The 144,179-nt window shown below is 46.1% G+C and overlaps 1 protein-coding gene across 1 annotated transcript; it reads left to right on the top strand.

Annotated features, from left to right (window-relative positions):
- Positions 1–36,622: 36,622 nt before the first annotated feature.
- On the top strand, positions 36,623–85,816 carry FAM120A (family with sequence similarity 120 member A). The gene is made up of 17 exons (XM_073644541.1): positions 36,623–37,295; positions 50,435–50,686; positions 63,214–63,291; positions 65,050–65,178; positions 65,467–65,560; positions 67,058–67,089; positions 69,390–69,673; positions 70,825–70,909; positions 72,417–72,638; positions 73,095–73,269; positions 75,476–75,725; positions 77,751–77,865; positions 79,079–79,288; positions 79,671–79,857; positions 84,253–84,391; positions 84,582–84,681; positions 85,452–85,816. The coding sequence occupies exons 1-17, from the start codon at positions 36,822–36,824 to the stop codon at positions 85,761–85,763; spliced, it is 3,138 nt and encodes a 1,045-aa protein (XP_073500642.1). The 5' UTR covers positions 36,623–36,821; the 3' UTR covers positions 85,764–85,816.
- The last annotated feature ends 58,363 nt before the right edge of the window (positions 85,817–144,179 follow it).

Genomic DNA, 144,179 nt, shown 5'->3' with positions numbered 1-144,179 from the left:
TGGTCAGATGTATAGGCCCTTGTAGCGTGCTAAATCCTACAAAGAGATACGAGTTGCACCCCATTATGTAGTAATGTTCCCCATCTTGGGCTCCTTCCTAGTATATATCTGTCCCCATCCTGGACCCATCCAAGTATATATGTCCTCCATCCTGGTATATATGTTCCCCATCCTGTTATATATGTTCTCCATCTTGGAATATATGTCCCTTCTCCTGGGCCCCAGCCTGGTATATATATATCCACCATCCTGCTATATATATCCCTTATCTGGTATGTTCTTCACTTATCTTAGGCCTCATCCTGGTATATTATGTCCCCACCCTGGTATATATATTCACCATCCTGGTATATATACCCCCATACTGGTATATGTCCCCCATTCTGCCACTGTTCTTTAATGCATAGAAAAAAAAAACGATTATAGTAACCTTTCTCCGCCACGCGGCGTCCTCTTCTGTATCTGGCAGCTGACTTGAGCGCGCAAACAACAGGAGTGCATAACGTCACTGCCATGTGCCCCCTGTCACATGAACGCCAACGTCAGATGATGACTGGCAGCAGTGTCGGACTGGGGTACAAAGGGCCCACCAGTAATTAACTGCAGGGTCCCACTTCTGCCACCTCTTCGACTGCGATCGTTACGCCCCTGGCAGAGACTGACTCCATATGCAAAAATCACTGCTCATACCTTGCACTATGAGCTGAGCGTGAGGGTCTTCCTGAAAAAGTGTGTGCTGTCCTCAATATTCATGAGCTGTTTTTTTTTTCTTAACTAAACATTTTTTGGCATTCATAACATCTACTTTTGATTTATCACTCTGAAAAGGAGGGAGAATAAGAATGAAGAGTGAATTATCACATACTATAACAAAAGTTATGCACATGAAAAGTAACGCAGCTCACAGCTTACTGTATGAAGAAATCAGTGTTCCATTAATCTGTCATGAGGTCGATACATTAACAATGCCATGTCATTATTTTTTATATGACATCATTGTTCTAGTCATCGACATTTTTGTGCTTTAAGTTTTTTCTTCCCCTTTTCCCAAAAAGCCACTTTTTTTTTTCCGTCAACAAATCTGTATAAGGGCTTGTTTTTTTCTGTTTTTATTGTTTTTCAAAAAATTTTTTTTTTATTTTAAATGGGGTTTGTCTCGCCATTTTCAGAGATAAACAGCCTTTTTATTTTTCCCTTGATGGAGCAAATACTGAGTGGTGGGTTAGACAATCTTACTTTTATATCACTATCATCTTGAGGTACATTTGACTACAGGAGAAATAATTTTACGTTTTGATGAATTTGATTTTTCCAGATGCCATAAATAAATCTCTAGATCCGACAGAAAAAAAGAGGCTCTTCTCCAATGATTAATGTAAAAATCCTTTATTAGTGTATCAATTCAAAAGGGATATACATATTAAAGACATTTAAAAAGAGAAAATAGGGGAATGTGTAGGATGCAAAAAACAGATCCAGGGCACAATACATGTAACTAAAATTTACAACAAAATACCATCCATATATACCATGAACAACCCATGGTCAGAGGTGGCGCTTTTTTTTTCTGAAAGAAAGCAGCCATGTTTTTCTAATCCTGGATAACCCCTTTAATTATTGCAGTGTATTGTGAAAGTAACGATCTCATAGGAGGCCAGGACCATGGGAATAACAACTTAGCTACTGCTATAGCAAGACCATACAGAAAGGCCAAAGGACTACTAAATGGACCCCCCCCCCTAGAAAGAAAACTACTTAAATGCCGTAGTCAGTAATCAACAATGGCATTTAAGGGGTTAAATAGACACCTCCTGCACCAACTTGTGATGTACTTGCAGCGTCGGACTGAGGTGAAGGCCCACCAGTAATATTCACTTTGGGGTCCCACTGTTTAGGTACATGCAAATATGACATTACCCTCATTCACAAATGTAACCTATGCTCTGATATAATATCACACTGGGTAGTTTTGTTGGATAAATGATGAGATGCTGCTTTTGTATATACCTAATGAATCCAATGTATGGGGCCAACTACTGCTCATGTTGGGGGTAAGTGGCTAACTCCTGCGCCATGTGCAGCTCAGTCTTCTTTACTAGCCCTATAGTAACCACAGGGCCAGCCTCTATGTTACATATTTATTATTAACGGCCTTCAGCTCGATCTCGAGCCATGGAGACTTGATGGATGAATGCTCTGTAGGAAGATCGATCTTGTGCAGCCTAGATAGGACTATCAGGGTCTTCTCCACCATTATCTCGATTGTACCAAGCCATCGGGTTGCTGGTCTTCCTCTTCGCCTTGCTCCTCTATTCTTCCGACCATGATATCCTTCTCCGGTGATCGCTCTCTTCGTATGATGTGTCCAAAGTAGACAAGTCGTAGCTTGGTGATCCTTGCTTCGAGTGACATGTCTGGCTTGATTTGTTTGTTCCTCTTGCCATCCATGGTATTGACAACATCCTTCTCCAGCTCCACATTTAGAAGGCGTTGGTTCTTCTTCTGTCTTGCTTCTTTATCGTCCAGGTTTCGCCTCCATATGTTACTAAAGAAAAGACCACACTAGGTAGGAGCCGTGTCTTCATCGCCAGTGAAATGTTCCTCAAAATGTTACATACAACCACAAAAATGTACAGTACAGACCAAAAGTTTGGACACACCTTCTCATTTAAAGATTTTTCTGTATTTTCATGACTATGAAAATTGTACATTCACACTGAAGGCATTAAAACTATGAATTAACATATTTTTCAGACTATAAGACGCACCGGACCATAAGACGCACCTAGGTTTTAGAGGAGGAAAATAAAAAAATAAAAATTTAAGCAAACAATGTGGTTATCATGCACTTTTAAGGGGAAGGGGGACTTCTGCTGACTCTGGTATAAGGGTAATGTCCCCCAATTCTGACAATATCCCCCATCCTGGTATATATATATCGCCCCTCTTCCTTTTATACGTGGTCCCCATCCCCATCCTGGTATGCCTGACATCCCTCCATCCTGGTATGCATGGCACCCCTCATCCTTATCCTGGTATGCATGGCACCCCTCATACCTATCCTGATATGCATGGCACCCCTCATCCCTGTCCTGGTATGCATGGCACCCCTCATCCCTATCCTGGTATGCATGGCACCCATCATCCCTGTCCTGGTATGCATGGCACCCCTCATCCCTGTCCTGGTATGCATGGCACCCATCATCCCTGTCCTGGTATGCATGGCACCCCTCATCCCTGTCCTGGTATGCATGGCACCCCTAATCCCTATCCTGGTATGCATTGCACCCATCATCCCTATCCTGGTATGCATGGCACCCCTCATCCCTGTCCTGGTATGCATGGCACCCCTCATCCCTGTCCTGCTATGCATGGCACCCCTCATCCCTGTCCTGGTATGCATGGCACCCCTACTCCCTGTCCTGGTATGCTTGGCACCCCTAATCCCTGTCCTGGTATGCATAGTCCCCCTAATCCCCTTCAGGCTGCACATTAAAAAAAATAAACACTCCTACTCACCTTTCTTCTCTCCTCCAGCGCTGCGTCCGGTCTGCCTGCACTGATCTCTCCATGTGAGCCGCGCATGATGTCACTGCCATGCGCGGCTCACAAGGAGAGATCAGCTGCCGGAAGTTACTGCTCCCCACGCCGGGTCTGTGTGCGTAATCAACAATGTAATTATACAGTAATCAACAATGGCATTTAAGGGGTTAAATAGACACCTCCTGCACCAACTTGTGATGTACTTGCAGCGTCGGACTGAGGTGAAGGCCCACCAGTAATATTCACTTTGGGGTCCCACTGTTTAGGTACATGCAAATATGACATTACCCTCATTCACAAATGTAACCTATGCTCTGATATAATATCACACTGGGTAGTTTTGTTGGATAAATGATGAGATGCTGCTTTTGTATATACCTAATGAATCCAATGTATGGGGCCAACTACTGCTCATGTTGGGGGTAAGTGGCTAACTCCTGCGCCATGTGCAGCTCAGTCTTCTTTACTAGCCTTATAGTAACCACAGGGCCAGCCTCTATGTTACATATTTATTATTAACGGCCTTCAGCTCGATCTCGAGCCATGGAGACTTGATGGATGAATGCTCTGTAGGAAGATCGATCTTGTGCAGCCTAGATAGGACTATCAGGGTCTTCTCCACCATTATCTCGATTGTACCAAGCCATCGGGTTGCTGGTCTTCCTCTTCGCCTTGCTCCTCTATTCTTCCGACCATGATATCCTTCTCCGGTGATCGCTCTCTTCGTATGATGTGTCCAAAGTAGACAAGTCGTAGCTTGGTGATCCTTGCTTCGAGTGACATGTCTGGCTTGATTTGTTTGTTCCTCTTGCCATCCATGGTATTGACAACATCCTTCTCCAGCTCCACATTTAGAAGGCGTTGGTTCTTCTTCTGTCTTGCTTCTTTATCGTCCAGGTTTCGCCTCCATATGTTACTACAGAAAAGACCACACTAGGTAGGAGCCGTGTCTTCATCGCCAGTGAAATGTTCCTCAAAATGTTACATACAACCACAAAAATGTACAGTACAGACCAAAAGTTTGGACACACCTTCTCATTTAAAGATTTTTCTGTATTTTCATGACTATGAAAATTGTACATTCACACTGAAGGCATTAAAACTATGAATTAACATATTTTTCAGACTATAAGACGCACCGGACCATAAGACGCACCTAGGTTTTAGAGGAGGAAAATAAAAAAATAAAAATTTAAGCAAACAATGTGGTTATCATGCACTTTTAAGGGGAAGGGGGTCTTCTGCTGACTCTGGTATAAGGGTAATGTCCCCCAATTCTGACAATATCCCCCATCCTGGTATATATATATCGCCCCTCTTCCTTTTATACGTGGTCCCCATCCCCATCCTGGTATGCCTGACATCCCTCCATCCTGGTATGCATGGCACCCCTCATCCTTATCCTGGTATGCATGGCACCCCTCATACCTATCCTGATATGCATGGCACCCCTCATCCCTGTCCTGGTATGCATGGCACCCCTCATCCCTATCCTGGTATGCATGGCACCCATCATCCCTGTCCTGGTATGCATGGCACCCCTCATCCCTGTCCTGGTATGCATGGCACCCATCATCCCTGTCCTGGTATGCATGGCACCCCTCATCCCTGTCCTGGTATGCATGGCACCCCTAATCCCTATCCTGGTATGCATTGCACCCATCATCCCTATCCTGGTATGCATGGCACCCCTCATCCCTGTCCTGCTATGCATGGCACCCCTCATCCCTGTCCTGGTATGCATGGCACCCCTACTCCCTGTCCTGGTATGCTTGGCACCCCTAATCCCTGTCCTGGTATGCATAGTCCCCCTAATCCCCTTCAGGCTGCACATTAAAAAAAATAAACACTCCTACTCACCTTTCTTCTCTCCTCCAGCGCTGCGTCCGGTCTGCCTGCACTGATCTCTCCATGTGAGCCGCGCATGATGTCACTGCCATGCGCGGCTCACAAGGAGAGATCAGCTGCCGGAAGTTACTGCTCCCCACGCCGGGTCTGTGTGCGTGGGGGGCAGTGACTTCACTCTCCTTCATAGCTGGCACAAAGCGGAGCCGCGCTGCGGCTGCTGCTGCCGGCTATCTCCTGTGCCCGCTCATTAAAGGTCATGAATATTCACCCCCTCCCCACGCCCATGGGACTGGAGAGAGGTTGAATATTCATGCCCTTTAACAGCAGGCACAGGAGATAGCCGACAGCAGCAGGAGCCGCAGTGCTGCTACACTGTATACCGCTATTAAGGAGCATGAAGGAGCAGCGGGGACAGTGTAGGCTGCAGTAGGCGGCTGCTGCCTCCTGTGCCCCGCTCCTCCACCGATACCGCTCCCCCACACCCCATATATATATATATATATATATATATATATATATATATATATATATATATATATATATATATATATATACACCCCCCCCCAACATTCGGACAATAAGACGCACCCCCCATTTTCCTCCAAAATTTTGGAGGAAAAAAGTGCGTCTTATAGTCCGAAAAGTACGGTAACACATGTGGAATTATATACTTAACAAAAAAGTGTGAAACAACTGAAAATATGTCTTATATTTTAGGTTCTTCAAAGTAGCCACCTTTTGCTTTGATGACTGCTTTGCATACTCTTGGCATTCTCTTGATGAGCTTCAAGAGGTAGTCATCGGAAATGGTCTTCCAACAATCTTGAAGGAGTTCCCAGAGATGCTTAGCATTAGTTGGCCCTTTTGCCTTCAGTCTGCGGTCCAGCTCACCCCAAACCATCTCGATTGGGTTCAGGTCTGGTGACTGTGGAGGCCAGGTCATCTGGCGTAGCACCCCATCACTCTCCTTCTTGGTCAAATAGCCCTTACACAGCCTGGAGGTGTGTTTGGGGTCATTGTCCTGTTGAAAAATAAATGATGGTCCAACTAAACGCAAACCAGATGGAATAGCATGCCGCAGCAAGATGCTGTGGTAGCCCTGCTGGTTCAGTATGCCTTCAATTTTGAATAAATCCCCAACAGTGTCACCAGCAAAGCACCCCCACACCATCTCCTCATCCATGCTTCACGGTGGGAACCAGGCATGTCGAGTCCATCCGTTCACCTTTTCTGCGTTGCACAAAGACACGGTGGTTGGAACCAAAGATCTCAAATTTGGCCTCATCAGACCAAAGCACAGATTTCCACTGGTCTTCTGTCCATTCCTTGTGTTCTTTAGCCCAAACAAGTCTCTTCTGCTTGTTGCCTGTCCTTAGCAGTGGTTTCCTAGCAGGTATTTTACCATGAAGGCCTGCTGCACAAAGTCTCCTCTTAACAGTTGTTGCAGAGATGTGTCTGCTGCTAGAACTCTGTGTGGCATTGACCTGGTCTCTAATCTGAGCTGCTGTTAACCTGCGATTTCCGAGGCTGGTGACTCGGATAAACTTATCCTCAGAAGCAGAGGTGACTCTTGGTCTTCCTTTCCTGGGGCGGTCCTCATGTGAGCCAGTTTCTTTGTAGCGCTTGATGGTTTTTGCAACTGCACTTGGGGACACTTTCAAAGTTTGCCCAATTTTTCAGACTGACTGACCTTCATTTCTTAAAGTAATGATGCCTTCAGTGTGAATGTACAATTTTCATAGGTCATGAAAATACAAAAAAAATCTTTAAATGAGAAGGTGTGTCCAAACTTTTGGTCTGTACTGTAAATACTGATCAGATCTTTGCATCTAATCTTAAATATAGATTTACAATTCAGCTTTATTTGCAATTTACAGAATCCCAAACAATGACTTTGTATCATATTTCAGCAATAAAGTATTGAATATGCTAATAACGTCGCCTCAAGCGTCTTTTAAACAAAAGCAGCACATGACCTACTTCAAGCAGCACATCTCCCTCGCCAGCTGTTAATTTCCATCTAATATTTTCCTATTTACATTCAGCAAATACATACCACTGAGCATTAACAGCAACAGTCTGCAACTAGGGCATCGCATAACACGTCAGCGCATCTGCACTTGCGATGTCAAATTAATTGTCTGCAAGACGCGGACTGCTGTCCGTAAAATTGTAAAAAAAAAAGTCAAAAATCAATTATCTCTTCACCGAAGGCGTGTGTAATTAAAATAGAAAAACGTTTAGTTCAGTTCAAACTGAAAACTTTTTGAAGTTTTCCTGTTATAAAATTGGCAATAAATTCTTGAAAAGTAAGGGAATTTGTCAGCAGGCTTTTGTTATGCAATCTGAGAGAAGCATGGTGTAGGGGCAGAGACCCTGATTCCAGCGATGTGTCACTTACTGGACTGCTTGGTGCAGTTTTGCTAAAATCAGTTTTCTCTGCTGTGGATTTAGTAGTAGTCAGAATGATGAGCTGTGTATAACCCCGCCCACACCACTGATTGGCAGCTTCTTCTGTACACTGTGAGCAAGCAGCCAATCAGTGGTGGAGGCGTGGTTAGTTTAGCTGGACCGGCCTGCATGTGTCACATAGTCCTGCAGTGATTATCTCCAGCTGATATAAAGTTTAAATACAATTGGTTTTAACGAATTTCTACAAAAAATTCTCCACTAAAATAATAATAAGGCTATGTGCCCACGATGCAGAAAGGCTCCGGATTTTTCCTGAGCGTTTCTGAATCTCCCTGGCAGAAAAAACGCATGCGGATTTTACATGCGCTTTTCCTGCCAGGGACAAGCGAAAGTGAAGCATTTTTAACATGTGATTTCGCATGCGGGTTGTCAAGCGCTTTCCAGGCGATTTTAGCATCACTTGGAAAGTGCTTGAAAACTTGGTCACACTATATAAATCCATGCAAACGGCATGGATTTATATAGTGTGACCAAGTTATAGTAAAAGAATGGTAAAAAATAAACATTATACTCACCTTCTGATGGCCCCCGATCTCCTCCGGTGCATCCGGTGGGTTGGGCGGCTCGCGGTAGTCAGTGGTCGTGTGACCTGTCACATGACTAAATGACGTCATGGAAGGTCCTTTTAGACCATCGCGACCCGCCGGGAAGCCAGGATGCATCGCTATGGAGACCGGGGGCCATCAGAAGGTAAGTATAATGTATATTTTTTTATTTTATTCTTTTTTTACAGGTTCTATAGTACCCGGGTCCGGAGGAGAGTCTCCTCTTCTCCAGACCCGGGTACCATCCGCACATTGAATCATTTAATATCCGCATGACTACATGTGCGAATGCGGATATTAAGCGATTCAATGCAAGTCAGTGGTGGTGAATATGCCGCGATTACGCGAAATAATTGGCAGTGCTGTGGATTTTTCCGCAATGATAATCCACAGCGGAAATTTCCGCAGCATGTGCACAGCACATGCGGATTATCATTGGGGAACATGGCAGACCTTCTACCAAGTGTTTTTTAAGCATTTCTGCGGCGGAATTGCCGCTGTGGAAACGCTTAAAAAACGCATAGTGGGCACACAGCCTAATAAAACAATAAAACTGACAAGATTAGTATCGCCATAATTGTACTGACATGGAGAATCATGTTGCCAGATCACTTTTGCCACAGAATGAATGGCGTAAAAGAAAAAATCCTAAAAAACAATGGTGGAATTTTTTTCCCTGCACTCTAAATTTTTTTTATTCCGTGTCCAGTACATTTTATGGTAAAATCAGTGATGTATTTCAAAACTACAACTCCTGCAAAACAAAAATCCATCATATGGATGAGTCTGTGGAGAAATAAAAAAGTTATGCCTCTTGGAACAACGAAAGGAAAAACGCCTCCCATACCAGAGGTCATTAGTTTGAATCCCTTATGAGGCTAATTAAGGGGGTAATTTAGACTGCTCAGTACTGCTGTATAATATTCTCCATGCTCCTGCTTTTGGACATGTGTTATATAGACACAGGGGAGGAATTACTCTTGTTTGTGTATGCAGTGTATGGGAGACAACATAGTAGCTAGTTTACACCCACTAGCTCAGAGACAACTGAAAATTAAAGACAGAGCCTACGGAGGGTAAAACCAGTCATATTAAGGTCTTGTACACAAGACAGCTTATTATGAAAAGTGACTTGAAACTACAGGTACACTTTAAAGGAGTGTTCGCAAGTTGTCTCTTGAGCAGCTCAGAGCTATGCAGTCTCCTTACTTCCTGGTTTCTATCAGGACGGGTTCACCTTCTTGAGTGACAGTTCTGGTGAATGGTAGAGCTGTAGTGTTAGTAGATATATAAAGCTTAGCACAAGTTGTGCTGTAATTCATTCAGCTATCAGTGGTTTGTTCTGAGTCTACACTGCTATCGCTATATTTACACATAGAGATAACAGGGTATTTGAACAAGCACGCAGCTCGGAACCAGGGCTATGGAGTTGGTAAGCCAAACTTCCCACTCCGAATCTATAATTTCCATGACTCTGACTCTCTCATACATGGCTCATATTTAAGTGATACATTTACTGTAGTAGAATGGTAACATCAGTCTTTACATCACCATTATGATACATTAATCAAGCTATTTACTTGCCTTAATCCTGTTTTCCTGTTCACTCTACCAGTTCTGAGATGAGTGCAGGCCTTCCTTCCCAGCGCCTTTTTCCTCTGACCTGTAGTGGAGGAGCTTCACTACTGAGCATCAACAAAAAAATGCAGCTTAGAGTCATCTTAACTAAAAGCCAAGATCCTTAGATCAGGAATAGAACAGGCAATTATAGGACATTTCATAACTTTCCCAAATTCTTATGAAAAAATATTCAGCACATCATGCATTGAACTACTGTACCCAACTTATATATTTTAGGAGTCGGTCCATTTTATACCGACTCCACCAAAATGGACACCGACTTCGACTTCACAGCACTGCTCGGGAAAGTGAGAGGTGTGATTAGGGGAACTGCTCAGGAAGAACCTGATGCTGTGAGATGGTGATATTGCAAATTTTATAGCTGCAGCTTGTCAGCAGATGAGAGAGAGGGAGGTGAGTAGCTAACTGTTGAATAGAAATTCAAGGCTGGAGAGAGGTGGCAGGGATGTTAAGAGTTAACTCCTGTCCTAGAATGTCACTACTGCGCACTTTCGGCCAGGGTCTTGGCAGGTACTATGGTCCGAGCTCCATGGAAATCAGCTGTACACTATGAAAGATAAAAGCTTTCATTGCAGGAGTATGACAGAAAATATAAAAAAAATTCGGTTGCAAACTTGCTTATTTTCATGCTAACTATTTAAAGCAATTAAATAACTTCAGAATACCCTTTTAAGACCCACTATATATATATCCCTGAAATAATAATTTAAAAGGGAACCACCCAGTTATGTACAGTATAGACAGTGAGCATACAGCTGCTCCTTGATCTATTCTCTGCCAGAACATGAAAAAAAATCTCATACCCAAATAACAGTGATTTTATAGCTGCCTGGTAACACCTACAGCCCAAAGAGAGGAAAATAGCAGCCAGACATGGCTAAATTCTCAGCGAGCCCTGGAGAATAACTGGTTTGTTCTTCTAATTTTTTTCTTTATGTATTCTGAGACTTTCTTTGGTACAGGTTATCTTTCTTAGTCATACATAGCTTCAAGGTTTGTTTTGGTGGCTGCTCTACTTAAAGGGAATCTGTCACCAGGTTTTTGCAAACCCATACGATAGAAGCATAATATAGGGGCAGACACCCTGATGCCAGCAATATATCACTTACTGGGCTGCTTGCTGTCATTTTGATAAAATCCTTGTTTTCTCTGCTGCATATTTAGCAGTTCTCTGAATAATCCCGCCGACGTCACTTATTGGCAGCTTTCTATGTACACTGTGCATAGGCAGAAAAATGGCAATCAGTGATGAAGTTATAGAGAACTCATGAATATGAGGACTTTATGGCAGCAGGTTTCCTAGTCCTCTAGTAATAATCTCCTGCTGATAAAACTGTGATTTTATCAAAACTACAGCAAGCAGCCCAGTAAGTGACACATTAGCTCCATGGCGTTGTAATGCACACGCCCGGGCTGAGCGGCGTGTGCGTGTGATTCCACTGGACCGTGCCGGAGAGTGAATGCCTGGAGGGGCGTAACTAGGTATTCACCCGATCCGACCAGGGTCGCACGACGGCATACGACGCCAGTGCACCAAGGAGGAACCGAGCAGAGGGACCAGGTGCTACTCCAGGACAGACCCCGGACACGGCTGTTGACCCACACAGGGGAATACAGGAACAGACTGGTAAGGCTGGCACACAGACTGGTGGGAATAGGCAGGCACGACTGGTATGCAGGCAGGTGGGTATGCAGGCAGGGGGGTACAGGCAAGCACGGCTAGAGTGCAGACAGGAAGGCACTAGCAGGTAGGAACACAGGCGGGATAGGACCCAGTACACACTGGGACTCAGGAACAGAACCACAGATGTGGCGGACAAACACAGCAGAGTGAGGCCGCCCAGAGAGGTGAGCGAGAGCAGGGCAGGACGAGACCGCCCGGAGCGGTGAGCAAGAGCAGGGCAGGACGAGACCGCCTGGAGCGGTGAGCAAGAGCAGAGCAGGACGAGACCGCCTGGAGCGGTGAGCAAGAGCAGAGCAGGACGAGACCGCCTGGAGTGGTGAGCAAGAGCAGAGCAGGACGAGACCGCCTGGAGCGGTGAGCAAGAGCAGAGCAGGACCAGACCGCCTGGAGCGGTGAGCAAGAGCAGAGCAGGACGAGACCGCCTGGAGCGGTGAGCAAGAGCAGAGCAGGACGAGACCGCCTGGAGCGGTGAGTAAGAGCAGAGCAGGACGAGACCGCCTGGAGCGGTGAGCAAGAGCTGAGCAGGACGAGACCGCCTGGAGCGGTGAGCAAGAGCAGAGCAGGACGAGACCGCCTGGAGCGGTGAGCAAGAGTAGAGCAAGACTGCCGGAGCAGTGAGCAAAAGGGTCAGAGCAGAGCAAGGCTGCCGGAGCAGTGAGCAAAAGGGTCAGAGCGGAGCAAGGCTGCCGGAGCAGTGAGCAAGGAGTCAGCAGGACGGACAGGGCTCTGTTTACACGGAACAGACAGGAAGGGAAAGGCAGAGCCAGATACCCACAGGGTACTTGCAGTGAAGTAGCGAGTGGACCACAAACTCACAAACGGGAGTACAGAGACAATAAGCAGGAGTTAGGTACGAGTTCAGACTCTGCAGAAAAAGGAAAGGAACGGACATAGAGGCAAAACAGGTAAAGGATAGGAGAGAGTTCAGACTGGAACTGAGTGTACGGAAGAGACCGACACTGCAGCGGGATACAGGAGCGGGTCTGGGAATACGGCCCCCAGAGAGGCGGGACGAACAGGCAAGGAGCGTGTTCAGACAGGACAGACAAGATACAGGAGCGGGTCTAGGTAATCGGCCCCTAGAAGGCGGGAGGAACAGGCTAGGAGCGTGTTCAGACTGGACAGACAAGATACAGGAGCGGGTCTAGGTAATCGGCCCCTAGAAGGCGGGAGGAACAGGCTAGGAGCGTGTTCAGACAGGACAGACAAGATACAGGAGCGGGTCTAGGTAATCTTCCCCTAGAAGGCGGGAGGAACAGGCTAGGAGCGTGTTCAGACAGGACAGACAAGATACAGGAGCGGGTCTAGGTAATCGGCCCCTAGAAGGCGGGAGGAACAGGCTAGGAGCGTGTTCAGACAGGACAGACAAGATACAGGAGCGGGTCTAGGTAATCGGCCCCTAGAAGGCGGGAGGAACAGGCTAGGAGCGTGTTCAGACAGGACAGACAAGATACAGGAGCGGGTCTAGGTAATCGGCCCCTAGAAGGCGGGAGGAACAGGCTAGGAGCGTGTTCAGACAGGACAGACAAGATACAGGAGCGGGTCTAGGTAATCAGCCCCTAGAAGGCGGGAGGAACAGGCTAGGAGCGTGTTCAGACAGGCCTGGAAATACAGCCTCCAGGATAGGCAGACAAGAGAACACAGAACGGGACCTGGCACCTTCAGAGTGCAAGCACACACTGAATGAAACACAATGCTCAGGCAGGGATTGATTGGAGCAGCTGGGTTATATACCAGGTGACAGACAGCAATAGGCTGAGGACGCACAAGGGGTGTGACCCACAGCTGGTACAAAAAGCAGGAAGTGATCGGGCGCCACCCTTAAGCAGCAGAAACAGACACAAACAGACAGCATGGAGGGAAGCCAGGGAGACATTCTGGACTGGAGATCAAGTGCGCGCTCTTGCACAGTGGGAGATGGACCACTATGCAAGGACGCCGCCAGGTATGTTACAGGCGTCATTACGTGGCACAGAAGTGGTCTGCGTCTGTCAGAGGACTCATCATCTATATACATAAAGCTCTATTCTTATGTATGGTCCATACTATTGTCGGGTGGCAAACACGTCAGAAGCATTAAAAAGAAGGTTACTAATTAACCAGAAGCTGTGCGTTAGTCACATAGACATAGTAAATTTGTAAATTCTGCAGCATATAATAGGAATTGAAGGTGAAGATTTATGCGGGGAATATATTAAGGTATTTTTGTCTGTTTTCTGATCTAACAATATTTTTCCATTTTTTTTTTTTTAATCTCGCTTCAATAGAGGGGTTGGAGTAAAAATTGGAACTGTAGCTCTAGACAAGTGTTATTTTCAAAGATGTGCCAAAATTATCATACAGTGGGCTACACTTTGAAAATATGGCACAAAACAGCAGTGGAGCCTCATGTAAAACTTACTGAAAAAATGTCACTCATGATATACAGTATAACCCCCAATGACTATACTAGGACGAAGGCTAGTGATCTCTGCTGAGAACTACATCAGCATTTCTGTCGGAATTCCCGAAAATCTGTATTTTGTCGGGTTTGCCGAGCTAGCCATTCACTTGACATGGCCCCCATAGAGCTCTGAACATCTCAACATCATCAAGTCATGAAGAGGATTTGCACAAGCGACATCCACAGAAGATCTGTGGTTACTTATCCAAGATGTTTGGAACAACCTCCCTGATGAGTTCCTTCACAAACTGTACCTAGAAGAAGTCATTGTTCTGAAGGCAAAGGACGGTCACAGCAAATATTGGTGTGATTTTGATTTCCCTTTAGTTCATTCACTTTGCACTTTGTTAATTCATAAAAAATTCTATTTTTGAAAGCATTTTTATTTTGCAATGTATATCAGACCAGTGAATTCGAAAGAACCATAATCAAAACTTTTATATGATAAAGGTTTAAATAAGGTCCATGCAGAGGCAGCCAGACTAGGTTGTAAAAGTCATCTTGGGCCATCTTACCCCTGGATAGGTTGCGATAGAAGCCACGACAAGCCCCAATTTTCCAATGGACCTCCTGGTCTTCTCCAAGGAAAAGGCTGGATATTCTCTGTCTGCCATTCTCTCCCCTTATGGGCAGACCTTGATATACGCCCATAAGCTGGCATCATACATATTTCGGAACCCAAACTTTAAGCCGAGTTTGTCTGGTGAGTAGGTTTTCTGAGGTCTGTCGATTCATCGATAGATTAAACCTTAAAACCCACAACTTCTTCTGAACCTTCTGCAAGTTACCAGACTCTAAAAGCTTTTGAAATCAGCAAATCTCAAACTTCATTAGCTTAAAAGTTTATAATGCAGACATTATAAGGTAATGCAGACAGGACAAGAACTTCACTGGAATCTACAGGCATGAGGTCAACAGTAAAGGAATAATATCCTTCTTAGACATCGATCGATCTTCATTACCAGGAAAGGTGGAAAAAGCTCAGATTGGACACAAATGGTCCTATCCACAAGCAAAATGTCTAAGTTGCCTCTGGTTAAAGAAAGTAGGAAAAGTCCTGGTAAGATGACACCTGGTTCTGACTAGACCGTCGCATGTTTCTGCCAGAATCATGCTGATTGGCAGCCAGCTAGTTAGGCAACGGGGAGTGGGATGTCAACTCGGCATGACGTCGGCAGTCACGCCTTGTAAAGAGAGCAGAGAGGAAGAGAAGCTGTTGCTCTGTTGATGTGACGTCAGTGGAAGCCGCTAAGTCACTGGAAAGAGAGGTCTGTGACTGTTCTCTGCCGGCAGATATCGGTGATGGACACAACATGCGGGTACAGTAGTTAGCAACAACCTGTTAGTTCTTCAGCCCATAGTGAAAAAATTTAATGGTCCCGGATAACCCCTGTAAGGACAGCAATAAAATAAAATAGCGGCTATATATCGCTGACATTACCCGTTTTCAACATTTTTGATGATGCACTGCAAAGCTGTAATATCTTGGGAAAAGTTTTGTAAAAAATATGCATAGCCTATCCCTCTATACAGTGGGGAAAATAAGTATTTGATACGCTGCAGATTTTGCAAGTTTTCCCACTTACAAAGAATGGAGAGGTCTGTAATTTTTATCGTAGGTACACTTCACCTGTGCGAGACAGAATCTAAAAATAAAAAACAGAAAATCTCATTGTATGATTTTTACATAATTAATTTGCATTTTATTGCATGAAATAAGTATTTGATCACCTACCAACCAGCAAGAATTCTGGCTTCACAGACATGTTAGTTTTTCTTTCTTTTCTTTAAGATGCCCTCCTACTCTGCACTCATTACCTGTATTAATTGTACCTGTTTGACCTTGTTACCTGTATAAAAGACATCTGTCCACAGACTCAATCAATCACACTCCAACCTCTCCACCATGGCCAAGACCAAAGAGCTGTCTAAGGACACCAGGGACAAAATTGTAGACCTGCACAAGGCTGGGATGGGCTACAGGGCAATAGGCAAGCAGCTTGGTGAGAAGGCAACAACTGTTGGCACAATTATTAGAGAATGGAAGAAATGTAATGCAGGTGTCAGAAATGCAAAGCGCAGAAACACTAAGTGAGGGCAGTCAGAGATGTGTAAAACAAACAAACTATATATATATATATATATATATATATATATATATATATATATATATATACAGTACAGACCAAAAGTTTGGACACATCTTCTCATTTAAAGATTTTTCTGTATTTTCATCACTATGAAAATTGTACATTCACACTGAAGGCATCAAAACTATGAATTAACACATGTGGAATTATATACTTAACAAAAAAGTGTGAAACAACTGAAAATATGTCTTATATTCTAGGTTCTTCAAAGTAGCCACCTTTTGCTTTGATGACTGCTTTGCACACTCTTGGCATTCTCTTGATTTGCTTCAAGAGGTAGTCACTGGAAATGGTCTTCCAACAATCTTGAAGGAGTTCCCAGAGATGCTTAGCACTTGTTGGCCCTTTTGCCTTCACTCTGCGGTCCAGCTCACCTCAAACCATCTTGATTGGGTTCAGGTCTGGTGACTGTGGAGGCCAGGTCATCTGGCGTAGCACCCCATCACTCTCCTTCTTGGTCAAATAGCCCTTACACAGCCTGGAGATGTGTTTGGGGTCAATGTCCTGTTGAAAAATAAATGTTGGTCCAACTAAACGCAAACCGGATGGAATAGCATGCTGCTGCAAGATGCTGTGGTAGCCATGCTGGTTCAGTATGCCTTCAATTTTGAATAAATCCCCAACAGTGTCACCAGCAAAGCACCCCCACACCATCACACCTCCTCCTCCATGCTTCACGGTGGGAACCAGGCATGTAGAGTCCATCCGTTCACCTTTTCTGCGTTGCACAAAGACACGGTGGTTGGAACCAAAGATCTCAACTTTGGACTCATCAGACCAAAGCACAGATTTCCACTGGTCTAATGTCCATTCCTTGTGTTCTTTAGCCCAAACAAGTCCCTTCTGCTTGTTGCCTGTCCTTAGCAGTGGTTTCCTAGCAGCTATTTTACCATGAAGGCCAGCTGCACAAAGTCTCCTCTTAACAGTTGTTGTAGAGATTTGTCTGCTGCTAGAACTCTGTGTGACATTGACCTAGTCTCTAATCTGAACTGCTGTTAACCTGCGATTTCTGAGGCTGGTGACTCGGATAAACTTATCCTCAGAAGCAGAGGTGACTCTTGGTCTTCCTTTCCTGGGGCGGTCCTCATGTGAGCCAGTTTCTTTGTAGCGCTTGATGGTTTTTGCAACTGCACTTGGGGACACATTCAAAAGTTTGCATAATTTTTCGGACTGACTGACCTTCATTTCTTAAAGTAATGATGGCCACTCGTTTTTCTTTACTTAGCTGTTTTTTTCTTGCCATAATACAAATTCTAACAGTCTATTCAGTATGACTATCAGCTGTGTATCCACCTGACTTCTTCACAACACAACTGATGGTCCCAACCCCATTTATAAGGCAGGAAATCCCACTTATTAAACCTGACAGGACACACCTGTGAAGTGAAAACCATTTCCGGTGACTACCTCTTGAAGCTCATCAAGAGAATGCCAAGAGTGTGCAAAGTAGTCATCAAAGCAAAAGGTGGCTACTTTGAAGAGCCTAGAATATAAGACATATTTTCAGTTGTTTCACACTTTTTTGTTAAGTATATAATTCCACATGTGTTAATTCATAGTTTTGATGCCTTCAGTGTAAATGTAGAATTTTCAAAGTCATGAAAATACAGAAAAATCTTTAAATGAGAAGGTGTGTCCAAACTTTTGGTCTGTACTGTATATACAGTGCATTGTGAAAGTATTTGGCCCCATTGAACTTTTCTACCTTTTGCCACATTTCTGGCTTCAAACATAAAGATATAAGTTCTAATTTTTTGGGGAAGAATCAACAACAAGTGGGACACAATCGTGAAGTGGAACAAAATATTTTGGATATTTTAAACTTTTTTAACAAATTAAAAACTGAAAAGTGGGGCATGCAATATTATTTGGCCCCCTTGAGTTAATACTTTGTAGCGCCACCTTTTGCTGAGATTACAGCTGCAAGTCGCTTGGGGTATGTCTCTATCAGTTTTTTGCACAAGGACAAAGGCAGTTTTTGGACGATCCTTCTCAGCCTCTGGGACCTGCCAGTAGCCACTGGCCAGGCCGAGAGAAGAGAAGAATTTAGCACTTCCTAACGCAGATAGAGACTCTTCAATTCGGGGTAATGGATAAGAGTCCCATACTGTACATGCATACTTCCGATAGTCTACACAGAATCTCAGGGTACCATCTTTTTTCCGAACCAGTACAATAGGAGCTGCCCAGGGACTCTGACTTTCGCGGATCACGCCGTTCCGCAACATATGAGCCAAGAGTTCTTTCACCTCCCGGTACATTTGAGGTGGAATCTGGCGATACGTCTCTCGATTGGGAGCCGTATTTCCTGTGGGTATTTCATGTTGAATGTCCCGAGTGCAGCCGAAAACGTCTTCATGTTGTGCAAACACCCCTTGATAACACTGTAGAAGCTGTTCAATCTGTCTAACTTGCCCAGCAGAGAACTCAGTAAGATTAGCCTCCATTTGATCTAAGAGGTGACGCCCCGTTAACGGTTCTCTTTCCGTTTCTTGTCTGTTCCCCTTCTTTGGGTGCCAACCCTATAGCTTCAGCTCTGATGAGATCCTCTGGCATTACCCAAACTCGCACCATCTCTTGACGAGGCAATAACTGCAAACTTGTGCCACTTAGATTAATGCAACATACGGGTACCCTACCCTGTCGCACGGTGGCCAGTGTGCATGGCACCAGAAGCCCAGAGGGCGCTTCCTCTCCCTCTATTGTTTCAATCTGAATGTCCATACCGTCTAAGGACACATGTGCCAGTACTGGCAAAGTGAGTACAGTCTGTCCCACTGGCAGAGTCACTATAGCTTCAGGGGGCCTTGTCACTTTACCCAGATACTGAGAGGTAGCAGGCAATTTTTGAATTTGGCTGACTCGCACGAGGTGCTGAAACACCCTCTTGCTGGCTGGGTCACGAGTGGCGTGAGTCCAGTTATTTCTGTCAGAACCCTCAGCCAGGAACTGTCCGATCTCTTTAAGCACATTCATGCCCAGGGTTACAATGTGCCCATCGCTCCAGGTCCTGTGGTCAGTACTATCCCTTTTCGACCAAGGTTCTTTCCGCATGCCCGAACCGACATCCATACCACTCCCGCTACTGGGATAGGTAATTGGTTAGCCGCTACCAACTTTACAGTAGGTTCCTTCCAGGAACAAGCAACTTCTGGAAAGTGACTTTGAAAATACGCCTCAGGCATAGTAGTCACCTGAGACCCAGTGTCCATTAAACAACAAATCCGCTGTCCATTAAATTCAGCCCAAATAATAGGCCTCTCGGAGACAATGTCTTCAGAGCTCCTTCTTCCACGCCATGAAGTTTGAAACCCCACGGTATGCTCCACAACCGTGGGGCGTCTGAGTTTAACGGCTGCCCCCGCTTTCTCTTTTCTCGATTTGGACAGTCTTTGGAGATATGCCCCCTACCGCCGCAGGTCCAACACTCTGGTCCTCGCTCCACCGATGGAATAGGTGCATGACTCGTTGGGAGACTGATAGGAACGTCTTTCTCGCTCCAGTCTCCATCCACGTGGGGCGGAGCGGTCCATTTGCAAGGGGGCCACAGGGGTCTCCCTAATAATGCTCATCTCATCTCGAAGATCTCGAATTTCCTGACGAAGATCTCGAATTTCCTGACGTATCTCTCGTGCCCAGTCGGGCAGTTGGCGAAAAACGGCGTGCTGGGAAGCGAGTGGAGAAAGTCATTGCTTCATGACTTCTCACGGTGCCTTTGAGAACAGGAACTTCCTCCTCTAAAACTCTAGCTTCAGCCCCAACCTCCAGGAAACCCAGATCGGGCCTCAAACGCAGTCGCTCCTTTAAGAGGTCCTTCAAGCCAGCAATCAGTTGGTCACGCAACACTTCATCCAATGATCCCAGTCCTTGATTCCCATCTCGAGCCTTCTTGATGATATGGGCCGTCACTTCCTGTAATGCATTAATGTATTGATTTATGGTCTCATTTTCCCCTTGAACCCTCTGAAATAACCACAGGAGTAAATGCCCCAGATCCGTGGTATCACCGTGCTTGTCCTCCAGAATTTTTATCACTTTGTCCACGGTGTCACGGTCCCCAGGTGGACGATACCTTAGAGTTTTGCTGGGCTTCTCCATCAAGGGTTAGGAGAGCCAACTCAACCTGAGCTAGGGGATTGAAGGGATAAATGCGTAACATACTTCTCAGTCTTTCTACCCAGTCCCACAGTGATGTTCCATCCCCCGTGAACTTGGGAAGGTGGCTGAGCATAGCCCCCAAGGGTATAGGTCCACTGACAGACCCGGTCACAGACTGATCCCCCATCTCTGCGTCTGAATGTTGTATCCTGCCAACTACGCCAAATGTAATGCAGGTGCCAGAAATGCAACGTGCAGAGACACGAAATGGGCAGTCAGAGATATGTAAAAACAATTTATATGTATATAACCAGGCTTTAAACAAGGGGTTAGTAACAAGAATAAACAGGTAATTTACAATAACAATGAACAATCTCTCAAAATAATGTGGTGCGCCCTGTCGTGGGAGTCACCACAGCAGTTCTTTAACTCCGTGAATGGCCCTAGCGGGGGTCACCGGTTATTCCCGCTAGGCCGCAAGTTTTTTTCTAACAAAGTCAATTAAATCTAGTTTGGCTCTTTCCACTTCGCCCGTCCCCCTCCCAACCTGACATCCTAAACCCCACTGCCCCCGGCACTGTGGATGATCATTTCAAGTGTCGGCTCTGTTTCTGCTGGCGTGACTCCTCTGACGCTGTTCTCTCTTATCTCCTCTTCACTCGGCCGTTGGAGGCGATCTCTTGTGCCTTGGATAGCGGGGTCCAGACCTTGTCGGTTGATGGGCAATGTCGTGCATTGTGAAGTCACTCAGTACCACAAGCAGATCCCGGCTCTCCTCAGCGGCCGCTGTACTCATGGGACCTCTGCGGTGAATCTGGCATTTGCTCACCGGCGTCCGCCTGTGCTGCCTTATAGGTCTCGGCCTCCGACCTTTCAGGCTGGTTTCCTCAGTGCATCCAGCGCGCGTCTCTTTCTCTCTGCAGCTTGGCGCCAAAATCACCTCAGGTTTGGCGCGCTCGACCGTTATATTTAAAAACTCCTCACTGGACGTCACCTGACAGGGTCTCATGTTCAAATCTGTTCCCCCTTCAACATTCCTAAGGCATCTTGGTTCCGTTGGATTGCAGTCAACCAGATGACAATAAGGCTTTTTCACTTCTATTACAGAAACACAAGATGACAAGATGTCAAGATGTCAATTTTCAGCAGTCTGGGGCTCCATGCAAGATCTTGCCTCATAGGGTAAGGATGATTCTGAGAAAGGTAAGGAATCTGCCCAGAACTACACTGGAGGACCTGATCAATGACTTGAAGAGAGCCGAGACCACAGTCTCAAACATTACCATTAGTAATACACTACACCGTCATGGATTCAAATCCTGCAGGGCACATAAGGTCAGCCTGCTCACGCCAGCACATGTCCAGGCCCGTTTGAAGTTCACCAATGACCATCTGGATGATCCAGAGGAGGCATGGGAGAAGGTTATGTGGTCAGATGAGAACAAAATAGAACTTTTTGGTAACAACTCCACTCACCGTGTTTGGAGGAAGAAGGATGAGTACAACCCCAAGAACACCATCCCAACCGTGAAGCATGGTCAGGGAAACATCATACTTTGGGGGTGCTTTACTGCAAAGGGGACAGGACTGCACCGTATTGAAGGGGGATGGATGGGGTCATGTATCGCAAGATTTTCGCAAGCAACCTCATTCCCTCAGTAAGAGCATTGAAGATGGGTTGTGGCTAGGTCTTCCAGAATGACAATGACCCGAATCACACAGCCAGGGCAACCAAGGAGTGGCTCCGTAAGAAGCATTTCAAGGTCCTGGAGTGGCCTAGCCAGTCTCCAGACCTGAACCCAACAGAAAATCTTTAGAGGGAGCTGAACCTCAATGTTGCCCAGCGGCGGCCCCGAAACCTGAAAGATCTGGAGAAGATCTGTATGGAGGAGTGGGCCAAAATCCCTGCTGCATTGTGTGCAAACTTGGTCACGAACTACAGGAAATGTCTGACCTCTGGAATTGCAAACAAAGGTTTCTGTACCTAATATTAAGTTGTATTTTTCTATTGTATCAAATACTTATTTCATGCAATAAAATGCAAATTAATTATGTAGAAATCATACAATGTGACTTTCGGGCTTTTTTTTCAAGACTCTGTCTCTCACAGTTGAAGTGTACCTACGAAAAAAATTACAGACCTCTCCATTTTTTACAGGTTGTAAAACTTGCAAAATCGGCAGTGTATCAAACACTTATTTTCCCCACTGTATATAGTCCAAGACGTTCCAATAAGAAACGAAACACAAGAACAAGAGGGTATGATCCAAAGTGGGAGGATCAGGCACAAAGATTTATGAAACACTGAACATTCAATTCATCAGTTTTTGCCCCAAATCTGGTGTATAATAAAAAAATTTGAAATGTCACAAAATTTTTGCAATTTTTAAAAAAAAAATGTATCAGGACTTTACAGGAAGAAACGTGGTTGATTTAGCCCCACAAATTCATCATAATTTATGCCACAAAAAGTGGCATATCATAAGACACTAATGTACTCCAGTCTTTGAGTATCAGATGCTGGCGTGCTAGCTTTGTGCTGAATTCATGCAGAGAAGTTTTGAATTAATGGATTTGGTGCATCTTACTCCAGATTGGATCAAGACTAGTGTATAAAACATCAGTCCTGATGAATATATTTAAAGAGGTTTTCCCAAACAGAGATGTTTATTATCTCTCCATAAAGGTGGGCATTAGACCTACAGGTAATGGGGTTTCCAGGAGTCCCTCATGACAGCACCCTCAGGAGGACGTCCTTCATATCTCTGATAGGGACAGGAAACACAGAAGAGTTTAAAAGGCCCCCCCCTCCACCCATACCTTCAGTGATTTTCCAAGTACCACACCAGGATGGATGCAATGCAATTTTATTTAGCTTCCTTCTATCTATGTTAACATCACACAGCAGAATGGAATATAAGGGAGGGAATATAATAGGTACTGTCATGAGGGACTCTTGGAAACCCCATTACCGGTAGGTCTAATGGCCACCTTCCAGGACGTCTCTCCTGACAGCAACCTCAGGAGATTACCAGAGTATATATTCAGGGAGGGATTATAGCTTGGAGGACCTTCCTTCCGAAAGCCATTTTCGGGTTAGACATAATGTCCAGCTTATAGTGTCTGCAAAAGGTGTTTAAACTTGTCCATGTTGCAGCTCTACATATTTGGTCCATAGATGCACCTGCTCGTTCTGCCCATGATGTGGCCATTGCACGGGTAGAATGGGCTCTGATATTACCTGGAGGGGTTTTCCCCTCTGAAGAATAGGCTAGATGTATCACAGATGTGACCCATCTTGCCAGAGTCATTTTTGAAGCCTTTTTCCCTTTGTTTTTACCTGTGAACTGTACAAACAGGTTAGAGTCAATTCGCCAGTCTTTTGTTGTTTCTAGATACTGAAGAACTACCCTCCTGACATCTAGGGAATGAAAGGCTAGTTCTTGCTCATTTCTATGGTCCTGACAGAACGAGGGTAAAACTATTTCTTGATTCATTCTTCAGAAGATTTATTCAGGTTGGTAAATAGATAAAACTTATAAATAAAACAACGCGTTTCGGCTATTAAAATTAAAGATATATAGCCTTCCTCAGGTCCCTGAGGAAGGCTATATATCTTTAATTTTAATAGCCGAAACGCGTTGTTTTATTTATAAGTTTTATCTATTTACCAACCTGAATAAATCTTCTGAAGAATTAAATCCTTTTTTTGGATAATCATTCCTTGTGACCCTGGGAGCGCTCAATTGGCTGGATACATACTCTGAACCCTATTGTTACGGACTCCAGCTGGGAGATCTGTTTAATCCAGATAGAAGCTGCATACCAGTGGACCAGCTACCCACATTAGACCAGAATTGGTCGATAAGCCTTGGTACAAGATCTGTTAAAGGTGAGCAGTTCATTTTTCTTCTGTTTCTATATATATATATATATATATATATATACATCTACACTTAGATCTGCGCCTGTTTTTTGTTTCTCCCCCCACCAGACCTACAGCCTTGGGGTCGAACACATTGAATTTCTTGATTCATGTGAAATGGTGTTACCACCTTTGGCAAGAATGCTGGATCCTGTCTGAGGATGATACAGTCGTCCAGAATCCTTAGGTAGGGATCTTTTATTGAGAATGCTTGTATCTCCCCAATGCGTCTTGCTGTGGTTATAGCCACTAGAAAAACTGTTTTGAAGGAGAGAAATTTTTCACTTGCCTCTCCGAGGGGTTCGTAAGGATGTTTGCACAGATTACTTAAGACTGCATTCAAATCTTAAGGGGGGATATGAGTTTTTACTGTCGGTCTCATTCTCATTGTGGCTTTCATGAATCTCTCAATCCAAGGATGATCTGCACCTTTAGAGTGCTAGGTCTTAGACCTTTGTCAAAACCAGCCTGCAGAAATTCTAATACCTCTGGGATGTTAGGACTCGAATCTTCCATTGCCGATTCCCCGTATAGTGTACAAAACTTCTTCCATATTTTTGTGTAGATTGCTGATGTTACCGTTTTCTACTATTCTTCATTGTTGAGATTACCGCATCTGAGAGTCCTTTGGACCTTAGGATCTTCCTTTCAGGATCCAGGCTGAAAGTTGTAGAAATTTTACCTTGGGGTGGTATAATGGTCCATGGAAGAGTAGATCCTGTCTTTCTGGTAGAATAATTGGATCCTCCAGGGCCATCATCTTCAGCAAAGGAAACCAGCTCCTCTTGGGCCAGAAAGGTAAGATTATTATTACCCTAGTCCGATCTTCCTGTATCTTTCTTAACACTAGTGGAATTAAAGGTAGAGGAGAAAATGCGTAAGCCAGGTCCATATCCCACTTCTGGGACAGAGCATCTACTCCGGCTGATCTGTCTCCTGGGTTGAGGGAGAAAATTTTTTCTGTTTTTGCGTTTTTCCGGGTGGCAAATAGATCGACTTGAGGGGAACCCCATCTGAGTTCTATGTGACGGAACTCCTCCCAATTCAGCTCCCATTCTGTTTGTTGTAAGGTTTTTCGACTGAGGAAGTCGGCCACCGAGTTCTGAGACCCTTTCAGATGTATCGCAGTTATTGAAAGTACTGTTTTTTCTGCCCACTGAAAAATCTTGTTCGATAAGGCTTGCAACTGGTGATGTCTTGTCCCCCCCTGATGTTTGAGGAAGGCCACGGTTGTCATATTGTCTGACAGGACTCTGACATGCTGATGTTTCAGATCCGTCTGACATGTCTTTAAGGTTTTCCAGACTGCTAGGAGCTCTTTTAGGTTCGATGATCCAGGAAGGTATTGTGCGTGCCAGGTACCTTGTAGGTACTGATCTTCCACATGTGCTCCCCAGCTTCTGCTGCTTGCGTCAGTGGTAAGGGTGATTAAGGGGGTCAACTTCCACATAACTCTCTTTTCCAGGTTGGTTCTTGAAGTCCACCACTTCAGAGATTTCTTTGCTGCTCCTGACAGGGTTATCTTTTTGTCCAGACTCTCTATCTTCCTGTTCCAGGATCCTAGATTCTGATGTTGAACGGGCCTTGAATGAAATTGGCTCCACAGAACCGCAGGTATGAAGGCTGTCATCAGACCCAGGATTTTCATGCACTCTCTGACTGTCACCTTTGATTTCTTTCTGAAAGCGATGATTCTGTCTTTGAGATCTGTTCGTTTTTGTTCTGGAAGAAAAGACATCTGTCGTTCTGAGTCCAGAAGAATCCCTAGAAAGATCTTTCTTCTTCCCGGTAACAAATCTGATTTCTCCCAGTTTATAATCCAACCTAGATTCTTCAGAACTAAGGTGGTTGTGGATAAACTGGCTCTTAATTGCTGAGCAGAGTCTGCGATTAGTAGGAAATCGTCCAGGTATTGGACAATTAGAATTCCTTGTTCTCTTAGAAACGCCATAATCTCGGCTACAAGTTTGGTGAAAATGCGCGGGGCCGAGGAGAGACCAAACGGGAGGCAGCTGAACTGATAATGCTGTATGTTCTGCCCGTCTTTCAATGCGAATCTTAGATATTTCTGGCTGTGAGGATCAATGGGTACATGATAGTATGCCTCTTTGAGGTCTGATGTGTACATCACCATGTTCTCTCTGATCAGGGGAATCGTGGATCTGATGGATTCCATTTTGAATTTTTTGTACACCACTGATTTGTTTAATGGCTTTAGATTTATAATTGTGCGGTAATCGCCTCCTGGCTTTTTTATCAAGAACAGGTTTGAATAGCACCCCGAAAACTGTTCGGCCACTGGCACCGGTATTACTACGCCTGCAAGTAACAGCTTCCCGACATCTGTCCGTAATCTCTGCTGGACTAGTGGAGACTGAGCAGTCGTTAGATGGAATCTCTCTTGGGGAACCTTTACCATCTCTATCTTGTACCCATCTGCAATTTGCTGGAGTATTCATGGATTGCTGGATACCCCCGACCATGCTCCCAGAAAATGTTGGAGTCTCCCTCCTACTCTCATGGCGTTATTGTCTACGCGAGCTATTTCCCGTACTAGAAAAGGTATTCCTGCTTTTACCTCCCTTTTGGTAGCTCCATCTACCAGATTTTCTCTTTCCAGTGTATTCTGATCTCTGTTGGGGACGTGGTCTCTGAAAGGATGTTATTTTCCTGGGTTTTTACTCTGGAAATCCCTTCTTTTCGTCCGACGCCGTTTCCAGCATATCATCTAGGACAGGACCGAACACTCGGAGGCCAGAAAAGGGGATGGAGCACAATTTGTTTTTGGACTGGTTATCTCCAGACCAGGTTTTTAGCCATACTGCTCACCTGGCTGCAGTAGATAATGCGTCATTTCTCGCAGCAAATCTAATTGATTCGGCTGAGGCGTCGGCCATAAACTCTGTTGCCATTCTTAGCAGAAGGATGGAGTCTCTGATCTCCTCTCTGGAAGTTTTGTTCCTCAGATGGTCTTCCAACTGTTCCAACCAAATGATCATGGATCTTGCTACCGAGTTTGCTGCCATGTTTGTTTTAATTACCGCAGCTGCCGTTTCCCAAGTTTTCTTAAGGACGTTGTCTGCCTTCCTGTCCATAGGGTCCTTTGAGCATGACGAGTCCTCAAAGGGGATCGATGTCTTTTTTGCTACTCTAGCTATTGGAATATCAATCTTTGGGATCTCCTCCCACAGCTTGATTTCCTCTGGCTCAAAAGGCAAACGGGATCTGAAACTTCTGGGAATTACTAGTTTTTTCTCTACCTCCTCCCCTTCCTCTAAAATCATGGCTTTAATGTGATTATTGACAGGGAATACTCTGTTCATATGGGTTCTCAACCCTCCGAACATTTCATCTTGTACTGAGGGCTGGAGAGTGTCTTCCACTTTCATAGTGTTCCTTACTGCCGATAAAAGTGGTTCAGTGTTTTCCCAAGAAAAGAGATATTTCTTCCTTTCTTCTGGGGGAACTGAAATAGATCTCTCCCTTTCACCCTGTTCAGGATCGGAGTAAACTGATAGCTCTTCCTCCTCCTCTGAGCTAGATTCTATCTCCCACCAGGATCTCTTTGCCTAGGTCCGGGTTGGGAAGTTTGTGTGGGGATCATATTTGTGACTGAACTTTGGACCTCCTCTCTTATTATGGATCTTATGTCCGACATGAAGGAAGAATGTTCATCCCTGACTACTCGGGCAATACAGTCGGTACATAATTGTTTCCCATATGTGTCCGGTAGCTTCAGGTTACAGATGGCGCATCTTTTCCATTTTTTCTTAGGGATTGATGACGTTTTGGGTTTTTTAGAGCCCTCCTTGTCCTAAAACAACAAGGGATCATATAGTAATAACCTACAGATGGTAGCAGGTAATTTAGACCAAGAAACTCCCATTAACTCACATGTACCGGGGTTTCTGCTGGCATATCAGGGCGACCAGTGGTTAATCCTTCCATGGCTGGTGTCCAGACACAGTGATACCTCAGATGCAGCCCCACAGTTAAATAGCCTGTCTCACCTGTCTTCCATCTGCTTCGTCAAAATGTAGGTGTTTCCCCTTTAATTTCAGGCTGGCGCCCTTTTTTTTCGAATGTAGACCGGAACTGGAAGTGCGTTCCATCATGGAACGCATGCCGGTTACTAGAGGCAGGCACTCCACTGCCCCTGTAACCGGAAATGCCGTTCACTCCTTCTCCCCTGCGCACATAGGATCGCGCGAAGGGCTGCAGCGGCATGGACCCAGAGCCCCCTTTGTAGGGGAAACCGGTCCACCTCGGGAGCCACCTGCTCAACCGGCCAGGCTGAGGGACCCCTTGTCAGGCGGGGTGTCGGCCTCCGGACCGCGGCAGAAGGAAGGGGAGGAGTGCGAGGACCCCATCCCGATCCTCCTGCATCCGGCTTCAGGAGCTCCTGCTCACTGGAGGTATCTTCTGCGTCCTGTCTCCGATAGGGACAGGAAAAACACTGAAGGTATGGGGTGGAGGGGGCCTTTTAAACTCTTCTGTGTTTCCTGTCCCTATCAGAGATATGAAGGAAGTCCTCCTGAGGGTGCTGTCAGGAGGGACGTCCTGGAAATAGGTGATAAATACAGTCATGGTCGAAAGTCTTGACACCCTTGAAATTATTCCAGAATGTGAAGTATTTCTCACAGAAAATTATTGCAATTACACGTTTTGTCATACACACGTTTATTTCCTTTGTGTGTAATGGAACATCACAAAAAACAGAGAAAGAGGGCAAATTGGACATCAATTCACACAAAACTCCAAAAATGGGCCAGACAAAACTGTTGGTACCTTTTCAAAATTGTGGGTAAACAACTTTGCTTCAAGCATGTGATGCTCGTTCACACTCACTTGCGGCAAGTAACAAGTGTGGTCAATATGAAAATCACACCTAAAACCAGATAAAAAGGGGAGGAGTTGACTCAATCTTTGCATTGTGTGTCTGTGTGTGCCACACTAAGCATGGAGAACTGAAAGAAGAGAAGAGAACTGTCTGAGAACTTGGGAAGCAAAATTGTTGAAAAATATCAACAATCTCAAGCTTACAAGTCCATCTCCAGAGATCTGGATGTTCCATTGTCCACGATGTGCAACATAATCAAGAAGTTTACAACCCTTGGCACTGTAGCTAACCTCCCTGGGCGTGGACGGCAGAGAACAATTGATGAAAGATTGCAATGCAGTATTGTCCAGATGGTGGATAAGCAGCCCTAATAAAGTTCAAAATAAATTCAAGCTGTCTTGCAGGCTCGGGGTCCATCAGTGTCAGCGCAAACTATCCGTCGACATTTGAATGAAATGAAACGCTATGGCAGGAGACCTAGGAGGACCTGACTGCTGACACAGGGCCATAAAGAAGCTACACCGCAGTTTGCCAAAATATACGTAAGTCAAAATCCTTCTGGGAAAGCGTCTTGTGAACAGATGAGACAAAGATAGAGCTTTTTGGTAAAGCACATCATTCTACTGTTTACTGAAAACGGAGGCCTACAAAGAAAAGAACACAGTAGCTACAGTCAAATATGGTAACATAGTAACATAGTTTTTAAGGTTGAAGGAAGACTAAGTCCATCTAGTTCAACCCATAGCCTAACATGTTGATCCAAAGGAAGGCAAAAAAAAACCCATGTGGCAAACACTAAGCTCCACATTGGGGAAAAAAATTCCTTCCTGACTCCACATACGGAAATAAGACTAGTTCCCTGGATCAAAGCCCTATCAAGGAATCTAGTATATATAACCAGTAATATTATACTTTTCCAGAAAGGCATCCAGGCTCTTCTTAAATTTTAATAGTGAATCACTCATTACAGCATCATGCGGCAGAGACTTCCATAGTCTCACTGCTCTTACAGTAAAGAATCCCCGTCTGTGATTATGATTAAACCTTCTTTCCTCCAGACGTAGAAGATGCCCCCTTGTCCCCGTCTCAGAGAAAAAAGATCAGTAGAAAGGTCTTTGTACTGTCCCCTCATATACTTGTACATAGTAATAAGATCACCCCTAAGCCTTCGTTTTTCCACAGTAAATAACCCCAAGTGTAATAACCTGTCTTGGTATTGCAGACCCCCCAGTCCTCTAATAACCTTGGTCGTTCTTCTCTGCACCCGCTCTAGTTCAGCTATGTCTTTCTTATACACCGGAGACCAGAACTGTACACAGTATTCTAAGTATCGTCGCACTAGTGACTTGTATAGAGGTAAAATTATGTTCTCCTCATGAGCATCTATGCCTCTTTTAATGCATCCCATTGTTTTATTTGCCTTTGCAGCAGCTGCCTGACACTGGCCACCAAACGTGAGCTTGTCGTCCACCAATACACCCAGGTCTTTTTCAGTGACAGTTTTGCCCAGTGTTTTACAATTAAGCATACAATTATACATTTTATTTCCTCTGCCCAAGTGCATTACCTTACATTTATCCCCATTAAAGCTCATTTGCCATTTATCAGCCCAAGCTTCTAGTTTACATAGATCCTCCTGTAATATAAAATTGTCCTCCTCTGTATTGATTACCCTGCAGAGTTTAGTGTCATCTGCAAATATTGAAATATTACTCTGTATGCCCCCCTACAAGGTCATTAATAAATATGTTAAAAAGAAGCAGGCCCAATACTGACCCCTGTGGTAACCCACTGCTAACTGAGACCCAGTCTGAGTGTTTTCCATTAATAACCACCTTTTGTTTCCTATCACTGAGCCAATTCTTAACCCACATACATATATTTTGCCCTATCCCCATTGTTCTCATTTTATGTATCAACCTTTTGTGTGGAACCGTATCGAAAGCTTTTGAAAAGTCCATATACACAACATCCACTGCATTTCCTTGGTCCAGTCCGGAACTTGCCTCCTCATAAAAACTAATCAGATTAGTCTGACAGGAATAGTCCCTCGTAAACCCATGTTGATATTGGGTCATGAGGTTATTCTTCAGATATTCTAGTATAGCATCTCTTAGGCTGCGTGCCCACTATATAGTGCGACCAAGTTAATAGTAAAAAAAAAAGAATAAGAATGGTAAAAAACAAAACAAAAAACATACTCACCTTCTGATGGTCCCCGGTCTTTTCTCCGCTGCGTCCGGTCTCTTGTACGGCTCGCGGTGGTGTGAAAGGACCTGCCATGACGTCATTTAGTCATGTGACAGGTCACGCGACCGCTGACGTCGGCGGTCGCGTGACCTATCACTTGAATAAATGACGTCATGAAAGGTCCTTTCACACCACCGCGAGCCGTACAAGAGACTGGACTCAGCGGAGAAAAGACCGGGTACAGTCCTGTGGTACAGACCCTGTTATTATGGAATCTTTAAAGATTAAAAATAATGGTCTATCTATGACGTTACTCAATTCCTGGAGTACTCGCTTGTGTATCCCAACCGGGCCCGGGGATTTGTCAACTTTAGTGATTTTTAGACGTCTCCGTACTTCCTGCTGGGTTAAGCAAGTGACATTTAATGGAGAATTTTTGTTATCACTAATCATGTTTTCTGTCATGCGATTTTCTTGTGTAAATACTGTTGAAAAAAATCATTTAGCATATTGGCTTTTTCCTCATCCTCATCCACCATTTCACCCAGACTATTTTTAAGGGGGCTAACACTATCATTTTTTAGTTTCACTATTTATGTAGTTAAAGAATATTTGGGGGTTATTTTACTTTCTCTGGCAATGAATCTCTCTGTCTCAATCTTTGCTGCCTTGATTTGGTTTTTACAGAATTTATTTAATTTTCTATATTTATTTAGTGCCTCATCACTACCTACTTGCTTTAGTTCTCTAAATGCTTTCTTTTTGTCACTTATTGCGCCCCTTACAGCTCTATTTAGCCATAGTGGTTTCCTCCTATTTCTAGCATGTTTATTCCCAAAGGGTATATATTGCGCACAGGTCCTATTCAGGATGTTAATAAATGTCTCCCATTTGCTTTGTGTAGTTTTATGTGTCAGGATATCGTCCCAGTTTATTGCACTAAGATCATCTCTCAACCGTTGTAAATTTACCTTACTGAAGTTTAGTGTCCTTGTAACCCCTCTACTACACATCTTATTAAAGGTTACATGAAAACGTATTATTTTGTGGTCACTATTACCCAAGGGACTTCCAACTCGTATACTTGATATGCGGTCTGGCCTGTTGGTTAATATTAGGTCTAGCAGTGCCCCCCTTCTTGTTGGGTCCTGAACCAGTTGTGAAAGGTAATTGTCTCTCATAGTTGTGAAAAACCTATTACCTTTGCTTGAACTACATGTTTCTGTCCCCCAATGTATTTCAGGGTAGTTGAAGTCTCTCATAATAAGGACTTCTCCTTGAGTCGCTGCTTCATCTATTTGCTTTATGAGGATATTCTCCGCTGCTTCCATTATTTTTGGAGACTTATAACAAACCCCTATCAGTCATTTATTATGACTGATAGGGGTTTTTTCCCCCTCCCCTTATCTCCACCCACAGGGACTCTACATTTTCATTAGATTCACATATATTCTCACGCAAAATGGGTTTTAAGGATGATTTTACATATAAACACCCCCCCTCGCTTGTTTGTACGGTCATTTCTGAACAGACTATAGCTCTGTAAATTAACTGTCCAGTTATGGCTCTCATCCAGCCATGTCTGAGATATCCCCACCATGTCATAATTATTTTCCAACAAAATTAATTCTACTTCCTCCATTTTGTTGGTGAGGCTTCTGGCATTAGTGTACATGCATTTTATGTATCTCTCTGTACCTCTATTCCTTCTTACTATATTGACTGTTCTAACCCCACCCCCAATTGCTTTATTTTTGCCCAGGTCACTATCTGCACTATCTTCCCCACCTATAAAATGAATACCCTCCCCCCAATCCCTAGTTTAAACACCCCTCCAACCTTCTAGCCATTTTCTCCCCCAGCACAGCTGCACCCTCCCCATTGAGGTGCAGTCCATCCCTAGCGTAGAACCTGTAGCCAACTGAGAAGTCGGCCCAGTTCTCTAGGAACCCAAATCCCTCCTTCCTACACCAGTTCCTGAGCCACTTATTTATCTCCCGTTGCCTCTCTGGCGTGGCACATGGTACAGGCAATATTTCAGAGAATACCACCTTGGAGGTCCTTGCTTTAAGCTTGCAGCCTAATTCCCTGAAATCATATTTAAGGACCTTCCACCTACCTCTAACTGTCATTTGTGCCAATGTGCACCATGACCGCTGGGTCCTCATCAGCCCCTCCCAGTAATCTATCAACCTGATCAGGGATGTGCCGGACTCGAGCGCCAGGTAGGCAGCACACTGTTCGACGATCCCTGTCTTTGTGACAGATTGCTTATCTGTTCCCCTAATAATTGAGTCCCCCACTACCAGCACCTGCCTGGCCTGCCCTGCTCTCCTATTCCCCCCTTACTGGAGCTGACACTCCTCCGGCTTTCAGAGGACTTGACTTGCTGCAGCAGTGCTACCCCTGTATTGACACCCCCCTCATCTGCCAACTTTGTAAACTTATTGGGGTGTGCCAGATCAGGACTAGCCTCCCTGGCACTCTTCCCTCTACCCCCCCTTCTGTCACCCAGCTAGATGCCTCACTGTCCTGCAGATCCCTACTACCACCCTCCCCCACATCTACCCCAGTGAGCAGCAGACTCCTTTCCATATTGTCTATGGATCTCAGTGTTGCCAGCTGCTCATATATATCCAGTACCTGGGCTTCCAAACGCACAACGTGGTGGAGGTTCAAAGATGTTTTGGGGTTATTTTGCTGCCTCTGGCACTGGGTGCCTTGACTGTGTAAAAGCCATCATGAAATCTGAAGATTACCAAAAGGATTTTGGGTCGCTATGTAGTGCCCAGTGTCAGAAAGCTGGGTCTGCGTCCACGGGCATGGGTCTTCAAGCAGGACAATGACCCCAAAACATACTTCAAGAAGCCCCCAGCAAAGGATGGAAACAAAGCGCTGGAGAATTCTGAAGTGGCAGCAATGAGTCCGGATGTAAATCCCATTGATCATCTGTGGAGAGATCTTAAAATCGCTGTTGGGAGAAGAAGTCTTCACATATGAGAGACCTGGAGCAGTTTGCAGAAGAAGAGTGGTCCAAAATTACAGCTGAGAGGTGTAAGAAGCTTGTTGATGGTGATAGGAAGCGGTTGATTGCAGTTATTTATTCCAAAGGGTGTGCAATCAAATATTAAGTTGAGGGTGCCAACAATTTTGTCCTGCCCATTTTTGGGGTTTTGTGTAGAATTATATCCAATTTTTCTTTTTTTTAAAATTTTTTTCTGTTCTTCCAATACACACAAAGGAAATTAACATGTGTATAACAAAACGTGTAATTGTAATAATTTTGTGAGTAAAATACTTCATTTTCAGGAACAATTTCAAGGCTTCCAACACTTTCAGCCATGACTGTATCTAACTGATGCTGGGTCCACGGGAATAAGGGTCTTGATCTCCTGACCCTCCTAATTGTGGTTGAAACTGAATGGAGTGGCCTGATCACACATGACCAATGCCAATGGTTACACGCGACTTTACTGATCATTCAATATCATCCACAGTGAGGAATAAAAGCGGATTGGCATCCTGGTTCTTGTGACCAGTGATTATGACTCATCCTATCAATAAAAGATAAATGTATTTTGTTGGATAAGTTCTTTAAAGGGACTGTACGTACAGAATGATTGTTCAAACTAAGTCTCGCTGCTCAGTGCATCGTGGGGTGTGCAATCATATATATACATCTTCCCACCTGTTCTCCCTCAATCTCCAACCCCCTCTTCTTTCATTGACAGTTCTGGCTTCCTAGAGCCAGAGCAGTGTATACTCCAAGCCGGCAGTATTATCAGTGGGGTCAGGTGTATATTCTCCGGCAGTGTTATCAGTGGGGTCAGGTGTATATTCTCCGGCAGTGTTATCAGTGGGGTCAGGTGTATATTCTCCGGCAGTGTTATCAGTGGGGTCAGGTGTATATTCCGGGCCGGCAGTATTATCAGTGGGGTCAGGTGTATATTCTCCGGCAGTGTTATCAGTGGGGTCAGGTGTATATTCTCCGGCAGTGTTATCAGTGGGGTCAGGTGTATATTCTCCGGCAGTGTTATCAGTGGGGTCAGGTGTATACTCCAAGCCGGCAGTATTATCAGTGGGGTCAGGTGTATATTCTCCGGCAGTGTTATCAGTGGGGTCAGGTGTATATTCCGGGCCGGCAGTATTATCAGTGGGGTCAGGTGTATATTCTCCGGCAGTGTTATCAGTGGGGTCAGGTGTATATTCCGGGCCGGCAGTGTTTTCAGTGGGGTCGGGTGTATATTTCGGGCCGGCAGTATTATCAGTGGGGTCAGGTGTATATTCTCCGGCAGTATTATCAGTGGGGTCAGGTGTATATTCCGGGCCGGCAGTATTATCAGTGGGGTCAGGTGTATATTCCGGGCCGGCAGTATTATCAGTGGGGTCAGGTGTATATTCCGGGCCGGCAGTATTATCAGTGGGGTCAGGTGTATATTCTCCGGCAGTATTATCAGTGGGGTCAGGTGTATATTCCGGGCCGGCAGTATTATCAGTGGGGTCAGGTGTATATTCTCCGGCAGTGGTATCAGTGGGGTTGGGTGTATATTCCGGGCCGGCAGTGTTTTCAGTGGGGTCGGGTGTATATTCCGGGCCGGCAGTGTTTTCAGTGGGGTCGGGTGTATATTCCGGGCCGGCAGTGTTTTCAGTGGGGTCGGGTGTATATTCCGGGCCGGCAGTGTTTTCAGTGGGGTCGGGTGTATATTCCGGGCCGGCAGTGTTTTCAGTGGGGTCGGGTGTATATTCCGGGCCGGCAGTGTTTTCAGTGGGGTCGGGTGTATATTCCGGGCCGGCAGTGTTTTCAGTGGGGTCGGGTGTATATTCCGGGCCGGCAGTGTTTTCAGTGGGGTCGGGTGTATATTCCGGGCCGGCAGTGTTTTCAGTGGGGTCGAGTCTATATTCCGGGCCGGCAGTGTTTTCAGTGGGGTCGGGTGTATATTCCGGGCCGGCAGTGTTATCAGTGGGGTCGAGTCTATATTCCGGGCCGGCAGTGTTTTCAGTGGGGTTGGCACGGCACTCTCGGGTGTACACTCCCCGGCCGGCACGGCACTCTCGGGTGTACACTCCCCGGCCGGCACAGCACTCCCGGGTGTACACTCCCCGGCCGGCACGGCACTCTCGGGTGTACACTCCCCGGCCGATAAGGGAACTCTCGGGTGTACACTCCCCGGCCGGCACAGCACTCCCGGGTGTACACTCCCCGGCCGGCACAGCTCTCGGGCCGGCTCCTCCCGTTCCGGTTTCCTGTCCCCCTCCTCTCTCTCCAGCACACATCCCCGGACATGGCTCTGTAGACAGCACATGGCGGCCGCGGCCATGCAGAGCCCCCCCAAACCATCCAGCACCCCCCCGCTCTTCCTCCGCCACTAGACACCCGACACTACGCCCGACACACCCGCCCATCCCACCACCACCACAATAAGCGGCAGCGGCGGCGCCATCATGGGGGTGCACGGCTTCCAGGACTACATCGAGAAGCGCTGCCCGGGCGCCGTAGTCCCGGTGGAGCTGCAGAAACTGGCCCGCGGCAGCTTAGTCGGGGGCGGCCGGCAGAGACCCCCGCAGACCCCGCTCCGCCTGCTCATCGACGCCGAGAACTGCCTGCACCGGCTGTACGGCGGCTTCTACACGGACTGGGTGAGCGGGGGCCAGTGGAATCACATGCTGGGCTACCTGGCGGCCCTGGCCAAGGCCTGCTACGCCGGCAACATCGAGCTCTTCGTCTTCTTCAACGGCGCCCTGGACAAGGCCCGGCTCCACGAGTGGGTGAAGCGGCAGAGCAACGAGCGGCAGACCGGCCAGCAGATCATCCACCACGTCCAGAACAAGGGCACCCCGCCCCCCAAAGTCTGGTTCCTGCCCCCCGTGTGCATGGCCCACTGCATCCGCCTGGCGCTGGTCCGCTTCCACATCAAGGTGAGACAGGTGCAGCCTGCAACCCAGGGCCCCGCCATTCTGTGCCTCCTGCTGGAGACCCTGCCACCCTGTGCCCCCCTGCTGGAGACCCTGCCACCCTCTGCCGGAGGCCCCGCCACCCTGTGCCCCCTGCTAGAGACCTGGCCAGAGGCCCCACCACCCTGCGCCCCCAATATGAGACGCTGTGCCCCCTCAACTATCGATGTCACTCTTTGTTGGGGGTTGCACCCATGTAGATGCCCATAGATGCCCCTGTCAGGAGGGTGCTGCGCCCGTGCAGATGCCCCTGTCAGGAGGGGGCTGCGCCCGTGCAGATGCCCATAGAAGTTATTGCATGATTGGCACCACCAAAAACAACTGGACGCCCCTCATTGCTTTCTGGCCTCACCCTGCCCACTGTAGTGTAGTCTGTATGTACTCTGGGCATAGACGCCCACCGCCATGTCTGCACCCTGCTGTAAATCGGACTAATGCCAGCAATATATGACAGAGCTCTACCCTGAATAATCGTGGCCTATCTGTGCCATGACTGCTGACGGTGTGCCTATCAAAAATAAATTGGAATGATGATGATGGTGGCCTTTGCCTCACACACTGAGCAGATGATGATGTGGGTAAGGCAGGGCATTCTGCTATTTACATGATGTATTTAGCGCGAGGGAGGCAGGGAGCCCGTGCCAGGAAGATGCTAACAAGCCCTACTCACTGTAAATGGAAAAATAAAAAATCCCTGCAATAATGAGCCATGCCAGGCTGCCTAATACGGGTGATCCCTAATGGAGGATGTGGGCAATGATGGATTGGACATGTTGGATTTCAATATGCTCTATTCTTTATAGCACCTGACGTGTGGATAAGATCTGAACAGATGGCATCCACAGGCCGGGACATTTTCTTGCGTGGATGTTTGTGCATTTTCTTTGCGGATTTTGCCCCTTTTGTTGTATATAGATGAATTCCAGACCAAATTATCCATAATACAAATGTGACATTTTTCTGTCCCATGTGAGTCTAAAAAGTTATCAAAGTATTTTTCCCTGAATATTCTAGATTGTATCTGTCGTGTCTGATCACGGGAGGGTGTATTTTTGTGGCCACCCCAGTAGAAATCACTGTGTCCCATAATACTTGGGCTAGCTGTCACAATGGAGGGAGGATTGTTGTAGCAGTCGATGACCCAGGGGTGCAGTGCGACTGCCTATCTGTTGATTTGAGGCTAGTCATTGTCACGTTAAAGGGTTAATCCCACCATTTTTTTCAGGAACATGGCGCTGCTTAGCTAGCCGACCTCCTGCTTGGGGGGGGGGGGGGCGGCCGCTTCTGATTGACTGACAGTTTGGATTAGCAGCACCATTGCTTTGCTTCGCTAACCCGGATTGTGCCCTCCCGATACTTGTAGCTGAAGCTGTGCCAAAACGGCAGCCTAGGAGTAGCACTCATATTCTGCCACCCCTCATAGACCGCAACAGTGGCCGATTTCCTTGACAACGAGCAGTAAACAATAAAGATTTGAAGAGAACAAGTTCAAATTTTAATAAGCAAATTTGAAAAGTTTTTTTTTTTTTTTTTTTTTTTTTTCTTTTACAAGCATCTTACAAATGTACCCATCTCAGAAAGTGCAAATGACCCTTTAATCTGCCCAGTCTGTGGCTTGGTGCTAGTGAATGGACCATGTCTGGATGCTGATATAGTTGTCCTTTTTCTAGGGTGTCATCCTCGTCTGGATGAAACTGGGATGCAACACTAAAGTACAAAGTCTGTCTTAAGTTTGTCTGCGTTTTATACGGATCCCCATAAACTTTAGAGGTTGTCCACTACTTTATCATTGATGACTTATCCTTAGGCCATCAATGTCTGATCGGTTAGGGTCCTGCACCCCAGTCGATCAGCTGCCCTTGGTTTCAGCAGCCGGTGGCTGGAGGTACTTGCTTGCGGAGCTGGCGGTATTAAGATAGTGGCCTTAGCTGAATACTACAAATCTGCCTCCTATTGATTTCATCATTTCCAGCCACAACCGACACCGATAACAGCTGATCGACGAGGGTGCCAGGTGTCGGACCCCGACAGATTAGCCATTGATGACCTATCCTAAGACTGAGAATCGGAGACTTATGGCCACCAGCTACGTACTATTGTATTATCTATGTCTGACCATGTCCTGGTATTGTCTTCAAAGTGGAAGAAAGAAATGAAAGCGCTTCTCCAGGCTGCCATGGCAACCGCTCAGCTTCTATATCTGTTTGCTTCCAAAAAAAAATTAAGGTCACCGGTGTCGCCTCCATATGTCAGACTCTCTTAGCATCTCTGTAAAGTGAAGTTCCTTTCATAATAAATGGAGAGACTGAAAAAAAAAAACCAGTACTATCCGAAAATCGAGATGGGAGATGTGCCCTCCCCCCTCCATCAAATTACTAGAAAGCAGCAGAACTTTGGTTTTTAAAATGGATCCCCACCTAAAATAATTTTTAGAAAAATCTGATTACTAATGCCGGCTCTGCTTCTCTTTGGATTTTCCTGCTTTCAGCACATTGACAGAACAGCTGAGTCACTGGTTGCCGTGGAGACACAGCTAAAGCTTTCTTTATATGGCGTTGTTAGGCAGTGCTTCCATAGCAACTGGTCACTCAATTATTCGGGGATCAGCCATACTGAAAGTGTATCTTCACCTGTCTTCTCTGGCCGCATTAATCAGATTTTTATACATTCAGATGTGCCTCATGGACTGTGTAATGGGCTTGTACATGACGCCGTTATGGCCTGTAGTCTGGCAGTGACAGTTTTGCATAGACGTCCTAGCCATGAGACGGTATTTTTTTGGTCGTAAGTAGAGTTGAGCAAAAAGATTGTCTAACGTCCAGTCCTGACCTTAATGGCTGCCAGTCTTCACTTCTGTGCCTGGTATCCTGGGCGCCTCTTGCATTTACTAGGCCTCACACCACCTGGTGATGTGTGAACTTCCATGGGTCCACTCATCCCTAAAGATGAGCAAAAAATTAACCGTGCCTTGTTCTGATGTCCAGGGCATTCTCCTTTTCTGTGCCCGGTATCCTGTGCACCTCTTGCGTTTACTGGGCCTCACACCACATGGTGACGTGCGACATGGCATTGCTGGACCTAGTAAGTGCCCAGGATGCCAGTCGGAGAAGTTCAAACTGCCCTGGCATCTAGTCTTGTTTTCCGTGGTAGCCAGTCCAGATGTCAACTTCTCTGCCTGGCATACTGGACGCTGCTTAACTTACCTGGTCCTGCAGTGCCATGATGTCACACGTCATGTTGTGCGAGGCCTAAGATACCGGGCACAAAAGTGAAGAATGTCATGGAGGACCTGAGTGGACGTCAGACCAGGGCAGGGTCAATCTTTTTGCTCATCTTTAGGGAAGAGCGGACCTGTAGATCTTTGGGTTCAACCGAAACTGTACCAGAACCAGAACCGAACCCCATAGAAATCAATGTGGACCCAAAGTTTGGGTCTCTCTCTCCCCTCCCCGAACTGTAAAACGGACTTCAGCACTGGACATTAGGCATCCGATACGAACCCCGAACTTTTCAATTGGGGTTCGCTCATCTGTACTCGTGTTTAATACTGTGCAGCAAGGATTCAACCGTCGGAGGCATTTTCCTTTCCTGCCCGCTCTTGTATTGTGCCATTACTACCTATTATGAACTCTGGCACACATGACCTTTGAGTCTCGCCATCCTTGCATGTAAACTGCAGCTCTTTGTAATCTAGGTTTTCCTTTAACAGGTTAATTAATGTGCAGGTGTAAAGTAGAGTGGCCACGTCTCAACGCCCCGGGGCTGGGCCGGGATCCCTAGTGTCTGGATCCATTTCGCTGAACATCCCTCAGTAGTGAGACTTTCCTTCCCTACCGTGATATTGATGCCATCTTCTCTTGCCACCGCTTAGAGATTGGGTACAGGAAAGCTGGCACAATGCAATATCCTAAGTGCACGGCCATCCGTTGGATGATTCTTTGCGGAGTCTGGCCTGGCTCCGAAATTTCTGCTGCTGAAACCAAAGTACTTTCATGATGGATATTGGTGATCGACTGAGATCACTCAGATTCTATTTCTCCTTTTAACCCTCAACTGGTGAGGTGGGGTTTTTGTCACGCAACTGGTGATGTGGGGTTTCTATACCCCAGTGTTTAGAAATCTCTTATTTTTACAGAAAATGCAAAGATCACGTTTGTTTTAATCGTTTTCTTATTGGCGATTGATTACACATTAGTATAACAAATTTTTGACACCCACAAATGGATGGAAGCTAGTGAGACACGTTTCCTCACACCAGCATTTTTCAATGAATGGCAGCCGAACAAAAATTCCCTTGGGTGTGGCAAACCCCACCTTACCAGTTGAGTGTTAAAGGAATACTAACAAGTTATCATGGGGTGGTCCGACTACTGAGATCCCAGCCGATTTCCAGAACCAGGGGACTTATGTCCCTAATTTAACTCATCCCCGTCACAGACCACTTTCATTTTTGAGCATTTCTTTTTGTTTTCCTCCCTTTTTTATTTTTTCATTGACGCAGCCATGCGAGCGTTTGTAGTTTTGAATGACACCGTTATATTTTTCTCTCCATATTATGTATTGAGAATTTGGGGGAGAAAAAAAAATTCCAAGTGGGGAGAAATGGTTTAAAAAAAACAAACAAAAAAAACCACAGTTCCCCCATTTGTTTTTTGGTTCTCGTTTTCACAACGTTCATTGAGTGGTAATAATGACCTGGCAGCGTAATTCTTCAGATCAGTAAGATTACAGAAATACCGAACTTGTAGTTTTTTTATTTTTTTTGTTTTTTATAATTTAGTGATTTAAAATACAAAATTTTGTCTAGTTTGTGTCTCCATTTTATGAGGCCCTTAACTTTTATTTTTGAGTGACGGGGCTTTTTTTTTGGTGTGGGGAACAGTTTTTATTAATAATATATTGGGATAAATATAATATTTTGTTGCATTTTTGGAGTTCAGGAGTGGCAACCAACAAACAGCAATTCCGGACTCTTTATTTTTTTTCCCCCCTTTTTGGCGTTTTTTTATGGGTCAAATAATTTTATATTTTGGACTTTTTTGGACCCAAAACCAAATATTCTCACCTGAACGAGCCCCTCACTTGGATTACGCAGCTTAAAGGGAATTAGTCAACTTGTCTTCCCTATATAACCTGTATCCGCCACCCTTGTGTGGCTAATTAGTGCCAACCAGTCCGATGGGCGTCTCCGGACTGTGCTCAGTGCCACCTTTGTGCTAACCATCTCTTCAGCCTTGATGGCCGTGGCCAATGTCATCCACACAACCTGTTGTACCTGCCCAGCTCCTTGAAGAGACGTCGGGCATGTCAATCAAGGCAGGAGAGACGTCGATAGCGGGTACAGAAGAGGCGATTAGCATATGGAGAGGAACTATCCTAATAGGTATTTTCATAGGTGTGCGGGTGTGCTGTGATCTTATGAAGGGGTTGCAGTAGTGCTATTAAAGAAGACAGGGTCCCTTTAAAATGGCGCTGCCTGGGATTGATGGGGGCATTTGAGTAGTTAAACAGCAGCGAACGGAGCTAGATCTAGGTCACTGCTGTTAGAGGCTAGTGCTGGATACATAACACAGCCAGCACCTGCTATGTATGGTGCGGGCTCAGCTCCTGAGCCGCTCCATACACTCGCACCCAACCTTCACTTTAAATACGATGAATGTTGGGAAAATAAACAAGCAAACAATTGGTTCCCGACTGTTTCCATCCTTTAGGGGCAGACATCTGCCTGTGTTGGGCATCTGATCTCTGTGGGACTTTCCATTGCCCTCATCGCTCGGCTTTAGTGATTTCTCACATTTGTTGGCTAAGCTGTCCACCACAACAGGTGTCTCGGGTTTGCATGACTTGGTACAGGTCTGCTTTTTCATTACACACAGAGTCTATAGGATATGACCTTCGAAGCTGAGAGATTAGTAACCAGAGCTTACAGCATTATCTCCCGCCCTATCTACAAGATTATACCATGGTGGTGGCTGGGAGAGATGCAGGGCGTAGAGTAATCCATTAACCCTTCTCTGGCGCTTTTCTTCTGGGCGTGAGCACTGACGCAGACCTGTCAGTGTTTCCAGAACAGGTTTTGGCACTGTGTATATATATATATATATATAATCTCACTTTTCATTCATTTGAGCTTTAATATGTCTCTAGTAATAAAGATGGTTGTATAAAAAGTACAGGTATGAGGCCTGACAGCTATCCTGTATGCGTTCATGAATGATGCCATGTCATACAGGCGGATTGCACTGAGGAGAGGAGATATATAATGTGTGTGTATATATATGTATATATATATATATATATGTATATATATATATATATATATATATATATATATATATATATATATATATATATATATATATATATATATATATATATATATATTAGTACAGACCAAAAGTTTGGACACACCTTCTCATTTAAAGATTTTTCTGTATTTTCATGACTTTGAAAATTGTACATTCACACTGAAGGCATCAAAACTATGAATTAACACATGTGGAATTATATACTTAACAACAAAGTGTGAAACAACTGAAAATATGTCTTATATTCTAGGTTCTTCAAAGTAGCCACCTTTTGCTTTGATGACTGCTTTGCACACTTTTGGCATTCTCTTGATGAGCTTCAAGAGGTAGTCACCAGAAATGGTTTTCACTTCACAGGTGTACCCTGTCAGGTTTAATAAGTGGGATTTCTTGCCTTATAAATGGGGTTGGGACCATCAGTTGTGTTGTGCAGAAGTCTGGTGGATACACAGCTGAAAGTCCTACTGAATAGACTGTTAGAATTTGTATTATGGCAAGAAAAAAGCAGCTAAGTAAAGAAAAACGAGTGGCCATCATTACTTTAAGAAATGAAGATCAGTCAGTCTGAAAAATTGGGCAAACTTTGATATATATATACACACACACACACACACACACATACATACATACATACATACATACATACATACATACATACATACATACATACATACATACTTCTCAAAAAAATAAAGGGAACACTTAAGCAGAATATAACTCCAAGTAAATCAAACTGTCCACTTAGGAAGCAACACTGATTGACAATCAATTTCACATGCTGTTATGCAAATGGAATAGACAATAGATGGAAATTATTGGCAATTAACAAGACACCCTCAATAAAGGAGTAGTTCTGCCGGTGGGGACCACAGACCACATCTCAGTACCAATGCTTTCTGGCTGATGTTTTGGTCACTTTTGAATGTTGGTTGTGCTTTCACACTCGTGGTAGCATGAGACGGACTCTACAACCCACAGAAGTTGCTCAGGTAGTACAGCTCATCCAGGATGGCACATTAATGCGAGCTGTGGCAAGAAAGTTTGCTGTGTCTGTCAGCGTAGTGTCCAGAGGCTGGATGCGCTACCAGGAGACAGGCCAGTACACCAGGAGACGTGGAGGGGGCCGTACAAGGGCAACAACCCAGCAGAAGGACCGCTACCTCCACCCTTGTGCAAGGAGGAACTGGAGGAGCACTGCCTGAGCCCTGCAAAATGACTTCCAACAGGCCACAAATGTGCATGTGTCTGCACAAATGGTTAGAAACCAACTCCATGAGAGTGGTATTAGGGCCCGACGTCCACAGATGGGGGTTGTGCTCACAGCCCAACACCGTGCAGGACGCTTGGCGTTTGCCACAGAACACCAGGATTGGCAAAGTCGCCACTGGCGCCCTGTGCTCTTCACAGATGAAAGCAGGTTCACACTGAGCACATGTGACAGACGTGACAGAGTCTGGAGACGCCGTGGAGAGCGATCTGCTGCCGCAACATCCTTCAGCATGACTGGTTTGGCAGTGGGTCAGTAATGGTGTGGGGTGGCATTTCTTTGGAGGGCCGCACAGCCCTCCATGTGCTCGCCAGAGGTAGCCTGACTGCCATTAGGTACCAAGATGAGATCCTCAGACCCCTTGTGAGACCATATGCTGGTGCAGTTGGCCCTGGGTTCCTCCTATTGCAGGACAATGCCAGACCTCATGTGGCTGGAGTGTGTCAGCAGTTCCTGCAAGATGAAGGCATTGAAGCTATGGACTGGCCCGTCCGATCCCCAGACCTGAATCCGATTGAGCACATCTGAGACATCATCTCTCACTCCATCCACCAACGTCACGTTGCACCACAGACTGTCCAGGAGTTGGCGGATGCTTTAGTCCAGGTCTGGGAGGAGATCCCACAGGAGACCATCCGCAACCTCATCAGGAGCATGCCCAGGCGTTGTAGGGAGGTCATACAGGCACGTGGAGGCCACACACAATACTGAGCCTCATTTTGACTTGTTTTAAGGACATTACATCAAAGTTGGATCAGCCTGTAGTGTGTTTTTCCACTTTAATTTTGGGGGTGACTCCAAATCCAGGCCTCCATTGGTTAATACATTTGATTTCCATTGATGATTTTTGTGTGATTTTGTTGTCAGCACATTCAACTTTGTACAGAACAAAGTATTCAATGAGAATATTTCATTCATTCAGATCTAGGATGTGTTATTTGAGTGTTCCCTTTATTTTTTTGAGCAGTGTATATTTTTATTATTGATTTTTTTGCTCAGGGTCTGGTCCAATCCTGGCTTTGTCTGTAAACAGAAGTAAATGTGTAACGTCTTCTTTATAAAATGGTATCGGTTGGGGCAGTAGGTCCCGTGGTCACTGCCTTGTCCGCCCATGGTTGGGCTCTGGCTGTGTAATTATTTGCATCCTGATAACACATTGGTGATCTGTCAGTAGAGACTCCCGCACTTCCTGCGTCACTGGGGCAAGCGGCCAGCTCCAGAGGGAAGTATGGGTGTTGTACTGTGCGCCTCTTTCTGTAGATGGTAGAGTTTTTATCCCTTTTCTTTGTATGATTAACACCATACTCTGTGTTCACCTGCATCTACCTGAGCCCAGGAGCATTGCTCTTCTCAGGACAAGACGATGTGAGCCGACAGGTCTTCATAGATAAGGAGGCCTTCTTTTTGACTGTTCCTTATGTAGGCATTATCTCTTAACAAGACGTCCAAAATCTGATCACTGCAAAAGCCCCCCAAACACTTAAGATAGCTGTTTGACAAACGATGTCTATATGCCCCAACTCTCCCATACACAGGAGCGTGGACAGACTGCTCTAGCTTATCGCGCTGAGAACAAAAGGATCTACAGAAATCCTACAGGCCCACGGGGTCCTTGTCACCTGACGTGTCAGGGAAAAGTCTGGTGTCCCCGCTACACATTAGACTATTAGCCAAACTCGTTGATGTCGGCGGGTACGGCCAACGTTGGTCTAATGTCTACAGTTTCCAATGTGCTGCATTGTTTGATCAAAGGTGCCATTGATCGAGCTGTGTCCTTGGCTGTAAACCGTGTAAACGCTGCTATCAATCTCTGGCAACGACTTTTAAAAGGATCGCGCACATAGGCTCCCATCGGCGATCCGTGACGTGATCAGTGGGTTGCCATGAAAGTCGGGGGTCTGCTCAAGGTCCCCGTCTCTTCCATCTTGTTCCTCTGATGCTCAGCTATGCTTCAAAGGAGAGCTTGATTTTTCACTATATACTGCAATACCATGGGTATGCAGTAATATAGTATGAGCGATCGGGCGATCACAGGTTCAAGTCACCCAAAGAGACTATCAAAAAAAAAAAAAATAATAATAATCAAGTAAAAACTAGAAAAAAAAAAGTTTTAAAAATATCAACTCGCCTATTAAAGATGAAGAAATGAAAAACTAAACATATTTGGTATTGCCGCGTCCGTAAAATTCTAATCTACCAAAATATAGAAATTAATTACCTAGATCTGTAAACGCAGTAATGAGAAAAAAAATAAAAACGCCTAAATTGCAGATTTTTTTAGTCACCACTCCTACCTTAAAAAAAACAAAACCATAAAAGCTGATCAAAATGTTGCATCCATCATACGGACGACTCGTGCGAAAAAAACAAACAGGCCCATAAACAGTTTAAATGATGGAAAAATGAAAATGGTATGGGTATTGGAAAATGTCGATACATTTTTTTTTTTTTAATTAAATTTCTATTAACAAAAAAATCTCCACTCAAGGCTTAGTTCCCAAAATGAGTTTTTGGTGAAGTTTTCATATCTTCACAAAAAACGCAGTACGACTGCATGTAATCCACACGTGACTTATTAATGTCTTATCAAGGCCCAAATACCAGGTAGTATCTGAAGAAAAGCAGCTTTACTTATAACATGGCACCAAAAAGAGACCAAAAACACATGTAAAAAAAAATGCACTGAAAAAATGCAATTCATCTAATGTAGCCAATAGGTTTGGTACCCCTGTAATCATAGTGACCTGGAGAATCATTCAGTCATTTTTACCATTAAATGTACAGCGTAAAAACAAAATCCAAAAAACTTTGGCAGAAATAAAAATTTTTCTACAATTTCACCGCCCTGGAAAATTTTTCTTTCATTGCATTACATTGTAGTTTTTAATGTATCTTTAGGCCTCCTTCAGACATTTGTTTGTCATGTACGTGGTCTATCCATGTTTTTCTATCCATTTTAGTCTATGGGGTTGTTCACACGTCTGTCTTTTTTTTTTTTTTATGCTGGGGTGAGAATGTGAAACAAGTCCATGTTTGATCGGAGTCACAAGTTGAAATCCCCTATATACAGTAAGTCTGTGGGACCATGAACATCACTGAGAGCACACGGTTGCCATCTGTTTTTAACATTGTAAGGAGTAGGAGAAGCTGTGCACTGCAAGATCTAGCAGTGCTCTGAATGCTGATGAACAACCCCGCCCACACCACTGGCTGCTTTCTGACTGTTCAGAGAAAGCTGCCAATCAGTGATGTGGGCGGGGTTATACTGAGCTCAGCATTCAAAGCACAGCTAAATCTGTAGCAGAGAAAACAGTGATTTTTATCAAAACTGCACTAAGCAGCCCAGTAACTGACACATCGCTGGAATCAGGTTCTCTGTCCCTACATAATGCTGCTCTCAGATTACATAGCAAAAAAACTGCTGACAAATTCTGTCCTTCTGTGTAAGCCAGTGCTGCATGAGATGCCATAGTTTCGTTCAAGCGTAGAAGTAACGGGATGGGACACAATTCGACAGCAGATCTGGACCAAACTGGGGTGCATTTTGCTGTGAATTTCACACTTACAAATTACTAGATTTTCCATTTCATGCTATATTCACATACAGCGATTTTTGATTTTTTTTTTTGCTGCATTTTTTTCAGCGGACCACACCCATTTTCCCAATTTTTTTTTTTTTTGGGGGTGTGGATAACGTGTGCTTTTGTCTATAGTCCATGGTTAATAAAGTTAGTTTATTCACTGAAAATGCTGCAAAAAACGCCCGTGTGTTTTTTTTTTTTGCAACTTTTTTTTTCACCACATTCTCGTTGCTTTCCAAGAGAAAACAATGCTGCATAAACGTAGAAAGCATTGACCTGCTGCAGCTTTCCAAAACGCCATAGTTCTCAGATTCAGTCAGGAAAAATAGAAGTGTGCATGAGATTTCTCACATCTCATAGCTTTTGCTAGTACTGTAAATAGCAGCTTTTAGTTTGCATAAAAAAACAGCAAAAAAACAAAACCAAATGCTTCATGTGAATATAGCCTTTAGAAGCATTGGAGCAATAAAAAAAAAATGTTGGATGCGATGGTGAGGAAAAATAAAGAGAGCCTTGAAACGCCTGCTATTGGAATTTTTAAACTTTGTACAGCATTACAGTAAAGGTTTGTGCCATTTAAAATGCGGTTTGCCTCCCGCTGGCCCTTGATTCACAGTAGAAGTACGGTAATTGACATTTAATCCACATATTGTTTTTGCCGGCTATGATCTTGGTAATATGCAGGGCAAAACTTAACTGCTGACATGACACCTGTGGCCCTAAATCTCTGTGCTCCGATACTCCAGGATCCCTGTCTGGCTGTGATTGACTCCACCAGTGACCCCATCACTGGTGCGACGAAGTTACAACTTTGCGGCGTGCTGAGAGATAAGCTGTAGATATAGTGTCGTAGCTGTGGCACATTGGCATTGTTTGCATGTTTTTTCCTTTTAAGATGCCCATAAACATGAGATAACTGGTGGTCAAGCACTTGTTTGGCCAAGGGCCGTTGTCGTGTATGGGCTAGACTGTTGTCGTGTATGGGCTAGACTGTTGTCGTGTATGGGCTAGACTGTTGTCGTGTATGGGCTAGACTGTTGTCGTGTATGGGCTAGACTGTTGTCGTGTATGGGCTAGACTGTTGTCGTGTATGGGCTAGACTGTTGTCGTGTATGGGCTAGACTGTTGTCGTGTATGGGCTAGACTGTTGGTTCCCAAACCCCATCCTCACGGCCCCCCACAGGTCATGTTTTCAGGCTCTCCTTAGTATTGCACAGGTGAGAGAATTCCTGATGCCTTGATGATACTTCAATCACCTGTGTAATACTAAGGAGATCCTGAAAACATGACCTGTGGGGGGCCGTGAGGATGGGGTTTGGGAAACACTGGGCTAGACTGTTGTGTATGGGCTAGACTGTTGTGTATGCTGCCTGTCACCCAGCATTTGGGGCTTCATTTAAAGAGTACCTGACATTTTAAGTTATATTTCAAAATAATCTGTGTGTACATGAGGAATAACACTATCTTTCTCCATTAAGTGACTTATATCCTGCATTTTTCACCACTTTCCCTTCCATAGAATTTATCTCTAATTTTCAGTTCTCTTTGAGCTATTGGGTAGAGACTGGTTGCTATGTCTCCTAAACATTGTATATAGACAGAAATGGATTATTGTTCTTTTTTTCTCTGCATCAGTGTGGAGGACATGATACAGCAGTATTGAGCAGTGTAACTGTGCATCCAGCTCTAGGAGCTGCGGCACGATCTGCCTGTGTCTGTCTGACTCTCACGAGGCTGAGTGCTCCTCACTCCTCTCCCCTATCCATAGCGTAAAATAGGTGTAACCTGACGCCTCACTTTTGCAACAAGACAGATTTCAGCTGTGTTTTTTATTTTTTTCCGGCATAAAGAATTTAGGAGGGAGGGCAAGAGGTGGCTCACAAGAGGAGAAAGAATCAGATTTGTCTATTAGAAAGTTTCTTCTAAACCTTTTAATTTTTCTTACAGGTCGCACAGAGCATTGAAGACCATCACCAAGAAGTTATAAGTTTCTGCCGAGAAAATGGTTTCCATGGCCTTGTTGCCTACGATTCAGACTATGCTCTGTGCAACATCCCATACTACTTCAGTGCCCATGCGCTAAAGCTGAGCCGCAATGGGAAAAGTATCACAACCAGCCAGTATCTGATGCACGAGGTGGCCAAACAACTGGACCTCAACCCCAACCGCTTTCCCATATTTGCTGCTCTTCTAGGTAACCTCTTTTGGTTTTATGTAATGTTCATTATATTTACGTCTATTATTTTATGCATAGTTGAGAATGGATTGAAATACATTTGTGCAAATTCAGCCAGCAGCAACTTATTTTGTAACGTGGCATAGACTTTACTATTGTAATACTTAATGATTTAAATGCCAGTACTTAGTTTTTTTTTTGTTTTGTTTTTTTAATCCACCGTATGGGTGCAGAAAAATGTTCCTTTATATTTAGTGCCATTTTGTATGGTCTTTACGAATAGGGCGTTACCTACAGGATCCTCTGGGGCGGGTCTTTAGGCTGTTTGCATGATTATCCTGCGAGTCACACCCCCTTGGAAAGAGACCATAAAAATCAGCACTAAATAAAAAGTGCCGATATCTCTGAACCGCATGGCAGAGTTTGAAAAACAAAATAATGGAAAATACAGAAGAACAGCTGGAATAAAATAAAAGCAAAAACAGCTAAACTTTTAAGCAGGGCTGTGGAGTCAGTAAGCCAAACCTCCGACTCCTCAATTTCCACGACTCCGACTCCCTCATACATGGCTCATGTTTAAGTGATAAATTTACTGTAGCACAGATTCATCTCAGCTAAAAGTCTAGACCCTTAGATCAGGAATAGGACAGACATTTATAGGACATTTCATAACTTTCCCCCCCAAAAAAAAATTCCCCACAAACTGCATTGAACTACTGTACCCAATTTATTATATATTTTAGGAGTCAGTCCATTTTATGCCGACTCCAACGCCACCAAAATGGGCTCCAACTCCACAGCCCTGTTTTTAAGGGGATGGATGGTGAAAGAAATATACCGTATTTTTCGGACTATAAGACACACTTTTTTCCTCCAAAATGTTGGCGGAAAATGGGGGGTGCGTCTTATAGTCCGAATATTGCTGGGGGGTATATATATACTGTGTTGGGGAGAGCGGTTGCGGTGGAGGAGCGGGGCACAGGAGGCAGCAGCCGCCTGCTGCAGCCTACACTGTCCCCACTGCTAAAGAAAATTAATATTCACTGCTCCCCACGCCCATAGGCGTGGGGAGCACTGAATATTCATGCTGCTTAATAGCGGCACACAGTGTATCAGCAGCGCGGCTCCTGCTGCCACCGGGCGATCGCGTGTGCCCGCTATTATAGGGGGTGAATATTCATGCCCCATCCTGGTATGCATGGCACCCCTTGAGCCCCCATCCCTGTCCCTGCCATGCGCCCTCACACAGTGTGAGACGCTGTGCTGGAATAGTCACTGCTCCCCATGCCCGGGACTCTGTGCGTGGGGAGCAGTGACCATTCGGTCTGTTCAATAGGCGGCACACTGTACCGCAGCGTGACTCCTGCTGCCACTCTGTGGTCAGTGTGCCTGCTATTAAAGACCATGGATATTCACTACAATCCATATGAGTGGGTTGTAGTGAATATTCATGAGCTTTAATAGCGGGCACACGCGCTGCGGCTCCAGTGTGCCGGCTATTAAGAGAAATGAATATTCATTACTCTCCACGCCCATGGGCGTGGGGAGCAGGGAATATTAATTTTCTTTAGTAGCGGGCCCAGCTAGGCTGCAGCAGGCGACTGATGCCGCTCCCCCATACCCACCACCATGCGGCCATACAATAATAATAATAATATAGTATTCGGACTATAAGACGCACCCCCCACTTTCCTCCAAAATTTTGGAGGAAAAAAGTGCGTCTTATAGTCCGAAAAATACGATATATATCTATTTATATTATATTATTCTTTAACCATGGTAATCGCTGTATATATGGTCTCCTATGATGCTCTCAGCCTGTGGCTCGGCTTCACAGAAGTGCCAAGTTGGCAGTCATAAGGGTCCTGAGCATAAACCTGGCTGCAGCGGTAATACATCTGTACCCTCTGATTGCATTGGTCATTGCTCTACTTAATCTGACTTTGACAGTGTAATTTAACAGCAGCAGTTGGAGCTTGGCTCAAAATTAAACATTTCTCAGTTTTTTGTTTTTTTGCGGACACTTGGTCCATGAAACAACACAGACATGTGAACAGCAGCATACACTGGATATCCTTTCTATTTGAATTTGGAAAAATAATATAAGAACTTTGAATACTTATAAATACAACCTCCAGTTGAAAAGGCGAGTCTTAGAGATTGCTCTGATGTAGTGGCATGAATATTACAGATACTCAGCTGACAAATATAAAGAATACAGAGATCATTTCCATGCAGGTCTTTCTAGGGGTTGAAAGGTTTTGTGATCAATAAAGCAATTTTCTTTATCGCTTCATTGGGGGACACCGGACCATGGTGTATGCTGTTGACACTAGGCAAAAAAAGAAAATAGCTCCTCCGCCTACAGGGACCAAGCTCACCAGTTTAAGCTTAGTGTCTGTAGGAGGTAGACCTGGACCCTAACTGATCCAACCTTGTTGTGTGTTATTAATCCTTTATTTTTCAGATGCAGCTCTTCAGGGTTAACAGGAAACACTGCGTCCCCTATTATCCCCATTATCAAGTGACCGAGAGAGCAGTGTGGCATTTCCCACATCGTCCACTCTCGGACCCGCTGGGCAGGACCTATACCCTGTCACCTTCGGGTGTCTCAGGGTGATTCTTGGTGGCCAGTCCTTGCCCATTCCCCACCCCAGCCCCCTCCTCGGAGCGGCCTGGGAGGGAGACGGTGGTCACTACGGTGACCTTCCCCCAGATTCTGGGGTTGACACCGTCTCCTGCACTGTCCAGGACCGGTCAGTGTGGGAAGGAGGAAGAGCCAGGATCCCCCTATCCTCGGAGGACCTCCTGTGTACATCCTCAGAGGGAAAGAGGAAGAAGAGTCATCGGGAAAGGTACCCTCCCTGCTGGCTCCTCAGTCCCAGGTCCCTCACATCTCACGGGCCCCGTAAATCCTGGGATAATAAGGGGGGCATCACATTTCCCCGCCGACGCTTACTTATAGCCGCGCTTGGCCACGCCCCCTCTCCTCACAGACAAAGGAAAGCGAACCGGGGACCTCGGACTCACAATAGCATGGCGTCCCCCACAGCCCCCCCCAGTCTCTGTCCTTTTTTGCGCGGCATTTCTGCCCGCGCTTTCTCTGTCGGGGGGCCGTTCGGGGTGGGCCTTACTCTTTCCGGCGGGTATACGCCCCTTCCGAAAACCGGCCAATCAGGACCGAGGAGCAATATGACGCTTTCGTCACACCCACTTTTATCCCGGGGGCCTATCAGCGGCCGAGTTCTTAGGCAGAAGGGATGGAGGCGGGCTTATCGGAGCTTTAGCTCCTCTAGCTTGCTCAGGGCAGCATGCTCCGCCCCTCTACGCTGATCTCGGTCTGGCTTCGGCAGCATCATTCTGTGACTGCCTCATCATCGTGGCCCTGCTCCTGTCTGCGGCTCCGGACTTTCCGACGGGGGATACTTGACCGTGCCCATTCCAGACCGGGTAGGCCCTACTCTGCCACTTCCACACACATAGGCTCCCTCCTCTGCAGTATTCCTGGTTAGGCACATATGCCCAATCCCAGGGAGCTTTCTGTCCGTCCCGCTCACAGTCACATACTATGCCTGTGCTCTTTGCAGTACTAAGTGGCCTGCGGGTCTGACCACGGCTTTCTGCTCGACCTGCAAGCCTCCCACCATGCTGGCTCCCCAAGATCTCCCGGCCGCCCAGGAAGAAGTAACTCTCCCTCCTCCGGAGTGGGCTGTTGCTATGTCCCAGTCTGTCTCTGACCTCACCAAGGTATCTCAATCTCTGGTTCAGGTCCTAGAACGCTTGCCTATACTATCCACGGCCACCAGTGCTCTGAACTTTCCCACGGATGATTCGCAGGCATCCCTGCCCCCTCCTCCCAAGGGCAGACTGAGAACACGTTCTCAGAAACGGACTTGCACAAGTTCGTCTTCCAGCTCTCCAGACTCCAAAATGCTCCCTGCATCTCACACCTCTTCCCCAGAGGTCGCCCTGGGATCTGACTCGGCATCAGATTCTGACTGTGGATCCGACAGGGACCAATATTCTAAAATCCAGGACATGGTTGACAGCCTTATATCGGCCGTCAATCAGACCCTGCATGTTAAAGAGGACGAGAGCCATTCTCAGGACTACTCCATTTCCTTCAAGAGAATTAAGCGACTGGCTCGCACCTTTTCTAATCATACAGAATTTGACTGTGTCTTTCAGAAACAGTGGGAGCATCCAGAAAAGCGCTTAACTGGAAAGAAACAGACATGCTATACCCGTTTAATCACGATCTTGTCAGTAAATGGACGGAGTCCCCATCTGTGGATCCTCCTGTCGCTCGTCTCTCGGCCGAGACGGTGCTGTCTCTTCCAGACGGTTCCTCCCTCAAGGACACTACGGATAGACAGGTTGAGGCCTTGGCTAAGTCAGCCTTTGAGGCTGCTGGCACCTCCCTGTGTCCTTCCTTCACCTCAACTTGGGTATAAAAGGCAGTCTCCGCATGGGCCAAACAGCTTAGGCAGGGCATCCTAACGGGGGCTTCCCCGGACTATCTGGCTTACCTAGCGGATCAGATTGCCCACGCGGAAAATATGTGCTCACGGCGTCCCTTGACGCCGCTGCCTGTTCAGCCCGCGTCTCTAGCAATATCATTGCTATACGTAGAATGCTTTGGCTGAAGGCTTGGAACGCCAACCCGGCCTCCAAAAAATCACTAACAAATATCCCTTTTCAAGGCTTGAGGCTGTTTGGGTCTAAGTTAGACCAGATCATTTCTGATGCCACTGGGGGTAAGAGCACCTCCCATCCCCAGCCGAGACCTAAACGCCCCTTTCCTAGGAGACGTTCCCTTCAGTTCCGGTCAGTTCGCTCAACCGGGCCCCTCCTCTCAACAGGACCCTACCCCAGCACAGTGAGAGAGACGTAAGCCTACCTTTAGGCCCACTCCCAACTGGTGCCCAAAGGGTCGCTCTTCTAAGCCCTCTGGATCCCGATCACGATCCAACAGATTTTCCTCAGCATGACGGGTCACTCCCACCTGGGACTTCTACTTCTGTTCCGAGACTCTTGGGTCTCGGCAATAGAAGACGCCTGGGTCAAGGAGATTGTGACCTCCGTCTACAAGATCGAATTCAATGCCATGCCAGGAACACGATTTCTCAGGTCCTGCCCCCGCATCAATCTCTGCTTCCCGGTTTCCTTCAGGCCATCGCCTCCCTTCTGCGCTTAGGGGTCATAGTTCCAGTCCCCCTTCAGGAAAGGTTTTCCGTTTTTTATTCCAATCTTTTCGGTGTTCCAAAAAAGGACTGCTCACTACGTCCGATCCTGGACCTCAAACAACTAAACCGACAGGTACGCATCCTGCACTTCAGAATGGAGTCCCTCAGGTCGGTAATCGCCTCGATGGAAGCCGAGGAATATCTATGTTCAGTGGACATTCAGGATGCATATCTTCACATCTCAATCTGCGCACCACATCAGAAGTTCCTTCAATTTGCCTTCCAGAACGCACACTATCAGTTCACTTCTCTCCCCTTCGGGCTTGCCTCCGCCCCGAGGGTTTTCACGAAGGTAATGGCAACGGTCATGGCCATTCTACGAGCCAGGGGGATTGTAATTATCCCCTACCTTGACGACCTATTGATCAAGGGTCCCACGTTCAGGGACTGTCTTCAGAGTCTCCAAATCACCTTGAACACGCTCTCTCGGTTAGACAAATCCAATCTGGTCCCATCTCAACGCGTAACCTTTCTAGGGATGCAGTTCGACACGACCCATGCCCAGGTCCTTCTCCCGAGGGAAAAGATAAACTCTCTCCGGGGAATCCACCACCTTTCTGACCCAAGTCCACACTCTCTTCACCTATATATGAGTGTCTTGGGAAAAATGGTGGCAGCTATGGAAGCAGTGCCTTTTGCCCAGTTCCATACCCGGCCTCTTCAACTGGCCGTTCTGCCGGCATGGTACAAGAACCCGTCGTCTCTAGATCGACGCATCAGGTTACCTCTTCATGTGAGAAGGTCATTAACATGGTGGACTCGCCCCTCTTCCTTCAGACCCGAGAGGTCATTCCTACCGCTTCGCTGGCAGGTGGTCACGACCGATGCCAGCCTCATCGGTTGGGGGGCAGTCTTCCTTCACCACATGGTGCAGGGCCGGTGGAGTCCCCACGAAGTCTCCCTACCGATCAACATCTTGGAGAAAAGGGCAATTTACCTGGCGTTGCGTCACTGGCAGGATATTCTTGCAGGGTTCCCGGTCCACGTACAATCGGACAACGCCACGGCTGTGGCGTACATAAACCTTCAGAGAGGAACGCGCAGCAAGTCCGTCTTAAAAGAGGTGGCAAGAGTGCTAGTTTGGGCCGAGAACACAGTTCCGGCAATCTCAGCAGTCTACATTCCGGGGGTCGACAATTGGGCGGCCGACTTCCTCAGTCGACAGGGCCTTGCCTCAGGAGAATGGTCTCTCCATCCCGAGGTGTTCCATCAGATTTGCTTACGATGGGGCACGCCGGACGTCGACCTCATGGCGTCTCGGTTAAACTACAAGGTTCCATCCTTTGTAGCCCTGTCCCGCGATCCCCTTGCGATCGCTCAAGACATGCTAGTCATATCATGGTCTCAGTTCCAGCTGCCATATCTTTTTCCCCCTCTACCATTGATCCCTCGAGTCGTCAAAAAGATCAAGACAGAAGGTAGTACCGGTAATTCTAGTAGCCCCGGATTGGCCCAGACGAGTCTGGTACGCAGATCTAGTAAACCTGCTCGTCAACTCCCCCTGGAGACTACCAGACCGTCTGGACCTCCTCTCTCAGGGGCCTATTCTTCATCAGAGTTCTAATTCTCTGAATTTAATGGCATGGCCGTTGAGGCCGCAGTCTTGAGGAAGGTGGGTTTTGCACACAACGCCATCCAGACCCTAATTAGTGCCAGAAAACCCGCAACCTCGCTCATATACCACGGAACCTGGAGAGCCTTTTTTCGTCACTGCGAGAAAGATTTGCTAGCCCCCATGTCCTTTTTGTTACCGGTCATTTTGGCCTTTCTTCAGTCTGGTCTGGAAGCAGGACTCTCTCTAAGCACTCTCAAAGGCCAAATTTCGGCCTTGTCCATTCTATTCCAACGTAACTTGGCTTCCCGTCCTCAGGTCAAGACGTTTCTACAAGGGGTGGCTCACCTGGTGCCTCCTTATCGTCCCCCGGTGGATCCATGGGACCTTTAATATGGTCCTAAGCGTCCTCCAACAGCCCCCGTTTGAACCGATTCAGGACATCTCAGCCTCTCTTCTCTCCTGGAAGGTGGCCGTTACCTCTATTAGGAGGGTTGCAGAGTTCGCAGCCCTCTCATGTCGGTCACCCTTTCTGGTCTTCCATCAAGACAAGGTAGTGCTCAGGCCGGAGCCTTCCTTTTTGCCGAAAATAGTCTCCTCTTTCCACATCAATGAGGACATTGTTTTTCCTTGCTTCTGTCTGGCCCCAGTGCACCCACGGGAAAAATCCCTGCACAAACTGGATCCGGTCAGAGCCTTACGTGTACCTTTCTAGAACTGCCTCCCTCCGGCGTTCGGACGCCCTGTTTGTCATCCCTGAAGGGCTTCGCAGGGGCCTTCCTGCTTCCAAGTCAACCATCGCCCGTTGGATACGTTCGACAATTTTGGAGGCATATCGCATCTTGGACAAACCTCCCCCTCCGGGGATAAGGGCTCACTCCACCCGGGTGGTGGGGGCCTCTTGGGCTGTTTGCCATCAGGCTTCAGCTTCTCAGATCTGTAAGGCCGCAACCTGGTCTTCACTCCACACCTTTTCAAGGTTTTACAAAGTCCACACTTATTCCTTGGCTGATGCCAGTCTTGGACGGAAGGTTCTGCAGGCGGCGGTTGCCAGCAGTCTGACCTAATCTGTGGCTATCTTTTGTTCTCCCACCCTAGGGACTGCTTTTGGACTTCCCATGGTCCTGTGTCTCCCAATGAAGCGATAAAGAAAGAGGGATTTTTGGTACTCACCGTAAAATCTTTCTTGGAGCCTTCATTGGGGGACACAGCACCCTCCCTGATTTTGGGCATATGTCCAGTTGGCCCTGTTGGGCATCTAATTTAGTTTTCACGGTTGTGCCCCGTTGGGCATTGCGTAGTTAATTATTTTATGTTCCTCCTACTGCTTTAGCCACTAACTGGTGAGCTTGTTGCCTTTAGGCGGGTGTATATTGCGGAGGAGGAGCTATTTTCTTTTTCTTGCCTAGTATCAACCTCCTAGCGACAACAGCATACACCATGGTCCTGTGTCCCCCAATGAAGGCTCCAAGAAAGAGATTTTACGGTGAGTACCAAAAATCCCTCTTTTAAACAAAAATCAGGAAGCAATGCTTCAGGTAAACAGGTAGGTGATCTGTCTGAATAAAGCCTTGCACCCGCCATGCTCCTTTAAGGCCATGTTCCCAAGTGTAAAAAAATCACTGTTTTTTTTCTGCAGATGTTTGCACCAAAATATGCAATTGCTATATGCTCTAGTTATTACTTGTTTGCTGCATTTTTCCCCTTTTTTATGCAGATTTTAAACATTTTTTTTTTTGCGCAAAAAATCTGGGATTCTGCAGTTAGACGCAATTGCTTTCCTATACATGCTTTTTTTCAAAAGTACACAGTTCAATATTTAAATGTGAGTTTTCATGAAATCACATCCACTTTGTTTGAATTGTTAATGCAGCAGATTTTCTGCCAAAAAAACGCAGCGGGAAAAAAATAGTTTATGTTGGAACATGGCTTTAAGGGTACCTGTCATGTTGGAAATCGTTTCTGATCTGCAGGCGCTATGTTATAGAGAGGAGCTGATCAGATTGATGGACATTTTTGTGGGAGAAGTTTCAGTAAAACTTGAATTTTATTCATTGAAATCCCTGTTTGTTTGTATACGAGTCCAGTGGGCGGTACTACTAGTAATTGACCGCTATCTCTGCATTCACACTCCTACCAGGAAGTCTGTCAATCACTGATTAGACCACCCCCGGGACTCATATTCAGTCAGTAATTGACAGTCTTTCCTGTATGACTGTGCTTGCAGAGAGAGCTGTCAATCACTGAGTAGGACCGCCCACTGGACTCCTATACATACAGTTACCAGCGATTTCATTTATTAAAGCACAAGTTATACTGAATCTTTTCCCACAAACCTATACGTCATTCTGTTCAGCTTTTCCTTCTCTATACCATGCTGTACAATGTAAGTTTCCCTTTAATTCAGCTGAATGCTTAATCAGCAGGCAACTATTTCACCTGGCCACCCCCAATACGTATGTTAAATGGTAGAGATAAAGAAGCTGCCACCAGTCACCTCTGGTGGTGACTTATCTACCTGTAACTTGAAAACAAAAGATCAGGCATGTTGAAATTCAGCAGGCTTGATCCTTCCTTAGCGCGACATCTGCTGTCGGGAGATAGTTGGGTCCTGCCATACACTGATGTGATGAAAATAGGCCTTCTAAACGTCCTCAAATCCTTCTACCTGGCTGGATTTTTATTTATTCTGATGGGGCTTTATGGTTTACAGGATGTGCTTTGTGCTTTTTGCAGAGTGAGCACACCCTCGTACTGGAAAATCCCTTAAACCCTTTAACAACCTGGGAACTATTTTGTTTTTGTGCTTTCATTTTTATCGCTTCTTGTTTCAAGAGCCAAAACGTTTTGTTTTTTTTCCTGTCGTTTTTTTGCAGGACGAGATGTGGTTTTCAATTGTCATTCATCTTACCAAATAATGTACTGAAAAAGTTGGAGGGAGAGACCAAAAAAGCGTAATTTTGCCATTTATCTTTTTTGGGCTTTGTTTATATAGTGCAGTAAAAAAGACCAATATGATTCTCCTGGTCCAGATCTTGACAACACTATCAAACTTGTCAAGTTTTTTATTTTAATAGTGTAAAAGTTAAAATTCTGAAACATAAAAAAATAATAAAATTTTTGATCCTGTCACCATTCACTGAAACCTAATTTTTTTAGTTTTTTGTCCATAGTGCTATGTGAGGACTTGTGTTTTTTATTTTTATATATATACATACACTAAGATGGCAACGACGGGGAGCCTTCAGTAGGCCTCTGGCTGCCATGGCAGCCAATCAGCTCTCGGCGATCACTTTACAGGAGCTCACGTACCGGCACTGACTAAGTTAAATGTTGCTGTCAGTGATTGACAGCAGTATGTAAGTGGTTACACTGCAGAGATCTGAGCAAGCTCCGGTCGCTGCAGATTCTGGTTGCGTAACACAGCCGGCATCTGCCTTCTTACAGCCGTTATCTACCTATGAAAGAAATGTACGTCATAGGTCATTAAGGGCTTGGTCTGTCTAAAATCCTATTGCATATAATTGTTGGAGGCTATAGCCGCTCTAAGCTTTACTTTTACTATAGGTTTTTATTTTTGCAATGTGAACAGGACCGTGAAGACTTTGCTCTGTAGTACTTGGCGTGGTCCCGGCTAATCATTCTGTTCTCGTAGATGTGGCCTACTGTACAAATAATCCAGTCTCACGCTTCTTTTACCACTCATATTGTCACCATGGAGAAGCCTTTGAAATGTCGCCACCACCGTCACCCTCCATTAATTTGACAGAAAAAAAATGGTGTGAACAATATGCTAATCCCGGCAATGGGGATGGACGGTGTCAGCGGTGAAAGTAATGGCTGAATAAATTGCCAGTTAGGAAAAAAGATGCTATCTTTTCCTGTCTGGAGTCTGTGGTATAAGAGCAATGTCTGTGTGTGAGATGATCATTACAGCTTTACATGGAGAGGCCTGCTCCGTCGTCAAGGTTACCGAAGCCTTCACTGGGGTGTCAGGTGCTAATCTCCGATGGAGGCGGCCGAGCTCTTTCTCGGGGCTTAGCCAGAAGTGTCTCATTGTTTCCCGATCACTAATTTGTCCGTGATGGAGCAGCCGTGGCCGAGGGATGGCTACCAGGAAAATGCACGGTGTTTCTGTATGGAAACCAACTGTGTATTGCATCCGACTTGTAAAATAATCTGTCCTACACTGGCAATCTCCATGGTTTGCTTGCAGCATACATAATACATTGTGCCTTTGTCCTATTTCCACCGCTTTTTAGATGTGCAGTCGCTTCTACGGAGTTTAATCAAATCTAAAATAAAAAAAAAATTATTTTGGCTCCTAAACTGAAAAATTTAGAATTTGGGCACCAAACTGAAATATATAATTAAAGTGGGTAATATAGGTGACTTGCCCTTTAGGATAGGTCGTGTATCGGATCGGTGAGGATCTGACTCCTAGGTCACTCGTGATCAGATGATTGAAACGGCCATGGCACCCACAAAATGGCAGCGGTCTCAGAATGGTAATGCAGCTCTGTCGTGTTCATTTTTAAGGCCCCCATACACATTAGACTAAAGTCAGCCAAAGCCTCCGGTAGTCTTGAATCCTCCTGACTTGCACCATCTGTCGAGGGAAAGAAGGATTCGGCATGTAGAGTTTCTGACAGCCGATCGATCCCCTTGTTCTTCAGGAGGTAATCCGAGCGTTCCTGTGTATAGGGGACTTCTTAGTTGGCTCCTTCTTTCAGTCTAAGGGCTCACGGCACATGACCAATTTTTTGGAACGAGTGCTTTCCGCGGTTTTCATGGATAGCACTCATACTATTTTATTGGGCTGGGCACATGTCCAATTTATTTTTATTTTTTTTCCTTGGACCGAGTGGTCTGCAGGAGAAAAAATCGGACACGTCTGATTTTTAATCCGGTTGACAGATCAAAATCTGCAGTGCAAGTCTGTGGGTCTTTTAAAAAAAAAAAATCGGACCACATTCGAATGACTTCCGAGTGCTGTCCGATTTTCACGGACTGACAGAATGGAGAAAGTGCGGAAACTTTCTGATCAGTCATCGGACCATTTTTCTCGATTGTGGAGAAAGTAGTCGTGTGAACCTACCCTTACGCTGCCTTTAATTAGTGCTGGATCCTACCTGCCCTTTAAATTTTTAGTATATATTTTTAGCCCAAGAGAGAGGCATGTTTGATAAAGAAAGGTGCGGCTGATGGGCTCTCATGAATTAACCAATTTTTGCACGAAGTATCTTAATTTTATCAGTATGTTCTATATAGCAGTAAAGCAGTCAAAATGTCATATATTCAATGTCTGCATACATCTCAGCGCATAGTGTGCTGCTGTATGCTTTTGTTTGTATATAGGCATTAAGGCTGTTAATAAGAGAGGCAGCACAGTCTCTAGACCTAGGTGCATTGCCCCCTCTGTACCCCTTTATTACCAAGGGCATGTGTCCGGTACATATTTGCGGCTTTTTGTTCTGCTCTATTGTTTATCTATGGGGAGCAGTAAATTTTGATGCATCTGCAATGGAAGTCGTGGAAAGGGGGCAGCAGGGCTACTCGCACATGACTGTAAACTCGTGTCACCAGCAATGATATGATCTGTGGTGGTATACGGCCTCTGCAGATGAACCGGAGTGGCACTACTTCATAAGATATAAGTACCGAAGAGCCACGTCTTTATTGCAGCCACGTGACTACAACTTTAAATGTACTTATCAGGGTTGTTCTTTTTCTTTTTTGTTCTTCAGGTAACCACATCTTACCGGATGAAGATTTAGCCGCCTTCCATTGGAGCTTACTTGGGCCAGATCATCCATTGGCTTCATTGAAAGTAGGTGAATAACCCACGTGAACTGCATACACCGATCAGCCATAACGAAAACCACTGAAGGGCGAATCGCCACTTAATATCAGATACCTTTATGGACTAAGGCTCTGTGCACACTGAGTTTTTGGGGGAATTTTTTTGAGCAGAAACTCTCTAAAAAAAAAAAATCTTTTATGTTATGGCCAATTGGTGTATGTGCATCCTTCAAGTTTTAGAATTTAGGTAAACTCTGGTGAAGATGCAAAAGCTTCATATGTACTTTAAGAAAGACGTAATATAAAAAAAAATCTGCATACATGCATAATGTAAAAAAGAAAACCAGCTCACCCAGAATCGCGGCATGCAGAAGCGCGGACTTCATAGGACCAAGTGTGGCATATCATGGAAAAGAAAAATTATCCAGCTACTTAAAAATTGCAAAGTTTATTCGGACAACGTTAAAAAATATTATGACCTGAATGTCTGAGTCAACTCGTGTCATCAGTGTTTGTTTCAGTTTTTACTGTTTAAGGGTATGTGCACACACGTTATGTATTTTCTGCAGGAAAAACACTGCTTAAAAAATGCCTGTTTTGCATGCGTTCGTTTTTTTTTTTATGCATTTTTCCCCATTCATTAGAATGGGTGACAAAAGCTGAAAAAATTGACATTCTGCTGATTTTAAAAAATAAGCAAGTGCATCAGATTTCAGAAATTTCATTCACTTTGCTGAGACCGTAAAAAAAATTTTTTCTCGTATGCAAACATACACCAAACCGTCCATGATCTACTTCAGAGCGCACGTCCGCATGGAAACCCCCATAAACCTGCACTGATATGTGTTCGCTGAGAGAGCATAGATCATAAAATAAAAAAAAAAATCACATTTTGGAGCCTTATGGCTTCCCGTTTCTGATCTTCCACACTTTTTTTTTTTTGGGCACCTTATTGGCACAATAGTGTGCTCTTCTGCGCTCTACTACGCAATAAAAAAAATTAAACCTGATCAATCCTTTTAGAATTGGAAACCGTCTAATTCGCCACGTATCCGTCATTGATTCTTCATCATCGTCACAATTTATTGCTGTCCTCAGATCTCAATAGACAATGGACCATTCGAGAACTGAGCCGCTTGCACAATCTACATTAAAACCGCTCATCTGTCAGCAGAACATCTTAGTGTAGCCATCACACATATCGCTATAAGGAGACCCATTGGAGGTTGTTCTCCTGACGGCATGCATACATCCATCCATGGCCTGGACAGATGCTTTTTTTGGTTTCTGCTCTTGTCGTTCTTTCTTAAATGATGGTGACAGATGCAATTCTTGTTTACAGGCGCATACATCGTGTACCGGATGCAATTGAATTGAAATACAAAAAACTGCGGGTCAATAAACAGTAATGACTGCTCTTCTTCAGGACGTCTTTGTGACAATGCAGCTCCAAAACTCGGGGAGGGGTTGGTGGGTAAAGGATGTTTTGTGGTGCTTGTGGATAACCAAGTTGTACAGACTAGTTCACCCACATCACCCGTTGGATTTTGCTTATCATTTTAATACATAATATACATATATATATATATAGTGCTACTTCTATTCTGTAGCAGCCAAGAGTACCATAATCCCCGGAAAGTTGTAAAAAAAAAATAAATCTGAAAATATCCAATCAATAAGGTTCAACATTCCTCTGGTATTATGTGATATAATGTCGTGTTGAGGAGCCATTATATTTATATTCCGAGGTACAAACCTAATTTTAAATGTGCTTTTCCACATTTAGGTCCGTGCCCACCAGCTGGTGTTACCACCATGTGATGTCGTTATCAAAGCGGTTGCCGACTATGTCCGTAATATTAAGGATACAAATGATTTGGACTTTATCTCCACTGATGTTTTCCAGCATTCACAGGTAAACAAATTCCAGTCCATCTAGGTTCAGACGGCCATTGTAAAACTTGTGCCAAGCATTGCCGCAAACTTCAGATGTGACCGACTCTACGTTTGGCTCCGTGTGTTTGTCCACAAAGCCATCAATGAAGATGGGAATTTTTAGCCGTTCTTGCGTTAATGAGGTCTCTGTGCTTGGCGGCAGGAAAATGGCGGTGGGGTGTAATGGTTGGCAGCGGACTTGCCTTGGAGAATCTTCAGATGTTTGGTGACTTTATCGCAGATATTAATGGTTAATTCTGTTTTTCAGTCAAGAACAGATGACAAAGTTTCCCGTTTCAAGAGAGCAGTCGCTTATTACAGAGCCACCAACAAGCCCCTGCCGTACCCAGCTCCTTACCTTGGTCAGTCTGAGAAAAATGCTTTCCTGCTTTCTAGCTAGGTCCTCACCGCCATAAATCCTGTAGGGCAGGGGTGGGCAATTAATTTACGCAAGGGGCCATATGAGAGACCATGACTGTTGTAGAGGGCCGAACCAATAGGCTAAAATTATTTCTGCTCAATATTAACTTATTAATAATTATTATTATTGTTTATTAATTTTATCACTTAATATTGAGCAAAATTCAATATGTTGACAGCCCTCCTACATACACCATATTAGCCCACACTTAGACCACCCCTTAAATACAGTATGAGCCATCACATAGCCTCCAAATATTCCGTATGAGCCCACATATAGCAGTAAATACAATGGTAAAGGAGGGAGCCGCCAGCTCCTTCTTCCACAAATCAGCGTTTTCAAGGGAGACAGAAGACACGATGACGTCACTACATTGCATCTGCTGTGCAGAGCGTCAGTGCACACAACAAAGATCGGAGCAGAGCGCCGGGGGACGGGAGCGAGGTAAGTATATGTAACAGGGGGACTCTACTCGCTCCTGTCCCCCGGCGCTCTTCTCCGATCTTTGTTGTGTGCACTGACGCTCTGCACAGCAGACTCAATGTGTAGTGACATCATCGTGTCTTCTGTTTTCCTTGGAAACACTGGTGGAAGAAGGAGCTGGCAGCTCCCTCTTCCACCATTGTATTCACTGTTATCTGCATCATGAGGGTGCAGATAGCGGTGAAATCAGGACACGTGTGTGGGGGGCAAGACGCATGGTGTGACCCATGGGACAATGTTGTCAGCCCTATGCCTATCTTGGTCCACGGGCCGGACAGGAACAGCCAGAGGGCCAGATGTCGTCCATGCGCTGCACTTTGCCCAGGTCTACTATGGGGTCACGACTCGTGTTATATTATTGGCTTTTTCCTGTCTTTAAAAGATTAATATGACAAGCAAAAGAAGGACGTAATACATTTTAACACGCCAACTTGGGAGCTGCTATTTGCTGACCAATAGAGGCTAATCCCAAGCAGGTGACCTCCTCTATGGCTTCCTTACGCCCCACGAAGATATTGGGACAGCGGTTATCCTTACAAGATATCCTCTCTAATGGAGTAATCCGGTCCACCTTGATCTTTTGCTTGTCAGACCATTTTATTGGCGAAGTCTAATAATGGTGACTTTTATCCCATCATCAGCGGCTCTTCTTTTGATTAGTCAGCCTGGAGTGATGTCACACATGCGTTAACGATGATGTCACTCCAGGCTGGCTAATCAAAAGAAGAGCCGAGGATGACCTTCAGGTAAGAGACAGTTCTCGGATCCTGTCGAGCAGTCACAGATTATGGATGTGGCCTCTGGACCAGGTCCTGCAAATCGATTTGCACCAACAAATAATAAATATGACAACGCTATTGTAGACATTAAAGAAATGAAATCTCAGCTGTGTGAGTATATATCTGAATAGTAGCTACCATACGGGTTACTAATGGGGTGTTTTTTCTCTTCACAGGAAGACCAAATAGAGGGCCTGGTATGATGCAGGTAGGTCTGTATAATGAAAGGTAAATCTGCCCTGAGACCGCTTGGTAATTTATAAATTCTGGTTAGGGAATAAAAAATAAATAAAATATGTATAAATAATAGATCATGGTTTAATTCAGGCTTCCTGTGTTTTCAGTCTGTATGTAGACCATAATACCCGGAGTGACCCCAACTAATAGCCTCGTAGGAATCAGGAGACCCCACGTTTGGTCAAGGCATTGCGGTTCATATCCAGAAGTCTAAATTACTTGTGTACACTTGGTTAAATGCACCATAATCGCTAGTATTTCCTGATTGCACCTAGAGTCTAAGGGATAACGTTTTTCCTTGTGGAGAGTGACATGGCAGTGTAAGGAGACTTTATAGGCTGTGCAGTGCTTCTCTGGGAAATTAAATATGCAAATTTCCTCTTCAGAGAGGAAGAGGACTAGAACTCTAGCACCACCTGTTGAAGTAGCAATCCTAAAAGTCAATATCGACCCTGTAATCGGCCTTGTCACAGGACTTAGGATAAAAGCTAACCAGAATCTCAATTTGCAGACGTGTTTCGGGGTGTTACCCTTCCTCAGCAAAAAGCATGAAATCTGAATTAGCTGTAGGAGAGGCCTCTGACTGGGGTTCAAGGGGTAACGTCTCATTGTGGATAGTGGCATGCCAGTGTAAGGAGACTTATAGGCCATGCAATACTCTCTGGGAAATTATATATGCAGAGATGAAGAGGGCTTGAACTCATGTATGACTACACCTAGTAATTATACTTTCCATTGACTTTAATGAAGAATACCAGTGGTCAGACCAATAACAGTATTATGAGTAATTGCGCTTCAAAATGTGTACTTTGGAATTGGGGATTTAAAGGGGTTGTTCTATAGGAAACATATGCCACTTATCCACAGACTTAAGTGTATGATCGCTGCATGGGGGCCTACAGAAGAGTGGTGGCTTACAGTCATTGTCTGAATGGAGCAGTAGTGAGCATGTGTGACTGGATCAGTGGCTGCACATGCTCACTAGCTCCATTCACAAAGGGGACAGACACCCTTTTTATGATTTGTAAGGTCTCAATAGTTAAAGATCCCCCAGTTATCATACATGCCAGGGCAGGTGATTATGTTGATTTTCATACATCCACTTAACCCTTGCCCGAACTGGCAATTTTTATTTATTTTTTTACTTTTTGGTTTTGCTCTTAAGTTTTTTTTCTTTCCCTTTTTCCAAGAGCCATAACCTTTTTTTTATTTTTTTTCCATTGACATAGTCGTTTGAGGGCATATTTTTTTTTTTGTGGGATGAGTTTTTCTTTCGAATGACACCATCCATTTTATCATGGGATGTACATGAAAGTGCCAAAAAAATTCCAAGTGCGGTGAAATTGCGACAAAACTACCAAATATGCATAGTTTTGTTTGTTTTTTTTTTAAGTGGTAAAAAAAAATTAGTAAAAAAAAAAATAAATTGCTTAGGTCCCCTTTTTCTGAGATCCGTAACATTTTCAATTTTCGGTCAATGGGGCTGTGTGAGGGCTTGTTTTTTGCACCCTGAGCCAATGTTTTTATTGATATCATTTTGGGGTAGAGAAGATGTTTTTATCACCTCTTATTGCATTTTATTTTCAGTATTGCGGTGGCAGAGTAACCGTAATTCTGGCATTCTTTATTTTTCGTTCTCATTATGTTTACTGATCGTATTAATTTAGTGTTTTGATGGAGTGGATATTACGTGTATTTTTTATTCCTTTATTTTTAGTAAGGGGAAAAGGAGGGGGGGGATTCAACTTTTTTTTTTTAATTTTTTTTTTTACATATTTATTTTTAAAACTTTTTTTTTTTATTTTTTTTTTTACTGTACTTTGTAGTCCCCTTTAGGGACCTGAACCTGTGATCATCTGATCGTTTATACTATACACCTCAATACTGGAGTATTCCTGTGTATAAATAAAATCGGGGTCTTTAATGAACACCGGTCACAGGCTGGCTTTCCTAGGAGTACCTTTATGACAGGCACGGGGGGTTTTCAGCAGACCCTGCCTATCATAGCAATCCAATGGTACCCCTCGATCGTGTCGTGGGGGGAGCTGATGAGCGGTTAGAGCAGCGGATCCCCCAGGCCAAACACTGTAAATGCCGCTGTCAGATCACCAACAGCATTTAACAGGTTTGCAGCTGCAGGTGGAGCTCTGCTGTCAAAGGCAGATGATGGCTTAATCACACAGCCATCATCTGCCGGTGAAGATGCATTATTGGACTATTTTTATATTGCATTTATTTTCTCCACATATGTAATTTTTGCCTTGATTTCAGGGACCACACATGTCCGTCCCTTGTGGAACTCCCCATAAAGGTCCATATCCGTACAGCCTCTCTGAATCTACTGCCACCATCAGTCCAACAAACAAAAGTATATGTGAGCAGAACAACTACAGTAACATTCCTCATGAAGGCAAACATACCCCCCTGTATGAGCGGTCGTCTCCCATCAACCCAGCGCAGAGCGGGAGCCCAAACCACGTGGACTCCGCTTACTTCCCACCATCATCTGCTTCATCCTCCTCCGATAACGACGATGGCAATGGAGGAGCCACCAAGTGAGTGTCTTCACTGATACTGGGTTTTATCCACGGTGCTCCACCACTTATCTTTTGAAAGCGTTTCCTTTGAATAATGACAAAATCGAATGCTTTAATTTCACGGGCTGGTAGCTGGTGTTTGTATCTGTGGTTACTGCAAGGGATGAGCGGACCCATGGATGGTCGGGTTCAAGTGAACTTTAGTCCAAAGTTCGGTTACCGGAACTCTACACAAACTAGAACCTGACCCCCATAGAAGTCAATGGGGACCCAAACTTTGATGCTGTAAAATAGTCGTAGTAAGTAGTGTTGAGCGAATTTGTTCAGCATTACGGGTTCGTGTTTGGGGCTCCGGCTTGTTCGTGCCAAAAATGACAGATGACATCAACGTGACAGCGTGGCAAATCAGGGATGTTCATGGACGGAGCAGATTTTTTTGGCACGAACAAGCCGGAACCCCGAATTTGAAATGCTTAACAAATTCGTTCAACACTAGTAGTAAGGGCTCCTCTCCCGCCGCTGCTTCCTCCTCCTCTCCCGCCGCTGCTTCCTCCTCCTCTCCCGCCGCTGCTTCCTCCTCCTCTCCCGCCGCTGCTTCCTCCTCCTCTCCCGCTGCTGCCTCCTCCTCCTCCTCCTCTCCCGCCGCTGCCTCCTCCTCCTCCTCTCCCGCCGCTGCCTCCTCCTCCTCCTCTCCCGCCGCTGCCTCCTCCTCCTCCTCTCCCGCCGCTGCCTCCTCCTCCTCTCCCGCCGCTGCCTCCTCCTCCTCTCCCGCCGCTGCCTCCTCCTCTTCTCCCGCCGCCGATGCCTCCTCCTTCTCTCCCGCGTCCTGCCTCCTCTCCCGCCGCCGCCTCCTCCCCCACCGTCGTAGCAGAAGAAGCAAAGTCTGGTGGGGGGCTAGGAAGTGTGGAATTTGTAAAGTCAGTGCAAGGGGGGAGATTTCTCAAAACTCCTGCAAATGAAGAGTAAAGCACTTGCCCATGGCGAATCAATGAGATTCCAGGTCTTATTTTTCAGCAGATATTTTGGAAGTATTTTGAGGGATATTCATTTTTTTGTGTTTTTTAATTGAGTGAAGCAATTTGGCCTAAATATTGGTAAATAAATTAAATAAAGCTTTTAGTTGATGCATCTTTTAATTTTTTTTTTCTTTTCCCCTTTTTGTTTTTTAGCCACATCAGCGGGACCAAATGTGACTGGGATAAAAAGAGCAAGTCACTGGGAAAAACCAAGGAGGCGTCCACAGACCAAGCCAAGGTAGCGGTTATATGGCAGAGATATCAGAAAACTTTATAATTGTCTCGGCCAGTTCTAGTGGAACCGGTTCATAGTAAATTGAATTCTTGTGTACAGAAGAATGTGGCTTTTTTGCATAGTTTTTTTTTATATGCAGATGTAGCAAAGGTTGCCATGACTGAAAGAGGTTGTCCAGTACTTTATATTACCCCCTCCCCCCCAATGTATCCCCCGGGGGCCCCTAAGGATTTTTGTTATTAGCTTACGTTGCAGATAATGCCTGTGAGTGGCGCTATCACTGGCCGCTCACAGGCATCACGTGACCCCCGGCTGCAGCCGGCTCTGACATCTGCTGACGTCATGACAAGTGCTGGCAGCCGCCGCGGTCTCTGTCTTCTGCGTTCCTTGGTAGATGCCAGGCTGTGGACGGGGTTACCCCCTCGCCTCACACCCCCTTCATCCACCGCGCGCTCTGCCTCCTCATTCATTGGATGCTGGGTGTGATGCGGGGGGTAAACCCACCCACAACCCAGCAGCCACCGGGGGGACCCCAGCGCTGAGTCACGCCTCACTTGTCGTGACATCAGCGGGGAGTCACGTTATGCCTGTGAGCGGCCAAGGATAGCGCCGCTCACAGGCAGAAACAGCAACGTAAGGTAATTACAAAAATCCTTAGGGGCCCCGGGGGGATACATTGGGGGGGTAATATAAAGTATTGGACAACTTCTTGAATGGCACCATCTTGATATTTTATCACAGAAGCTAACTCACTCTAACCTCAAGATAACCCAAAGAAATCTTAATCCCCCGATGCAGTGTGTTTTAAGAAAATAAACTATGCTTCACTCACCCTCCCTGGGGCCAGCGCTACTGCTCCTAGTGTCTGTTATTGTCTGCAGTGTTGATGTCACGTCAACAGAACTGCAGCCAGTCAGCTTAGTTATTGGCTGCAGCGCTGCTGACACGACACCAGGAGCAGTGTTGCAGACTCTGTACTGGACCTGGGGGGGTGAGTACAGCATTTATTTATTTTTAATAAAAGTGAATGTGAGGGACAGTTTTCTGAAGCCGGAAAACCCGTATATGTATTATTCAAGTTTTTTGGGTTTTTTTTTACCCTTTTTTTTATTAGATTTAAATTAGGCCATGTGCTTTTTACTGCTCTTGCATATTCTATTATTCCAATATTTTATTCTAAGATCTATTAATTAAAATGTATTTTGTTCGTGGGACAACCCCTGTAAGTTTGCTTCCATATGAAAAAGTTCATCGTTCTATTTGATAAGGAAAAATTTCCTCAATTGTAGACTTTCTTTTTTTTATTAAATATCAAGGTTGGCCCGCGACTTTTTCCTAGTTTTTAATTTTGACCCTCTGTGTATTTGAGTTTGACATCCCTGTGGAATCTAGAGCAATGTCACTGTGCCTGATTTATTACAGCAGTTACATCTATTGTGACCACGTCAGGATAGGATAGCCCAGACGAGTACTCTTCTCTTCTTTACTTCCTTTCTTGTCATTTACACAGACCGAAAATCCCTCTCCCACCCAGTCAGGATCCAAGGCTGTAGACAAGAAGGGCAGCCAGGGGTCTCTACAGATACCTTGTCTCCTGTCCATGCCCACCAGGAACCACATGGACATCACAACTCCTCCGCTGCCTCTGGTGGCACCTGAAGTATTGAGAGTAGCGGAACATCGTCACAAGAAAGGGTTAATGTACCCCTACATCTTTCACATCCTGACAAAGGTACGCAATGGCTTTACTGCATGCGGAAAGTGTCTGGTGCTTGTAATAAGGCGTTTACAATTATGGGATACCTATAGAGCTGGGAGAATCGATTTGCAGGACTCTGGTCCATTGGCCAAGTCGGCACTCCTTGCCTCCCGGCCAAGTCGGCACTCCTTGCCTCCCGGCCAAGTCGGCACTCCTTGCCTCCCGGCCAAGTCGGCACTCCTTGCCTCCCGGCCAAGTCGGCACTCCTTGCCTCCCGGCATTTGAGAACGTGTTTTTTTTTTTTTTTTTTTCAAAACAAGAAAACTCCTTTACCCCTTCCATAATCAAATATGTTTTTGTTGGGGAAACAGTCAGCAAGAAATGAAGATCTATTATGCATATATTAAATTATCTTCTGGGGAAATTATAGGCAATGATCTGAGATCACTTTCATTATAAGGTTTGTTAATATTATTATTTTTATAAAAGGGCGAAATAAAAATTCCAGTTACAATAGAAGATGAAGCCAACAAGGACCTCCCTCCTGCCGCCATTCTTTACCGAGCAGTGCGCCAGTACGTCTACGGCGTCCTGTTCAGCCTGGCAGAAAGCAGGAAGAAAACGGAGCGCCTGGCATTCAGAAAGAACAGAATGCCCCCAGACCGTAAGTGGTCACAAGTCATTTGAGGACGATTAATTTAGCCAAAGCTGACACCCAGCAGCATGCAAGGGATCTACTCTAGGTAGTACAGCTATGTGCAGTGAAGTAAAGAAATTATGAGACTAGACACAAAAGATCTGCTAAATCTAATTTTACAAAACAGAAAAGGAAATTTGGTTGATTTGTGAAGAGCCCCAGTACACATTTGACTTGAAAGGGGTATTCCCATCTCCAAGTGCCTATCCCAATATGTAGTAAGTGTAATAATATTTAACAAATAAGAATTAGAAATGTATAGTTCTTCTGATTCTCTGTGTCACTTACCCCATGTGAAGGGCATTGCAGTAGGTTGGGTATCCATGGTATCACCTCTTAGTGACAAGTTAGTTAGCTGTTAGTGGTCCTAACCATGGGATACCTAATCTACTCCAATGCCCTGCACATGGGGTAAGTGACACAACGAATCAGAAAAAACTACACTACGTTTCTAATTGGGGGTATTTGTTAATATTATTATTACACCGCCTTCATATTGGGATGGGATCTTGGGAGATGGGAATACCCCTTTAAGCCAACCAAACCTGGATCAGCTGACAATACTAAGTGTTTGGGGCCCTCACGACTCATCAACAGAATCATCTTTCTGGGAAAGATGAGGGTCAGGCAGTTTCAATTTAACAGTCGGCCCTTTTGTCATCAAAGGGTTATTCTCATAATCACATTTTTTTATTTTCAGAAAGCACAGTAAATGTACAGACTAAGCCCAACAAAACTTTTCTTTCCTGTTCTCTTGTCTCTTTACATCTCTATCTGCCCCTCTGTGCTTCCCATGGCTGATTGCGTTGTCTTATTCTGCTAAAACTACATTTTCCAGCAGCTCTCGCTTCTCCTCAGTGCTGCAAACCCCTCTCCTGTCTGCTCTTGCCTAGCCGCACCTCAGCGTTATCGAGCTAATGTAAGTGTAGAATTCACCTTATTCCTCTGTGCACACTCTGCTCCTGTATACTATCCTGCCTGATCGATGTTGTCTTCTGCCATCTACATCAGTATAGATGCATGTTTTTTTTTTTAACATCATTATCTGGTTTCTAGCAGAGCTCAATTCTCCTACGATCCTCCACAGTGGAGCTTGCAGAGTTGAGCCGTGTTTATTGCCTGCTGCTGACAGATCCGTGATGTGAAGCTGCAAATACTGTTCTGTTGATTATTCTTCTACCTTATGCATTAAGACACCACTCCACACTGCCTAGTTATTACCAGCTATGTTGTGGAGGAGTACAGGAGAGTTGAGCTCTGCTAGAAACCAGCTAACGATATTGTAAAACCACCCAGTCAGCTGATATAGATGGCAGACGATAAAATCGGTCAGGCTTGGTACACAGGGCAATAAAGTGAATTCTAAAGGTAAAACATACTCTGTGCTTGAGGCAGAGTGACGCCGGCAGGACGATAGCGGAGGGAGACTGCACTGTGCATAAACCAGGAGTTCTGGAACTACATCAGGACAGATCCAGTGGCAATCTCCACAGCCTTATTTACAGTGTTTGCTTTTGGGGTTGCGACCAATTGCTCTTTGGCTCCCCTGAGATGCGTTTACGGGGTGCCAATGGGTTGTTATAATAGTCAGGGGTCTGCTAAAGACCCCTGTGCCTGCCATGGCAATATTCCTAAGAAGACCAGCCTGTGGCTTTTATTAGGATACAGGTATTTTTACCATATACTGTGGTATTGTAATATATAGTACAAGCAATCGGATGAACGCAGGTTCAAGTCTTCTAATGGGATTACAAAATATATATATATATTTTTTTAGTTTTTTTTATATATAAAGTATTTAAAAATAAAAAAAAACAACTTTAGAAAAAGCAGTTGTGCAATTTCACCACATTTGGAACTTTTCTCCCGTCTTCCAGTATATTATATGGTAAAATGAATGGGACCATTCAAAACTACAACTCATCCCTCAAAAAACACGCTCTCATACTGCTATGTGGGCGGAAAAATAAAAGTTATGGCGATGAAAACACAAAATCGGACAATTAGGAAGGGTTTAAAAATTGGTTATATTGGCACAAGTGAATAAATCTGAGTAATGTTGTTATAAGACCACATCGTAATTTTGGGAATAACACGTTACGGAGATAAGCCTCTGCCAAAGTGGTCAGGCAGCAGCTTTCTCTGCCCTCCTGACTCACTATGTACCTTACAGATTACCCAGTGATTATTAAGGAGTGGGCCACCTACAAGGGGAAGTCTCCACAGACACCAGAGCTCGTGGAAGCCCTTGCTTTCAGGGAATGGACATGCCCTAATCTGAAGAAACTTTGGTTGGGAAAAGCAGTGGAGGACAAGAACCGGAGGATGAGAGCTTTCCTGGCATGTATGAGATCTGACACACCAGCCATGCTCAATCCCGCCAACGTGCCCACTCACCTCATGGTGCTGTGCTGTGTTTTACGGTAAGTGGCTTATACCTATTTATTACAACTCCCAGCATGTTACAGAACAATTCCCTGTGTGCAACCTGTGACTCTCCAGCTGGCGTGAAACTACAACTTTCAGCATGCTCTGGCAGTTGCAGCTTCCTGTGTGAGTTGTAGATTTGCAGCCACTGGTTAAAGCCGACTTATTTTATCATTAATTTTCCAAAGATGAACAAGTCAGACTTGTTCAGTGGTCACTTGGAGCAGCAGCGAAAGGAGCTGGGCTCTGATTACTGCTGTTAACTATTTACATGCCACTGTCAGTATCTGATAGCAGTATTTAAATGGAGCAGATGCCAGTACTCACGGGCACAGATTACCATCGACTGCCCACAAAACGATGACGAGGGATCAATGGGTTACCGTGTCAGACGGGGCCTGCTGAAGGGCACCATCGCTGCCTCCTCGGTACTCCTGTGAAGCTCAGCCTAAGGCACTTACACTATATACTTCAATACTAGTGTATTGCAGTATATAGTTAGAGGATCTCAGGATCAAGTTCATATTGCCAAGGGGTCTTCCCACTATTTTCCTGCCCTTTAAAAATAGATGTAAAAAAAAAAAAAATCATATTTAATATCGTTGTGGCTTAAAAAGTGCATTCTATGAAAATATAAAATTAACCCTAATGTAAAAAAAACCCACTTTTTTCTTTAAAAGAAAAAAAATGGAATTACTTATCAAAACATCGTGCATTCTCCAATTTGGTATCCATAAAACTACATTAAAAAAAGACATAATTTATCACAAAAATACAGACCATAAGCCATAGTGATAGCCCCACACTGCACAGCACTCCTACGCGCGTTTCGTGTGTTTGCTTCCTTGGGGAGGGGGGAGAGGGGTCTTTATTTTTGTGATAAATTATGTACTGCCTAAATCGGTGTCTAGCTAGTCTTAGAAACCTATTCATTATGTGTATTTAGAATATGGCAATTTGAACTCTATACAATAATGTTCACCGATTTATTGGTATATATACTTACCTGTATGTCATAAGATTGGTTGTAGACCACACTGCCTATTGGTTTTAATTGGGATTTTTTAGGGGCAGTGTATTTTTATTTGTTTTTGCTTGCTGCGTTAATAAAATATTCTATACAATTAACTACTATATGACTACTCTAGATGACTTTCTTAATATGGTAAAAGGAGGAATTGTTTTGGTTTATGATTGAATTGGGATACTCAGCTAATGGATCTATATATCTTTTTTGTGCTAATTAATTCTGTCGTATCTCAGCTAACCTGGAGAATGTTTCAGTTCATTTTTACCATACAATGATCACTGTAGAAAGAAAACCCCTAAAACAATGGCGAAATTGTATTTTTTTCCCACCATTTCTGTATGGTAAAATAAATAGTTTCGTTCAAAACTAAAACTCGTCCTGCAAAGATAAATAAAGAAAGCCCTCATACGGCTATGTCCACGGAAAGTAAAAAAAAAATGTATGCCTCTTGAAAAAGGGGGAGGAAAACTGCAACATGAAAATGAGTATTGGTTGCGAAGGAAAGGGGTAAATACCAACGACAGGAATGAAATAGGAAAAAAAAGTCCCTTTGAAATATCCTTTAAAAATGTATTTATTGGGTATCGGATAAAAGTGGTTACTATTTGTACTTCTAAATCGGGATAAAGTCAATTGTAAAACATATCACTTATAAGATTAAAGTGATTGTTGGCGGAAAATAACATTCAAAGCAAGCATCGGCGCAGCTATCAACCTATTTGTTTTCCATCTATCTTTGTCCTTCTCTTGCTCCTATAAAGCCAGAGCTGTCATTCAAGGGAAGGGGGATCGGAGATAAATGCAAAACAAGTAAGTGGGAAGGTGATCTGGATCTGAACTGTTCAACCAGATCAGGTGTGCGCCGGGCGACTGTGCTTGGTTTGCACAGTCATTTTGTTCTGACAGACTCCATTTAAGTCACACAGTAGAAATTGTTACCAGTTTCTACAAACCCAGTATTTCCAAACTTCATGTATGTTTTCCTCCGTAGGTATATGGTACAGTGGCCCGGCATCCGAATACTTCGTCGCCAGGAACTCGATGCCTTCCTCACCCAAGCACTGTCACCAAAACTCTATGAGCCTGATCAGCTTCAAGAACTCAAGGTAAGAGCTCCAAATTCTTGGTCATACCCTTCTGTCTTTATTTTAGACTGAAAGGGAATCTGTCACAAGGTTTTTGCTACCACATACGAGAGAAGAATAAAGTCGAGGCAGTGACCCTGATTTTAGCGATGTGTCACTTACCGAGCTGCTTTTAGAAGAAATCGACCAGTTCTCTGAACGTTGAGCTCACTATAATCCCGCCCACACCCCTGATTGGCCACCCATGTACAGTGTACACAGAAAGCTGCCAGTCAGTGGTGGGGGCGGGGTTATAGAGCTTATGAATATGCTTGACTTTCTGGCAGGAGGTTTAGTAGTCCTCTAATGATAAACTCACTGATTTATCAGCAGGAGATTATCAAAACTACAGTAAACAGCCCGGTAAGTCACACATTGCTGAAATTAGGATCTCTTTCTCTATATTATGCTGCTCTCTGATTAGGTGGCAAAAACCTGGTGACATATTCCCTTTAACTGTGCTCCCTATTAGTTTTTTTGGGTTTTTTGGCAGCACTTTGGGCCAGTTTTGTGATGTTGCAGCAAATGTTTCATATCGTAAATTTTTATTTTTTAAGAGTTGAGTAAAACAATTTTCAGCCACTTCCGTAATCTGTGCGGTAATCCGTGACCGCCAGATCCACAGCACTGCGTACCTCCAAGTACCTGTGGCATCATTGGTGTCTCTTCTGTTTAGTAGATTCCCGTGGACATCATGCATGTGTCGCTCTGCAATGTAATGACGTCTCAGGGCCTACAGAAGAAGAGATGTCGTGGCTGCCACAGGTAGTTAGAGGTTCTCGATGCTCTGTTCCCATGGCCATGAACCTACCCACGCTTAGGATACTTTTGCTCAACTCTACAATTTTTATATCATTACTAGTTATTGTAAAGCTGGGTCAGATCCCGTCACGAGAGCTGTAAAAACTTTTACCCAAAGTAAGAACATTATGGTACTAAATATATGATCTCTCACAAAAATGTAGTTTACAGATGGAACAAAACTGTGTCCTTCTACATTACACAAAATTATGTGGCAAAGTTTGGTAAAATTTTTTATGGAAAACTTGACCCGTTTCTGCTACGCTGCCTTCACATAAGGTCATGGCCCCAAACCTTCTAGTTTGTCTGTTGCCTCCAGAAAATTATACATCTGGATTATTTTATTTCTGCTTTTAGTTGTTTGGTCTATTCACCTTGGTGGTTATTGTTTCAGATTGATAATCTAGACCCCAGAGGGATTCAGCTGTCTGCCCTATTCATGAGTGGAGTGGACATGGCTCTTCTGGCCAACGACGCCTGCGGACAGCCCATTCCCTGGGAGCACTGCTGTCCCTGGATGTATTTTGATGGAAAATTGTTTCAAAGCAAGCTCATTAAAGCCACCAGGGAAAAGGCCTCACTAATTGACCTCTGTGATGGTCAGGTATGTCCCCAGAGCTCTAGGTAAGTGCTTGAGCAATCGGCCATCTTGGGCATGTAGAGAATTCACATTGGGAGCAGGTACAGTGGAAATATTCTTACACACGGAGATGCGGGCAGGTGCCGGTGCTGCTTCATTCAAAAGGGGGACATGGGACCCCGCTCTGACGATCAGTCCGAGTAGTCAAATCTCTACTATTGTAGTGATCTTCTAACCTGTAGATGAGATCCCAGTAGCACCAGCTTAAAAGGCTTAAATGTCTTTGGTCGTGTTCGGGAATCCTCCAGGTTAGAGAGCAGCAACTTTAATCAAGATGAGACCCCTGAAAATTCCCCAAAATGGACATGCAAAAAATGCACTAAGTGGCGTTTTTATTCTTCTGCAGGCTGAACAAGCTGCCAAGGTGGATAAGATGAGACAAAGTATCCTGGAAGGGCTACACTTTTCCAGGCAGAACCACCCACTGCCATTCCCACCACCACCTGCCATGCCTTTCTACCCTGCTGCTATGTATCCACGACCTTTTGGACCAATGCCTCCACCTCCGGGCAGAGGAAGAGGAGGATTCTCTGGTACGTGTTTGGCGAAAACAAATGCTAATTTGGACCTACTTATTGGTTGTATTTTCATGAGAAGGAAACATTTAACACTTTAAGGAAGATGGGGGGTTGCAGAGCAGATTTGGGGTCACTGGGTTTGCATCTGGTTCATGTAGCCCTGTTACCAAAGGAAGATTTCATTCCGATAGTAGTAGTAGATTTTTAATTAGGGTAAGTATGCCTGTCAGGTTAGTTCAGGTAATGGAGAAACAAATGGGTTAATGCTGCACTGCCGTGTAGAAAGGATGAGGGCTGCCGATCCAAGTATAAGTGGTTTATTAGTCAACACTTTTCGAAGTATACAAACTTCTTCAGGACAACCACCATGTGTCAGGTTAAACCCTTCCTAATCGAAGACCTACTAATACCTCCTATATTGCGAGCTTGGCACGCACCATACAAAGCTGGTGCCAGCTGTATTATACAGCTGGCAATGGCCTCTGATAGTTGCAATTGGAGCTGGCTCTGATCACTGCTGTTTAACCACTAAAATGTCAATCACTGACAGCGGCATATAAAAAGAACAATCATAGTGGGCATCTGGCAGGGAGACCATTGACCCTGCAAAGCGATTGCAGGTTTCGATAGGTTGCCAGGGCCTGTTGAAGCCCTCCCACCCACCTTGCTTCCATTTTGGTTTTCTTTAGAAACCCAGGCATAGGCTTATCTTCATAGGGGACTGTGCTTTTCACTATATACTCATGATCAAGTTCCCAATCGGTATGGGTACTAAAAAATACAGTGAAAAGTTAAAAAGAAAAAAAAACTTTTCAAACTTTTGAAAAATATATCATAAGTTGAATCCTCAAACTTTTTCCTCTTAAAAATAAAGAAATTAAAAATAATCTCCAAAGATCTAAACTCACAAAGCATAAAGAAATTGAAATGCCAAAATTGTCATTTTTGGTTTCTTGCAAAGTTCTAAACTTTTTCACCCCTTACAAAAGATGTTATTGTTTTGTTTATCTCTGTAATTGTACAGTCCTAGGGGATTTTTGCTGCACAATGAATGCTATAAAAACAACACAAAGAACAAGGGCGGAAAAGCATTTCACCGCGCTTGAAATTTCCTATTCGTACAAACATAAAAAAAAAAGTTATCACTCTTGGAAGAGTTAGTTATGACAAGACCACTTCCTTTAAAAAATCACTGTTTTCGGCAGCACATTGTCCTGTGGAAAACAATAGCAACCTATATACACAGAAAGATCTACAGTGGCTTGCGAAAGTATTCACCCCCATGGCTTTTTAACTTTTTTTTTTACATTACAAGCAGGGTTTACATTTTTTTGTAATCTAATTTGTGTGTGATGCGTCAGCATTAAATAGGCTAAGTTGGTGGTGTGACAAATATAGGCATAAATTAAATTTATGGGATCAAATAACTAAAAATTGGTATGTGCATATGTATTCACCCCTTTTGCGATGAAGCCCCTAAAAATTTCTGGTGCAATCAATTACCTTCTTAAATCATATGCTTAGTGAAAGGAAGCCCACCTGTGTGCAATCTAGGTGTCACAGGATCTGTCAGTATATACACACTACAGAGGCTGCTACACCATTAAGCAAGAGGCACCAGTAACCAAACACCATGAAGATCAAGGAGATCTCCAAAAAGTCAGGGACAAAGTTGTTGAGAAGTACAAGTCAGAGTTGGGTTATAAAAAATATCACAATTTCTGATGATCCCCCGGAGCACCATCTAAATCCATTATAATCAAATGGAAAGAACAAGGTACCACAACAAACCTGACAGGAAAGGGCGCCCACCAAAACTCTCAGCCTGAGCAAGGAGGGCAATAATCAGAGAGGCAGCACAGAGACCAAAGGTAATCCTGAAGGAGCTGCAGAGATCACAAGAAGAGACTGGAGTATCTGTCCATACAACCACAATAAGCTGTACACTCCATAGGGGTGGCCTTTATGGAAGAATGGGCAGAAAAAAAGCCTTTACTTACACACAAAAATTGTAAGGCTCGTTTTGAGTTTGCTAAAAGACATGTGGGAGACTCCCCAAATATATGGAGAATGGTGCTGTGGTCAGATGAGACCAAAATTGAACTTTTTGGCCATCACGGTAAGCTCTATGTCTGGCGCCAAACCAACACCGCTTATCACCCCAAGAACACCATCCCCACAGTGAAAATGGTGGTGGCAGCATCATGCTGTGGGGATGTTTTTCGGCAGCAGCAGGGACAGGGAACATGGTCCCGAGTCGAGGGGAAGATGGATGGTGTGAAATACAAGGATATTCTGGAGCAAAACCTGTTTCAGTCTCAGTGATCTGAGACTGGGACGGGGGTTCACCTTCCAACAAGGCAATGACCCAAAGCATACTGCTAAAGCAGCACTCGAGGGGTTTAAGGGGAAACGTGTAAGTGTTTTGGAGTGGCCGAGTCACAGCCCAGACCTTAATCCAATTGAGAATCTGTTTTCAGACTTTAAGATTGCTGTTCACCAGAGGAAAGTATCCTAACATGAAGGAGCTGGAGCAGTTTTGCCTTGAGGAATGGCCAAAAATCCCAGTTGCAAGATGTGGAAAGCTGATAGACTTATCCAAAGCAACTGCAGCTGTAATTGCCGCGAAAGGAGGCTCTACAAAGTACTGACTTTAGGGGGATGAATAGTTATGCACACTGAGATTTTCAGTTATTTTGTCCTATTTGTTGTTTGCTTCACAATAAAAAGGAAATCAAATGTTCACAGTTGTAGACATGTTCTTTACATGAAAAAACCTACAAGAAGCAAAAAATGAACAAAAACCCTGCTGTAAAAAAATAAAAGGCAAAAGTGCATTTAAATAACATAGGGTTCTTAGTAACACGGTTTTTGATGAAAAATAGTATAAGGCTGAGTTCACACGATGCGTTTTTCATGCGTTTCCGTGGCTTTTTTGCAGTTGCGGAAACGCATGAAAAACGCATGGTAGAAGGGCAGCAATGTTCCCCAATTGAAATCCGCATGTGCTGAGCCAATGATGCGGATTTTTCCGCAGCGTAAACGCTGCGGTCAAAAATCCGCAGCATGTCAATTAATTTTGCGGAAACGCTGCTCTTTTGCCGCCATTGACTTGCATTAGACCGCATGGAATCCGCATCACTGTATATGTTGATGCGCTTTTCATGCGGTCTAATGTGCGGATGGTCCCCGGGTGTGGATGAGAGGACTCTCATCCAGACCCAGGTACCATTAAAAAAAAAAAGAATAAAATAAAAAATATATATATTCTCACCTTCTGACGGCCCGCGCAGCACTCCTGCTTGGTTCCCCGCACTTCGCGGTTGAATGAAGAAGGACCTTCGCTGACGTCAGAGTCATGTGACGGGTCACGTGACGCTGACGTCGGAAGGTCCTAAAGTCTTCACTGCCGGCAGCTGGGACCGAGCGAAGCAGGACACCGGGGGCCATCAGAGGGTAAAGTATATATTTATTTTTTTATTTTTTGACATTCACACACTATATAAATCCATGCTGTTTGCATGGATTTATATAGTGTGAAGTTGACAAGCACTTTCCAAGTGATGCTAAAATCGCTTGGGAAGCGCTTGTCAACCCGCATGCGGAAATGAAAGTGAAGACCGCTTCATTTCCGCATGTCCCTGGCAGGAAACCGCATGTACAATCCGCATGCGTTTTTTCCTGCCAGAGAGATGCAGAAACGCTCAGGAAAAAATCCTGAGAATTTCTGCATCGTGTGCACATACCCTAAAAGCCATCCCATGTTCTTTACATGAACTGATGCAAACCCTCAAATAAATAGTGACATTACAGGTTGTGAGGTGGCAAAACATGCCGGGGGGAAGAGGGGAAAACTTTCGAAAGCTAATGTATTACTGATCCTTCTGCATGAATAGGAAAATGCTGTTGACTTGTCTAAGCGGCCTATTTAATGACTGCTGACCTGCAAACAAGTAGCTCATGGGCGGTCTTGTAACGCCGAAAGTTGGGGTGGTGTACACCTGCCCCAAGGAGCAATTTATCATTCCTGATCATTGTAAATACGTCAGCCGATCAAATGGTGAACAATAATTTGCTTCTTTACCCTTGATTGCATTTTTGATGGCAGAGTAACCATTGTTGGTTGGCAGCACATTCACCCGTGTATACAGAGGGTGCGCTGCTGACAATATAAAGTGAGTGACAGGGGAAAGCAAGCTATTCTCTGAAAATGTAAATCTTGTGATGGTTGCATCATTTACATGTAAGCAAACTAACTCCAATCGGGTTGCTAGATCGGCGATCATGCTGATTGAGCGCGCTGTCCGGGTGCAGCTACTACACCTACCGAGCTCGTATCTGGCATCTCGGAGATATCTTACATCCAGTTTTAAGCTACATCAAACACTTGTGATGTGTTTATGTCTTCAGGAGTCCAGCCCATGCCTTCTCAGGGAGGAAAGCTTGAGATTGCCGGGACGGTGGTTGGCCAATGGGCAGGAACCAGACGTGGACGTGGCAGAGGACCATTTCCACTGCAGGTGGTTTCCGTTGGTGGACCAAATAGAGGGTATGTATGGCCTGTCTCAATACTACCATGGTAATATTTATTGACCGTAATACCAACATCTACTCAGGATATGGACATATATTTATCTCAATGATTTCCAACAAATTGATCCCTAGTAAAATATTTTTACAGAACTTCAGAAATGTAATTTTATTTTTTTTTATATTTATTTATTTAATATTGTTTTCAGACGCCCCAGAGGAATTATATCAACCCCAGTTATAAGAACTTTTGGAAGAGGGGGTAAATACTATGGAAGAGGAGGATACAAAAATCAAGGGCCATTTCAGGTACATAATTAACATGGACTGGAAATTATCGAGGGCTTGATATTGGAGTGCATGTGCCTTTGAACTGAAGCAAAAGTTTAGGGGTATACTGCCCTACTACCAGAGACGAGACTAGTCCATCTCTGTCCCCGGCCGGCTTCTCCCACTGCTGCTTCAGTTGATTGACAAGTTACTTGCTATGTACACACAAGGGACAGACCTGTCAATCCCCTCTAGCAGCGCTGGGAAGATGTAGCTGTGGGCATTTCCAAAGTAGATCTGGGCAAATTTGTAAAGTACATTTTCTCTGAAGCTCCATTGCATTACAGAGAAAGATATACCTGACTGAAATCATGCTGCCTGCGGTCTGGGCAGCATGAATTAGCTGACAGGTTCCCTTTAAAATCTAAAATAAATGAAACCCATCGAAACGCCTAACTTTTGTTATGACTCAAGACTTAAAAATGTATAGTCTGACTCTCTGTCTCTGTAAACCCTACAAAATGCCAATTGCCACCTTGAAAATATGCGGCCATATGACCTCAAGTATGCAATTTGCATACATGCAGTCACATGCCAACTAGACTTGAGCGGCTTTGCTCAAGACAGGTAATTGACAAGTCTAGTCGGAATGTGGCCGAAAGTATGAAAACTGGCATATTTACACAGGCCAATAATCAGGACTGAGTGTTCTTATGAAAGCTCATTCTGACGATTGTTATCCCTTCGAAATGAGCCTTTAGTGTAACTTCCGGTAATAACTATGACTTATTGCGCATTTTTATCGGTAGACCAAGCCGCCATATGCCACTTCTGCAGCCGAAGTGGCCAAAGAGCTTAAGACACAATCCGAAGACTCCAAATCATCCGCCGTGTCTTCAGATGGATCTCTGACCGAGAACGGAGTGGGGAACGAGGAAAAACAAGCTTCCCAGATCAACGGGGGCTCGGGAGACGTCCGACCTTCCAATCACTCTGAAAGTGCCTTAAGCAGTGACTCTAAACAGTGCAATACAAATCCTCACTTACATGCACTAGCTCCAGACAGCGGGCGCCACGACGAGGAGACTTTCACGGCGGCTGTCTTAAATAAAGAAGAGTAAACTTATTTTTTCTAGAGGGTGAAGGATGTTAGACAGTTTAGGGTGAGGAATATCTGGAAAGATGGAGAGCCTTACAGTTAAGTACATTTTTTCCTTTCCGTAAGCGAAAAATGAGGATTTGGAAAAATTCGGATCCCTCTTCTGATGTCAGGCTAAAAAAACATAAAATAAGTTAATAATAATAAACAAAAAAAAAATGAGAAAAGATTTTATTTTACTTTTTAACCAGTTGTAGTCAAAATGCCGCAAGGATAAATCACCGGTTGAGAATAAGAGCATTTGACTCCCATCTTTAAAGAAACATATGCAGAGATAAAAACTGGTTCTAACAACAAGAAAGACAAAAATAAAACCGCTTGTTCTGTTTCTTACGATACAAGAACACAAATTTTTGGCAGTTTTTTTTTTTTTTTCCAGTATATATTTATATAAATAGCTTAAATATAATTTGTAGTATCTGGCACCATATGTATGCCATTATATTTCATTTTACATTACTGTGTCACGAGATTAAAGAAAAAAAATAAATCATAAACTTTGGTTTCCAGATTATGATAATATGGCACAAGCATTTTTATTTCTTTCCATTCTTTAGTATTTCATCGCTGTTGACGTGGGGTTTTTTTTTTTCCTTTTTTTTTTTTTCTACTAAGATGTGCAACTTATTGGAACACAAAAAAATCTAGTGTAACCTTTACAGATTTTTTGCTGATATTTTAAATGCTCATTACTCATTATTCAAGCAAGTTAAAAATCATAGGGAAAAAAAAAAGATCCTTTTTTTTTTTTTCCGAAAAAACGGGCGTTCTCAAAAAAAAGTTTCCGTAATACTGTTTTTAACCATGCATCCGTGATCAATGAAGTTGTGTGGTTTTTTGAATCAGACGTAGACCATTAGTGCTACTATTGACCTTGCATGGTTCATCATTTTAAGGTGTGTAGTTAATATTATGCATGTTCTCGTCCTATTTCTACCATTCTTACAAGTTCTGTGCCCATCTGCAAAACAAGAAAAAATAAAAATAAAAACTAATAATCAGTAATAGTTCTATGAAAGATGTTACTTATGTTTAGTCATTGACTGATCTCTCTAACCTTTAAAAAAAAAAATATATTTTGTGATTATTGACCTCTGTTGCATTTATCCTAAAAACACAAAAAAAATAATAATTATCTAGCCGTTTAAATATCAACGTTTCCCTGGTGTATCCATTGCTGTATTGCATTATTGTTCTTTGTTGCTGTTTTTCACATTAGAAACTGAATTCTGTGATAAAAAAAAATCATAAAGTGCTTTGATCTTTAATCCTTTCCAATTTCTTCCCCCCAAACTTCTTTAGCAGGACAGGTTTGCTACTTCCCGGCATCTTCTCTTTCAGGAATGTAGCCTTTTTTCCTTCCGCAAAGTACACCTGTATCATTTTTGATGTTTCTGTTAGTGTTTCCAAAAAAAAAAACAAAAAACTTTTAAATGTACTTTTTTGACAACAAAAAAAAATATCCAAAATCACTTCTTGCTCTTTGTTTTCATATAATTCTCCTGATGCTCTTCATCACTCATTAGTGATCAGAAATGAGGTGTAACTCCCCCATTCTTTGCCCGCAAGAGCTGAGTAGGTATTTTTAATGTAAGTTGAAAGGAGTTTTGCCCCAACTCATGGATTGTGCAAGAATGAACTACTGTTGGCTTTGATTGGAAGTCGGTGGATTGTGGTGTGTTATGTTTGAAGGCTATTGAATGCAACTTACAATGCTTAATAAAAATCTTTATTCTTTTAGTATACACCTGGATGTCTTGTCTTTTTATTGCTTATTTGGTGTCTTTTTATTATTTGGCTTCATTAAAAGTGTGGCGGTCATTTCACAGAAAAACATGCATGTTCATTATTCCTTATAGGGAAAATATATATTCTTGTACCGTGTTAGCCAGTAGATAGAAAAATATTTAGATTTGAGAGTCCTCAGTGGTTGATACCTTTTAATGGCTAACTGAAAAGATGGTAACAAATTGCAAGCTTTCGAGACTACTCAGGTCTCTTCATCAGGCTGGTATAACACAAAATCTGGAGTCACATATTTATATACAATAAGACACAAAAAATGCAATAGGTAAAACAGATGATGAGAAGCAGAGTTATTATGGAAGAGATACAGTTCTGGCTATAAATATTTTAGCAGTTAATAGATAAGGAGTGTGAAGGTTTTATTGTCCTGTGACTAGGTCCAGTGTTGTGATGGCCTCACAGGTCTGAGAAGCACATTCCTTAGTTGATGTAGAATGACCTAAATCCATGCGACACATTCATTCCTGCTCTGAAAGTGTTAAAGGTCACCATCTGTTTATATTCTGAGATTCTTCTTTCTCTTTGAGATTTGAAGTTACCTTTTAATACCAGTAATTTCATGTCTTTTATGCTGTGATCAGGGGAACAAAAATGCTTGGCTACAGGTAGATCTATTCGTTTTTCTTTTATTGTGTGGCGATGATGATTCATCCTTGTTCTAATTTTTTTGCCCTGTCTCCCCTACATAAAGATCCCCAGCTGGACATTTGGTGCATATAATTAAGTACACTACATTAGATAACTCTGCTTTTCATCACCTGTCTTACCTATTGCATTTTTTGTGTGTCTTATTGTGTATAAATATGTGACTCTTCAGATTTTGAGGTATACTATGCCTGATGAAGAGACCGGAGTAGTCTCGAAAGCTTGCAATTTGTTACCATCTTTTCAGTTAGCCATTAAAAGGTATCAACCACTGAGGACTCTCAAATCTAAACATTATTCCTCAAAAATTTTGGTGCACAGACTAACATGTCCTGAGTCATTTTCTGTAACTTTCCATCCACTCTTTTTTTTTTTTTTTTTTTTTTAAGGTGGGCGGTTCCTCTTCATCAGCATTCTGCCAGCATTAGAAGTGCAGGAACCTACTTTTCCTTCTCTTGCCAACATGCCTCTAAGCTAAATGCTTACCTCTCTTAAGCCTCACCCATACAGATTTAGATAGCTGTTGGCGAAACGTTCGTTCATTTGACCGACAGCCATGTCCTGACTCTCCCTTTCTCAGGTCATTTGCTTCTATACGAGAGAGCCGATGCCAGATTCCTCTGGCAGTGGCTTATCTCACCGCCAAACTAAAGGATTGGCTGTTGAAATTCAACAGGCCAGATCCTTCTCTCCCCGACATAGTCTGTCGAGAAAAGTCTTTGTGCCCCCCTCACACATTAGACTGGCAGCCGATCCCAGCGGGTTTGAGCCCTGACTAGTGGCAGATGCAGCTAGCTGGAATGTTCTCATTTAAAGGGACCGGTCACCCAATATAAAGTATATCCGCCACCTTTTTCTTTTTTACAAGCTCTCCTGCAACTTTTTCGAAAGATCCCAGCTCCCCTGCATACCTAGGAAAAGGTCTTTTATAATTATCCCACACCCTATGCTAATTGACGCCAAGCGATCCAATGGGCGTCTTTGGACTTTGCTCCGCGCCTCCTATGTTCCCCCAACTGCAATGGCCGTCTCTCCTACCTCGATTGACGTGGCCGATGTCATCCACACAGTCCGTTGCACCGCGCAGCTCCTGTTCCCCACCATTGTGCAGGCGCGAGAGTTGAATTGACTTTGACTGACTGGTGTAGGGGACAAAGGAGGCACTGAGCCCCGTACAGAAACACCCATCGGGACAGTCTTCAAAGGCATTTTCTTAGGCGAAACATCTGGGTTGCAAGAGTGCCTTTGAAGAGGGCTAAAGGTTCACTTTAAAGGGGTTGATCAGTTCTGAAATATTTCTCGTAAAACACCCAGAATGTTGTAAAATTATAAAAATACTTATCTTACCAAATTTGCATCAGTCTTGGAACTTTCCCCAAAAAAATGGATGTGGAGCTCTTTATCTAAAGAAAATGGGTTATAAATGTATGAAAATGGATGTCACGGGTGGTTATTTACGGCTACAAAGAATCGTAGTGGACTCCTAGCATTCTGATGACTGCAAAGGAAGAGTAAATTCACCTTTGTATCGGTGATGATATTGTACATAAGAAAAGTCCTGAACCTCAGAACATTTAGGGGGGGGAGAATAATATCGTTTTCCAGGATTCCCTCCTGACAGCACCCTCAGGAGGACATCCTTCATATCTCTGATAGGGACAGGAAACACAGAAGAGTTTAAAAGCCCCCCCCCCCCCCCCCCCCCCTCCACCCATACCTTCAGTGATTTTCCTGTTCCTATCGGAGACAGGATGCAGAAGAACTCACCTCTTCCAGTGAGCAGGAGCTCTTGAGGCCGGACGCAGGAGGTTCGGAATGGGGTCCCTGCACTCCTCCCCTTCCTTCTGCCGCGGCCCGGAGGCACCCCGCCAGACAAGGGATCCCTCAGCCTTGTCGGTTGAGCAGGTGGCTCCCGAAATGGACCGTTTTCCCACATAAAGGGAGCTCTGGGTCCCCATGCTCCTGCAGCCCTGCGCTCAATCCTATTTGCGCAGGGGAGAAGAGTGAGCTGCATTTCCGGTTACAGGGGCAGCGGAGTGCCTGCCTCTAGTAACCGGTGTGTGTTCCACGCTGAACGCACTTCCCGTTCTAGTCTTCATTTGAAAAAAAGGGCGCCAGACCTGCAATTAAAGGGGAAATGCCTAATTTTGACGAAGCAGATGGAAGACAGCCTTTGTCTCACTTATTTAACTGTGGGACTGGATCTGAGGTATCATTGTGTCTTGGTCACCAGCCATGGAAGGATTAACCACTGGTCGCCCTGATATGCCAGCAGAAACCCCGGTGCGTGTGAGTTTTAACGGGAGTTTCCTGGTCTAAGTTTACCTGCTACAATCTGTCCTCGGTAGGATATTACTATATGATCCCTTGTTGTTGTAGGACAATGAGGGCTCTAAAAAATCCACAACGTCATCAATCCCTAAGAAAAAAGGGAAAAGATGCGCCATCTGTAACCTTAAGCTACCGGACACATATGGAAAGCAATTATGCACCGACTGTATTACCCGAGTGGTCAGGGATGAACATTCCTCCTTTACGTCGGACATAAGATCCATAATAAGAGAGGAGGTCCAAAGTTCAGTCGCAGATATAATCCCCACACAAACTTCCCAACCTGGACCTAGGCGAAAGAGATCCCGGTGGGAGATGGAATCTAGCTCAGAGGAGGAGGAAGAACGATCAGTAGCAAGATCCATGATCATTTGGTTGGAACAGTTGGAAGACCATCTGAGGAACAAAACTTCCTCTCACCAACCTTGTAGCCGAGATGATGGCGTTTCTAAGAGAACAAGGAATTCTAATTGTCCAATACCTGGACGATTTCCTACTAATCACAGACTCTCCTCAGCAATTAAGAGCCAGTTTATCCTCAACCACCTTGGTTCTAAAGAATCTAGGTTTATAAACTGGGAAAAATCAGATTTGTTACCTGGAAGAAGAAAGTTCTTTCTAGGGATTCTTCTGGACTCAGAACAACAGATGTCTTTCCTTCAAGAACAAAAACGAACAGATCTCAGAGACAGAATCATCACTTTCGGAAAGAAATCGAAGGTGGCAATCAGAGAATGCATGAAGATTCTGGGTCTGATGACAGCCTCCATACCTGCGGTTCGGTGGAGCCAATTTCTTTCAAGGCCTCTTCAACATCAGATCCTAGGAAGATGGAGGGTCTGGACAAGAAGATAACCTTGTTAGGAACAGCAAATAAATCTCTGAAGTGGTGGACTTCAAGAACCCCCTTCATCACCCTTACCACTGACGCAAGCAGCAGAGGCTGGGGAGCACATGTGGAAGATCAGTACCTACAAGGTACCTGGCACGCACAATACCTTCCTGGATCATCGAACCTTAAAAAAGAACTCCTAGCAATCTGGAAAACCTTGAAAACATGTCAGACGGATCTGAAACATCAACATGTCAGAGTCCTGTCAGACAATATGACAACCGTGGCTTTCCTCAAACATCGGGTTGGCCAAGACATCACCAACTGCAAGGCTTATCAAACTAAATCTTTCAGTGGGCAGAAAAAACAGTACTCTCAATAACAGCGATACATCTGGAAGGGTCTCAGAACTCTGTGGCCGACATCCTCAGTAGGAAAACCATACAACAAACAGAATGGGAGCTGAATTGGGAGGAGTTCCGTCACATAGAACTCAGATATGGTTCCCCTCAAGTTGATCTATTTGCCACCCGGAAAAATGCAAAAACAAAACATTTTTTCTCCAATAACCCCACGACAGCACCAAAGAAGGAGGATGTCACCCCACCCCAATAGGGACAGGAAACACAAAGAGGTTAAATAGCCCCTCCCACATCCTCCAGTGTTTTATAAAGGACCACACAAGAGGTCATCCAGGGTGCTCTGTGCCGGCGGCAGACACCTGACATACCTGTTTAAGCCGGGCAGCTGGGACCGGGCAGTTTTCTCCCCCTTCCCTGATGCTGCTCCCGTCTCCTCTGGACTCGGGACTTCTGTCCCCACCGTGTCCGCGCCTGCGGGTAAGGTCCGGTGGGTGTCGGGCTGGAGGCCTCCTCGAGCTCTCCAGCCCTGCTCCTCTCCCCCCTCTAAGCGGCCTCCGGCGGTCTCCGTAGCAGAGCGCCACGTGTGGAATCCCGGAAGTGACACGGACCGCCGGGAGACGTCACTTCCGGTATGCGTTCCACCCTGGAACGCAAAAACAAGGAAGCGGCCGGAAAGTTGCGTGGGACACTGGAAATGGGTCCCTGACGTCACTTCCGGTCAGTACAAAAAAAAAAAAAAAAAGAAGAGGTGAATAACCCCGCAGGTGTTCCTGTGTTACCAAATTGGACCCAGGGAGAGGAGCTACACCACCCCCCTCCCCAGGGAAGGGGAGGAGCGCTGAGTCCAGTCGCCTATGTAACAGCCCTGGACTGAAGACAGCTAAGGTAGGACCTAATCCATTTGTTTGCTACATTGGATGTCAAAAGTCTATCTTTGCCATGTCTGCGGAGCCCAGCGCGATTCCAGTCCCAGTAAGTCTGGCACTGGGGGTCCTTTCCTAGGTGCAGGTTAGAATTAATATTTAATTACCCTTCTCCCTCTTTTTTAGGGGGACAAGGATCCTGCACCAGGAAATAAATCTAGCCGGAAGTGTGCGATATGTTCAAAAAAACTGTCTTCTTCCAGCAAAAAATATTTATGCCAGAAACGCACAGAAAAGATTATGAGGGAAGAGCAGCCGTCCCTTATGGACGAAATCAAAGGAATAGTCTGGCAGGAGATTCAATCTTCATTGGCCTCCTTTTCCCGATCCACTTCTGATTCACCTCCAGAGGCAAAAAAGAGGAAAATTTCCCTGGAAGAAAGAGGAGACTCGGACTCCCAGGATGAGACATTCCTTCCAGAAGACCCTACAGAGGAAGGCGAACTTAGTTCAGCAGAGGAAGGTCCGGAAAATAAAAAATATTATTTTTCAATGGAATTTATGGAAGACCTCCTCTCAGCAGTAAGAAGAACGATGGAAGTGGAAGAAGAGAAGCCCACTAGATCAGTCCAGGAAGAGATATTCGGTGGTCTCCGTTCAAAGAAAAGGATGGTGTTCCCGATACATAAAAACATTCAGGATCTAATCCTGGACGAATGGGGAAACCCTGAAAGACGGCTGAATACACCAGCGGAAATGAAAAATAGGTTTCCCATAGATGAAGAAACCGCAAAATGTTGGACCAAGATACCTAAGGTCGACATTCAAGTGGCAAGAGTAGCTAAAAAAACAGTATTGCCATTCGAAGATTCCTCCCAACTAAAAGATCCTCTGGACCGTAAGATGGACAGCCTTCTCAAGAAATCCTGGGAGACATCAGCAGTCCTTATGAACACAAATGTAGTCTCCACATGCGTTGCACGGTCCATGTCAAGATGGCTCAACCAGCTTGAAGAACACCTGGCTATGGGCACATCCAGAGAGGAGATACAAGCTTCCCTACCTTTACTGCAGAAAGCCACTGACTTCCTGGCGGATGCTTCAGCAGAATCCGTGAGGGTAACCGCCAGGGCAGCAGCCCTGTCAAACTCCACAAGGCGAGCACTATGGCTGAAATCGTGGAGCGGTGATGTGGCCTCTAAAATAAAACTTTGTTCTATTCCCTTCAAGGGAGAATATATGTTTGGCCAGGCCCTTGACGACCTTCTGGAAAAGGCGGCTGACAAAAAGAAATCCTTGCCTGAACTCAGACACTATAAGAAGACCCCCTTTCGCCCCCCTCGGGAACAGAATCCCCAATACAGGGGGAAGGGCAAATCCGGTCGATGGAGCTACCCCAAAGGGGGTAAAGATAGGAATATTTTTTCCCCAAAAGGACAACGACAACAGAAGCGGTGACGCCAGTGCGGTGGGGGGACGAATCATGAAATACTTTCCCCAATGGCAAAAGATCTGCTCCAGTCAATGGGTCTTAAATGTAATTCAAGAAGGGGTAAAGATCGAATTCTCCTCATATCCTCCCAAAAGAGTAAGGATAACTCATCTAACCTCTCCAAGATTAAAAACTGTTCTGATGTCCGGCCTAAAAGACCTACTATCCTTGGGGGCTATTTCACCAGTTCCAAAAACAGAAAGATACACAGGCCACTATTCACGCCTGTTTTTGATAAAGAAACCAAACGGCACATACAGAATAATAATAAATCTAAAACCCTTAAACCAGTACATTGTCTACCGAAGATTCAAGATGGAGTCCATCAAATCAGCAGTTCCCTTAATAGGGCAGGGGTATATGATGGCAACCATAGACTTACAGGACGCATACTATCACGTCCCTATACATCCAACATACCGGAAATTTCTAAGGTTTGCAGTGGTTCAAGAGGATCAGACGTTACACTTCCAATTCAACGTATTGCTGTTCGGGATATCTTCAGCACCAAGAATATTCACCAAAATTATGTCAGAAGTAGTGGCTTCAATCAGGAAAGAGAAAATCTACATCATTCCCTACCTCGACGACTTCTTACTAGTAAGTCCCTCGGTAGAATCACTCCAGGAAGGTCTGCAAAGAACAATCCAGATCCTGGCCACCCTAGGGTGGTTGATAAATCATCAAAAGTCAGACCTGGTCCCTGCCACAGAAAAAACGTTCCTGGGGGTTCTACTAGATTCCGCCAGACAAACCTCCTTCCTACCAAAGGACAAACAGATACTCTTGAGGTCCAAGATATCGAATCTAAAGACCCTGAACAGAGTGTCCCTAAGGTCTGCCATGTCGACCCTCGGCTCCATGACAGCCTGCATTCAATCTGTAGCCTGGGCTTAGGCTCACACCAGAGTTTTGCAGACTCACATTCTTGTACAGTGGGACGGATCCCCAAACTCACTAGACGGGAAGATCAGGATCCCTCATTATGTGAAAACATCCCTATCATGGTGGCTCAACCCAAGGAACCTAAGAATAGGGGTTCCATGGTCTCAGTTCCCTCTGGTAACAGTCACGGTAGATGCCAGCAAAACAGGATGGGGAGCCGTTGTTGCTCAAACCCCCTTCCAGGGGGTCTGGACAAAAGAAACCAGCAAGAAATCCTCCAACTTCCGCGAATTAAAGGCAGTGGAGGAAGCACTCAAGATATCGGCTCCAATCATTACGGGCAAACACGTAAAAGTCTACTCAGACAACATGACTACCGTAGCTCATCTATCTCATCAAGGGAGCACAAGGTGCGAGAATCTAAAGAGTATCTCGGCAAGAATATTCTTCTGGGCAGAAGGACATCTTCGTTCCTTATCAGGGTTGCACATAAAAGGCTCAGACAACACCCAAGCCGACTTTCTGAGCAGAAGGAATATCCATCCGGGAGAATGGGAGCTGGACTCAGACATTTTCCACATGCTGACCAAACGATGGGGTCGTCCGGAGGTGGACCTCTTTGCAAGACGCCAGAACACCAAGGCAGAAAAATACTTCTCCCTAGATCCAGACAACGCATGCCTGGGGATAGATGCATTCGCTCACCCATGGCGTTTCCATCTGGCTTACGCCTTTCCCCCAATTCCATTGCTACCCAGAACCTTACAGAAAGTAAGGACCGAGGAGGTCAAGATAATCTTGATAGCCCCGCTTTGGCCCAAAAGAAGTTGGTTCTGTGCACTAAACAATTTAAGCATAGAGGGACCCCTCATTCTACCAGCAATCAGAAACCTTCTCCATCAGGGTCCAATACTCCATCCAGACCCAGAGAACCTCCATCTAGCAGCCTGGCTTCTGAATTCACAATCCTGAAGGCTAGAGGGCTCTCAGACCGAGTAATTCATACCCTACAAAAAAGTAGGCAACAAATCACAAACTCCATATACAGCAAGATATGGAAGACCTTCCTAGCATGGTATAAACCAAATGTACCAGATCTTCGGCATCCTGACATGACCCAGATCTTGGATTTTCTACAAGAAGGGCTGGAGAAGGGTTTTAGACCCAGCACCCTCAAAGTTCAGATTGCGGCACTGATTATCTACATCGACCAGAGCCTTGCCGAACACCGATGGGTAAAAAGGTTCATGACAGCAGCTACTCGTCTGCGTCCCAGAATAATTAACCACGTTCCCTCCTGGGATCTTAATATTGTCCTTAAAGGTCTGACACTACCACCATTTGAACCTTTGCCTCAATAGAACTGGATAAATTAGCTTGGAAAACAACATTTCTAATAGCAATTACCACTGCCAGGAGAGTGGGAGAAATCCAAGCCTTCTCAGTAAATGATCCATATCTGAGAATCCTGGATGATAGGATTATTCTACAATTGGACCCATCTTTCTTACCAAAGGTAGTCTCAGACTTTCATAGGTCTCAGGAGATAATTCTGCTGTAGCGCCGGCGTCCCTGCCCTCTGCTAGGCAGGGACGCTGTTCCCCTCACCTCCCTGCTCCGTGCCCGGCGTCCTCCTCCCGCTCTGCTGGCAGCGCGCGCTCCTTCCCGGCCACTGTGCTTAGGGCGCGCGCGCGCTCTCCCTCCCTCTTAAAGGGGCCGCGCGCGCCGTCCTAAGGAGTCCCCGGCCAATGGCCGGAGGACTTCACCATATATAAGGCACCTCCTCCAAAATGGAGGTGCCCGAGCAATGTTGTTGCACTGTTCTACTCTGCTTCAGCCCTCAGGTCCCGTTGCCAGTTACCTGCCTGATTCCTGCCAGAGTCCTGCCAGTTTGCTGTCTGTTTCCTGCCAGTTATTCCTGCTACCTGCTTGCTAGCCTGTGGTCCGACGGTCTGCCTTACAACTCCTGTCAGTCTGTCTAAGGACCAGCTTGCCCGCTCACCTGGGAGCGCACATCAGCTACCTGCCTGCTTGCTAGCCTGAGGTCCGACGGTCTGCCTTTCTACTCCTGTCAGTCTGTCTATGGACCAGCTTGCCCGCTCACCTGGGAGCGCTCCTCCGCTACCTGCCTGCTTGCCTGCCCGGAGGCTCCGCCGTCACGTGCTGTGACCACCAGCTATTCCAGAGACTCTTGCCCGCTCACCTGGGAGCGCTTCTCCGCTACCTGCCTGCTTGCCTGCCCGGAGGCTCCGCCGTCACGTGCTGTGACCACCAGCTATTCCAGAGACTCTTGCCCGCTCACCTGGGAGTGCTTCTCCGCTACCTGCCTGCTTGCCTACCTGGAGGCTTCGCCGTCACGTGCTGTGACCACCTGCTATTCCAGAGACTCTCGCTTGCTCACCTGGGAGCACACATCCTCCATCTGCCTTGCTAGCCTACCTGGAGGTTCAGCCATCACAGGTCGTACCTACCCTTTACCTAGAGACTGCCCCAGTTACTTGCCGTGACCTCCAGCCCGTTCACCCAGAGACTGCCCCGGTCACTTGCCGTGACCTCCAGCCCGTTCACCCAGAGACTGCCCCGGTCACTTGCCGTGACCTCCAGCCCGTTCACCCAGAGACTGCCCCGGTCACTTGCCGTGACCTCCAACCCGTTCTTCCAGAGACTGTCCCGGTCACTTGCCGTGACCTCCTGCCCGTACACCCAGAGACTGTCCCGGTCACCTGCTGTGACTGCCTGCCTGGTCGCCACCCGCTCCCTTACAAGGACCGCCCCCTTGTATAGTAGCTCAGACATTCCGCCTCCCAGACCCGTTACAGTTTGCTCGGGCCATGGAACCCGGTGGCACCCAAGCTCCCTCGCTCTCGGACCTCTGTCATGAACTGTCCCGTCAGAGGTCCCAACAGGAGTCCATCCTGGGTCACCTGCGGAATGTCAATTCTCGCCTGGATACTCTGACTGCTCCACCAGCAACCACCGCCAGTGCCATGACTCGCAACCCGGCAGCTCCGCTGCCCACCACTACCATGGTATCCTACCCCGGACCCCGGCTTTCTGCACCTCCTCGCTTCGGAGGCGACTCCGCCCAGGCTCGGGGCTTCATAAATCAGTGCACCCTGCAGTTTGAACTATTGTCCCACCAGTTTAACTCCGACCGGGCCAAAATTGCCTTCATCATGTCCCATCTCACCGGGGAGGCCCTGGCCTGGCTAAATCCTCTATGGGAGAGAGGAGACCCCCTGGAGTCCGACTTGCCTGCCTTCCTCACGGCTTTCCGGAAAGTCTTCGACGAACCCGGACGGAAGACCTCATCCGCATCATCTCTGCTACGCCTCCGTCAGGGAAGTCTCACCGTGGGCCAATATGCCATACGGTTCCGTACCCTTGCCTCGGAGCTGGCCTGGGATAACGACGCTCTGGTATCCGTCTTCTGGGAGGGTCTGTCCGGCCGTATTAAAGATGAACTTGCCGGTCGGGACATTCCTACCACTCTCGATGACCTAATAACTCTTGCCACCCGGATTGACCTACGGTTCCAGGAGCGTGCCAAAGAGGTCACCCGTGAGAGGAGGTTTCCACGTCTTGCTCCTACCTTTCAGAAACCAGTCACTCCCTCCATCTCTCCCCAGGTACACTCTCCTGAGTCTATGCAGGTCGACCAGACCAAGATGGTCAAAACCCGTCAGGACTTACGCCGTGCCGAGGGGAGCTGCTTCTACTGTGGCAGTAAGGAGCACCGGATCCGTGCCTGCCCAGAGAGGTCGGGAAACGCCTGTGTCTAGGTTCGCTCAGAGAGGTCGACCTAGACAAGAATAAATCCTATCCATCTCTGCTGCTGTCAGTTTCAATCGTCTGCGGGGAGAACCGTTATTTCGAACTAGCCCAACTGGACTCTGGAGCAGCCGGGAATCTTATTTCACAGTCCCTGGTAGAGAAATACTGCATCCCCACCAAACCTCTGGCTGTACCCTTGTCTGTTGCTGCCGTGGATGGGGGTCTCTTACCACGCCCCATCCAACTCATCACCGAATCCATTACTCTACAGGTGGGAATGCTGCATTCTGAGAGTATCTCCTTTCATGTTCTGCCTGGACTCTCTCACGCCCTCTTGCTAGGTCTACCTTGGCTCCAGAGACATGCACCCGTGCTTGACTGGCAGACCGGAGAAGTCCTTCGCTGGGGACAGGACTGCCATAAGACCTGTCTGGTTCCCGTCCATCCCGTCCGTCCTTCTCCTACCCCAGCTAATCTACCTGGACTTCCGATTCCTTATTGGTCTTATGCTGATGTCTTTAATAAAAAGGAAGCAGAGACACTACCCCCTCATAGACCATACGACTGCCCTATCGACCTGTTACCCGGTACTACTCCTCCCCGTGGGCGTATTTATCCATTATCCGCTGCTGAGACCCGGTCGATGTCCGAATATATTGAGGAGAATCTGGCCAGGGGATTCATCCGGAAATCTACCTCCCCGGCGGGAGCAGGCTTCTTCTTCGTAAAAAAGAAGGACGGCTCTCTCCGTCCCTGTATAGACTATAGAGGCCTTAACCAAATCACGGTGAAGAATAAGTACCCCCTTCCGCTCATTCCGGAGTTATTTGATCGTCTGAGAGGGGCTAGAATCTTCACCAAACTGGACCTCCGTGGGGCGTACAACCTGGTTCGTATCCGTCAGGGGGATGAATGGAAGACGGCATTCAACACCCGGGACGGCCACTATGAATATCTGGTAATGCCCTTTGGTCTCTGTAACGCTCCTGCTGTCTTTCAAGAGTTGGTCAATGACATCTTCCGGGACCTTCTCTACTCCTGCGTAGTGGTGTACCTGGACGACATCTTGGTCTTCTCTCCGGATCTCCAGACTCACCGGAGGGACGTTCGTCAGGTCCTGCTCAGGCTCAGGCAGAATCACCTCTTCGCTAAATACGAGAAGTGCCTCTTTGAGCAGACCTCGCTTTCGTTTTTGGGCTACATTATTTCTCAGACCGGCCTACGAATGGATCCAGAGAAACTGTCTGCCATCGAGAAATGGCCTCGACCGGAGGGGTTGAAGGCCATTCAGCGGTTCCTGGGCTTCGCCAACTACTACCGCCTCTTCATACCACACTTCTCTTCCCGGACTGCCCCAATTTCCGCGCTCACCCGTAAGGGTACTAATCCCAAAGAGTGGCCGCACGAAGCAGAGGAGGCCTTTCTTTCCTTAAAACAGGCCTTCTCTTCCGCCCCGGTGCTGCATCGCCCGGACGGCAACAAGCAGTTCTTCCTGGAAGTTGACGCCTCCTCCTCTGGAGCCGGAGCGGTACTTACTCAAAAATCATCTTCCGGGAGGATGGTAACTTGCGGCTTCTTCTCTAAACTCTTCTCCTCCTCAGAGCGCAATTATTCCATAGGAGACCGAGAGTTATTGGCCATCAAACTGGCATTGGAGGAGTGGCGTTACCTGCTCGAGGGGGCTCTTCACCCGGTAATAATTTACACGGACCACAAGAACTTGGCTTACCTCCAGCATGCCCAGAGACTTAACCCGCGCCAAGCCCGGTGGTCCTTGTTTTTTGCTCGCTTTGATTTTGTTCTTCATTTTCGCCCGGCTGACAAAAACGTCAAGGCGGACGCCTTGTCTCGATCCTTTCTGGTGTCTGATCTCGAGGAAGATCCGAAACACATCATCGATCCCGCCAGAGTAATGCAGATGGCTCCCGTGAGTCTAAATCGTCTCCCTCCCGGAAAGACGTTCGTATCAGTACCTGATCGGGAGAAGATCCTTCACTGGGGTCACTCGTCTAAACTGGCTGGCCATGCCGGTCAAAAAAAGACCCTCCAGCTTATTACCCGGCACTACTGGTGGCCTACCCTGCACAAGGACATAATAGACTTTGTTTCTGCCTGTGTGTCCTGCGCCCGCAACAAGGTTCCGAGACATCTGCCAGCCGGTCGCCTCCTTCCGCTCCCAGTACCTGCTGCCCCCTGGCAGCATATAGCAATGGACTTTATAACAGACCTCCCAGTCTCTGCCGGTTGTACGGTCATTTGGGTGGTCGCTGACCGCTTCTCCAAGATGGCTCATTTCGTTCCCCTGCCAGGCCTCCCGTCTGCACCCGAGCTAGCTAAAGACTTTATTCGTCACATCTTCCGTCTTCATGGCCTGCCCCTCCACATCGTGTCGGATCGTGGGGTACAGTTCACCTCACGCTTCTGGAGAGCCACTTGTAAACTGCTAGACGTCACCCTGGACTTCTCTTCCGCTTACCACCCACAGTCCAATGGTCAAGTGGAGCGGATCAATCAGAACCTGACCAGTTACCTCCGGCACTTCGTTAATGCCCATCATTCAGACTGGGTGGATCTCCTACCATGGGCCGAGTTCTCTTATAACAATCACGAGAGCGAATCCTCCTCCAAATCCCCGTTTTTTGTAGTCTTCGGTCAGCATCCTCGGATTCCTTTTCCTGTCTCCACCTCCGTGGACAACCCGGCTGCGGAATCTCTCGTTGGCAAATTTTCCTCCATTTGGGAGAGTACCCTATCCGCATTCCTTCAGTCGTCCGAACGGATGAAAAGACACGCTGACAAAAAACGCCTGGATCCTCCACAATTTCGTCCCGGAGATAAAGTCTGGCTCTCATCTAAATATGTCCGACTCAAGATACCTTCTTACAAGTTAGGGCCTCGGTTCATCGGCCCCCTGGAGGTCATCAGTCAGATCAACCCGGTGGCCTATAAATTGAAACTCCCGGCCAACTTACGGATCCCTAACTCCTTCCATGTATCTCTCCTCAAACCTGTGGTACTTAACTCTTTTTCCAAGTCTACAGGTACGCCTCCTGCTCCGGTTTCTGCTGAGGACGAGTTTGAGGTAGAGAACATTCTTGCCACCAAAAGGGTAAGAGGAAAGACCTTTTTTTCTAGTAGATTGGAAGGGGTTTGGTCCTGAGGAGAGAACGTGGGAGCCCCGGGAGAACATCCATGCCCCTCTTATCCTTGCTAAATTTCTGTCTGGCCTAAAAAAGGGGGGGCCTAAAGGGGGGGGTACTGTAGCGCTGGCGTCCCTGCCCTCTGCTAGGCAGGGACGCTGTTCCCCTCACCTCCCTGCTCCGTGCCCGGCGTCCTCCTCCCGCTCTGCTGGCAGCGCGCGCTCCTTCCCGGCCACTGTGCTTAGGGCGCGCGCGCGCTCTCGCTCCCTCTTAAAGGGGCCGCGCGCACCGTCCTAAGGAGTCCCCGGCCAATGGCCGGAGGACTTCACCATATATAAGGCACCTCCTCCAAAATGGAGGTGCCCGAGCAATGTTGTTGCACTGTTCTACTCTGCTTCAGCCCTCAGGTCCCGTTGCCAGTTACCTGCCTGATTCCTGCCAGAGTCCTGCCAGTTTGCTGTCTGTTTCCTGCCAGTTATTCCTGCTACCTGCTTGCTAGCCTGTGGTCCGACGGTCTGCCTTACAACTCCTGTCAGTCTGTCTAAGGACCAGCTTGCCCGCTCACCTGGGAGCGCACATCAGCTACCTGCCTGCTTGCTAGCCTGAGGTCCGACGGTCTGCCTTTCTACTCCTGTCAGTCTGTCTATGGACCAGCTTGCCCGCTCACCTGGGAGCGCTCCTCCGCTACCTGCCTGCTTGCCTGCCCGGAGGCTCCGCCGTCACGTGCTGTGACCACCAGCTATTCCAGAGACTCTTGCCCGCTCACCTGGGAGCGCTTCTCCGCTACCTGCCTGCTTGCCTGCCCGGAGGCTCCGCCGTCACGTGCTGTGACCACCAGCTATTCCAGAGACTCTTGCCCGCTCACCTGGGAGTGCTTCTCCGCTACCTGCCTGCTTGCCTACCTGGAGGCTTCGCCGTCACGTGCTGTGACCACCTGCTATTCCAGAGACTCTCGCTTGCTCACCTGGGAGCACACATCCTCCATCTGCCTTGCTAGCCTACCTGGAGGTTCAGCCATCACAGGTCGTACCTACCCTTTACCTAGAGACTGCCCCAGTTACTTGCCGTGACCTCCAGCCCGTTCACCCAGAGACTGCCCCGGTCACTTGCCGTGACCTCCAGCACGTTCACTCAGAGACTGCCCCGGTCACTTGCCGTGACCTCCAGCCCGTTCACCCAGAGACTGCCCCGGTCACTTGCCGTGACCTCCAGCCCGTTCTTCCAGAGACTGTCCCGGTCACTTGCCGTGACCTCCTGCCCGTACACCCAGAGACTGTCCCGGTCACCTGCTGTGACTGCCTGCCTGGTCGCCACCCGCTCCCTTACAAGGACCGCCCCCTTGTATAGTAGCTCAGAGGTTCCGCCTCCCAGACCCGTTACATCTGCCTTCCTTCTGTCAAGACCCAAAAAATAAAAGAGAAGAATAATACCATACTTTGGATGTAAGACGGGTTGTTCTTCACTACCTCCGGAGGACAGAGTCCTGGAGAAAAGATCAGAACCTCTTTATTCAGCCATTTGGTCAGAACAGGGGGAAAAAGGTCTCAAAAGTTACCATCGCTACTTGGATCAAGAAAGCAATCGTGGAATCCTATCAGATCCAAAATCTCTCACCACCAGAGAAACTGAAAGCACACTCTACTAGAGCCATGTCCGTCTCCTGGGCAGAAAAGGCTAGCGCTTCCCTCGAGCAGATATGCAAAGCAGCTACATGGTCTTCGGTCCATACCTTCACCAAGCATTACAAACTAAACTTAATGTCCATTAAAGACTTGGCCTTTGGGCGGAAAGTGCTTCAGGCCATTGTCCCTCCCTAAACATGAGTCTTTGGTACTCCTCCTTTGGTGCTGTCGTGGGGTTATTGGAGAAAATAGAATTAGACTTACCGGTAATTCGATTTCTAATAACCACCACGACAGCACTGGTAATTCCCTCCCAGGCTTGGTTAGCCAATCATTTAATTTGAATAAATATAATTTGAAGCATCCATACTTGTGTGGTCCTTTATAAAACACTGGAGGGAGGATGTGGGAGGGGCTATTTAACCTCTTTGTGTTTCCTGTCCCTATTAGGGTGGGGTGACATCCTCCTTCTTTGGTGCTGTCGTGGTGGTTATTAGAAATCGAATTACCGGTAAGTCTAATTCTATTTTCTCCCTGAACCCAAGAGACAGACCAACCAGAGTAGATGCTCTGTCCCAGAAATGGGACATGGACCTGGCTTACGCATTTCCTCCTCTACCCTTAATTCCACTAGTGTTAAGGAAGACACAGGAAGATCGGACTAGGGTAATAATAATCTTACCTTTCTGGCCCAAGAGAAGCTGGTTTCCTTTGCTGAAGATGATGGCCCTGGAGGATCCAGTTATTCTGCCAGAAAGACAGGATCTAGTCTTCCAAGGACCATTATACCATCCCAAGGTAAAATTTCTACAACTTTCAGCCTGGATCCTGAACGGAAGATCCTAAGGTCCAAAGCACTCTCAGATGCTTTAATCTCAACAATGAAGAATAGTAGAAAACCTGTAACATCAGCAATCTACACAAAAATATGGAAGACGTTTTGTACACTATACGGGGAATCGGCAATGGAAGATTCGAGTCCTAACATCCCAGAGGTATTAGAATTTCTGCAGGCTGGTTTTGACAAAGGTCTAAGACCTAGCACTCTAAAGGTGCAGATTGCAGCTCTAAGTACTTTTATGGACTTCCCCCTAGCACATCATCCTTGGATCGAGAGGTTCATGAAAGCCACAATGAGAATGAGACAGACAGTAAAAACTCATATCCCCCTTGGGATTTGAATGCAGTCTTAAGTAATCAGTGCAAACATCCTTACGAACCCCTCGGAGAGGCAAGTGAAAAATTTCTCTCCTTCAAAACAGTTTTTCTAGTGGCTATAACCACAGCAAGACGCATTGGGGAGATACAAGCATTCTCAATAAAAGATCCCTACCTAAAGATTCTGGACGACTGTATCATCCTCAGACAGGATCCAGCATTCTTGCCAAAGGTGGTAACACCGTTTCACATGAATCAAGAAATAGTTTTACCCTCGTTCTGTCAGGACCATAGAAATGAGCAAGAGCTAACCTTTCATTCCCTAGATGTCAGGAGGGTAGTTATTCAGCATTTAGAAACAACAAAAGACTGGCGAATTGACTCTAATCTGTTTGTACAGTTCGCAGGTAAAAACAAAGGGAAAAAGGCTTCAAAAATTACTTTGGTAAGATGGGTCACATCTGTGATACATCTAGCCTATTCTTCAGAGGGGAAAACCCCTCCAGGTAATATCAGAGCCCATTCTACCCGTGCAATGGCCACATCATGGGCAGAACGAGCAGGTGCATCTATGGACCAAATATGTAGGGCTGCAACATGGACAAGTTTAAACACCTTTTGCAGACACTATAAGCTGGACATTCTGTCTAACCAGAAAAAGGCTTTCGGAAGGAAGGTCCTCCAAGCTATAATCCCTCCCTGAATATATACTCTGGTAATCTCCTGAGGTTGCTGTCAGGAGGGATGTCCTGGAAAGTAGGCATTAGACCTACTGGTAATAGGTTTTCCAGGAGTCCCTCATGACAGCACCTATTATATTCACCCCCTTATATTCCATTCTGCTGTGTGATGTTAACATAGATAGAAGGAAGCTAAATAAAATAGCGTTGTATCCATTCTGGTGTGGTACTTGGAAAATCACTGAAGTTATGGGTGGAGGGGGGGGCATTTTAAACTCTTCTGTGTTTCCTGTCCCTATCAGAGATATGAAGGACGTCCTCCTGAGGGTGCTGTCATGAGGGAATCCTGGAAAACCCCATTACCGGTAGGTCTAATGCCTACTTTATACTTGTTATTCAACAGACTTACTAATCCAGTCTAATATAAGGCTGTGTGCCCACGATGCGTTTTTTAAGCTTTTCCGCAGTGGCAAAAATGCTGCAGAGATGCTTAAAAAACGCATGGTAGAAGGTCTGCCATGTTCCCCAATGATAATCCGCATGTGCTGTGCACATGCTGCGGAAATTTCCACTGCGGGTTGTCATTGCGGAAAAAAACGCAGCACTACCAATTATTTTGCGGAAGTGCTGCGTTTTCGCCGCCATTGACTTGCATTGGAACGCATGGATTCACTGTATATGTAGATACGCGTTCCAATGTGCGGATGGTACCCAGGTCTAGAGGAGAGGAGACTCTCCTCTGGACCCGGGCACCATAGAAACTGTATTAAAAAAAAAAAAAAAAAAGAATAAAATAAAAAATAAATATGATACTTACCTTCTGATGGCCCCCGGTGTGCTCGTCCTCCCTTGCCGGCAAATCGCAATGGACTGAAGGACCTGCGCTGACGTCATAGTCATGTGACAGGTCACGCGATGCTGACGTCGGCAGGTCCTTCAGTGCAGTGTACCGCGATTTGCCGGCAGTCAGCACCGAGCGAAGCAAGACTGCGGGGGCCATCAGAAGGTAAGTATAGATTTATTTTTTTACATTCTCTCGGGTCACACTATATAAATCCATGCTGTTTGCATGGATTTATATAGTTGACCGAGTTGTCAAGCACTTTCCAAGTGATGCTAAAATCGCTTGGAAAGCGCTTGTCAACCCACATGCGGAAATGCAAGTGAAGAACGCTTCACATCCGCATGTCCCTTGCAGGAAAACGCATGTACAATCCGAATGTACAATCCGCATGTACAATCCGCATGCGTTTTTTCTGCCAGGGAGATGTAGAAACGCTCAGGAAAAATCCGGAGCATTTCTGCATCGTGGGCACATAGCCTTAAGACAGTTAACATACTGGACAGTCTGAAATGGCCCAAAATTATCACATTTACCAATGCTGGATAATGAATTTGGTGCACTTTTTGGAACACCCTTGGTGTGGCCGAGTAGTTCAGCTCACCGGTGTTTGCATCCATCTCTGCCTTTTTGCTGATGGATAACAATTAGGTGAGAAGGTGCACTGAACTGTACTAAGAGCAATGCTACCGCCATACAGTGACTGTATACAGGTGACTGTGGGGATCCCCAACCAAACCCAGACGCTCAACCCCCCTACAGTCCTCCTTTTACTTGACAATGCAATAATGTAACTCGTACAACTGGATGGGTGAGGATCGGTCACAGCTTTATTAACTCTTTATACTCCATCCATTAAAAAGGCATTTTATTTCCAAAATAATTAAGCTTGTTGCAGCATGCCCTGTGTCTCCACACCGGCAAGTTGGCCAACAAGTGTAACTCTCCAACATGTCCTTTCTATTTCCAGGCCACTGTGACTTGAAAAGTCTATGATTGTCCTTTTTGCAGCCTTCACAGCAGGGAGGGTGGGTGGGACGTTGAGATCCGGGACCAACACAGAAAGGAAGGAATGTGGGATGTCCCGGTGTTTATGTATCTATGGGATGGCTTGTGGCAGCCGTCCCTTCCGCTTCATTGGACCCCTCCGGGGACTTTCGAATCACTGGTCAGTAAGGGGCAGCGAAGGGGGATCACCAATCGCCACAGCCTGGGGAGGGGCCACCATAGTCAGTGACTCCTTCCTTATTTAGTATGGAGTCTACCAAGATGCCAGTAATAGGTTCTCTGTATACCATATATGTGTTTTATGTTCCTGATAAATCTGGCAACTCATTAGACACCATTCCATTTCTATTTCACTGCTGGAGTGGTGCAACTAATCCAAGTTCCCTGACCGTAGTATTACACTTACCACCCACCGTCTTCAGCTCTTCACCATGCCGCCATCTTCTGTCTTACCGGAAGTCAGAGGTAATGGTCCCAAGCTCAGTGTAAGTGTGAAGGCCTGGTTCTGGCTCTCATAGACTTGCTTAGAGAAGAGACTTTCCTGTCCACCCAGCAAACACTAGAGCGATCTGGTAGGTCACAATCTACTGAAGACTGACTGATAACAGAAGAAGATGGCGGCTGGTAAGTATAATACTAGGGGCATGGAATTTAGATTAGTTGCACCACTTCAGCACTGCAATAAAAAAAAAACCCGCTGAAGTGGTGCTTTAATCAAGTCCCCTGTTCTCCTTGCAGCCCAGACCACTATGACAACTTCATACCATCTACATCTTCTTTTTTTCTTCAGACCGTAACACATTTTTTGCTATCTGTTTTTATCCCGCTTTAAATAAACTCAATGGTTCCCTACACCATAATAGATCCATCCACTATTACCCTACATTGTGCACTCCAAACTAACACTGTACTTTTACTACCTCGAAACAGTTATAGCGCCTGTCCCTATGCAGAAGTAATGTCCACTTTGCAATGTTCTGTTTTGTGCCCCCATAAAAGAATTTGTCCCCCTTTGGGCCTACTTTTTCTCCCTGCAACCAATGGCAAGATGCAGGGATGTGAAAATGCGCTGCCTGACTTCCTCCGTGCACTGCCTAGTTCTGATAGACCACAGGTCTTAAGCCACCTGTAACTTACCAGAGCAAGTGACGGAGCAGGGAGCCAAGGTCTCTCTGCTCCACCAGTTTTTAACCGTGTCCTTAAAACGGTGGTGGAGGTTAAGTTATTTGCATTATATATTCCTGCTGTAATAATATCCCAAGGTGGGGAGGGGGGGGGGTGCACATCTTGTGCTATATACACCATTACAACTCTATGCCTTCACATACTGAGCGTTAGTTTACTGCAGCCAGGTATAAACAAGCAATCCGAGGAACAATGTTAATTTTTAGCCAAATATGACAATGCCTTGGGCACATCAGGACCATGTGCTAGAAGGGTGGCAGCTTGTGACGTTCATGTGGGTCCATAGTATGAAATTCAATCTCGAGAGTAGCTGTCACGGTGGTAGAGGTTGCAACCGGGCTCACCGACGCTAGCGTAAACTTCCTCGGACGCACACTCAACTGAAGTGTATTGTGGCGCAGAGACTCGCTGGGTCAGTGCTCTGCAATACACGTTGCCGGCCAATCCGAGGCCAGCAGCGGATGTCGGTGTGCACGTGACCTTGGGCGCATGGCAGTGATGTCATACGCTCCCGGCACTTGCACGCTGAAGTCAGCTACCGGCTTTAGAAGAGGACGCCGCGCAATGGGAGAGTGGAGGGAAGGGGAGTATAATCATTTGGAACCAGGTCCAAATCTTGCACCGGGGCCCATTGGACTCTAGTGACGCCACTGGCTGTAAGTGAAATCATTTTGACATACATTGACTTTCTGCAGGGCTTTTGCTTTTACACAACAGTCAATCTAAAAAGAAAGAACTTCAGTGTAAGGAATGGAAAGGGATAAAGAAGCAAACTGAGACCCTGGAGAGACAAAGGGTAAGTCTCATACCATTCCATAGGGAGTTTGCCTCCAAAACTATAGGTCGGGAGAGGACCCAGAAGGAAGAGGCCCCTGTGCTGTCCATTAGGCTGTCAAAATGCACATTTTTACATGCTTGAGAGGTAGAAGTGGCCCCTTTACCTCTTGGGCCCCTGTGCAGTTTCACAAATAGTACACTGCTCAAAAAAAATAAAGGGAACACTCAAATAACACATCGTAGATCTGAATGAATGAAATATTCTCATTGAAGACTTTGCTCTGTACAAAGTTGAATGTGCTGACAACAAAATCACACAAAAATCATCAATGGAAATCAAATTTATTAACCAATGGAGGCCTGGATTTGGAGTCACAACTAGTGTTGAGCGAGTATGTTCTGTTAACCCTTTCGCCGAGTATGCTTGGGCCGAGCTCCGAGTAGTTACAGCTGCTCAGTGATATGGTTGAATCACTCCCGTGTGCATGATTTGCAACTATTTGACAGTTTTATTTTTATTTGTCTATTTCTTACACATTCCTCACATGTAATAAAGCTGTCAAACAGTTGCAAATCATGCACATGGGAGCGATTCAACCATATCACCGAGCAGCTGTAACTACTCGGAGCTCGGCCCGAGCATACTCGGCGAAAGGGTTAACAGAACATACTCGCTCAACACTAGTCACAACCCAAAATGAAAGTGGAAAAACACACTACAGGCTGATCCAACTTTGATGTAATGTCCTTAAAACAAGTCAAAATGAGGCTCATTATTGTGTGTGGCCTCCACGTGCCTGTATGACCTCCCTACAACGCCTGGGCATGCTCCTGATGAGGTTGCGGATGGTCTCCTGTAGGATTTCCTCCCAGACCTGGACTAAAGCATCCGCCAACTCCTGGACAGTCTGTGGTGCAACGTGACGTTGGTGAATGGAGGATGTTGCAGGCAGCAGATCGCTCTCCACGGCGTCTCCAGACTCTGTCACGTCTGTAACATGTGCTCAGTGTGAACCTGCTTTCATCTGTGAAGAGCACAGGGCTCTAGTGGCGACTTTGCCAATCCTGGTGTTCTGTGGCAAATGCCAAGCGTCCTGCACGGTGTTGGGCTGTGAGCACAACCCCCATCTGTGGACATCGGGCCCTCATACCACCATCATGGAGTCGGTTTCTAACCGTTTGTGCAGACACATGCACATTTGTGGCCTGCTGGAGGTCTTTTTGCAGGGCTCTGGCAATGCTCCTCCTGTTCATCCTTGCACAAAGGCGGAGGTAGCGGTCCAGCTGCTGGGTTGTTGCCCTCCTACGGCCCCCTCCACGTCTCCTGGTGTACTGGCCTGTCTCCTGGTAGCGCCTCCAGCCTCTGAACACTACGCTGATAGACACAGCAAACCTTCTTGCCACAGCTCGCATTGCTGTGCCATCCTGGATGAGCTGCACTACCTGAGCAACTTCTGTGGGTTGTAGAGTCCATCTCATGCTACCACGAGTGTGAAAGTACAACCAACATTCAAAAGTGACCAAAACATCAGCCAGAAAGCATTGGTACTGAGATGTGGTCTGTGGTCCCCACCTGCAGAACCACTCCTTTATTGAGGGTGTCTTGATAATTGCCAATAATTTCCATCTATTGTCTATTCCATTTGCACAACAGCATGTGAAATTGATTGTCAATCAGTGTTGCTTCCTAAGTGGACAGTTTGATTTCACAGAAGTTTCATTTACTTGGAGCTATATTCTGTTGTTTAAGTGTTCCCTTTATTTTTTTGAGCTGTGTATGTTTTCCTCCACAGGGATAGGCCACCAATGTCTGATTTTTGAGGAAAATAGTCTAGGGTCACAGAATTATTACAATGAAGGAACTTCGCCTACTGTATTGATCGCTCAGGTACAACCATTGTTTTCTACAGCAGCCAGCCATGCGCGAGCCACTGTGCTCATACAAACAATAACGGGGGGGGGGCGATTGTCAGAAGAGCGTAATGGCGCTTTCATTGTGCCTGTCTGCAGAAATACTAAGGCCACGGCCCCACTATCATTATTTGGTCAGTTTTCGGTCAGTATTTTTTCTCAGGAGTGGGAGCCAAAACCAAGTGAGGAACATGGTTTTAGCTCAAATACTGATAGTGGGGCTGTGGACTAAAGGTGTTAAAAGCTGTGAACATCTTTAATATGGAAAAAAATAGTACAATTTAATTAACGAATGGTTACCACTATGATATGTACAAAGTTTCAGGCTGATCTCTTCATCCCTACATTCATTTTCATACCCCTTGACATGCAAGTTTCAGATTTTTTTTTCTTGTGGGAGTAACTCTCCCAGTAATTTAGGCTGGATGGGAGCTCTGAGTATATCCAGGTGATAGTCCAATAAATTCAGCCTAAGGGCGCAGTCAGACGGCTGTTTAACTCGGACGAGAATCCAACACAATGTTCAAACGGACAGTCGACTCTCCTGACCTGAGCGTGACAGCTGCATAGGAGTACATGCTGTCACACTCGGGTAAGAAAAACCGACGTCCAGTCCAAATATTGCGTTGAGATCTTCTTCCAAGTTAAACGACCGTCTGACTGCGCCCTAAGACCGGTTTCATACGTCCGCATATTTCCGGTACCGGAGATGTCTGTGTGCCCGAGTGTGTCACACGTATGGCAACCGTGTGCCGCATCAGGATCATAGAATCATAGAATCATAGAATCATAGAATGGTAGAGTTGGAAGGGACCTCCTGGGTCATCTGGTCCAACCCCCTGCTCAAAGCAGGATTCACTAAATCATCTCAGACAGATGTCTGTCCAGCCTCTGTTTGAAGACGTCCATTGAAGGGGAACACGGATGGCGCCTGGGAATCAGCGCTACAGTTAATGCTGCCAACAGCACTAGCAGGGACAATGATGAGGGTACTAGTAGTCTGCTCCCGCAGTGTCCCCACCTGTAAAAATAAGAATAAAATAATCAAATCCATGTACTCACCTTTCCTAGATGTCCCCCGCTGTAATCCATGCAACCGCTGCTGCCGAGGAGCAGGGGAGAATGAGCTGCTCCAGAACTGCAGCTCAGGGAGTGACAGGACACTGCTCCTGAGCTGCAGCTCCGGGGCCCGCTCGCTGCAGCAGCTCATTCTCCCTGGCTTCTCGGCAGCAGCGGTCGCATGGATTACAGCGGGGGACATCTAGGAAAGGTGATTACATGGATTTGATTATTTTATTCTTATTTTTACACTTGGGGACACTACTACCTTCATCATGGTCCCTGCTGGTGCTGATCGCACCGCCGGCAGAGAACCATGATGAGGGCAGCGTTCAGCACCCGGCGCTTGGGGACAACCCTAACAGTAGCGCTGATTCCCAGGCGCCGGTCTGTGTCACACTGAAGACACACAGATGTCATTCGTGTGTGTTCAGCGTGAGGAACTTTTGCGGACTGTGTGTCCACAAAAAAACGGACTTGTCTCTGTGTGGAGCACAAGGACACAGGGTCAATGAAAACACACTGAGATGTCTCCGGTACGTGTGGAAACTGTCACCACTCGTACCGGAGATATTGACATGTGAAAGAGCCCTCACACTGCGAAATGGGAAGGTGAGAACAGAGAGAGACGTTAAAACCAGGAGCAGCTTACAGACACACTTGTCGAACATTTTTATGTAGATTATTTAAAAAACTGTTTAATTTTGCATTTAGCAAGCAAATGAACAATGAAAAAATAAATCTGTGCAAGGGTGTACATAGACCTTCAGGATATACCCTGAATATTTAAATATTAACTACAGTTTATTTTTTTATCTTTTTCATAAAACAGTATAAGTGAAGTTAAGAAACTTTGTAATATATCTTAAGTGGGGAAAAAGGCATTTTTTATTTATCAGTCAGTTTTGTCTCCCGCACAGATCATTTACTCTCAAAAACTGCTCAAATCAATCAGTCTACAAAAGTTCAATGGAGGGGGAAAGAGGGGAGAAGCTGGTGGGAAACAAAGCAGAAAGGCGTAAGGAGAAACTGCTGAGGCTTCTAGTGCTGAGGGAAAAATTGCCACAATTGATCGATACAAGTGATTTCAGCTTGCTCAGCTATGCAAAGCAGAAGACATATCTGAGCCAAATGATGGCAATGGGCGAGAATTATTGAACACTTTACTCCTTTACTACTTCTTTCAGGCAGGACTGCCATTAGGGATTCCCTTAGAAGTGGTTCCTCTGCAATATGAAGTTTGGGAATCATTGGCCTAGTGCATGATATCTGCTCTCTATATCGGATGTCACAAATCCTAAGGCTCAGTTCACATCTGTTCAGACATTCCGTTTTTCTGTTCCATTTTATGATGATATGTTCAATCACTTATGCAAATGGGGGACTTCATGGACTATTGTGGGGTCTTTTTGGTGTCTGGAAAAAAAAAAGTCCTGCACGCAGAACTTTTTCTTGTGTTTTATAAAAATGGAACCCAGACAAGCCTCTTTGCTTCCGCTTGCATAACTGATACAACGGATCGACAATTCCGTTTGTCTGTTTCTAAAACGGAGCAGAATAACAGAATGTCTAAATGGACTTGAGAACAGCGCCTTAGTGGAAGTGTGGCAGATCATACCCAGATAATCAGGTTACTTAAATTATTTATCAAAAATTCCTTTTAGAGCATGCAAAAACAAACCACCATCAGTAAACTAGTGTGGAGAGAAGTTGTAAAATATCATCCACACATCTGTGCATTATATTGATATCTCACTGATTTCTATAGGCGCCATGTAATTATTTTTATTTTAGTGGCGCTGCAAAGGAACTGAACATTTGCCGCTAGATTTCCTTACAGCCGATCACTGAGGGACAATCAAAGGGACATACAGTATAGACCAAAAGTTTGGACACACCTTCTCATTTAAAGATTTTTCTGTATTTTCATGACTATGAAAATTGTACATTCACACTGAAGGCATCAAAACTATGAATTAACACATGTGGAATTATATAGTTAACAAAAAAATGTGAAACAACTGAAAATATGTCTTATAATCTAGCTTCTTCAAAGTAGCCACCTTTTGCTTTGATGACTGCTTTGCACACTCTTGGCATTCTCTTGATGAGCTTCAAGAGGTAGTCACCGGAAATGGTCTTCCAACACTCTTGAAGGAGTTCCCAGAGATGCTTAGCACTTGTTGGCCCTTTTGCCTTCACTCTGCGGTCCAGCTCACCCCAGACCATCTCGATTGGGTTCAGGTCTGGTGACTGTGGAGGCCAGGTCATCTGGCGTAGCACCCCATCACTCTCCTTCTTGGTCAAATAGCCGTTACACAGCCTGGAGGTGTGTTTGGGGTCATTGTCCTGTTGAAAAATAAATGATGGTCCAACTAAACGCAAACCGGATGGAATAGCATGCCGCTGCAAGATGTTGTGGTAGCCATGCTGGTTCAGTATGCCTTCAATTTTGAATAAATCCCCAACAGTGTCACCAGCAAAGCCCCCCCACACCATCACACCTCCTCCTCCATGCTTCACGGTGGGAACCAGGCATGTAGAGTCCATCCGTTCACCTTTTCTGCGTCGCACAAAGACACGGTGGTTGAAACCAAATATCTCAAATTTGGACTCATCAGACCAAAGCACAGATTTCCACTGGTCTAATGTCCATTCCTTGTGTTCTTTAGCCCAAACAAGTCTCTTCTGCTTGTTCCCTGTCCTTAGCAGTGGTTTCCTAGCAGCTATTTTACCATGAAGGCCTGCAGCACAAAGTCTCCTCTTAACAGTTGTTGTAGAGATATGTCTGCTGCTAGAACTCTGTGTGGCATTGACCTGGTCTCTATTCTGAGCTGCTGTTAACCTGCGATTTCTGAGGCTGGTGACTCGGATAAACTTATCCTCAGAAGCAGAGGTGACTCTTGGTCCTCTTTTCCTGGGGCGGTCCTCAAGTGAGCCAGTTTCTTTGTAGCGATTCATGGTTTTTGCAACTGCACTTGGGGACACTTTCAAAGTTTTCCCAATTTTTCACATTGACTGACCTTCATTTCTTAAAGTAATGATGGCCTCTCGTTTTTCTTTACTTAGCTGCTTTTTTCTTGCCATAATACAAATTCTAACAGTCTATTCAGTAGGACCATCAGCTGTGTATCTACCTGACTTCTGCACAACACAACTGATGGTCCCAACCCCATTTATAAGTCAAGAAATCCCACTTATTAAACCTGACAGGGCACACCTGTGAAGTGAAAACCATTTCCGGTGACTACCTCTTGAAGCTCATCAAGAGAATGCCAAGAGTGTGCAAAGCAGTCATCAAAGCAAAAGGTGGCTACTTTGAAGAGCCTAGAATATAAGACATATTTTCAGTGGTTTCACACTTTTTTGTTAAGTATATAATTCCACATGTGTTAATTCATAGTTTTGATGCCTTCAGTGTGAATGTACAATTTTCAAAGTCATGAAAATACAGAAAAATCTTTAAATGAGAAGGTGTGTCCAAACTTTTGGTCTGTACTGTAATTTGATCCGATTATTTTTTGGGCACTCTTAATAAGAAGTGTTTGTCCAAACTTGTCAATCCATTAAATGAAAATGCAACCAATGAAGCATCACATCTAATAACTGTGCTATAACACGCCGTATAACGGATGCGATCACTACATTATAAGGACAGATTTTCATCCTCTGGAAGTAAATAATGAAGTTTCCATCTAATAAATGTAAGCAGAGATCATAAAACGTTTATTAAATAATACACAAATCATACTAGATTATTGTGCAATTTATGTGCTGTTTTTTTAAAACCGCAATGCCCCTTTAAATCGTGATATGGACATGTGCAACCAGATATTAACCAACAGAGCAATTCACTTTCAAAGCTTTAAGGGAATCTGTCACCAGGTTTTTGACACCTAATCTGAGAGCATTATGATGTAGGGGCAGAGACCCTGATTCCAGTGATGTGTCAGTTACTGGGCTGCTTGCTGTAGTTTTGATAATCGCCCACTGATTTTATCACTAGAGGACTAGTAAACCTGCTGACCTGTAGTCCTCCATATTCATGAGCTCTGTATAACCCCGCCTCCACCACTGATTGGCAGCTTTCTGCCTATGCATAGTGTACAGAGAAAGCAGCCAATCAGAGGTGTGGGCGGGGTTATACAGAGCTCATGATTCAGAGAACTGATAGATCTGCAGCAGATAAATCTGTGATTTTATCAAAACTGCAGCAAGCAGCCCAGTAAGTGACATCGCAGGAATCAGGATCTCTGCCCCTACATTATGCTGCTCTCAGATGGGGAAGCAAAAACCTGGTGACAGATTCAGTTTTACTAATCACATTAGACAACTATACTAGATACCACTTGTCATGACAAATCTGCTTCATGGCTGCTGTTTTGTTTCATTGCCTTGGAGCAAATTCTATAAGTAATACATTAGATATTCCTATATTTTATTTTCTGAAATCTGATCATTATAAATATAAAATGTTCAGATGCGATGGAGATCCGTCATCTGGTCTTCTGAGCTCAGTCAAAATAAAACATAATGATGTCATTTTTGTAGAAATTGATATCTAGCGCCTCCTAGTGTAAATCTGCATGCAGTTATGTTTTAAGTCACTGGCACTGAGTTACTAATTACATATTCCATTCATTTAAAAGAGGTTTTTACACATATTTTTAATCAGATCCGCTCCAAAAATCCTCCTCTAAAACGGCTTCAAATACTCTTTGAATACTCTTATTCCGTCTATTATTTTTTAACTTCACTTCCTATTCCAGACTTGTGGGTTTAACCCCTTAAGGACCAAGCCACTTTGTAGGTTAATGACCAGGCCTCATTTTTTAAATTTGACCACTGTCACTTTATGAAGTAATTACTCTGGAACGCTTCAACGGATCCCCCTGATTCTGAGATTGTTTTTTTTCGTGACATATTGGACTTCATGATTGTGGTAAAATTTCTTCGATATCCCTTGCGTTTATTTGTGAAAAAAACGGAAATTTGGCGAAAATGTTGCAATTTTCAAACTTTTAATTTTCTTGCCCTTAAATCAGAGAGATATGTCACACAAAATAGTTAATAAATAACATTTCCCACATGTCTACTTTACATCAGCACAATTTTGGAACCAACATTTTTTTTTTGTTAGGGAGCTAAAAGGGTTAAAAGTTGACCAGCGATTTCTCATTTTTCCAACAAAATTTACAAAAACATTTTTTTAGGGACCACATCACATTTGAAGTGACTTTGAGGAGCCTTTATGACAGAAAACTGCACCCCTCAAGGTGCTCAAAACCACATTCAAGAAGTTTATTAACCCTTCATGTGCTTCACGGGAATTTTTGGAATGTGGAAGAAAACAATGAACATTTAACTTTTTTTCACAAAAATGTTACTTTAGACCCAATTTTTTTATTTTCACAACGGTAACAGCAAAAAATGGACTACTCAATTTGTAGTGCAATTTCTCCTGAGCACGCTGATACCCTATATGTGAGGGAAAACCACTGTTTGGGCGCACTGCAGGGTTCAGAAGGGAAGGAGCGCCATTAGACTTTTTGAATATAAAATTTGTTTGAATAATTAGCAGACACCATGTTGCATTTGGGGAGCCCCTGATGTGCCTAAGCAGTGGAAACCCCCCAAAAGTGACACCATTTTTGGAAACTAGACCCCTTAGGGAACTTATCTAGATGTGTGGTGAGCACGTTGCACCCCCAGGTGCTTCACAGAAGTTTATAATATTGAGCCGTAAAAATAAAATTTTCACATTTTTCCCACAAAAATGTTTTTCATCCCCTAATTTTACATTATCATAAGGGTAACAGGAGAAATTGCACCATGAAATTTGTTGTGCAATTTCTCCTGAGTACGCCGATACCCCATATGTGGGGGAAAACCACTGCTTTGGTGTACGGCAGGGTTCGGAAGAGAAAGGAGCGCTATGTTGGCTGGGATAGGCAGCAGACACCATGTCACATTTGAAGAGTCGCTGACATGTCGAAACAGCAGAAACACCAACAAGTGACCCATTTTATAAACTACACCTCTCAAGGAATTCATCTAGGGAAGTAGTGAGTATTTTTTAATTTTTAAATTTATACCATTGGGCAGTGAAGAAAACATAATTATATTTTTACCACAAAAAAATGTTTTACCCTCAGATTTTACATTTTCACACAGGGCAATGGGTAAAAATGGTGCCGAAATGTGTCACACAATTTCTTCTAAACGTGGCAGTACCCCATATGTGGCTGTACCATACCGCTTAGCCATACGGCGAGATCTGGGGGGGACGGAGCGCTGTTTGACTCTTGGAGAACAAATTATTATAGAATAGTTTGCGGACTCCATATACACAACCCCTAAGTGCTAGAAGAGCAGAATCCCCCCTCAAGTGACCCCATTTTGGAAATTATACCCCTTTGGGAATTTATCTACAGGTGTAGTGACGATTTTGACTCCATGGGTCTTTTCCAGAAACAAGCAGCAGTGGATGTTTCTGAGTGAAAATTTCAAACTGCTATTGAAGTGACCAGTACGTTGTGCCCAGCTCGTGCTTCTGGAGACATGCAACTGTAAATTAGGCAAGCTCTCATCGCTACAGGAATGCCAAACATGTGGACCCTAAATGTAGTTTAGGCACATTGTGGGGTTCAGAAGGGAGGGAGGCATTTAGATTTGGGAGCACAAAATTTTCTGAATTTCTTTTGGGGGGCAAGGGCCATTTCGCTTTTCCAGAGCCTTTCTGCCACTAGTAACTTAGAAGTCCCTTATATTTTTAACAGATGACGGACCTGAGTGGGGACTAGCTTTTTTTGAGGACTGAGTTGAAGCTTTTATTGGGAACATTTTACGTAACATTTATCCGGCGCTCTAGGCTGAGCACTTACATCGGGGTTTCCATCTAAATTTCCAAGTGATGTAATTCAGATGAAACCCCTGCGGGATCCATTCACTGTAATGAGGCAGCAGAGTTACTCTGGACTCCGTCTGGCCTCTGTTTAGCGGTGTCCTTTTTTTCAGAAGTGCACAAAACTGTGGCCAAACGCACTTTTATGCACACTAAAAAAACTGACACCGTGGGATCACAGGCCAGACGGCATCCACAGTGGCCTATATCTGCCTCATTACAGGGAATCTTCCGTCATGGGTCCCTCTGAATCACGTATTTCAGAGATTTACACAGAAACTCTGGTGTAAGCGCTCAGCGCAGAGCACAGGATAAATGTGTGCCGAGCCATACTGCGATCTTTGGGAGACATAATAAACAAATCAGTAGCAGGTGAAGAATTGGTTTTACTTATTTTTTACGCCGTTGCTCGTGTGGATAAGCGATTACAGAGATACCAGATTTATATCGGGTTTTTATGACTGACAGCTGTTACACACTAAAAAACACTTTTTTTTGCAAAATCTAGTTTTTGCATTGCCATATTTTGAGAGCTATAATTTTTCCATATTTCAGCCGACAGAGTCATGTGAGGGCTTGTTTTTTGCGGGACGAGTTCACATTTTAATTGGTACCATTTTTGGGTAAGTGACATTTTTTGATCACTTTCTATTACGTTTTTTGGGAGGTAAAATGAACAAAAACCAACAATTCAGGAATTGTTTTTTGAGGGTTTTTTTTATGCCATTCTGCGTGTGGTAAAAGTGATGAGGCAGCGTTATTCTTCAGGTCAGTATGTTTACAGCGATGCTACACTTATATCTTTTTTTATTCTGAGAGCTATAACTTTTTTAATTTTCGGCTGATGGGGCTGTATGGTGGCTTTTTTTTTGCGGAACAAGATGACGTTTTCAGCTGTACCATGTTTATTTTCATTTGGCGTTTTGATCGCATTTTATTCCACTTTTGGCGATATGATGAAAAAGCATAGTTTTTTGCTCAGTTTTTTTTTTTTTTTTTTACGGTGTGCACAGAAGGAGTTAATTATTGTGACAGTTTTATAGATCGGGTTGTTTCGGACGTTGCGATACCAAATATGTGTACTTTTTTTGTTTTTGCATAAATATACTGATTTATTGGTTTAATATTTTATTTATTTATTTTTATTTATTTTGTGATTTTTTTAACAGTTTGAAAACATTTTTTAGACTTTTTTTTTTACATTTTTACTTAGTCCCTGTATGGGACATTAATTTTTATTTTTCTAATCACTGTTCTCATGCAATGCAATAGACATGTATTGCATTGCATGAGAGCTCTGCTGACAGTGTAAAACTGTCATTATCTTCTGCTAGACTCAGCTGCAGGCTGAGCCTAGCAGGACACCGTACATGGCAGACCCAGAGGCGGTCATGTGACCTCCGGCTGCCATGACCACGCCAGGTCCTCTCAGACATCAGGGGGGCCGTCGGAGAGGTAAGTGGACGACCCCCTCTCCTCTCACTATCTTCTAAATGCCACGATCACTATAGATCGCGACATCTGGAAGATAGCAAAGGGTTAACATCATTGGGACCTGATCCAATCAGGTCCCGATGATGTCCCCTGTCAGAGCTGTTGCTCTGCACCGCAGAGCTTGCAGGACCCTGAGGGTCCTGAGCGCTGCGGGACCACTGACTGTTTATAAACGTCGGCGCTGCACAGAGCCCAGGCAGCGCCGACGTTTATATACAGTGGGCGGTCGGGAAGCGGTTAATATCCGCATGACTTCATGTGCACATGCGGATATTCTGCGATTCAATGTGCGCATGGAACCCGGGTCTGGAGAAGAGGAGACTCTCCTCCAGACCTGGGTACCATAGAACCTGAAAAAAATAATTTAAAATAAAAAATAAACATTATACTCACCTTCTGATGGCCCCCGGTCTTCTGTCCGGTGCATCCTGGCTCCCTGGCGGCTCGCAATGGTGTAAAAGGACCTTCCATGACGACATTTAGTCAAGTGACAGGTCACGCGACCGCTGAGGTCGGCGGTCGCGTGACCTGTCACGTGACTAAATTACATCATGGAAGGTCCTTTTACACCACCGCGAGCCGCCCAAGACACCGGATGCACCGGAGAAGGAAACCGGGGGCCATCGGAAGGTGAGTATAACTTTTTTTTTGTTTTTTTTTACCATTTTTATTCTTTTTTTAACAATTAACTTGGTCACACTATATAAATCCATGCAGGTTGCATGGATTTATATAGTGTGACCAAGTTGTCAAGCACTTTCCAAATGATGCTAAAATCGCTTGGAAAAGCACTTGATAACCCGCGTGCGAAATCGCATGTGCCAAACGCGTGACATACACTTGTCCCTGGCAGAAAAATCATATGTAAAATCCGCATGCATTTTTTCAGCCATGGAGATGCAGAAGCGCTCAGGAAAAATCCGGAACATTTCTGCATCGTTGGCACATAGCCTAATGGCTACAAAAGCTCCACATTCTGCCGATTAGGGGGGTCTGCTGGGAGCCAATCAATAACTTATCACTGATCCTGTGGAGAGGTGATTACTTGTTTTCACTGGAGAACCACTCTAAGTGCATTTCTGCCGCTGTGTTCCAAGTATTTAATCCCTAAGGCCACGGCCCCACTATCAGTATTCGGTCAGTATTTTTCCTCAGGAGTGGCAGCCCAAACCAGGTGAGGAACAATCAGAGAAAAGGTATAATAGAAACAAGTCACCAATTCTGCATTTATCACCCACTCCTGGTTTTGGCTCCCACTCGTGAGAAAAAATACTGTTCGAATACTGATAGTGGGACCGTGGCCTAATGGAAAAAAATCTTCTTCTAGTTAATATCAGTGAGAACAAATGACCCCGATAAACAATCCACTATACCAACACCAATAATACCACATACAAGGAAAAAGTAAAGCCACACCATGACCAGACCGCATATTACCACCACATAGTGACCGAATAATACCACATACAAGGAACAAATACTGCCACACCATGACCAGACCGCATATTACCACCATATAGTGACTGAATAATACCAAATACAAGGAACAAATACCGCCACATCATGACCAGACTACATATTACCACCAAATAGTGACCGAATAGTACCACATACAAGGAACAAATACAGCCACACCATGACCAGATTACATATTACCACCACTTAGTGACCAAATACTACAATACTGATCATGAATACAAACCACAATACTACCAACACTGTTATTACCACCAGTGATGTCATACACCGGAGCCCTGTATATAGTGTCAGTGTACAGGTAATACAGGGATCACCAGTGCCATTATACACAGGAGCTCTGTATATAGTGTCAGTGTACAGGTAATACAGGGATCACCAGTGACATTATACACAGGAGCTCTGTATATAGTGTACAGGTAATACAGTGGTCACCAGTGACATATACAGGAGTTCTGTATATACTATATAATGTATAGTATAAGTGTACATGTAATAAACTAGAGACATCACTGGTGAGTCAGTGTAAGTCCTTCATCTTCGCTCTTCTTCGTCATCTGGCACAGAACGCCATCACTTCTTCCAGCCAGGACTCATCTCTGCAGAAAATAACACACGGTTATCAATAAATGATCTCTTCTAGAGAACAATCGACACTTTTTCCCCGTCTACTGCGCCAGATGAAGAAAAAAAGTGGCATAATGCCCCGCCCTGCACCGTGACAGGACCCGCCTTTTTCCCCCTCCCCCAGGGAAAACCATTTCCTAAAAAGTAAATTATATTACAAAAGTAATAATGTCCCTAATTGGACCCTAAAGTAATAATGTTCCCCACTTGCCACCATGAACTAATAATGCATGTTCCTCAATATGGCTCCCAAACAGTAATTAAGTTCCTTATCCAGCCTGGACCCCCATGTCCCGTGTTCAGCCTGGCCCCCCCCCATATGTCCAGCCTGGCCCCCTATGTGTCCATCCTGCCCCCCATATATCAATCCAGCCTCCCCATGTGTCCAGCCTGCTTCCCCCCCATATATCAATCCAGGCCCCCATGTGTCCAGCCTGGCCCCCCATGTGTCCATTCGGCTCCCCCCATATATCAATCCAGGTCCCCATATATCAATCCAGGCCCCCATGTGTCCAGCCTGCCCCCCCTTCATGTGTCCAGCCTGCCCTCTCCTTCATGTGTCCAGCCTGTCCCCCCTACATGTGTCCAGTCTGCCCCCCCTTCATGTGTCCAGCCTGCCCCCCCTTCATGTGTCCAGCCTCCCCCTTCATATGTCCAGCCTGCCCCCCCTTCATATGTCCAGCCCCCCCCCTTCATATGTCCAGCTTTCCCCCCCTTCATGTGTCCAGCCTGGCCACCCCATATGAACATCCAGGCTCACCATGTGTCCAGCCTGGCCCCCCACATAGCCACACAGGCCCCCATATGAACATCCAGGCCCCCCCAAATCCATCCCATACATAAAAAAAAAATCAAATACTCACCTCTCCCGTTCCCTGCAGGTCTGGTGTACTCAGCGCATCTTCTGACTCGGCAGTGACGTCACCTCGCCCGTTGCCCTGAGATGTCAGAATCAGAAGACACGCTGACGTCACTGGAACTGCGGGGAACCAGGAGAGGTGCGTATCTGAGGAGAAGGTGGGGGGGGTTTCTCATTCTCTATCAGGGGGGAGCTCTCCCTCTGGGGGTGGGGGCTCTCCCTCCCTCAACTGATGGGACCAATAGCGTGCCGATGTCCCATCCCCCCGGGGCCCCAGCATTTACCTGGGTGCGCAGGGTGGTGGTGACGCCGGCATGGTCATCGCTGCGGGTCAGATCTGCGCGCGCTTGCCCCCCTGCCTCCTGTGCTTTTAAAGGGCCGGTGTCCCTAAAAAATTTTTTTTATTTTTTCCTTTTCCTCTCCTTTCTCTGGGGCGGGGCCCACCGGGAATTCCATTGGTACCCCGCTAGTCCAGTCCATTTTTTGTTAGGAAGTTATAAGGGTTAAAAGTTGCCCAGCAACTTCTAATTTTTCCAACAAAATTTTCAAAACAATTTTTTTTAGGGACTACATCAGATTTGAAGTGACTTTGAGGGGTCTATATGACAGAAAATACCCAAAAGTGACACCATTCTAAAAACTTCACCCCTCAAGGTACTCAAGACCACATGCAAGAAGTTTATTAACCCTTCAGGTGCTTCACAGGAACTGAAGCAATGTGGAAGGAAAAAATGAACATTTAACTTTGTTTCACGAACATTTTACTTTAGACCCATTTTTTTTTATTTTCACGAGGACATCAGGAGAAAATGGACCCCCAAATTTGTTGTGCTATTTCTCCTGAGTATGCCGATATCCCATATGTAGGGGAATACCATTGTTTGGGTGCACGGCAGGGCTCGGAAGGGAAGGAGCACTGAATTGAGAGTGGACACCATGTTGCGTTTGGAGAGCCCCTGATGTGCCTAAACAGTGGAAACATACCACAAGTGACCCCATTTTGGAAACTAGACCCCTCAAGGAACATATTTAAATGTGTGGTGAACGCCTTGAACCCCCAGGTGCTTCACAGAACTTTATAACGTAGAGCTATGAAAATAAAAAATCAATTTTTTTCCACAAAAATTATCTTTTATTCCCAATTTTTTTATTTTCACAAGGGTAACATGAGAAAATGGACCTCAAAAGTTGTTGTGGAATTTCTCCTGAGTACGCAAATACACAATGTATGGTCGAAAACTACTTTTGAGGCACAGAGCAAAGCTCAGAAGGGAAGAAGCGCCATATTGGAGTTCAGATTTAGCTGGAATGGTTTGAGTGTGCCATGTCACATTAACTGAGCCCCTGCGATGCCTGAACAGCAGAACCCCCCCATAAGTGACCCCATTTTACAAACTACACCTCTCAATGAATTCATCTAAGGGTGCAGTGATCATATTGATACCACAAATGTGTCACAGAATTTTATACCATTGGGCAGAGAAGAAAAAATAATTACATTTTTACCACAAATATGTTGTTTTAGCCCCAGATTTTATATTTTCACATGGGAAAATTGGTAAAAAAAAATGCCATCAAAATGTGTCCCACAATTTCTGCTGAACGTGGCAATACCTCACATGTGGCTGTACAGTACAGCTTAGCCAAACGGTGAGACTCAGGAGGGACAGAGAGCTATTTGCCTCCTGGAGCACAGATTTTCCTAGAATAGTTTGCGGACTCCATATACAGGGCCCCTAAATGCTAGAAGAGAGGAACTCCTCCCCCCCTCAAGTGACCCCATTTTGGAAATCATACCCCTGCCAAACATGTGGATGCTAAATGTAGTTTAGACACACTGGAGCTCAGCAGGGAGGGGGGATTTAAATTCGGGAGCGCAGAATTTGCTGAATTATTTTTGGGGGGGCGAGGAGCCATTTCGCTTTTCCAGAGCCTTTGTACTACTCGTAACGTGGGGGCTTTTTATGTGAAGCTTTTATTGGGAACATTTTACATAACATTTTGGATCACATTTATCCGAGACTCTACGCTGAGCACTTATTTTGGGGTTTCCATCTAAATCTCCGAATGACGTGATTCAGATGAAACTCCCAAGGGATCCATTCACTATAATGAGCTGAGGCAGCAGAGTTACTCTGGACTCCGTCTGGCCTCTGTTCAGCGTTGTCCTTTACAGAGGTTCACAAATCTGTGGCTAATCGCGCTTTTATCTACGTCTAAAAAGATCATAGGTCAGACGGTGTCCACAGTGCCTCCATCTGCTTCATTAGAAGGAATCTTCCGTCAGTAGTTTCTGTTAGAATCACGTATTTCAGAGATTTACACGGAAACCCCGGTGTAATTGCTCAGTGTAGAGCGCAGGATAAATGTGAGCAGAGCCTTACTGCGATCTTAGGGAGGCAGAATGAACAAATATACAGCAGGTGAAGAATTGGTTTTATTTATCTTTTACGTCGTTCCTTGAGCAGTATAAAAGTGATTAGATGACTTTATTCTTCAGGTCAGTACGATTACAGCGATGCCAGATTTATAGCAGGTTTTTATGATTGACAGCTGTCACACACTAAAAACGCTTTTTTTTGCAAAACTAGTTTTTGCATTGACATATTTTGAGAGCTATAATTTTTCCATATTTCGTCTGACAGAGTCATGTGATGGCTTGTTTTTTGCGGGACAAGTTGACGTTTTTATTGGTACCATTTTCGGGCACGTGACACTTTTCGCTTTCTAATCCAATTTTTGAGAGGTAGAATAAACAAAAAACCAACAATTCAGGAATTTTTTTTTTATGCTGTTCTGCGTGTGGTAAAATTTATAAGGCAGCTTTATTCTTCGGGTCAGTACAATTATAGCGATACCTCATTTATGTAATTTTTTTTAATGTTTTTGCACTTTTATATAATAAAAACTTTTATAGAAAAAATAATTATTTTTACATCGCTTTATTCTGAGAGCTATAACTTTTTTATATTTCCGCTGATGGAGCTGTATGGCGGCTTGTTTTTTGCGGGACAAGATGCTGTTTTCAGTGGTACCATTTATATTCATATTCGTCTTTTTGATCGCGTCTTATACCACTTTTTTCTAGCGGTAAGATGAGAAGGCATAGTTTCCCATGTTTTTTTTATTTTTACGATGTTCACTGAAGGGGTTAACTAGTGTGACACATTTATAGATCAGGTCATTCCAGATGTGGCGATACTAAATATGTGTACTTTTTTTGTTTATTTTTTATTTTTTTACAGAAAAATGTAATGTCTATTTATTAGTGTAATTTATTTTATTATTTTTTTACTTTTTTTTTTTTTAGATTTCTACATTTTTTTTTTTTTGCTTTTTTTTTTACTTTTTTTTTATTTAGTTCCACTATGGGACTTTCACTTTTTTCACTTTTTCCACAGGTATAATGTATTGCAATGCACTAGCATGCTGTGAGCATGGTCTCAGAAGCTTTCCGTAGCTTGGTGACTTGGGGGTCGTCATGACGACCCCAGGTCACCATGGCAACAGTCGGGCCCCTGTGATGATGTCGCGGGGGCGCCGATCTGAAGGCAGAGGAAGCTCTCAGCCCTCTGCCTGACTCCTGAACGCTGCAATCGCGCTCGATCGAAGCATTCAGGGGTTAACAGCTAGGGGCTGTTTAGTGCCGCAGCTCAGTCACCAGCAGCACTGACCTCCAGCACTGATCAGGCAGGAGACGCTGATATTTCAGCTTTTCTTGTGCGATCGTGCTGTGATCGGTCAGTCAGATTTACTGACCAATCACAGCGATCTGGGTGCGGGGACTACCGGCATGGGCCCCTGCACCTCTTCCCCTGCCGCTCAGCTGTCCTAAAATGTTTCAGATAACAAAACAAATTTAAATATTAGACAAAGATAACACAAGTAAACACAAACTGCAGTTTTTAAATGCAGGCCTTTATTATTAAGGAAAAAAGAAATCCAAACCTACAGGGCCCTGTGTGAAAAAGTGATTACCGACCCCCACCTTAAAACATAAATTAACTGTTTGCTCTGAAGTTGTGTTCAATGCAGCAGCCTGCTGCTATCCAAGCAGAAAGGAGGAAACACCGGGAAGGAGTTTATAGGTGAGTGGACTTTATCATTTTCTTTGTATAACATAAATTAACTATGGTTTATCACATCTTTGGTAAGCTGAGTTCAATTTCCCTAGCCACACACATGCCTGATTACTGCCACAACTGTTCTCAATCAAGAAATCACTTAAATAATACCTGCCTGACCAAACTACACCAAAAGATCCTCAAAAGCTAGACATCATGCTGCGACCCAAAGAAATTCAGGAACAACCGAGAAACAAAGTAATTGGGATCTATCAGTCTGGAAAAGGTTATAAAGCCATTTCTAAACCTTTGGGACTACAGCAAGCCACAGTGAGAGCAATAATCCACAAATGGTGAAAACATGGCACAGTGGTGAACCTTCCCAGGAGTGACCGGCCGACCAAAATTACCCCAAGAGTGCAGCGACGACTCATCCAAGATGTTCCCCACAACAATATCCAAAGAACTGCAGGCCTCACTTGCCTCAGTTAAGGTCAGTGTTCATGACGCTACCATAAGAAAGAGACTGGGCAAAAATGGCATGCATGACAGAGTTCCAAGACGAAAAAACACTGCTGAGCAAAAAGAAAATAAAGGTTCGTTTTAGTTTCGCCAGAAAACCTCTTGATGATCACCAAGACTTTTGGGAGAAAACTCTGTGGATGGACGAGAAAAAAGTTGAACTTTTTGGAAGGTGCATATCCCATTACATCTGGCGTAGAAGTAACACAGCATTTCAGAAAAGGAACATCATACCAACAGTAAAATATAGTGGTGATAGTGTGATGGTCTGGGGCTGTTTAGCTGCTTCAGGACCTGGATGATTTGCTGTGGTAAATGGAATCATGAATTCTGCTGTATGCCAACAAATCCTGAAGGAGAATGTCCCGCCGTCTGTTTGTGACCTCAAGATGAAGAGCACTTGGGTTATGCAGCAGGACAATGATACAAAACACACCAGCAAGTCCATCTCTGAATGGCTTAAAAACAAAATTAAGACTTTAGAGTGGCCTAGACAAAATCCTGACCTTAATCCGATTGAGATGCTGTGGCATGACCTTAAAAAGGCGGTTCATGCTCGGAAACCCTCCAATGTGGCTGAATTACAACAAGTTTGCAAAGATAAGTGGCTAAAATTCCTCCAGAGCGTTGTAAAAGACTCACTGCCACTTATCACAAACGCTTGATTGGAGATGTTGCAGCTGTGTCACCCTGGCCTGGATGCCACAAAATGTAATAAAGCTGTGTCTGAGAGCAAGGGGGAGGTTCTCTAGTCAGGGGAACATTAGCATGCAGTACCTCCTGTCTCAGGCCAGTAGGGGGAGCAGGCTGCCCCTATAAAAGCTGGTACTGGGGGCAGGGTTAGAGAGAACTGGATGACCTGTCTCAGTACTGAGACTTGTCCCGGAGCAGAGCAGGGACAGAAAGTTGTATTGCACCTAAGAGGAAGTGTGGCAGGAGGAGAGCCACAAGCCAGAGACAAGAGGCGAAGTGAGCCTGTCTTGGCAGATAAAGGACTTAATTTACCAGACTTTGGTGTCTGAGGCTGGCAGGATTCCACATCCCACAGCAGATAACCAGTCCGCAGGGGACTGTATGTTCCTTGGCCTAAGAAACCTGGAGGCTCTGCCACAACAGAAGGGACCAGCACAGCCGTACTAGGCCGGGAGCAGAAAGGAACCCACGTCGCAGGCCATACAGGCGAGAGTACACGGAAAGCTCGGAAACGTGGGCTGTTACCCTATAAGGAGGAGATAGCCAGAAGGAGCACAGAAAGCACGGTAGGCCTACACCCTCATCCTGACCATGGCCAATTTCCCCATTGCTCTCAGACATCCAGGTCCCCTCCTAGCCGGGACAGTTTATGGGTCAGTTTACCTGTTTTAGTAAAGGCCCTGGACTGCAACCTGTTGTCTGTGTGCTCCTTCGCGCCTCCAGCACTACCGGTACTGGGACTCTCACCACCATCACTCCTACCATCCATTATACTGCCCTGGGGCCGCACTCTTCCCGTGGGGAGTCACACTACCCTAGCTGCACACCTCATCAGCCCCAGCGGTCTGCATGCAGCGGCGGTTCCTAATAACCGCAATCCTCGGGTGGCGTAGTCGGACATAATCATCAGCGCATAACGGACTACCACTGGCCTGACCACCCTGAGCCACGGAAACGGGTTGCCACTACTACTCCCATCGTTCCCCTACTGCCCGGATCCGAGTGCCCCACGGCCCAGGGGGCGAGTCAGCTTTGGCGTAGTCGGCAGGATTGCAACCAACCCGCCACAAACGGGTATTGTGTGCCTGAAAAAGACTTTGCACTTACCTGAAAAGAGGTTTCCTGCCGTCCGGAGCCGTTTCCCGCCATTTCCAGCCGTCTCCCGTCATCTTCCATCGGTTCCCGCCATCTTCAGCCGTTTTCCCGCCATCGGACGCCATCTTCAGTACGCCGCGCGGGAAGAAGAGGGGCGTGGACGTCCAAACCGCGCGAGACCCGAAGCTCCGCCCCACGCACCGACGCTGCGCAAGGTCCTGGAAGGGAGAGAGAGCGACGCTGACGTCACCAGGACGCGACGCAAGGTCCTCGTCCAGAGCAGCAGTAGCGGAGCCGCAGCCTACAGAAGAGGATCGTCGGAAGGTAGGCCACGCTTAACTAGGGGGGAGGAATATGTCGGATACAGAGGCGCCCACTACCACCAACGCAGCTGCAGCAGCGGTGATGCCATTTTCCCTGCCCTACATCCCTGGAGCGGCCTGGCTGCCCAAGTACTCAGGGGAGCCCCATGCCCTAACTGACTTTAAGGAAAGGCTGTACAGTTTGTTCCAAGTCTACCCCCTGACAGAGGAACAGAAGGTCAGCATATTAACAGGGCAGTTAACTGGTGCAGCCCAAAGGGAGGTAAAATCATGGCCCACTGAGGAGAAAAGGACCGTGAAGGGTATTCTGGCCCGGCTGCGGGGTACCTTTGACACACGTACCTCCGCTGAAATTAAAATGAGGTTCTATGGATGTAAGCAGCGGGCACAGGACAGCATCAGAGACTATGCCCTAAATTTGCAGGAAGCCTTGAGGGCCATCCAACAAGCTGACCCTGGCAGCGTGCAGGAAACGGATAAGCTACTAACAGAACAGTTTATAGAAGGTCTGCTGTCTAGCGCCCACAGGACCCCGCTGCGCCTCATGTTCTTTCAGAACCCTGATCTGACCTTTGCCCAATTCAAGGACAGGGCCATAAGGGTGCTCCGTGAATCCACAACAAGTGGCGCTATAAACCCCCGGCGCCCTGCTCTCACCTACCACCAGGAGGCGGCGCCCTCCTCTATGGACTCCGTGGGGGCTGATGCAGAGGCCCTGAACCAAGCCCCGTCGAAAGATCTGCACCACCAAGTCCAGGAGCTGACCAGGAGCGTCGCGGCGTTGACCAGGACCGTCCAGCCGTTACAAGTGGACCCGTCAAGACCCATCGAGCTGGCTTCAAGTCCGGAGGATGTCCCGTGGCGTCAACAGAGGAGGATCCCGTCGTTCCGAGGGAGGCCCACAGACCGCTACGCAGAGGATGGACAGCCCATTTGCCGCCGATGCAACCAGCCCGGACACATTTCCAGGTACTGTAATTTAAACGGGTCCAACCTGGGGCAGAGGGCCAACCCCCAGGCATAAGATCACCAGGCCCTTACAATTGGCGTAATAAGTACGTTGGGGGGCGGCCGGTTTTACCCGTGGTGCTGGACGGTATCCTCATGAGCGCCTTGCTGAATACTGGTTCGCAAGTAACCACTATCCCTTTTGTACTTTTTAAGCAGTATTGGACTGATGCTGATATCACATGGTATCCAGACAGTAATTTGAGCATCATCGCCAGTAATGGCTTACCCGTGCCGCAGATGGGGTTCAAGGAGATGACCATTAAAATTGGTAAAGTTGAACTGCCGGCACAGGGAGTGATTATTGTGGACATTGACCGTCGTGAAAGTCACCCTAAAATAACTGTGGGTACTAACGTGATTGAAAATTGTCTTTCAGAGGTAATTGCAATTCTACAACAGGTGGCGGTGAATGCTAGTTCCAGCCAACAGAGAGTCCTCAACAAGGAGATAACAGCCCTGATGAGACGGCAGCAGGTAGAACTGTCTGGTGGTGAGATCGGTAGCGTAAGACTGAGTGACCCATTCCCCATTTCCATGCCTCCCAAAAGTGAAATGATGATCTGGTGTCGGACTGCAATCGGGTTGAGAGGTAGAGACTACCAAGCCATGGTAGAACCCGCGTACTCAGACAGCAGGCCCACCATTTTGACAGCCTGGGGGGTGGTTGATGTCCGTCATGGGAGGGTGCCCGTCCGCATCCTCAACATTGGGGAGAGGGAAGTACACTTACCCAGGTACGCTACACTCGCCAAACTGTTTGTTGTCGAACACAAAGCTATCAGGGCCGTGGAACCCTTGCCTCCATCTCCACAGGCGGAGGGTAATGGCTCCCAGAAACAAAAGGAGGACTGGTGCCAGAAACTCCATGTGGGTGCTGACTCCACTCCCCTGCACCAAAAACAAGGAGTCTACCGGGTGGTACAGGAGTACGAGAGAGTCTTTAGTAAGCACCCGCTAGACTTCGGCAGAGTAAAGGGGATAGAACACCACATCCCCACAGGGAGCCACCCACCGATAAAAGAAAGACACAGACCTGTACCCCCTGCACATTATCAGAACGCAAAGGGCATGCTAAAAGAAATGAAAGAAGCTGGGGTCATTAGAGATAGCTGTAGCCCCTGGGCAGCGCCCTTGGTTCTGGTGAAAAAGAAGGACGGCACCATGAGAATGTGCGTAGACTATAGACAAATCAACCGTATCACCCATAAAGACGCATACCCGCTGCCTAGAATAGAGGAGTCTTTAGCCGCACTAAAATCAGCTAACTTCTTTTCTACTTTGGACCTTACTAACGGGTACTGGCAGGTTCCTGTGGCAGAGGCTGACAAGGAGAAGACCGCCTTCACCACCCCGATGGGACTGAGCGAGTTCAACTGTATGCCTTTCGGGCTCTGCAACGCACCAGGGACCTTCCAGCGGCTGATGGAATGCTGTCTAGGGCACCGAAACTTCGAGACGGTCCTCCTTTACCTGGACGACGTGATCGTCTATTCGAAAACCTACGAGGACCATCTAAAGCACCTGGCCGAGGTGTTCGAAGAACTGGCAGGCTATGGCCTGAAGGTGAAACCATCGAAGTGTCACCTGCTGAAACCAAAGGTCCAGTACCTAGGGCACGTTGTAAGTGCGGAAGGAGTGGCCCCCGACCCTGACAAGGTCACGGCAATCAAGAGCTGGCCAAGCCCCTCGAACATCAAAGAGGTGAGACAGTTTCTCGGATTGGTAGGCTACTACCGAAGGTTCATCCCCGGGTTCACTAGGATGGCAGCTCCTATGCAGGACCTCCTAATCGGACAGTCTAAGTCCAGGAGCCAAAAGCCGCCCTTCAAGTGGGGTAAACCGGAAGAGGAGTCCTTCCGCCAGTTGAAGATGGCCCTCACGGGGGATGAGATCCTGGCCTACCCTGATTATGGTCAGCCTTTTATTCTCCACACGGATGCCAGTAATGTGGGACTGGGAGCAGTACTGTCCCAAAACCAACAGGGCAGAGAAAGGGTGATCGCGAATGTCAGCCGGAAGCTGAGGCCCACCGAGAGGAACCCGGAGAATTACAGCTCCTTCAAGCTAGAGTTCTTGGCGGTGGTGTGGGCCGTGACAGAACGCTTCAAGCATTACCTTGCCTCCGCAAAGTTCACCGTGTACACGGACAACAACCTGTTGACACACCTGGACAATGCAAGACTGGGTGCCCTAGAACAGCGGTGGATGGCCCGTCTCTCCAACTATGACTTCGTGATCAAGTACCGGGCCGGCAAAGCCAATGCCAATGCTGACGCCCTATCGAGGATGCCTCACTTACCTGAAGGTGACGAAGACCCAGAAGAGCTGGAGGAGGTAGAACTCCCCGCGTTTCACCGGTATGGAGCCGCTCAATACTCCCACCGCGTGAAGGAGGAGGATCTAACAACCGTGATGATCAATCCTCTACCTCACCACTGCTGGGCCGAGACCCAAGATAGTGACCCTGCCATCCGCCTGGTGAAAGATCTGCTGACCCAGGAGGACGCCCGCATGGATCCGGATGCTCCAGAGGAAGCCAAGCAGCTGTGGAAGGAGAAGAGCAAGCTGTTCCTCTACGAAGGCAAGCTGTGCAGAAGGATTGTCAACCACCGGACGTACGAGCTGACCTGGCAAGGCGTGGTCCCAAGGCGGGATGCAGCTATGGTCCTGGGGGCTTACCATGACAGAGCGGGGCACTTCGGTTGGAAGAAACTGGAGTTCCTGCTAAGAGGACGGTTCTTTTGGGTCGGCATGAGGGGGGCTGTAGAGAAGTGGTGCAGAGACTGTGGCCCTTGTCACCTAAGGAGGAAGGACCGTGCCAGCCAGAAGACACCCTTGAGGCCCATCGTCACCACGCAGCCTCTTGAGCTGGTAGCTCTAGACCACGTCAAGTTGGCTCCAAGCCGGTCAGGATACATCTAAGCCCTGACAATCGTTGACCACTATTCTCGTTTTCTCACGGTGGTCCCGGTAAAAGACTTGACAGCCCAAACAGCGGCCAGAGCCTTCCAACAATACTTCTGCCGTCCACACGGGTATCCGGAACAGGTCCTGACATACCAGGGTCCAGCGTTCGAGGCTGAAATCTTCCAAGAGTTCTGCAACCTCTATGGCTGTAAGAAGATTCGGACAATGCCTTACCACCCACAAACCAACGGGATGTGTGAGAAAATGAACAATATAGTCATTGACCTCCTGAAGACGTTGCCCCTGGAGGAACGCAGCCTGTGGCCAGAAAAACTGCCGGACCTGATAGACCTATACAACCATATCCCGGTGAATGCTACAAACTGCACCCCGGCTTACCTGATGCGAGCCAGACCAGGTAAGCTGCCCGTAGACCTGGAGATGGGAGTCCTAACGCCTGAGGACACCTCCCCGGATGCGGACTGGGATACGGAAAGGCAACTGCAGCACAAGAAGGTACAGGAGAGTGTGGAGAAGAGCCTGGCCCAGGTGAGAGAGAGGCAAGAAAAATTCTTCAACCAACACGCCCCTGCTGGTCCCCTGGAACCTGGTGAGCAGGTCCTGAAGCGGAAGAGAAGGCTACATAAGTTGGACGACCAGTGGGAAAGGGAACCTTACACCGTACTGCAGTCTGACCACGACAACCCGAAGGTGTGTGTGATCACCAAGGACGGAGGGGAAACCACTAGTACAGTCTCCAGAGACCACCTCAAAAGGTGCCCCGAGCAACTCCGTAGTGCAGAAGAGGATCAGAGTGACCTTGAACCCGCAGAGGACAAGGAAGAAATGATCAGCACCGTTCTCGGAGAGTTCCCTCAGTCCTGGACTCGAATAAATGATGCCATAGTGGTACCCGTCCTGCATTTCCTGCAACCGGCACAGCAACAACCAACACCAGAGCCGGAAGGTGAAGAGGAGCAAGCAGTTCCAGAGGCAGAAGAACTGAACCAGCAGCCCAGGAGAATCAACCCTCTGCTGACAGAGAGCCTGCCATGCCTGCGGTAAGCCAAAGGACCCGCAGACAGCTGCCTGCCCTGCCTGTAAGTCCAGCTGGTAGCTGTACCCCTAACGCTAGTGGGGAAAGCCAGGTCGGTCCACCACCAGACAGTGGGTTAAGGAGATCAACCAGGAGCACAAAGGGGCAGATACCCGCTCGCTGGAAAATATAGAGCGCGCTAAAATTGTAAATAACCCTGTTGCCAAATGTTGAATTGTTTGCCAAGTTACCTGCGTGATTAGTAATTGTGTGTTTCAGTTCCTTACAGTTGCCGTACAGACTCGAAGGTTATGGACTTTTTATAACCGGAATCTTGTATGGACTGCGTTCGGAGCCTAACCAAGGAATGAACTAAGACTGTGAAGGACTTGGGGTAGGACAGACCCCCACCTGGTTAAGGCTCCCCGTTGTATTGGTGATATGGACACCCGGTCACAGACCACACTGTGACCTTAAGAACTCAATCTGTGCGTCACTTTCCTGATAATGTTTTATGGTCATGCATATTCTCTTTGTTTATTGTTTAGTCCCGGAGTACTACATTTCACTAGGGGGGAATGTGTCACCCTGGCCTGGATGCCACAAAATGTAATAAAGCTGTGTCTGAGAGCAAGGGGGAGGTTCTCTAGTCAGGGGAACATTAGCATGCAGTACCCTGTCTCAGGCCAGTAGGGGGAGCAGGCTGCCCCTATAAAAGCTGGTACTGGGGGCAGGGTTAGAGAGAACTGGATGACCTGTCTCAGCACTGAGACGTGTCCCGGAACAGAGCAGAGACAGAAAGTTGTATTGCACCTAAGAGGAAGTGTGGCAGGAGGAGAGCCACAAGCCAGAGACAAGAGGCGAAGTGAGCCTGTCTTAGCAGATAAAAGACTTAATTTACCAGACTTTGGTGTCTGAGGCTGGGAGGATTCCACATCCCACAGCAGATAACCAGTCCGCAGGGGACTGTATGTTCCTTGGCCTAAGAAACCTGGAGGCTCTGCCACAACAGAAGGGACCAGTAAAGCCGTACCAGGCCGGGAGCAGAAAGGAACCCACGTCGCAGGCCATACAGGCGAGAGTACACGGAAAGCTCGGAAACGTGGGCTGTTACCCTATAAGGAGGAGATAGCCAGAAGGAGCACAGAAAGCATGGCAGGCCTACACCCTCACCCTGACCAGGGCCAATTTCCCCATTGCTCTCAGACATCCAGGTCCCCTCCTAGCCGGGACTGTTTACAGGTCAGTTTACCTGTTTTAGTAAAGGCCCTGGACTGCAACCTGTTGTCTGTGTGCTACTTCGCGCCTCCAGCACTACCGGTACTGGGACTCTCACCACCATCACTCCCACCATCCATTATACTGCCCTGGGGCCGCACTCTTCCCGTGGGGAGTCACACTACCCTAGCTGCACACCTCATCAGCCCCAGCGGTCTGCATGCAGCGGCGGCTCCTAATAACCGCAATCCACGGGTGGCGTAGTCGGACATAATCATCAGCGCATAACGGACTACCACTGGCCTGACCACCCTGAGCCACGGAACCGGGTTGCCACTACTACTCCCATCGTTCCCCTACTGCCCGGATCCGAGTGCCCCACGGCCCAGGGGGCGAGTCACTGCTAAGGGTGGCCCAACCAGTTATTAGGTTTAGGGGGGCAATCACTTTTTCACACAGGGCCCTGTAGGTTTGGATTTATTTTTCCCTTAATAATAAAGACCCTCATTTAAAAACTGCATTTTGTGGTTACTTGTGTTATCTTTGTCTAATATTTAAATTTTCTTTGTGATCTGAAACATTTAAGTGTAACAAACATGCAAAAGAATAAGAAATCAGGAAGGGGGCAAACACTTTTTCACATCACTGTATATACTGCATATAATGTCATACCATGCTAATTTGCATAAAGAATGATAACTGGGGATTAATAACCACCGATAAGGAATTGCATGATCATCTCAGACCATATGTATAGATATTACACCACAATGAAACCACATGAGTTATAGGTAGCTATAATAAGCAGATATCCCTATATATAGTAATTACCCGTGGCCATAATAAATAAACAAGATACAGCATACCTCGACGCGCGTTTCAGCGTTGCCTGCGATTTCATCAGGACGTAGAAGAGCACATTGTTACTGCCATTTTATAATGTGATCAATTGCCATAATAATTGTCACGCATGTGTAATAGCAGGTCCTCGCCATGCTGCCGCGTCACAGTGGGGCCGGTGCTCATTGCGCACGTCACACAGTCACATAACTGGTCTGTATAGGTCTAATATAGACAGGTGTGTGCCTTTCCAAATCAAGTCCTATCAGTTTAATTAAACACAGCTGGACTCCAAAGAAGGAGTACAACCATCTCAAGGAGGATCACAAGGAAATGGACAGCTTGTAACTTAAATATGAGTGTCTGAGCAAAGGGTCTGAATACTTATGACCATGTGATATTTCAGTTTTTCTTTTTTAATAAATTTGCAAAAATTTCTACATTTCTGTTTTTTTTCAGTCAAGATGAGAGTGGAGAGGCCACAATCCAAGCTGCTTAAGGTCTAGTGTGAAGTTTCCACAATCAGTGATAGTTTGGGGAGCCATGTCATCTGCTGGTGTAGGTCCACTGTGTTTTATCAAGACCAAAGTCAGCACAGCCATCTACCAGGAAATTTTCATTAATGTGGCGTGGCATGGAGGCAATCAGCCTGTGGCCCTGCTGAGGTGTTATGGAAGCACAGGTTGCTTTGATAGCAGCCTTCAGCTCGTCTGCATTGTTGGGTCTGGTGTCTCACATCTTCCTCTTGACAATACCCCATAGATTCTCTATAATAGATTCTCTATGGGGTTAAGGTCAGGCGAGTTTGCTGCCAATCAAGCACAGTGATACTGTTGTGTGTAAACCAGGTATTGGTACTTTTGGCAGTGTGGACAGGTGCCAAGTCCTGCTGGAGAATGACATTTCCATCTCCAAAAAGCTTATCGGCAGAGGGAAGCATGAAGTGCTGTAAAATTTCCTGGTAGATGGCTGTGCTGACTTTGGTCTTGATAAAACACAGTGGACCTACACCAGCAGATGACATGGCTCCCCAAACCATCACTGATTGTGGAAACTTCACACTAGACCTCAAGCAGCTTGGATTGTGGCCTCTCCACTCTTCCTCCAGACTCTGGGACCTTGATTTCCAAAATGAAATGCAAAATTTACTTTGTATTTAATTAGTGTGTCAATGACTGCCTTCTGGACATCTGTCAATTCAACAGTCTTCCCCATGATTGTGGAGCCTACTGAAACAGACTAAGGGACCTTTTTAAACGCTTAGGAAGGCTTTGCAGATGTTTTTAGTTAATTATTCAAATTTACTGAGATATTGACTTTTGTGTTTTCATTGGCTGTAAGCCATAATCATCAACATTAACAGAATTAAACACTTGAAATAGATAACTCTGTTTGTAATGACTCTATATAATATGAGTTTCACTTTTTGTATTGAAGAACTGAAATAAATTAACTTTTTGATGATATTTTGTGAGATGCACCTGTGTTATGCTCACGCCCGGACTGACTGGCGTGAGCGTGGTTAGTGGTTCCATTGGGCCACGAACCGAGGAGTGCCTGGAGGGGCGTGACTAGGGGCCTCGCCAGATCCGACCACAAACACGGCGGCTTAATCGACTCCGTGGTCTGAGTAGGGACGTGGGAGGTGGCCCAGGTGCTACTCCAGGTCAGACCCCGGTCACAGCTGGGGAATGCAGGAACGGGCAGGCACAGCTGGTATGCAGACAGGTGGGTACTGGCAGGCACAGCTGATATGCAGACAGGTGGGTACTGGCAGGCACGGCTGGTATGCAGACAGGCCAGTACTGGCAGGCACGGCTGGTATGCAGACAGGTGGGTACTGGCTGTCATGGCGGGTATGCAGACAGGCCAGTACTGGCGGGTATGCAGACAGGTAGGTAGGAAAGCAGGCTGGATAGGGACCAGTACAGACTGGGATACAGGAACAAACTGCAAGTGCGGAGGACAAGCAGAGAAGACCGAAACCGCAGGTATGAAGGACAAGCAGAGCAGAGCGAAACCGCAGGTGCGGAGGACAAGCAGAGAAGAGCGAAACTGCAGGTACGGTGAACAAGCAGAGAAGAACGAAACCGCAGATGCGGTGAACAAGCAGAGCGGAGCAGAACTGCAGGTGTGGTGAACAAGCAGAGCGGAGCGGATCCGCAGGTGCGGTGAACAAGCAGAGCGGAGCGGAACCGCAGGTGCAGTCAACAAGCAGAGCAGAGCAGAACCGCAGGTGCGGTCGACAAGCAGTGCAGAGCGAAACCGCAGGTGCGGTGAACAAGCAGAGCAGAGCGAAACCGCCGGTGCGGTGAACAAACGGAGCAGAGCGAAACCGCCGGTGCGGTGAACAAGCAGAGCGGGGCAAAACCGCAGGTGCGGTGAACAAGCAGAGCGGAGCAAAACCTCAGGTGCGGTGAACAAGCAGAGCGGAGCAAATCTGCAGGTGCGGTGAACAAGCAGAGCGGAGCAAAACTGCACGTGCAGTGAACAAGCAGAGCAGAGCGGAACCGCAGGTGCGGTGAACAAGCAGAGCAGAGCGGAACCGCAGGTGCGGTGAACAAGCAGAGCAGAGCGGAACCGCAGGTGCGGAGAACAAGCAGAGCAGAGCGGAACCGCAGGTGCGGTGAACAAGCAGAGCAGAGCGGAACCGCAGGTGCGGTGAACAAGCAGAGCAGAGCAGAACAAAACCCGCAGGTGCGGTGAACAAACAGAGCAGACGGTGCAGGCAGACAGGACAGGGCTCTGTTCACATGGAACACACTGTAAAATAGAGGAAGATAGTTAGAACACAGGAGGAAGATACGGAGGTAGGGAAACGGGACAAGCAAAACCAGATACACACAAGGTACTTACAATGAAGTAGCGAGTGGACACAAAACTCACAAACAGAAGTACAGAGACAATGAGTTGGAGTTAGGTGCAGGTTCAGACACTGCAAGAAAAGGGAAGGTTCGGACATAGAGACGAACAGGTAACGGGCTAGGACACTGTTCAGACAGGAACTGAACCAGGAACAAGATACAGGAACGAGCCTGGGAATTCAGCCCCCAGGGTGGCGGAAACAGACTAGAAGTCACAGATACAGGCAACAGGCCTGGGTATACAGCCCCCAGGGTGGCGGAACAGACAAGATACAGGACAGGACCTGGCAACTCAGTTGCACAGAACACACTGAATGAAAGTGTTGCTCAGGCACCCCCTACTGGGTGGAGGGGGTTTAAGTATCCAGTGACTCACAGCAATAGGCTGGGGAGGCATTAGGAGTGCGCACACAGTAACTATAAGAATCAGGCAGTAGCCGCGACGCCGCCCTGAGCAATCAGACAAGAGACACAGCAGGTATTGGAGCAAAGTGTGCAGCCTGGATTGATAGGTAAGATGGCGGTCTTGCATGGTGGGAGGTGGTAAGCCATGCCAGCACGCCACCAGGGATGTTACAGTACCCCCCCCCTTTACGCCCCCTCTTCTTCAAGCCTGCAAGGGTTTTCTGCAGAGAATACTGGGAAGGGAAGGTTTAGCAGAAGCCTCAGGGTTAGGGTCATCGAAGACCATTAGAAAGGCCACCAGGAAGGCCTGCAGGTCAGAGACGATAGGATCCCATGCTTCCCATAGGGGGGTGATCCAATTCAAGGCATCACCCGCTAAGTAGGACATCATGAATGCTACTTTAGCCCAATCAGTGGGAAAATAGTGAGCATAGAATTTGAAATGCAGCATACATTGCTCCACAAACGCACGGCTTTGTTTTGGATCCCCATAGTACCGTGGTGGATCTGCAGGAACGAGTGCTGATAGCTCCATTTGAGCTGGTGCGTAAATCGCCTGGACCTCAGCTTGAGAAACATTTTGTCCTTGGTGCACGTATTCGCCAGACAAGAATTCAAATCTCTCCGAGGGCGAAGGGCCGTGGGGCTCAACGGGGACCATGGCCTGAGCAAACTGTTACGCTCACGCCCGGACTAACTGGCGTGAGCGTGGTTAGTGATCCCACTGGACCATGAACCGAGGAGTGCCGGGAGGGGCGTAACTAAGTATCAACTCGGTCCGACCAAGGTCACACGGCGGCTCAGTCGACTCCGTGAACCAGGGAGGAACCGAGCAGAAGGACCAGGTGCTACTCCAGGTCAGACCCCTGTCACAGCTGTTGACCCACACCGGGGAATGCAGAAACAGGCACGTTAGGCTGGCATACAGACAGGTGGGTATTGGCAGGCACGGCTGGTATGAAGACAGGTGGGTATTGGCAGGCACGGCTGGTATGCAGACAGGTGGACACTGGCAGTCACAGCTGGCATGCAGACAGGTGGGCACTGGCAGGCACGGCTGGCATGCAGACAGGCGGGTACTGGCAGGTAGGAACGCAGGCAGGATAGGGACCAGTACAGACTGGGACACAGGAACGGAGCCACAGGTGCAGTGGATAGCAGAGCAGAGCGAAACCGCAGATGCAGTGAACAAGCAGAGCAGAGCGAAACCGCAGATGCGGTGAACAAGCAGAGCAGAGCGAAACCGCCAATGCGGTGAACAAGCAGAGCAGAGCGAAACCGCCGGTGCGGTGAACAAGCAGAGCAGAACCGCCAGTGCGGTGAACAAACAGAGCAGAGCGAATCCACAGGTGCGGTGAACAAGCAGAGCGTAGCAAAACCGCAGGTGCGGTGAACAAGCAGAGCAAAGCAAAACCGCAGGTGCGGTGAACAAGCAGAGCGGAGCGGAACCGCAGGTGCAGTCAACAAGCAGAGCAGAGCAGAACCGCAGGTGCGGTCAACAAGCAGAGCAGAGCGAAACCGCAGGTGCGATGAACAAGCAGAGCAGAGCGAAACCGCCGGTGCGGTGAACAAACAGAGCAGAGCGAAACCGCCGGTGCGGTGAACAAGCAGAGCGTGGCAAAACTGCAGGTGCGGTGAACAAGCAGAGCGGAGCAAAACCTCAGGTGCGGTGAACAAGCAGAGCGGAGCAAAACTGCAGGTGCGGTGAACAAGCAGAGCGGAGAAAAACCGCACGTGCAGTGAACAAGCAGAGCAGAGTGGAACCGCAGGTGCTGTGAAAAAGCAGAGCAGAGCGAAACCGCCAATGCGGTGAACAAGCAGAGCAGAGCGAAACCGCCGGTGCGGTGAACAAGCAGAGCAGAACCGCCAGTGCGGTGAACAAACAGAGCAGAGCGAATCCACAGGTGCGGTGAACAAGCAGAGCGTAGCAAAACCGCAGGTGCGGTGAACAAGCAGAGCAAAGCAAAACCGCAGGTGCGGTGAACAAGCAGAGCGGAGCGGAACCGCAGGTGCAGTCAACAAGCAGAGCAGAGCAGAACCGCAGGTGCGGTCAACAAGCAGAGCAGAGCGAAACTGCAGGTGCGGTGAACAAGCAGAGCAGAGCGAAACCGCCGGTGCGGTGAACAAACAGAGCAGAGCGAAACCGCCGGTGCGGTGAACAAGCAGAGCGGGGCAAAATCGCAGGTGCGGTGAACAAGCAGAGCGGAGCGGAACCGCGGGTACGGTGAACAAGCAGAGCAGAGCGGAACCGCGGGTGCGGTGAACAAGCAGAGCAGAGCGGAACCGCACGTGCAGTGAACAAGCAGAGCAGAGCGGAACCGCAGGTGCGGTGAACAAGCAGAGCAGAGCGGAACCGCAGGTGCGGTGAACAAGCAGAGCAGAGCGGAACCGCAGGTGCGGTGAACAAGCAGAGCAGAGCGGAACCGCAGGTGCGGTGAACAAGCAGAGCAGAGCGGAACCACAGGTGCGGTGAACAAGCAGAGCAGAGCAGAACAAAACCCGCAGGTGCGGTGAACAAACAGAGCAAACGGTGCAGGCAGACAGGACAGGGCTCTGTTCACATGGAACAGACTGTAAAATACAGGAAGATAGTTAGAACACAGGAGGAAGATACGGAGGTAGGGAAACGGGACAAGCAGAACCAGATGCACACAAGTTACTTACAATGAAGTAGCGAGTGGACACAAAACTCACAAACAGAAGTACAGAGACAATGAGTTGGAGTTAGGTGCAGGTTCAGACACTGCAGGAAAAGGGAAGGTTCGGACATAGAGACGAACAGGTAACGGGCTAGGACACTGTTCAGACAGGAACTGAACCAGGAACAAGATACAGGAACGAGCCTGGGAACTCAGCCCCCAGGGTCGCGGAAACAGACTAGAAGTCACAGATACAGGCAACAGGCCTGAATATACAGCCCCCAGGGTGGCGGAACAGACAAGATACAAGACAGGACCTGGCAACTCAGTTGCACAGAACACACTGAATGAAAGTGTTGCTCAGGCACCCTCTACTGGGTGGAGGGGGTTTAAGTATCCAGTGACTCACAGAATAGGCTGGGGAGGCATTAGGAGTGCGCACACAGTAACTATAAGAATCAGGCAGTAGCCGCGCCGCCGCCCTAAGCAATCAGACAAGAGACACAGCAGGTATTGGAGCAAAGTGAGCAGCCTGGATTGATAGGTAAGATGGCGATCTTGCATGGTGGGAGGTGGTAAGCCATGCCAGCACGCCGCCAGGGATGTTACAGGAAGGAGTCTTCCATCCACGGAAGCGACTGCCAATGGTTCAGCCAGAAGTTTGGTAGGAATCTGATGCTTCTCTACAAGGGACTGGGAAATGAGATTCCCAGCGGCTCCGGAATCCAGATGGGCGGTTTCAAAGAAGCGGTTCTCTCCACAGGAAATAGAGACAGATAAAGTCAAGAACGGAGAGGATTTACTCTTGCCTAGGACGACCTCTCCGAGCGGTCCTAGACACTGGAGTTTCCCGGCTTCACCGGACAGGAACGGATCAGGTGCTCCTTACTACCACAGTAGAAACAGCTCCCTCGGCTCGGCGTGTTTCTTGGCGAGACTTGACCATCTTGGTCTGGTCAATCTGCATAGGTTCGGGCAAGCGTGCCCGGGGAGTTGCTGGTTGGGAGGCAGGTTTCTGGAAAGCAGGAGC

Source organism: Phyllobates terribilis, unplaced genomic scaffold (genome assembly GCF_046119375.1).
Source record: "Phyllobates terribilis strain yellow unplaced genomic scaffold, ASM4611937v1 Scaffold_8__6_contigs__length_399053987, whole genome shotgun sequence".
In the NCBI taxonomy this organism is placed as follows: domain Eukaryota; kingdom Metazoa; phylum Chordata; class Amphibia; order Anura; family Dendrobatidae; genus Phyllobates; species Phyllobates terribilis.
The sequence above is the reverse complement of the archived record's forward strand: the minus strand, read 5'-3'. Positions and strand labels throughout refer to the sequence as shown.

Coding starts and splice junctions, on each gene's coding strand:
- FAM120A (XM_073644541.1), top strand. CDS start 36,822: ATGGGGGTGCACGGCTTCCAGGACTACATCGAGAAGCGCTGCCCGGGC. Junction 65,561..67,057: donor GTACCCAGCTCCTTACCTTG/GTCAGTCTGAGA, acceptor TTCTCTTCACAG/GAAGACCAAATAGAGGGCCT. Junction 73,270..75,475: donor GAACAGAATGCCCCCAGACC/GTAAGTGGTCAC, acceptor TGTACCTTACAG/ATTACCCAGTGATTATTAAG.